The sequence below is a fragment of the Nyctibius grandis genome, chromosome 3, assembly GCF_013368605.1.
Source record: "Nyctibius grandis isolate bNycGra1 chromosome 3, bNycGra1.pri, whole genome shotgun sequence".
In the NCBI taxonomy this organism is placed as follows: Eukaryota; Metazoa; Chordata; class Aves; order Nyctibiiformes; family Nyctibiidae; genus Nyctibius; species Nyctibius grandis.
This window is the reverse complement of record NC_090660.1, coordinates 4,943,649-5,050,339: the sequence shown is the minus strand read 5'-3', so window position 1 is coordinate 5,050,339 and position 106,691 is coordinate 4,943,649. Positions and strand designations below refer to the sequence as shown.

The 106,691-nt window shown below is 40.7% G+C and overlaps 1 protein-coding gene across 2 annotated transcripts; it reads right to left on the bottom strand.

Moving 5' to 3' along the window:
* Positions 1–227: 227 nt before the first annotated feature.
* RECK (reversion inducing cysteine rich protein with kazal motifs) lies at positions 228–76,413 on the bottom strand. Of its 2 annotated transcripts, XM_068396002.1 has the most exons (21): positions 76,334–76,413; positions 72,356–72,414; positions 63,606–63,680; positions 58,885–58,921; positions 48,548–48,633; positions 45,590–45,637; positions 35,928–35,961; positions 34,865–35,062; positions 34,205–34,472; positions 31,566–31,745; positions 30,394–30,606; positions 29,516–29,652; positions 27,125–27,265; positions 23,437–23,625; positions 15,314–15,436; positions 14,634–14,805; positions 12,368–12,560; positions 10,146–10,356; positions 8,177–8,250; positions 4,679–4,834; positions 228–1,351 (listed from the first exon to the last, which is right to left on the bottom strand). In XM_068396002.1, the coding sequence occupies exons 1-21, from the start codon at positions 76,410–76,412 to the stop codon at positions 1,136–1,138; spliced, it is 2,889 nt and encodes a 962-aa protein (XP_068252103.1). In that variant the 5' UTR covers position 76,413; the 3' UTR covers positions 228–1,135. The 2 variants fall into 2 exon arrangements, with proteins under 2 accessions (XP_068252103.1, XP_068252104.1); XM_068396003.1 differs by lacking the exons at positions 48,548–48,633; positions 58,885–58,921.
* Positions 76,414–106,691: the final 30,278 nt, after the last annotated feature.

The following is a 106,691-nucleotide window of genomic DNA, read 5'->3' as shown; positions in this document are numbered from 1 at the left end:
ATGTAATTGCAGTTCGGTTTAAGTAAGTGTTGATTTGTGAGAGGAAGAAAAATACACGCTGTATTGCAGAATTCTAGAAAATTACATGCATTTGTATAGAAGGACACATGACAAAATGTTTTATTAAAATAAAAAGCTTTAATACTTTTGCATTTAAAAGATTTAGCAGAAAATAATTGCTACAAACATGCTACAACAACATACATGTTCAAAAAGTTTTCAGTGCTTTCTTTCAAAGTTCAGCATTTTGGCAAAAATAAGTTTTTATATACTTCAAAAGTTGGCTATCGTAATACTGATATAAAATACTTCATGTAGGCTAAGGTCAGGTGCATAAAATACAGTAAGTAATAAAACATACTGTTTGTATAAACATTTAAAGTATAAATTTCATTAGATAACATGCAAATACTGCAATATTTTAAATGGCACTTAAATATAGATACTGAGATTCTTTATAATTTTGCATCCAATATGAGATTCTGAAATGTACAAAACTATAAAAAGAACATATTTCTTCATTGAAGTCAGCTACTAGTATAGAGCTTGATTGTCATTTTACAAGCATTGAGCCCAATGTCCTGCAAATCTTCACTAGTCCAAGTAAAGATGTCTACTGAAATAGGCCCAGGGCTAGTTAGTTTTCTTCATAATAAAATATGAAAGTATATTTACATGAGAATAAACTCTTAAATTTTTGGTAAGGTAATTAAGTAGCAGCAATTTGTTTCTTCCAAAAATGATGTTTAAAATAGGTGCATGCTTTTTGTTGTCACTGATATGCAGCTGAATAATATAAAATTGACATTCTTCAGTAAACTCAAAACACTATTTTGTTCATTGCTGAGAAGAACCCCATAAGATCCCTTCTTGAAAAAATCATAAATCCATAATGTCAGAACCTTCCAGAGTATTTTTATGTTTCCAAGATGAATGGAGAACAATAATTGTACTGAAACAGTCAGTAATGAATAAAAGAATCATCTTTTCACATTATTCCAAATACTTTCAGTTCTTCATTGAAAAATATTCTTCAAAACTTCTACAATTTTTGTTTTCTGGTTCAGTGATCAACAATTCTGAATGTCCTTCACAATATAAAACACCACAATACTCATGCATATTTCCTAAGCAGTTATATATAATATATTAATCCTGACAAGGTGAATAAAAGGCTTATGAACAGGGAGTGCAGAACAGGCACCACTTGAACAGAAGGAGAAGAAATGCTAAATGAAACTTGTACTTGAGATGCAATTAGAGCTGACAGCGGGACGTGTGATGCTAACGTTGGACTGTCTGAATTTATCAGTGACTCTATCTTTTCTGCTTCTTTATTGCAGGCTTCAATCTAAGGAAAAAAAAAAGTTAATATTTCTCTTCTTGCCATGTAAAATGCCAGTGCAAAAATGTTGCTAGATAGCAAAATTCAGGAACGAAAATCTGAGTTACTCCCATCAGCACGTAAGATCTTTATAATTTTTAGGAGTATTTCTTAGAAAACATATTGGAGCTTTTATCATAGATTTTGGTCCTATGAAAACTAGCGTGGAAGCCCTGAGTAGCAGCAAAAGGGAAGAAGCTACTTACAAGTTATCGTGGGTGATGTGTTTTGAATGTTGATGCCAAAAAGTTCACAGTAAATTATAACTAAAGTACCTCTAAAACTGATTACTTCCTTCCTGATGGACCAAGATAGTGCCTTGAAGTCTGCAACAGGATTTTCTACTTGTTGGGCCTTTTATTCCCAATCAGGGAAAACTGATTTCTTTTATGGGAAGGGAAGAGAAGAATGGAAGTAATAGGAAAACCTGAGAAAACCCAGGTTTCCATTCCCCCACTGACATGATAATTATGAATTTATGTTAGAAAATCCATTTCTTCCACCTTACCTTCTGCTGCAACCCAGGAATCAGTTTAGTACTAAGTCTCTTTAACAGCTTTGGAAGCTGCCTCTGGTGAAGTTTTAAATGGACAAACTTAATATCTGGATGCCCAAGGCTTTGAAAGTTGAGGAACTTCTAGCTCAGCAACAGGTGTCACCAGTGAGGTAAGCAGCTCCTCCCTGGTTTCAGGTGGCCTCTCTGAAATCAGAGAGTCCTCCTCTCCCCAGGAGCCTGACAGCACCTGCTACAGATGGAGTGAGAGCTGACCAGATTGGCAAGGCTCAAGACCTTGTTTCCTAAGTCCTGGCAACATTTTGGGGTATTTCTGCTAAAGGAGGAGACATAAGTTGGAGCTGAGTTGCACATAACAGGGTTGCTCCCATAGCATGGGCAAGCAAAATATCACAGAATCACAGAATCAACCAGGTTGGAAGAGACCTCTGGGATCATCGAATCCAACCGTTGCCCTGACTCCACCCTGTCAACTAGACCATGGCACTAAGTGCCATGTCCAGTCTTTTCTTAAACACATCCAGAGATGGTGACTCCACCACCTCCCTGGGCAGCCCATTCCAATGTCTAATAACCCTTTCTGAAAAGAAATTCTTCCTAATGTCCAACCTGAACCTCCCCTGGCGAAGCTTGAGGCTGTGTCCTCTTGTCCTATCGCTAGTTGCCTGGGAGAAGAGGCCTACTCCCACTTCACTACAACCTCCCTTCAGGTAGTTGTAGACTGCAATAAGGTCACCTCTGAGCCTCCTCTTCTCCAGGCTAAACAACCCCAGCTCCCTCAGCCGTTCCTCGGAGGTTAGACCCTCCAGACCCTTCACCAGTTTGGTCGCCCTCCTCTGGACTCGCTCCAACACCTCAACATCTCTCTTGAAGTGCGGGGCCCAGAACTGGACACAGGATTCAAGGTGCAGCCTCACCAGTGCTGAGTACAGAGGGACAATATATCTGCCTGAGAAACAACTACCCTATTAGATACTGCAGCTTGCAAAGTTTATGGCAGTGATTCTGGCCCCTCACACTACACCGTAACTTCAGCCCATCCCAGAAGTAATACTGAGCATGCAAAATTAGACTGTAGAAATGCAATGGAAATGGGAAGCAGCCATAGATATAAAATAAACAACAAGGAAATGAACCTGCCTGAATTCTGTTTGTATTGTGGAAGATAAGAGAGAGACCGTGGGCAGGCTTTCTTTCCCCTTCCTTTTTGACACTAGTACACATCAACATGTCAGGTAACAGAATGAACTAGTCAGAGCACCTAATCTGCAAAGGGACTTCGTTATAAAGTGCTGTCAGCAGGGCCAGGCAAGACCATTAGAGACAACTATAAAATGGCAAGGAATTACGTTCCTTTTAATAGGAAGAAGATATCCTCACTGGTCTTGCACAGGTTAACAAGCAGCAAGTAAAACTGAAGCAACAGCTCCAAGACAATAATAATGCAATACAGAGCCAAAGCCTTGCTTCTGTTGCTCTGAACTGTTCCTAAGAAAATACTGTAAGAACTTGGAGCTGCATTTGTTGATTTACCTTTAGAATTTAGTACTGTGAGCGTGAGGTTTTTATTTGCTAGCATGAGCTAGCTATGACACAACAAGCTGGGCAACTTATTGGAATGTTATTTCCTTTTTAAGCTGGGTGACCAAGCTGGTGAAGGGTCTGGAGGGTCTGACCTCCGAGGAACGGTTGAGGGAGCTGGGGTTGTTTAGCCTGAAGGAGGCTCAGAGGTGACCTTATTGCAGTCTACAACCACCTGAAGGGAGGTTGTAGTGAAGTGGGAGTCGGCCTCTTCTCCCAGGCAACTAGTGATAGGACAAGAGGACACAGCCTCAAGCTTCGCCAGGGGAGGTTCAGGATGGACATTAGGAAGAATTTCTTTTCAGAAAGGGTTATTAGCCATTGGAATGGGCTGCCCAGGGAGGTGGTGGAGTCACCATCTCTGGATGTGTTTAAGAAAAGACTGGCCATGGCATTTAGTGCCATGGTCTAGTTGACAGGGTGGTGTCAGGGCAACGGTTGGACTCGATGATCCCAGAGGTCTCTTCCAACCTGATTGATTCTGTGATTCTGTGATTCTGTTTTAATAGCATTTTGAGAATCTCCCAGCACTTTTTACCATGAAGTGGAAAGGAACATCAAAACCAGGATAGTCTCAGAATAGTATCAACAGATTCTCTTTGGTATGAACTACTGCTTAACATCAAGACGTGCACAATGTATTAATATGATTAATTAGGCTGTGCTTCAGCCTAATATCACATACACTTCAATCTACTTTTAACCCTGACACCAGAGACAAAGGAGTACCATTTCATATGCAAGTATGTATTTAATATACAAATGAATATGCAATTAATATTAATTTAAGAGGTCACGCAGTAATTTATTTATTTTCATCAGTTTATATTTTCTGTTATTTTAGCTGTAGAAAGTTGAGGGTTCTGCGTTCATTAATTTTAAAAGAAAGATCCTACTACTCTGTCCTTGGCCATCCTTCACTTCCCCCCTCTAATTACCCACACTCAAAAGCCTCTTATCAGAAAAGCAGGATTCTCAAGACACATTTTACCATCCCTAATACCAGCTATTCAGATTTGAGTCACTAGAGAAATCCCCATGTATTCAGTACACAGGAAAATGCATTATTTTAAATTTATATATATTTAAAAAAATTATATTTATTTCAATATAAAATTTTATATTGAAAATAGTAAATTGTACACATATAAAAATGAAGTAAATCCATGCTGGGTAAGCAAAATAATAACACAGTCTACCTGCAATGGTTTGGGGTTCTGATCCACAGGAATGATGAGAATCACAATTTCAGATTCTATGCTTAAGTATCCAAACACATCACACTGCGGCACTGAGACATGCAGGCGGATTTTTTCAAGTATGTCAAGTACTGTTATAGGCTTTTTATTTGTTACCTGGAAGAAAACAAAGAACTTTGTGGATTAGGTGATATTATGCAAAATTACATTTATCCTCTCCAGTTTTAATAACTTGATGTCATGCCAGAGAATTTGTTTCAGCCATTCAACTACTCAGTTCTAATGTCTAGCAAAAAACCCCGAGAACCAAACGCCCAAAAACATTAAAAAAGTGAAAGGAAGAAGAGGAAAAAATGATTACTTCTTAAATTAACCATGGTTTTGATATGTGTTGTTCTCCACCTTCATGGTTAGTGTCTATATGTATCACATACCTCAAAATAATGTAAATGGTTATTTGTTACAGCGGCTTGGACTTGCACGCTGGGAAACAAGAGGCAGAGCAGCCCTGCCAGCTGGCACTCCTTTACCATCACAGAACCTGTCCCAAGAGCCACCAGAAATGAAGAGCTCTGGCTTTGTAAAGACAGATATATGTCTGTATAGATGGGAACATGTGACATTTCAAGATCACTACATAACTACCAGGTACATGTATTATTCTCTTAAAATTCTTATCTCTGTTCTGCTGTCTATATCTGACAAACAATAACTGGATTGTAGGTGCTCAGTCTGTTGAAGGACTAACACACCTTAAAGGTTTTTCAGCTTTTTTCCAGGTCACTTCTGGATGTGTTGAACAGTATAGACACCAACACAAATACTTCCCTTGTGACTTCTGGTCATTCTGTTGCGTTCTGTTTTCTAGCTTTAGCTGCAAGAAATCCATCCTACTGTAGCTTTGTTTCTTTTAAGACCACTGGTACAGGACCTTAACAAATGGAAATCTAAGTAGATGACATGAATCAGATTTTCAAGGTGTCACACAACGCTACTTTTACCAGATCTGAGGGATTTCCTTGTCATAGCCCCATTAAAATGTAGTCTGACATGCTGACTGATCAGCAAACCCTGTTCAAACAGTCTTAAACCAGAAGCACATGGATACTTTAAGGATGACTGATTGATAGTGTCAAACTTGGATTTTAATGTCTTAGATTAGAAATCTAGTAGATTAGATTAGAATTTTAGCTGATCTCGAATGTTTCTTCGCTCTGCGTAGCTGCTGACTGTTGTTTCGTGCTATCTTTCCAAAACAGGCTGGGGGCCTGAGGTGGGGTGGAAAGTCAGACTCATGGAACTCTTCAGTAATTGAAGCAGTTTTTTCTCATATGAACCACCTGTCTGAACTAAAATAGGCATTACTACTCCTTGCCCTCTTGGGTTGGTTAGTGTATGCTGGCATTTCTAGCAACGATTCCATCTGTCTGAGACTTAACCATCCCCAGTACAACGGATGTATACACTGTATGTATACGTACACCGTCAAGAGCAAGAGCTGCACCTCAATCCTATAGTTTTATTGATGGAATCAGAGGAGATCAATGTTGTTAACATTAATTTCATACAGATGACAAAAGTATCAAATCTACTCAAATACAGAGTTGGGCATTTTCTGTTGTATTATTAGGAGATATGAGTAACACAGGCATAGAGCTTCTAACTCTCTATGCACAGGTAGTGTCACACCAGGCAGTCTCCAGGTGGCTGTGACCACTTAGAGATCATCTCAGGAGGCTTATTGGATGACCCCTGACTGAAGTTTCCCAAGGAGAGAGCTTCAGTCAAACTTCTGTAATTTCTAGTACGTGCTAAGAGAATGCCGACTTGAATGTTTGAGAGATCACGTGTTTTAAATGTAAAGATAAGATATATTTATATATATGAGTTCTGAAAACTTGGAGACTGTGTATTGTGGTGCTAGGTCAGCAAAAGAAGAGAAAGTCGGCAACACTGTGGTGACAAAGGGAAGAAAAAAGAGAGGGGGGGGGGAAAGAAGGAAAAATAAGTACCCTAATCCAGGTATTAGGGTACCTAATAGGTGAGAGGAGTTATCACCAACTACTTGGATAACTGCTTGAGTAAGTTCAATAAATTTCTTTAACTAGAAAGCTGCCTTCTAACTAAAACTAAAAATTCTTCTTCACAGCCACATGTTGTAATGTATGGACTTAAAAGCTGCAGTGGTCACCGTGTCCCTGGTACCAGTAGAGATGACAACTGGAAGACATTCCAGGATGCAGCCGTGACCTAACAGACACTGTTACTCAGGAAAATCAGTCAATGCACAGATACACAAAATCTCAGAGAGATAATCAGCAGAACATCAACAAGCAGCACACCCTTGAGATGAAGCCAACCACACACTGGGCTGCAACAGCACGAACAGAGCCAGCAGAAGTCATCGTTTCCCTTTATTGATGTGTCCACCCCACCCCGAGGCCACACAGACAAACTGGAGAGTCCAGCAGCATTCAGCTTGTGGAATCTCCACTCCTGGAGGTTTTAAAAACTCAGCTGGCCAAGCTGATCTAACTGGAGTTAACCTTGCTTTGAGCAGAGGGTTGGACTAGATGATCTCCAGGGGTCATGTTCAAGCTAAATTTTTCTGTGTTTTTACAATCGCAGCTAATTATCTCTACTTCTAAACATATAAACAGGTTAACGTAATTTTACACTGTTTTGGTGAAATTCTCTTCTTGATATTTAAAAAAATGAAAATCATGTGCAGATGCAAACATGAATTGTTTTGCTTCACCAGGCATGATCATCACATTACTCTATTTTGTGTGATGTCGTGCCAAAAATCAAGCGTTCTGCTCTGTTTCATATACTGAAGCACAAAAGCAGGGGTCAATAAAGTGCAATCCTTTTATACACCACATGGGGAGTCTGGGCGTAGTATGTTGTGTTCAGCGACAGACAATCAACATCAGAAGATCCATCTTACACTGGAGGTTTTCAAAAGCAGCAATGAAGGAAGCTGGTGTCTAACTTAGGGAGATGTTAAATTAAAATCCCACATTTTAGCTGATGAGCAACAAAATCAGTGACAACTATAGAGATAACCCAAAGAGTATAAACCAATCCAATTTAAACATAAGACAATGTCAGAACTAAGTTACCTACATTAGGAAATAGTGAGCTAGCAGAATAATCTTAACAAAAAAGCCATAAATAACAAATATACACTGTATTACTACAAGGAGAGAGATGCAGTTCCCATATCAAAGAGTTACTGTTACAAGTCATTTAAACTGCAAACCTGAATGTGCTTCTTTCTGCCTATTTTAATTCTGTTCTGCTTTGCATGGTAATTCAATTTCTATACCTGATATTAAGAAATAAAGTATAAACAGTATAAAGAAAAAAACCAAATCACACGCTACCTACTGAAAAATAATTGGTTTTATAATGTGTAAACTTTTCAGGAGAGAGTATACAGTAACTTGACTTTTCCATGTACCATTTAACATAAGGCATGATTAAACTGTTTACCCTTGCAAAAGTATCCAGCTTGTCTTTGTCATATAAGATTCTCAGCATTCCAGCACATAGTGGACAGCAGGCTCCTACGTGAATAAAAAAATCTCAGCAATAAAAGCAAATAGTCTTTTCACTTTTAAGTAAGCAGAAGTCAAAAGTTGAACGTTAACTGAGAATGAAAACAGCAAAACTACCACAGCAAAGTGGTTCAATTTGATAGCAGAATTGCATAATTTCTAAGATTTTTTGATGTTGAAAACATTTGTAATGCAAAGGCAGTCACCTTTCAACACACATTTACTACTATCAACATGAAGCAACAAGATGAATTTTCATTTGTTTCAAGATGATGCATTATTGCAAGCTAAAGCCCACAGGCACTTTGTGTAACAAGCCAAGGCTTTGTATGGATGCATGCATATGCAAATACAGAAATGATGAATTTCAGGAGCTGAAATAGCTAGGACATGACAGAAGCAATTATGCACACAGCAAACATTAATTTATGCAGTTATACCACGTTGGAGCTTAGAATCTTTATATAATAAGGCAGGAAAAGGGACTTGTCTGACGGATTCGTGTTTAACACAGAAGCATGTCATATTTCTCCTACTGTTTTTCCTCACCATCTCAGAAACCAAAGGGCTAATGTTTCAAGTTTCTACCCATGACTGTATATTTAATTCACCCTGCCCACTTATTGTATATAATTCACATTCACAGAGTGACTTTGGTAATATTACATGTAACACCAAAGCACAAAGACCCTTTTTCAAACTAGTGAATGAGAAAAAAGCATAAAACTGTTTCTTTTTAAAAACTGAGCTTTCCTTGCTCTGTGTATTACCTGTGATCAGTTACTGTTTCATAAAGGAAGTATTTGTGAAAACAATAAAAAAAACAGTTCAAAACAGCACAACTGCAAAACTATTCCTACTGCCTTCCTCTTTCACAGTACTGTAAATACATATGGTATCTTACTCTGTCTTCTAATTAAATATCATCTTTGGTCTTCTGGGAACTCTACTCTGATGACAGTTTGGCATTCCAGTGTGGTATCTGTGCTGCCACTTCCGAAAAATTACTCATCTGATTCCCAGTGACATTCTGCCCTAGACACCACAGAGCTCCTTCGTTTCTCCCAAACCAGTCCTATGGGTGCAGCTGCAAGTTTCTGAAGACCGAAGGAGCGTGACTCCTAAAGCCAAGGCCTTTCCACTTCAGAATTATCACAGAATCACAGAATCAGCCAGGTTGGAAGAGCCCTCTGGGATCATCGAGTCCAACCGCTGCCCTGACACCCCCCTGTCAACTAGACCATGGCACTAAGTGCTATGTCCAGTCTTTTCTTAAACACATCCAGAGATGGTGACTCCACCACCTCCCTGGGCAGCCCAATTCCAATGTCTAATAACCCTTTCTGAAAAGAAATTCTTCCTAATGTCCAACCTGAACCTCCCCTGGCGAAGCTTGAGGCTATGTCCTCTTGTCCTATCGCTAGTTGCCTGGGAGAAGAGGCCGACTCCCACTTCACTACAACCTCCCTTCAGGTAGTTGTAGACTGCAATAAGGTCACCTCTGAGCCTCCTCTTCTCCAGGCTAAACAACCCCAGCTCCCACAGCCGTTCCTCGTAGGTCAGACCCTCCAGACCCTTCACCAGCTTGGTCGCCCTCCTCTGGACTCGCTCCAACACCTCAACATCTTTCTTGAAGTGCGGGGCCCAGAACTGGACACAGGATTCAAGGTGCGGCCTCACCAGTGCCGAGTACAGAGGGACGATTGCTGGGCTGAGTCCTGATACTGGCTTGTTCTAGCCCTAAGGAAAGATCTCAACTTCATCCTTTCTCTTAGATGTCTCTAAGACATTATGGAATATAATATTTTAAAGCATAAGTTTTGTTCCAGAAATACAGCTATTTATACACATAGCCTGGGGACTCTCTCCTATCCGTAGTAAACTTCAACAACGAATTAACATACCTGGTGCAACAACCGGTTTGCAGCCAGTAGCAGAAAGCTGGGGACATTTAACAAAGGCACACTCTGTATGGAAACCGTAGTCTGAGAGAACACCTACAGCCTGGCAGTGCCCGTAATAGTCAACAGCCACGCGGTCGGAATATGCAGCACAGACGCTGCTGTAGGTTTCTCCGTTGTGTCCACATACAGGTTCCACTGATTTGCAAAACGGCTGGAAAACACAGAAATGTTTCAAAGATCAATTTGTTCATGCTGCAGACACAACTTCAGAGTGGTTTTAACATTAGGACAAAACAAAGTTAATGGGAATTTGCTGCTAATATTGTCAAACATTCATAAAAGTAGGAAATCTAGAATAAATAACCTGTCAGTTTATGAATGGGTAATGCAAAGAATAAGTACTTAAACAAGGTGACAGGAAAATGTAAGTTGGAATCTGAGAAATGTACAATAAGATGTGTTCTGGGAAACAACAATTTTTGTTCTGTGCTAATGCTTAAATAAAATGACCATGTCATTTTAATTAACTTACTTATTAAATGAATTAAATTTAAAATTATTACATTTTTATTATGTAATAAAATATTTTATTAATAAAATCAGTTTATTAATATTTGCTAGTGTAGTATTAATTAATATTTTAATGACTTATTCATTCATCTCAGTGTGGTTTTGTGTTCTTAAAATTTAGTATGTGTGTGCATGCATTTCTAACACATTTGAGAAGCTAAATGTATACATTTACTTCAAAAGAATAAAATCCATTACTAGACACCTCTGTCAAAAATATATTTCTTATTGAGACCTTTACATCTATAAAAATATATTTATTGTGTCCATTTTCTCTCAGAAAAACATATCTAGCATGTCATTTGATTCATACACATGTAAAAATCAAAGAAAATTGTAATATAGTTTCTTCCTGTCTGGCCTGTGCACATATATTAGTCCATATATTTTCACAAGAGTGAAAACTTAAAGCTACCAGTGTCAAAGACTTCGTGAACATGGATACAACCATATAACTGCTGGAGAAAGAAAACAGCCATGCAATATTCCTTTGATTCTTACTGTTCAAGGGTTGAACATTCTCTGAGTATCTCATGAGATATCTGATGTGCAATGAGAAGAATTATCTGTACTTAACGAGGTTGCTGAAAAAGGGCAAGAAAAAGAAGGTATAAAGACAGAAAGGCAGAAACTAAAAGTGGGTTAAAAGAGCAATAGTGTTTATAATACAGAAAAACCCTGAAAAAATGTTCTGTACTTCTAAGAATATCCATCAGTTGAGACCAAGAGAAGGTCTCAAATTAATCTTCATCATTTGAGAAAAAACCCTGGAGATGAACAGCCTACCAATGGCAAAGCCAGCAACTTTGAAAAGAGCAGCTCCTGACTTTTCTTGTAAAGCCATCGAAATAGCTTGTCTACCAACTCTGTAGGGAGCGGTGAGATGGAAGAACTAAACCTAATCCTAATCCTTCTCAGGGAATAATCACAGAATCACAGAATGTTAGGGATTGGAAGGGACCTCGAAAGATCATCTAGTCCAATCCCCCTGCCGGAGCAGGATTACCTAGATCATGTCACACAGGAACGCGTCCAGGCGGGTTTTGAATGTCTCCAGAGAAGGAGACTCCACAACCTCTCAGCCATTAATATGAAGAATAATCCAATCCAGACTAACTAAAGAAAATATTACAGACTGCCTAGTCTCCAACAAAACTTAGGTGTAAATAGATCCTGAACAATGAACCTGGTGAACTTGGGGCACAATCACACGAAATGCTAAAGACTTCCTATGACCAGGCATTAATTTTTATTTAAAACAAGTTCAAATTGGTACAAACTAGCATGTAACTAACCAAGGAACTGCACTAATTACTGCAAACATATCTCAATGCAAGCTTTAATAGTGAAAAATATAGGAAGACTTAATGTAAATATCAGAGTATTATCCCAAGAAAGCATAAGTAAAGCTTTTGATTGGTTTTGAGACAACTGTTAACTAAAGCAGAGAAGCACTTCACAGAATTCTAAATATAGTTTTGTGAAGAGTATTTTTTATACTAGTTAAACTTACATTTTTAAAGGATTACTTTCAATGAAAAGATTTTGTAAGCTATAAAAAACCAGAATATTGCAAAAAAACCAGAATATTGCGAAGTTGAATATCAAAGAACAAAGAAGATTTGATATTTATTTCTAGAACCACTTCCTACCTGGCATGGTCCTCGGTATGCTAAACTTTTTCCTTTTTGGTACAAAGTACACAAGTTACTGTATTCCACATTGTCTGTGTCACAAACAGGATCCCGTGTCTGGTCACAATTTAACTGCCTTGGCACACATTCATGCTGGCTACATTCAAACTTTCCAAAACTAGTCAAGCAAACTTGTTTCTTTGGTATGCACCTGCATAAAGAAATAATAATTTCATATCATGTCACAGGATTTTTTTTTTTTAAGTCTCAAAATATTCAGGGAAAATATTTTCAGTGAAATCTTCTCCAGTGCTTTAGAGCTAACCATGGTTCAGCAAACCTGCAGAAAATACAAGTGATAAAACATTCTGAACAGCCAATTTCAGGTCTTATCACAAACCTGGGACTGGTTCACACCATGTTTAGTCAATGTATGTGAACACAACTGCAGTTTCCATTAAAATTATTCTTTTACCAAGTATTTTTCAATGGATTTTCGAAAAAGCCTTGGATAAACTTCTTACCTACTCCCAAGCTTCATTTTGAAAATGCATATTTAAGGAAAACTAGAGAAAAATTGAGAACAGTGAACTGCAAGAGAAAAAGATTTTATTGCAAAGGTCTAGCCTCACCCTTCCTCGAGAAGGCAGTGAAAACAAGACTTACAAGATTATATGGTTTCAATTACAAATACCTAACTGGATTCTAGCTTTGTAGGTTCAGTATATCATATCACATCCAATCTTTGGGATGACTGCAAACAAATGGAAAAATCTAGTATTAACACAGTTTGCTTTTTTGGCATGTCATCCCTCTCAAGCCTTCACAGATAAGTAAAGAGCAATAAATAGCAGAAATTCTTTCCCCTTTATATTAAATATGTACCTTCCATGGTCTTACCCACAAAACATTTGCCATATGCCCTGAAGACGTCCCTCTGCTAGAGAAAAGCCAGACAATAGTTTGATGAATAGACTGATGAAAGGTCAAATGGCTTTTTTAACAATCTCCTCCTTCCATAAATGACAACAATGCCACCACTGGATTATGTACAACACGTCCTTACTCTCTCTGAGTGCTGCTGTCCTATGCATTACACATTTTCCTTTTATATTAGGGATTTTAACCCTTTACAAGTGGAACGTAACATCTTAAATAGATTCTAAGCACTTCAGAGACGTTTTAAAATGAACATGTTTAGTTTACGCTACGTTATCAAACTGACTGTGTACAGTCCTTCACTGAAACTACAAGTTGAGGTGCTAAGCATAACAGTTATTCTGTAAAGCTGAAAACCTCTCTATACTTTCCAAATTAAAAATATAAAAGGTAAAAAGCGTATACCCACAATGCAGCTTTGAAATTCCAATTTTCAATGCCATAATGGCTATTACAGCTACAAAACTACCGTGTTTTCTCTGCAGTTTTGTGCATCAAGGCATTTAAAGTGCAGAAAAAGGAAAAAAATAAAATTGTTACAATCAGTTTTCATGAAAGCACACTGTTACACAACTTCTTATGGTGGCTTTCTTTCAAAACAGAAAAATGTACAAATTCAAAGGAGACTGCAGTATTGCACAACACTGAGAAAATTGAAGACAGAGACCAGTATTATGAGCCACAGACTTTTGATTTCTGTAAGAAAGGTCAGCTTTTCTTTTCTCCTGACACTAGTCCAGAGCATATTTTTGTTTTAATGGTTGTCTGTACAGATTTTGCTTTTTCTGACATTGAAAAAACAGAGATTGTACAGACATAGTTTTCCCAAGATATCAATCTAATTAACAGAAACTCAAGTGTTCCAGAGTGATCGATATTTTTGTATTTTAGTTAAAAAGCCCAGATTACTGACTGAATAAGCAAGACTGACTCCAAGACTTGAATTCAGGTAGGTGTTTTTTTTTTAACTACTAGAAGTGTGAAACAAAGTAGTAAAATGACCCTTATAGCCATTTCAACAAAATTTGATTCTCCCACTTTTATAAGTGAGAGAATCACTTTTCTCTCACTTTCACTCATCAATTCTCTTTTATTGCTAAAACTGAGATCTGCATAATGAATTTAAATGATATAGCACTACAAAAATGGAACCATGAATTGGCAGTCATTACAGTCCATTACTAACTATGATAATTAAAAAGTAGCTGCTTCAAAGAGTTATTTTTATTGGAGTATCGCAGAAGTAGGACATTACTACAATATACAACACATTCAAAGAAAAAGTAAATCTGCTTTACGAGTAGAAGATGCCAAAGAAAAGCTTAAAAACATATTCTGCTTTTACCTCTGGTTTTTATTACAAGGGTTAGGGTTACAAGGATCCTTGGAAATGCATGATCCAAATTCAAATTGATTGTCCTGGAGCCCAACACAACGAGCTATACACGCACTTGGATACGTGCGTCCGTTTTGACCACATACTGGTACAAACTGATCCACACAGTTACATGGTAAACCTGTAAAAGCAACACACAAAACAGGAATTTGGTGCACACTTATTTTCTATGACAGAAGATACACAAGGGGTCAGTAAAATATCTTTGCCTTCCAGTAAATGCAAAGATGTGCCACATCTTCAGCCACTTCCTCCCTCCTGTAATTTAGCAATGCCGTAGCACACCTTCACTTAGGAGTAGTAGGAAGGGAAGTTTGTGCCCTGCCTCCTTGCTGATTCTACTAAGCTTTCTCCATTTTTTCCTTATCTCTTGTCCCCAGTGGCATTACCCTGTCTCTACCTATTTTTACATATTACCCAAGGTTTTATTTTTCAGTACTGATTTTTTTTTTTTTAAAGGTACGTGTTTTTTCTGAAGTGCAGGTTGGACATGAGAAAAACAAATACTTAAAAGAACGTATGAACAACACATTTTCAGGTATTTTCCATTAATAGTGTAGAAAGAATTTAGAAGCTAATCCTCGCTCTAAGAATATTAAGCTTACAGTTTCCATAGTTTGGAAAGTTACCTGTAAACTTGCGACGTTCATCTTCTGAACTATGCTCAGTTAGACACTGACGTGTAGAACATATCAAGTTTCCAGCAAAACATGAACAGACATTACAATCTATATTAAAGGACGTTCCATGGCCTTAAAATAAAAGAAATTAAGTAAATGAATACAATTAATGCAAATATACCAGAAGACTATATACTCATATGTATTACATAGAATCAGAATCAGAATCAACCAGGTTGGAAGAGACCTCTGGGATCATCGAGTCCAACCGTTGCCCTGACACCACCCTGTCAACTAGACCACGGCACTAAGTGCCATGTCCAGTCTTTTCTTAAACACATCCAGAGATGGTGACTCCACCACCTCCCTGGGCAGCCCATTCCAATGTCTAATGACCCTTTCTGAAAAGAAATTCTTCCTAATGTCCAACCTGAACCTCCCCTGGCGAAGCTTGAGGCTGTGTCCTAAAGTACATAGATAGTACATTTTCATTATTAATTGTTCCAGTAATTTCAGTTACTTAATTTTCTCACTGAAATTTCTATCTTTTTTTACATTTCAAGTTTTGCTTTATTCATTTAAAGAAAAAGTCTGTTCACATGTGTTTTTGATTAATTAGTTAAACAAGGAAGAAAGCCCTTAATGAGGCAACTGACACCATCACAGCTGCTTTTTAAGGATGGAGCAATCTGCCTAATTTTTGCATTTTATAAGTCAGTAACTTTTCCACACCTGAATCTAAGACTCAAACTGCAAACTTAGGGAATTTTTTCTTCAATTTAGCAATTCCAGTTTGGTTTTGTGAACTGTCCATATGACTGCCCTTCACTGTGTTGTATGTTTTAGGTAAAATCAATTCATGTGGAAGTGGTGGAGGTATTTAAAAGTCATATATATGTGGTCCTTAGGGACATGGTTTAGTGGTGGACTTGGCAGTGTTGGGTTAATGGTTGGACTTGATGCTCTTAAAGGTTTTTTCCAACCTAAACAATTCTATGATTCTATGTTGGTGACAGCCAATCTATCGATAACCAGATCGGTTATTAAAGACTACAAAACAAATACACAGCTCTTCAGGAAAACCTAAGAGTAACTGTGCCTTACTAAATAAGGCAATTCTCTCTAATCTCTTTTCAAAGGGTTGAGATTAAGGATTAGAATTTTTGAAAAATATTACAGGGGCACAAGGAAAATCCTCAGCATTTGAGCAATTCAGAAGAGGTACTCCTAAACAAACGATGGCAGAAGAAGAGGGGATGGGAGAGAAAGCCTCTGTAGCACAGAAAGCTCTGTTTAAAACTCAGTACTACTCAAGGAAGAACGAATTTGTCAGCAGGGAAGAAGAAAAGTTTCCAAGGTCTGAAGGTAATGCCAAACACAGGATCTCTTAGGTGATTCTTCAGATTAAAGAGTAACTGACTTAGGATCCACTTGAAAACTTTCCAAGACTATTGGCTTTCACCATCAAAGAGTGCACACGGCAAACTGCCCTCTTCATCAGTAGTCACTTCATTAACTGGAGCCAATTCGCAACAAAAAAAAAACCCAGCTTCAGATAAAGCATTCAGGGTTGTTTGGTTTATAGAGAATGGGTTTAAAAACCACAGTTCAGATTTTATGACTAAACCTGGCTTTTTGCAACTGACATATAAAACAATTAAATATAGTCACTACAAAAAGTTCATATGGTGACCATAAATTTTTAATTATTTGCTTCAATACATCATCTAATGAATCTGGAATGTAGTAATTTTTACCTTTTATTATATAATAGAGTCTTAATCACCACACATACTTAATGAGTAACTATAGCAAAAGAGAGGAAGCTGTCTGCTTCTGTTTTGGGTTTTGTGGTGGTTTGTTTGGTTGTTTGTTGTGGTTTTTTTTGGGTTTTTGTTGTTGTTTTTTTTTTAATAGACAGCACTTACTGAATACTGAATACTTACCAGCTAGGATGAGGCTTTGAGCAACCTGGTCTAGAGGAAAGGTGTCCCTGCCTGTGGCAGGGGGGTTGGAACTAGATGATCTTTAAGGTCCCTTCCACCCCAAACCATTCTATGATTCTATAAAAGGTTTCAGTCACCATATAAATAATATATTTGCTAATGACTGTATTTTAAAAGCATCTACTTCTGCCAGATACTTTCTTATAACTGCCCATCAAATACATTGTTAAGGTTAAGATGTTTTCAGTGTTCTGCTTCCATGAACAAATAGTACCAATTTGGCAATAAAAAGTAAGTTTTAAGTATGTTTGGCTGACTTTTACCCTCTTTGGATGAATTAAAAAAAAATACATTACAAGCTGTAAATGCATGGAACATTACAGGCAGACTTTCCTGAGTAATGAAAATAATTGTATAATTGATTATTTAGCTCTGCTTGGTATCTTTTAAGAGAAAGAAATATCCCAATTACCTACTCTTTCATGATTTCAGGGTTTGGTTCACAATCAGAAAATTATCTTTGTGACACCTGGAAAGGTGATGGAGCAGCTCATTCTGGATGCCATCTCTAAGCATGTGGGGAAGGTCATCAGAAGTTGTCAACATGGATTCACCAAGGGGAAATCATGCTTGACCAATCTGATAGCCTTCTATGACGACATGACTGGCTGGGTAGATGAGGGGAGAGCAGTAGATGTTATCTACCTCGACTTCAGCAAGTATTTTGACACTGTCTCCCATAACATCCTCATAGGAAAGCTCAGGTAGCGTGGGTTAGATGAGTGCACAGTGAGGTGGATCGAGAACTGGCTGAACGAGAGCCCAGAGGGTTGTGATCAGTGGTGCTGAGTCTCGTTGGAGGCCTGTGGCTAGTGGTGTTCCCCAGGGGTCAGTACTGGGCCCGGTCCTGTTTAACTTATTCATCAATGACCTGGATGAAGGAACAGAGTGTACACTCAGCAAATTTGCTGATGATAAAAGCTGGGAGGGGTAGCTGATACACCGGAAGGCTGTGCTGCCATTCAGCGAGACCTGGACAGGCTGGAGAGCTGGGCGGAGAGGAACCTCATGAAGTTCAACAAAGGCAAGTGTACAGTCCTGCACCTTGGGAGGAATAACCCCATGCACTGATACAGGTTGGGGGCTGATATACTGGAGAGCAGCTCTGCTGAGAACGACCTGGGTGTTCTGGTGGACAAGAAGTTCACCATGAGCCAGCAGTGTGCCCCTGTGGCCAGGAAGGCCAATGGTATCCTGGGGTGCATTAGGAAGAGTGTGGCCAACAGGTCAAGGGAGGTTATCCTGCCCCTCTACATGGTCCTGGTGAGGCAACATCTGGAGTACTGTGTGCAGTTCTGGGCCCCCCAGTTCAAGAAAGATAAGGAATTACTGGAGAGAGTACAGCGAAGGGCTACAAAGATGATCAAAGGACTGGAGCACCTCTCTTATGAAGAGAGGCTGAGAGAGCTGGGCCTGTTCAGCTTGGAGAAGAGAAGGCTGAGAGGGGATCTTATCAACACTTACAAATACCTTAGGGGTGGGTGTCAAGAGGAGGGGACCAGACTCTTCTCAGTGGTGCCCAGTGACAGCACAAGGGGCAATGGGCACAAGCTGAAACATGGGAAGTTCCATCTCAATATGAGGAGAAACTTCTTTACTTTGAGGGTGGCAGAGCACTGGCTGCCCGGGGAGGTTGTGGAGTCTCCTTCTCTGGAGATATTCAAAACCCGCCTGGACGCAACCCTGTGCAACATGCTCTAGGTGAACCTGCTTTGGCAGGGGGTTGGACTAGATGATCTCCAGAGGTCCCTTCTAACCCTTAACCATTCTGTGATTCTGTGAAATGTAACTACAATAAATGCCTTGCTTCTTAAGATTTACTTAATGTGAAAATAACTCTTTCTTATTACATGGAAAAAAACCTAACTCAGTTATTTTGGACTTATTAGGTATCTTTGACTTGCTTTAGTTATGCTTGGACTTCAGTCTGACAGTATTTTAAAAGGGCTGATTTACAGACACTAAACAATGTCCAGTGCTGAAATATGTAACTGTTCACTAGCATAAAAATCTCTTGCTTGCCAAGTGATTCAAAGACATGAGCTTCAGCCAGGTTACAGCTCAGCACAGACTTCATTTTATATCCAAGACATTTTGTAAGATTATCCCTTTCTTAGTAGTAGCTTTTTTTTTTTCTTTTTCAAAGAGCACAGTGCCAGTTTGCATGACAAAATTACACCTTTAAAGCTCTCAAGCAATGAATAAGTCTGAAAATAAATCAATATCATCTTTTACGAAGCATCACTTGTCACAGTCTCTTTCAACTACTTTGACTGTCAGATTAGGTAGAACCCAATTCATGCTTGTTACCCGTGCCAATTTAATCTCTGAACGGTAAGAGTAAAGTTACTTTAGAAAAATTAATAATTTAAACCAAAGTCAAGAAGGACATAGTTAGCATTCTTTTATTGTTAAAATAAAAAGCTGTTCATCTTTCAGTTACCTGGCAGAAGGAAATCAGCAGGAGGTCTAGACCCACCATGCCCAGGAAGACTCTAAAGAACCACAGTGTTCAATATACCTTTGTTATCACAGAATCATAGAATTGTTTTGGTTGGAAAGGATCTTTAAGATCATCAAGTCCAACCACTAAACCATGCTCCTAAGCACCACATTTACACATCTTTTAAATACCTCCAGGGATGGTGACTCCACCACTTCCCTGGGCAGCCTGTTCCAACGCTTGATAACCCTTTCCCTGAAGAATTTTTTCCTGATATCCAATCTAAACCTCCCCTGGCACAACTTGAGGCTGTTTCCTCTCATCCTATCACTTGTTACCTGGGAGAAGAGACTAACACCCGCCTTGCTACAAGCTCCTTTCAGGTAGGTGTAGACAGCAATAAGGTCTCCCCTGAGCCTCCTTTTCTCCAGGCTAAACAACCCCAGTTCCCTCAGCCATTTAAAAAGATAAGTAAGTTTTTTTTCTGAAATTCATAGGCTGCCTTGTGATACTTAATTGCAGGCTATGAAGGTTTCAAAGAAATCCAAGTGCAGAGGCCAGTCTACGACAGGTATATATTTTTAACATGTTTGTACACATTAGCAGAACAGTCTTTTAAACACTTTTTAAAAACCATTGACCTTGGTGCGAAACCTACCAACATAGCTCGGTGAAAGAAACTCCCTCTCCCAAATGCTACGTGAACTAAAACAGCATCGTTGCCTAAAGGGGTATCAGATTTATTATGTGATGCCAAGGGAAAAGAATTTTGTGATTGTGCAAAACTTATTATGCATGTTTAGTGGAAGGACTGATACCAGATGGTTTAGTAAAAGTAGGCCTCAAAGTAGGCCCTAAAAGGCCTACTCTGTGTAACCTTTAGACAGAATCAATTTTCCTTTCAGCTAAAATAACAGTACGTTCTGAAGCTAACGGCATGTTCTGCAGACAGCATCTGCTTCTGGGACTGATAAGAGAGTTATAGTCATCACTGATTCTTGCTTGCTCTTAGTCTTAGAGGATCCAAGGTCTCTGTCAAATTCCTCACTAATTACAAAGAAGGGCCAGAGATAACAAGACTGTGAACAACATCTTTGCAGTGTCTAAATTGACTTGATTCACAAGCCCTGATGCCAGAAGAGATAAATCCTGTAAGAACTAGAACAGTATCTTTTCCTTGGAGCCACCTGCATGTGTCAACAGAAAGGACAATATATTAGCAAATGCATAAGGTTTCTTGGAATAGGCGGGCTTTTCTCAGAATTCTATGAATATTCATTTTCTATAATGTATATAATGAGTGTGCTTTTGTCCCTAGGTGTGCATGCTAGGAGGAGAGATCCCCCGTGCACCCAGCGCTGCAATAAACCAATGTCGACTTTCTAAACTATCATTTGGTTTAGAGAGTTTTCTTGGTTGCTATTTTCCGGTAACAGGACCAAAGATGAGGAAAAAGTAAAAGATTTTCTTTCATCCCTGTTCCCTGCATAGGAAGTTAAAAGTCTAAGCTGAGTACCTCCTTCACAAGCAATGTTTTAGAGAACCTGCCTCAGAAGCAGCTCATGGACAGACAAATGCTGAGGACTCTGCAAGACCAGAAGGTATTCACCAAAAAATCCAAATGAACACAGGTGTGAAAGACCTGCTAATATAAGCAAACTTATTTGTAACCTCTTGCATTAAACTTCCCCAGGGTTTGGATACCAATGCAAGTGGCTAAAATATATACTTTTTTTTTAAAAGAGTTCTGTGGATAATAAAGATAGGTAAACTTAATTTTGCACAACACAAATGTGGTAAACGTATAAAAGTTTGCATCAGTGGACACATACCTAAATATGATACCCTGGGGGAAGGAACCACAGTTTTTGTGCAAGTCACAAAACAAATCTCTTAGGATTACCTGAAGGAGTCAATAAGCATGTGGACAACAGAAAATCAGGTCGATACACTTCAATACCCAACAGACATTTAATAGCTCTTTAACACAGGCTTTCAAGTAAAAAGTAGAGATAGGAAAAAAAAGCGCTCATATGGATAAATATCTGTGAAACAGAATAAATGGACAATGAAGGGAGGCCGCTGGAGGAGTGTCCATGATCTATGCAGTGGCTGTTCTGTTCAATATATTTATATGTGATCCCAACAACAAATGCAAGTATTTACATGACAAAGTCTATCAAGAACATTAAGGTTCAAAAGACCAAATGATGAGGGACTGCAAGAAAAATCTCACTACACTGAGCAACTAGGAAAGGATACAGCAAAGGAAATTCATTGTACTGAACAAAAAGTGATTCTCTACAATTCACACAATGAGCTGTGAGCTGACCATTTCCACTTAAGAACTGGACCATGGTGTTATAATAGACAGCTCTGTGAAAGCATGACCTCAGTAGAATTAGTGGCCAAAAAAAGATAATGCTCAGAATAATTATGAAAGGAACATCATTTTGCTGTTAAATACATTCGACTGGGCACTTGCATTGTAAATGGTGCATGAAGTTCCAGCTCCCATTTCAAAAGAAAATGTAAACTAGAAAAATGTACACAGTAGGGTAATAAATATGATCAAAAGTGCACAACTGTTTTCATATAAGGAATGATTAAATAGGATATGAACTGGCTTGCAGAAAACCCAGAAAGCTGAGGGGAATATGACAGAGGTCTGAAAGAGGAAGCAAATAGGTAACAATCATTCATCTGCTTTTTCAATACAAGAACTAGGATGAATCTCATGAACTAAGAGGACCAGATGAAACAAACTACCAAGGCTCAAATTAAAAAGAAATCCCTTGTGAACCCCACCAAAAAAAAAAAGCATGGTTTTTAGGCACACATATCTTAGCATGTGGAACTTCTTCCCAGAGATTATAGCTCATGATAAAAGTTTCTGACTTCTTTTTAACACATATTTAAAATCCACGGAAGGAAAAAAAAAGCAAACCAAACCAAAACCAAAAAACCCCAAACCATTTGGAGCTAGTAAAGAAACCATCCCCTGCTCAAAGGTTTTGTGGTCTGAAGCACAGAACAGATTCTGGGAGAATATTCATGGAAAGTATGATTAAATCCTCTGCCTTTTCTCATACTTTTCCCCAGACACCTCTGTTGCTCACTTGATATTCAGTGCTGCTAAAAGTAGACCGAGAGTACCCTCAAAGTTGGAATTCAGGAAATGGGCAGCCATTTATAGTCAGTTGTACTGTGCCCAAACCTCAGAACTACAGCATGCTTAAAGCAGATCAATTTGTTTTGCTGCTGTTGGTTCATCCCTGCTGCCTCCTAGCTCCTCTCACAACTTTTTCCCTCCTCAATCCCCAGAGCTCCCACTAGCAAGTTCTTCTACCAGAAAGGAAGCTACCTACTATCAAGTACCTTAAAACACAGGGGATGTGAGGCAAGTCAGTGACCTTTTGGTTGAAAAATGGTGTACTAAGAAAACACTTCACACAGGACTTTCATTGGCTGAGACAGACACAGTCCAGTATTGATTTAAATAATAGAACCCTCCAGCACATATAAGAATTAAATAAGTATTATATATAGGGATGCAAACATTAACTTTTGTATTTTCTGATAAACTCTGCATTCAGATCCTCTGGGTCTTCATATGTACCTCAAAATTCATTACTTAAGGAGCAGGTGCTGCATAAAGATATAATTACTGTTTCAATACTTACTTTTTCTTTGTCCTCCTACAATGCATGATTTTTGGAGGTCAATACAACGCATTTCCATGCAGTTTTCTAGCAATCCACTGTGTCCACAGGTACAAATCTTGTAACAACCAACATCACCAGCTGAGGATGGAACCTGAATAAGTGTACCTTGACGGACAATAAAATCTGAGGCTTCTCCCAGTTTGCAACCTATATACAAGGAGAAATTTTTGGTTATATTTAGAGAATACTTTGGCAAGTGCCACTACCAAAAATAACTACTACTCTTTGACTTGTGAAAAAGCTAACATGTTCCTAAAGCAGCCTTGCTCTCATCCTTTAGACAAATTCACTCATTTCATAGAGGCGACAAGTAGGAGAAATAGAAGGTACTTGCTTGAGACAATGTTCTGAAGTACCTTTTTAGAGAAAAAGACTGGTAATTACAGAATCACAGAATGGTTAGGGAGGAAAGGGACATCTAGTCCAACCCCCTGCCAAAGCAGGTTCACCTAGAGCATGTTGCACAGGGTTGTGTCCAGGTGGGTTTTGAATATCTCCAGAGAAGGAGACTCCACAGCCTCTCTGGGCAGCCTGTTCCAGTGCTCTGTCACCCTCAAAGTAAAGAAGTTTCTCCTCATATTGAGATGGAACTTCCCATGTTTCAGTTTGTGCCTGTTGCCCCTTGTCCTGTCACTGGGCACCACTGAAAAGAGTCTGGTCGCCACCCCTTGACACCCGCTCCTGAGGTATTTGTAAGCATAATTCCAACAGTTCTCCAGAAATCTCATTTTCCACAGTTCTGTAGTAGTATGAAATGTATGTGATACGACAAATACCACATACGCTTTGCTGTCTCCAATACAGAATCTGAATTAAAGGGTCTCACAAGCAAAGCCCAGTCATTTCCTCTCTCTCATGTATTTTATTGTATCTTCCTTCCCTACTTGTACCTCTTATACGAACACTGAAGGACTCTTACAGGTAGATGTGAAGAGAAGAGAAAGGGAGAAAAAGCAGGAAAACTGGATTTAAAAAAAAAAAAAAAGGAAAATAAGAAAAATGTTTTTCAAAATTGCAAGGAAAAAATAATAAAATAAATATTAGATTTAAATTACCCTAGAAGTGAACTGCAAGAAATCCCCTGAAAATGTCAACCAATAAAAAGACTGAATTCAGACATAAAAGTCACCTTCCAACATTTAGAGGAAGTAAACTCTCTCTTCAAAAGCTCTGTGTGAGGTTGTTTTCGGATCACTTTGAATGACTTTTGCAGCGAGTGAAGACAATACAACCTCTACAGTAAAAATGCTCAGCTTTTCAGAAAAACAAATATATTTTGCAAGGGTCATAGAAACATAACCAAAACGATGTCCCTAGGCTCACAAAAAGAATGAGCTGAAGTCTATCCTCACTTTTAGAAGAGCACAAGTGTAGCAGCTGTATGAGTGAAGCAAAACCTAGTTTTCCTCTTTGTAATTAAAAATCACGGGAGAAACTACTGGAACAAAAGAGGCTCAGGGAAATGATGCAAGACAGTTAGGGCAATGTTCTCTATTATTTCCTCTAGAAAGGAGGCTGCTTCATGCCAATTCAGTTTCAAAATCAGTGTCGCTCTCACTCACTCAGTCTCTCTCACCATGTGTTCAAGCGTCACCAAATGCAAGCTTTCCTCTTTGTTTCAAGAACCACAGAAGTTAGACAACACCTATGTTCTAAAAAAGTAGTTCCCAAATGACCATGAATGCACCTATGTTAAAAGTACCACTCAATGAAGCAGCAGCAGAAATGCAGTCAGCTGTGTACTGCTGCATCTCCAGACATGGTCTTTAATGAGAAGTGGTACCGTGGGTCTCGTGGAAGGACAAGGCAGCACAAGATCCATTATGCATATTTTTGTTGTTTCCCGAAGTCAGTGTCATTTTCCTCCAAACTACAAGTCTACATACAGATTTGGGAGAGACATAGAGCTAATCTGCCTTGTGGTTCTGCCTTTTTCTCCAGTCAATGAACTTACAGTGCTGTCAGTCATTAAAGATGAACTGCAGAGATGCTGCATCAGTTCTGCAAGCTCAAGTGGTAGAGAGAAGAAAGAAGAGGCAAATAAATTATGTGCCACGTCACTTCCTTCCCAAGCCCTAAACCTGTCACTCTGAATCCAGTGAAGTAGCAACAGTGAAGCTCTTATGAAAAAGTTTGGCCATGATTTACTCAGACCAGAACTAGTTGCCCAGGAGCTGCTGGAGAGATTTTCACAGAATCACAGAATGTTAGGGATTGGAAAGGACCTCGAAAGATCATCTAGTCCAACCCCCCTGCCGGAGCAGGATTACCTAGATCATATCACACAGGAACGTGTCCAGGCGGGTTTTGAATGTCTCCAGAGAAGGAGACTCCACAACCTCTCTGGGCAGCCTGTGCCAGTTACCCTCACCATAAAGAAGTTTTTCCTCATATTTATGTGGAACCTCCTGTGTTCCAGCTTGCACCCATTGCCCCTTGTCCTGTCAAGGGATGTCACTGAGAAGAGCCTGGCTCCATCCTCATGACACTTGCCCTTTACATATTTATAAACATTAATGAGGTCACCCCTCAGTCTCCTCTTCTCCAAGCTAAAGAGACCCAGCTCCCTCAGCCTCTCCTCATAAGGGAGATGTTCCACCCCCTTAATCATCTTCGTGGCTCTGCGCTGGACTCTCTCTAGCAGTTCCCTGTCCTTCCTGAACTGAGGGGCCCACAACTGGACACAATATTCCGGATGCGGCCTCACCAGGGCAGAGTAGAGGGGGACGAGAACCTCTCTTGACCTGCTGACCACACCCCTTCTAATACACCCCAGGATGCCATTGGCCTTCTTGGCCACAAGGGCACACTGTTGGCTCATGGTCACCCTGCTGTCCACTAGGACCCCCAGGTCCCTTTCCCCTACGCTGGTCTCCAACAGGTCTGTCCCCAACTTGTACTGGTACATGGGGTTGTTCTTGCCCAGATGCAGGACTCTACACTTGCCCTTGTTATATTTCATTAAATTTCTCCCCGCCCAACTCTCCAGCCTGTCTAGGTCCCTCTGAATGGCTGCGCAGCCTTCTGGTGTGTCAGCCACTCCTCCCAGTTTGGTGTCATCAGCGAACTTGCTGACAGTGCACTCTATTCCCTCATCCAAGTCATTAATGAATATATTGAATAGTACTGGTCCCAGTACCGACCCTTGAGGGACTCCGCTAGACACAGGCCTCCAACTGGACTCTGTCCCATTGACCACCACTCTCTGGCTTCTTTCCTTCAGCCAGTTCACAATCCACCTCACTAAATAACGTAGATATGGCTAATAATGTATGGAAATACAAGGCAATACATGTCATGGTGCCTGCAGAAGCAGTGAGCTGCACTGTATTTGCAGTATTGCATGCTTGTAATTTTAAATAGCAGGCAGGCTGCTTAGAGGCCACGTGTGGATATTTATTTCTTCTGAAGCAAAATAAGTAATATATCTTCTAATAAGACGTTATGTTTCAGCGGACAATAAAAATAGAAACACATCGAGAAATCAAAAGAGCTAGAAGGTAGGCTACAGCTTTTAAAAACACAAGATAATTGTGATAATAGTTCTTTTGGGATATCAGCAATTCACTTTAAAACTTCCAATAAAATTTCAGTTACGTATGTTTATCAGAAAAATTGAGGTAAACAGAAGTCCAAAAAGGCTTACCTGGCACACACAAATATGGAAGACACAGTTCCCCAGACTGACATCCTTTTCTATTTACTTCACATAACTGATTAGCTGCACATGGATTTGGATTACATGGATGTGTAACATCTTCTACAATGTTACCTAAAGAACTTGGGCCTGAAAATAGAATATACAGCATCTATATTGATTTAAATGAGGTTTATTTTTCTTCAATAAAGCATGGCATTGCTTACATTCAGTAAAATCATATTTTTGACAATTCTGTGAAATATTTTTTATTTTTTTAACTATACTTGTAGAAGCTTGACATGACAAGGTAGTTGTCTTATTTCAGAGGTTTAGTCCTCAATCCTGGAAATAATGACTCAGATGATTCTTCACAAGCAAAATATATTTTCTCTATCTTGTTTCCCCAATAATTTTCTCTATAAGACAAAAATACAAACTGACAATAACCGGCACTTTAATCAGGAGAAGTCCCATAGTCAATGATTATCCAGTTGGATGTTTAAAGTATGCTTGATGTTTAACCAAGTTTGCTATCATTAATAAACTTGTGTTTCTGTTTTCCCTTTACCTCACTAGTAATGTTCTCCTGTCACAAGATTAAGGAAAGGGAAGACAACATGGAAAAGCAGTAGCTAAATGGAAAGAACCACCCAAAGCTTCAATACATTGTCTCTCTGGGAACAATTTATTTGTTGAAGCATGCTTTCAGTTGCAGGTCTTAGTAACCAAAATTTCACTGTTTTCAAAGTTCCTGGGATTCTGAGAAAGAAATATCAAAATTGAATTTGGAAGAAGGTCTAAACCGGATAAATCCTATAAAGCTAAAAAGGTCTAAATCCTACAGAGATAAATATGCAACAGGAAGGAGTAATACGGTAGAGTAGATTTGGAAAATCATGTAAAAAGATGCATTTATATAAAATTTAGAACCAAGATGAAATTTTACTAACACAATTGTGTTCCACACTGAGGGATAAGACATGCTAGAAGAAAAACAGAATCATAAAACTTAATTCTTCCCTATACCTACCAAACTCATGTTCTATTGCCGCAAGAGTTAATTTGGTTTTTAGTTTTTCAAATTGCACAGTTAGAGAAGAGAGTTTATGCATCAGGCAAAAGTGTAATTTGTACATCAAAAAGTTGTGCTCTAAATCATGCTATTGTTCAAGTGACCCTTATTTGAGATCAGTCCTCCCAAGCATGATCCAGCTTTTGTCCTGTAAATAAACTGTGATAGTGATTTTATTATTATAGTACTTCTTTGGCATGTGAGATGACTTCTTGAAGAACAGAGTTTTCTTAAAGTAAGATTAACTAGTCTATTTTCAAGTAGATAAAAAATCATTGAAATTCAACAAGCAGATTGTTAGATGATACAGATTCGTGTACTTGCATGAAGTGTGTTGGGTTAACCTTAGCTAACAGTCAAACTCCTACCCAGTCCCCCCACCCCAAAGGGAATGGGAGTAGAAAATAGGCAGAATAGGAACAGAAAAGCTCATGGGCAGAGGTAAGGACAGGGAGACTGAGTAAGAATTACCATCACAGACAAAACTGACTTGACTTGGGGAAAATTAACTACATTTATAGCCAATTAAAATAAATATCTAATTATAGATTCAGGTCATAGGAACAAAAAGACAAACATTAAAGCAATTTCTTTCTTCCTCCCTTTCCCAGTCTCATCTTCACTCCTGCACTCCAGATTTCTCTGCCCTGCCCCAAGTGATGCAGTGGGGATGGGGAAGGTGGGGATGATGGTGACTATGGAAAACACACAGCAGTGTCTCTCTGCCGCTCATTCCTTCTCACACCTTTCCTCTGCTCCAGCATGGGCTCTCCATGGGCTGCAGCTTCCTTCAGGGTATACCCACCTGCTGTGATGTGGAGTCCTCCACAGGCTGCCTTGTGGATATCTGCTCCGCCATGGAGCACCTCCTCTCCTCCTGCTCCTCTGACCTTGGTGCTACCTCTGTTGTTTCTCACTCTTCCTGTTCCCTTCTCCTCCACCTGTCTGGCACTTTTTGCCCTTTCTTAAATATGTTTTCGCAGAGGCACCACAAACTTGCTAAGTGGCTCAGCTTTGCCCTATAGTGGACCCACTGCCAAGCTGGCTGTGTCTGGCACAGTGCTGTCCCTGACATCTTCCCATACAGGCCCTGCAGCTTCCACTGCTACCAAAACAACCTTGCCACGTACATCCAATACAAGAAGGAATAAACGTAATGAGCTATGGCAATTTGAAAAATCCAATTTTCTCTAATACGCTAAATAAAATGTCTCAAATTCAATACAATTTTCATTAAAAGAAATAATGAAACTTATTAAAAGCAATTATAAGTATTCAAAGTATTTTGGTTTCTAATTTTGTTGCATAGGCATGTTGATACTTACTCAGATATGTATCCAAAGGGATACAGTTCTCCAAGTCATCTGTTGGAGATAAGAGCTCACAAATACTTTCAGCTGAGTGGCCTTCAGGGAATTTATTATGATCTCCACATTTCTTCAGTATTTCCACACAATCTGATCTTCAGATAAATAAAGAAACAGGACTTCATGAAGACTACTTGAAGAAAAAAGGTCTTGTATGAAAAAGATTTCTTTCCACATTCTTCCCTGAATCCACAAGTTTCTCCTTTTGCCTCACAACAGAGTGTTTTTTATATATATCTCTCTGTATATGCTACATTTTACATACAGGGGGAGGTACAAATTTGTGACACAAAGACAGGAACTATTGCTTACACTACTCTTCCTCTACTTTGGGCTTGGTGATCTTGATTTTCTATGGCATCATATGCATGTACCTTTCAAGACCAAGCACTTCCTTGATTTACTAAGGTCTAATATGGGTTGAAGTCTATCTTACTACCTGTACTATTAACTGGTCTCTTTTCTACCCAATCACCTACTTCAAAAATGTATTATTTTAAAAAATAAACTTCATGTTTTTCAGATTTGTCAGCTGAAAATTACCAGCAGGTCCCAAAGCCGAAAAGGTTTTATAGACACTCCAGAGAGCCAAAAAAACCCCACCAATAAATCAACTTTACAATGGAAGCACATACATCCGTCTCATTAATAGGCAAACAACTTCCATTTACAGTGATAAAGATTCCAGCAATGGCAACTACACAAGCTCACATTCCTTCCGTGTTTGCCTTACCATGTTTTCCTAACGAACTCAAACACAGTCCTACAGCAGCTTTTTAACCTCATTAAATCCTTAGCAGAACCTCTAAACTGTTTTTTTTCCCCACAGTACTTACTTGCAGATAATACTTCCTCTAGATTTGCTGTGGCAAGGTTTGATCTGCAGTGAGCAGGCAATTGCTTTCCACATTTCTGGTTGGCATTTTTTAATATCAAGCACGGGAATATTTATAAATGGCATCTTAATACTCCCTTTTTCCCATAGCTTCATGTCATTCATGGCTCCCTGGTCTGACTGAGTATTGCAGCTCCTAAAAAGTTCTGTTGGTCTTAAAAGAAGAAGTTAAGATATGGCATGTATACAAGAAAAAGAAAACACCACACATTTTACCTTTCACCATATGAATTCTACAACCTTGCTTTTCAGCTTGCTTTTTGTAGTATAAAAGAAATTAATCCCTTCTGCAGTTTTAAGCAAGATCAAAATCAGTTTGAATTCTGTCTTTAAGGAAAATAACCTCTTTAAGACTCAAGGCTGAAACTCTCTTCTTACCTCTACCTCTTAGATCAAATATCACTGAAATTTTTCTTACCTGAAGAAAGTTGACTTAAAAGCAAATATCTTAGATATCCTGAGTATCTGTGCAAATGTTCCCTGCTGAATCACTAATGCAAGTTAATTTATCATTTATATTTGCCCAGGCTGCATCTATCACATATGGGATTCTGTTACTCCTATAACACTCATGCCACTGGATACTACTTCAGAGAAAAGCCAGAGATCTCTAATAGCTAACAAAATTTTAAATGTTTTTTTGAAACTCAAACTAATTTGTAACCTTGCAATTACTAATTCAGACACCACTTTTAAATCATGCATGTTGCCCTATAGAGTATAAAACCACAGAAATTATCTCTGAAAGAAAAGGAATTTTGAAAAAGAGTAATATGTAAATTTAACAAGCATTTTTACCTTATTTATAATACACAACATTCCAGTAATCATGGCTTATTTGTCTATACAGTAAGACAGAGGAATATGCTGCTAATACATGATGACATTTTACAAGTTCATGGGTTAGCTTTTATTCTTGTAAGTTTTGTTATGTCTGTTGTTAAATACATTTCTAAAAGTTCTAAAGAAAAACTATTTATTTTTAAATTATCTACAAAAAATATTTGCAGAAAGACAGCTACATACAATCTCAAAATAAGCCTGAAAAACATTTTATTTTTTAAATCAAAGCACAGGAATTCCTTTATAAAATATTCAGTGTCTCTCTCCTACCTGTTATTAAAATTAGTGCAGTAAGTAAGATTTCTACAGCCCAGCTGACAAGGTTCTCGTACATCTGCTAAACAGGTCAACATGGAAACTTCAACTGCATTATACTCACAAAAGCGATCAAATTCTTGCCAGCTCTGTGAATTGCCCCAGCTCGTGCTATAAAGTTTAGTGCAGAGCTCTCTGAAAAAAACATATAGACAAAGAAAAGAAAATTAAAAGAACAGCAGTTGTTCAGATATAGCGGAGCCTATCATTTCTGTGCTGATCACAACAGCCTACACTCTGTAGAAAATTGTGTTAGTGCCCACAAAGTCTGCAAAAGAGTATCTTAAAGATGTGCTCCAAGCAAATAACCCCAGTTCACTGTTTTCTAATTTTTCCAGTTTTGCTTAAGAACGCTAGCAAATCTTTAAGGTAGTAACACTGAAAGACTTCAGAATATAAAACTGCAATATCAAATAAAAATGTAATAGCTGGAAACCTGAACTAACGCCTTTGAGGTGAGAACTATCCCAGCTAATTTTACTTGTAATAAACCTAGGTCAACATGACAATAACTTCTAATCCCATCCTGCAACTTCAAATCACACCTTCTCCTCTTACAGAAATGACTGGCAAGTAAAACAGAATCACAGAATCAACCAGGTTGGAAGAGACCTCTGGGATCATCGAGTCCAACCGTTGCCCTGACACCACCCTGTCAACTAGACCATGGCACTATGTGCCATGTCCAGTCCTTTCTTAAACACATCCAGAGATGTTGACTCCACCACCTCCCTGGGCAGCCCCTTCCAATGTCTAATAACCCTTTCTGAGAAGAAATTCTTCCTAATGTCCAACCTGAACCTCCCCCGGCGAAGCTTGAGGCTGTGTCCTCTTGCCCTATCGCTAGTTGCCCGGGAGAAGAGGCCGACTCCCACTTCACTACAACCTCCCTTCAGGTAGTTGTAGACTGCAATAAGGTCACCTCTGAGCCTCCTCTTCTCCAGGCTAAGCAACCCCAGCTCCCTCAGTTACTCTTCATAGGTCAGACCCTCCAGACCCTTCACCAGCTTGGTCGCCCTCCTCTGGACTCACTCCAACACCTCAACATCTTTCTTGAAGTGCGGGGCCCAGAACTGGACACACGATTCAAGGTGCGGCCTCACCAGTGCCGAGTACAGAGGGACGATCACTTCCCTAGACCGGCTGGCTACACTATTCCTAATAGAGGCCAGGATGCCATTGGCCTTCTTGGCCACCTGGGCACACTGCTGGCTCATGTTTAGCTGGCTGTCGATCAGCACCCCCAGGTCTCTTTCCGCCAGACCGCTTTCTAACCACACATTGTTTCTTTTGCCCTGATGCTTGAAACAGGTGTACTGTTTGTTGCTTGCGTTTGAAATGGTTCCTGGTGTCAGTAATATCCAAGCCACTTTGTTCACAGCAAATCCTACGAAATACAACTGATCCCATCCCACCTGAAGGTATGGAACTTCACTGCACTATTAAAGTCTACTGCATATTGAAACCATGAGGGAAGGATCCATTTTTAGAACTCATTGTCAAAGCAAGCAACTAAAAGATATTACAGAATCACAGAATCAACCAGGCTGGAAGAGACCTCTGGGATCATCGAGTCCAACCATTGCCCTGACACCACTCTGTCAACTAGACCATGGCACTAAGTGCCATGTCCAGTCTTTTCTTAAACACATCCAGAGATGGTGACTCCACCACCATTCTTGATGTAAAGAGCCACCCTTGTGTTTTGGCAAATGCTTTCTGTTGTATTTGGCAAGGTTTCTCAGTTTAGGAGAGGGAAGTGAGGGAAGGATCCATTTTTAGAACTCTCTGTCAAAGCAAGCAACTAAAAAATATTATATCAACCGCCCTATGCTACAATGTTCTAACAAATAACATAACTCCAGGGCTCTACTACTAAACTCATAAGATCCTGCTGCATTCAGGATCAGTAGTTTTGTTACTGGAAACTTTGATGTAAAAGGAAGCAACAGCTCAAAAATCAATATTTGCAACTTATTTTGACATATTGATGCCCTTAAAATGTAATAATGATCTATTTTTAAAGTGGACAGATAACTACACTAAACTAAAAATGCTCCAATTACAGTTATCTGCAAGTGTGCAACTATTTGCTGAAAATCTTTTTTTTCTTTTAAATGTCGAACAGTTAGTTCCACTATTTAATTATTAAATAACCTAAGTTATTTTTCATTGACAAAAATCTGAATAGCATAGTAAGGAATACTGCTAAGGTTTTAACATGCAGCAACCAGCTACTTTAGAATTTGTGCAGTTCATTGTCCCTTTGGCTCTCTTTAGCACCTGGTTAAGACCTCTTCATCTTGTTGCAATACTGGTTATTACGACCAGAAGTAAGGTATAGGTTTCATTAACTTAGTGTGTCTGCTATAAGCCAGTGCTAAATGTAAGAAAAGTGTGATTCCTCTTATAGACTAGTATTTTTTGAGATACAAAGTAAGTATTGGGCAGAACGTGATACCTGCCTGATTACCTAAACTTCTATTTTTACTAAGAATTCACAGAACTTTTTACTTGATGATTCAGGCAAAGGTCTGATAGGAGACATTCTGAAGCATTTTCACAATTGGAAATAAGGGTAGAGAGATACTGACCTACATGTGGAAGAATTTGCTTTAGAACAGCAATGGAGCTTAGCTCCATCAAGGCCTGTTGAAGGTGGAGGGTGCACCGTGACCCCTGGATGAACAGATCTTGAACTCTCAAGAAAACATTGCCAAAGCGGATCCTGAGGGAGAGGCATTGTTTTACAGCCTTCTATAAGTCCATCAACAATTTCAAGCTCTGTTTTCATTGACATTAGAATTCTTTTACAAGCAGTCTGACATGCATAGTCTTCTGCTCTATCGCAGCAATACAAACCTGTCAAAAAATTAAAAATAGTTAATGATCAAGCATGCAACAACAACCAAGATGCACGACTTAACAGCCCTCAGAAAAAGTGCTATAAGGAGGCTTTTTTCCCCCACAATAATCTCAAATAATGTTGCTTCTTTTAAATGCAAACAGAACCAACTCAGGAAAAAAAAACAACACCGATACGTAGAATTAAAAAAAAAAAAAAAATCAATAATGCACCTACAAACAAAAGTTATCATTATATAAATTCATATAATTACAATATAGAGATACATTCATACAATTTATACCATAGACTTACACAATAACACATTTTATATAAAAAGTGCATATATTCCTAAAACATTCTCAGTATTTTCTATAACTTTCAGTAAAGAAGGATTTTTTGTACTTACTGTCTGTAGGATTTCTCATTGGATATGACTGTGTATAGTTGTTCACACAGTGTATAAGCTGAGGGCTAATAGATGCACAGTAATTTTCAACTGCTTTAATTTGTGAAGGACCGGGAGAAGAGTCTGTCCGAAAAATTGCTTGACAGTATTCCCGACAGTTTGTATGATGACCTGCATAACTGCAACAGACTGACCCCACTGGGGAAACAAACAAACAAACAACACAAAATCTATGGGTTCCTACACAGGGAAAGGAAGAAATGAGCATGTCTGTAGCACACATAATGACGCTCAAGGTATTACTGTGAAAAAAAATGAAGAAATTCTTCTAGGCGCTATGAAAATCTCTGTCTACAGAATGACTGGGAATATCTGTAACCAGCCAAATTACATCTGTTTGTTTGGCAGGAGAAAAAAGCCCCTAAAGTAATCTTGAACTCAAGTTCAGGACACCAGCAAGCCAGCTGAATTTTATCTTCACTTATTTTGCTCTTATCTAAGGTAATCAGACTTGTCCTATAATTGAATTACTAGACAAATATTAATAGTAAACAAATAAATACGAGAGTAGTATCCTAAAAGTAATTAAAAAAAATAAATGGTGTTGTGATTCACCCATTTTTGATACATTATTAAATATACAGTTCTTGAGAAATACTTTACTAGAATTAACTTTGAGATACTGATTTCATTTTACATAGACAGACATCAGGCAACAAAACACTTGGATGGTGCAAGATTTCATCTATGCATTTAAGTTTGTTACTTAACACTCATCAAATGAACAAAGCAGAAGGAAAAAATGAGCTTCTAAATCATCAAAATAGGACAGAAAAAACAAATACAGATACACAAATTAAAAACTGAAATAAATTATATGAACAGCCCAATCCCCTTATCACTTGAGCAAGAAAATTTATGCATGTGGTTTGTCCTTCTATGGAACTGAATCCACGTGATTTGTGTTTATGTAGACCCACAGAATTTCTGACATTTTAGAGAAATAAGGATAGAATGATATAAAAGAAAAACAAAAAAGACAAACTATTCATTACATACTTACTTTCATTTCTGTTAATACAACTAAAGAGAGCATTCTGAAATCAAAACAAAAACAGCATTACAAGCCAGAAAACTTCAAATAAATATTTAAGTGTCCAGTCATTTCTTACAATGAGCTAATAAATTTAACTTTGTTATTATTTGTTCCAATTAGATTGGATTAAACCAAAAACACTCTACAAAACCACTGAAAGTAGGAAATTAAAAGATTAGGGGTCACCTGAGTTCTGTAGGCATGCAATAGCTAAATATTCAGGCAAGTAAATAGGAATACTTTCCTGGACTAACTTAGAAACAGCACGGGACATAATAAGATATCCCAAAAAGTTTTTTTTATGACAATAATTTTAAAGATTCTATGTGAAAAAAAGACACATGCAAATAGAAATTCTCAACAAATGAACTCAACAATATACCTTAAAAGCTAAAGCGTGCTATCAACTGCCTCAAACTGCAGCCAAAAGGTACAGTTGGGGGACATTCAACATGTTAAGTGACAGAAAGAGGGAAACACATACACCCTGCTGGTTTGTTTCAGAGGAATCTAATCCACAGAGCAATCATAGAATGGTTTGGGTTGGAAGGGACCTTTAAAGGTCATCTAGTCCAACCCCCCTGCAAGGAGCAGGCACATCTTCAACTAGATCAGGTTGCTCAGAGCTCTGTCTAACCTGACCTTGAATGTTTCCAGGGATGGGGCATCCACCACCTCTCTGGGCAACCTGTTCCAGTGTTTCACAACCCTCATTGTAAAAATTTTCTTCCTTATATCTAGTCTAAATCTACCCTCTTTTAGTTTAAAACCATTACCCCTTGTCCTATCACAACAAGCCCTGGTAAAAAGTTTGTTCTCATCCTTCTTGTAAGCCCCCTTTAAGCACTGAAAGGCTGCCATAAGGTCTTCCCAGAGCCTTCTCTTCTCCAGGCTGAACCCCAGCTCCCTCGGCCTTTCTTCATAGGAGAGATGTTCCATCCCTCTGATCATTTTTGTGGCCCTCCTCTGGACTCGCTCCAACAGCTCCATGTCTTTCCTGCACCTGGAGTACTGCGTCCTGCTCTGGAGTCCTCAGTCTGAGAAAGGTGCTTTTTCAGTGTGGGGAAGACTGGTTGTTTTGGGCAAGAGTTAAATAGTCTTGAGGGACATGATTCTGCCCTTCTACCCTGCTCTTGTGAGTAGAGGGGCAGAATCACCTCCCTCAAGACTAATGAACTCCTGCCCAAAACAACCACATTTCTTAAAAAAACAGATACCACACATAAGCTTCCCGGAACTCCGTGAAAAGATGAAGCCATGAGGTTGAAATTCCAAAATGTAGTTGCTAATTATCAAAGACTCTAAAATTGTATGATTGTGAAAAAGAAGAGAAATTTGAACTCCCTCCACACGTGACCTTGTCAGAACACCAGATGATAAAAACTGATCAAATACATTAACATAGTGACAAAACACAATCCCTATCTTCATAAAGTTCCTGATCTCCTTCATTTCCTCTATCCCCATGAGTAAACAAATTTGTATTTTACACAGCAGCTAGAGAAGAAAACAGAAACACCGTCATACTCCTCCACAAACATAACGCGGGATTAAAATCTTGCTTCACTACAGCAAAATACCAGATGTGCTACTACCTCTATGTAAGAAGAGACATCAAAATGCAGATGTAACTTCAGCTCAGTAGTTTCACTAGATTCTTCATCTATGCTAGTTACTAGTATTTACTGCACTGCAGAGAAGTGGGTATCCCCAACAATTTTTGAGGTATTTTTGTGAAAATTCCTACTGCTGCAAACAGATGGAAGTGTTACATTTTTAAAGTAAAGAAAATACAAACGTGTTCGGAATCATCTTGATGTTTTTATTTTTCTTTTTGTTATAGAGATTGTTTAGAGTGCAGGAGTTTGTTTTTCAATTCATATTCTCTACTTGCTTTCTTCTCAGAGATCATTTGAGCCAATTAATCTGTTTTGGCAGCATCCTTATTTCCCCCCCCTACAGTCTAGATAGGAGTACAGAGAAAAGCAAAGTAAATATCAAAGTGATCAAATCTCCCAGTGATCAAATCAACCCACTTTCCCTTTTTAAAAAAATTTTTTTCCTCATGAAAGTTTTGTAAGTACCCAAGTAAAAACATGATTCTTTTTTACATCTTGTTCTTCATTTTCATAGCTATCTTCATCCTCTTTTCTGTTGTTCATTTGAGAGTAAGCACTTCAGAACACAGATAGTCTATGTGTGAATTAGCATTCAAATGAATTAGCATTCCTGTATGGACAGTTCTGATGAAAATCTGAAGAGCCAAAAGAATTATTTACTGTACCAGAAGATGGAAGGCTCACGTTTTAACTTAGATTTGAAAAGCCTCAAGCCTTGATGTTTCAGTTTGTAGCATGCCATTAATGATTTTATTTTATGCTGCAATTTAAATCACAGGTTCCAAGTTGCCAATTACTCTTTACGCCATGTAAATCATAGTGCTACAATCCTGTTTTCTACAGTCTCACAATTATATCATGTTTTGGATAATGTATTTGTGGACAATGAAATATGTTAACAGGAGGACAGTCCCAATACTGTAGCGAGCAGCATCACTCTCTTCTATTTACAGTCAGAAATTGATTTAAATCATGGGTAAATCATGGCAGATGTGGCACTGAAATAATGATCCTGAGAGAATGAACACAAATCTAACTTGAAAATTTAAGTTAGTTTTCCATGAACACCAGCTACTTGTAATTTTAGTGATCATGACTAGAAGCACAGGTCTATTGAGAACACCTCACACAAAAATTCAAAAGTCTGCCTTACATAAAACAACACCCAAAACCTCACAAAGTAACAATTCAGACATTTTATTTTCACCCTTCTAATATCCTCTACCAAATTTTAGATCTTTTCTCCCAAGAGCACAGATGTTGCATAATTCCTCTGAGATGAGAATGAATTTGCAGCAACATTCCTCAGCCCAGCAGCAAGTTTTCATCTGATTCACTTCAGATTTTCCCTCTTTACTATACACGAAGCAAACCCTGTCACCCATTCATCTGTGTAACAGGGATGAGGGACGAGAACTCATGGAAATGGAACATGTAGACAGAGTCACCATCTTACATCTGTAAAGAAAAGATTTATACTGTTGCCTAAAGGCTCATGCCATTTTTATAGTGCCATACATCCTTCTCTATGGATACCAGGCAATGGTTATCAGAAAGTCACTGTTTCAATGTGGCCACCTGGTTTCTTTGGGACCTTCCACGTATGAAAAAAGAAACAACTGTCAAATACACAACATCACTCTGACCCAAAACCGACTATCCTCAGAAGCTGCTGAAATTAGACTTCTCCACATCCACCCTGTATCAAGTGCTGGAACATGATATACAAACCAGCCACGTAGAAAGCAGCATTGTAACTTTATTAATTAAGGCACTGGGACAGTAGAGGCTCCTGAAAAGGCTTAAATCTGTCTGTCATACCTAAGTACCCAACAATATTGTTAGCACAAACAATACTTAGAATCATGATGTAATACTGCTATAAACTCAGCTAAAAATTGTCCTGTTATTTAAAAGTTGAATGTTACAGAAAAGTTATTAAAAAGCAGTTCAGGGATAATAGTTTCACTGTCCCTGCTATAATAATAATGTCCCCTGTTTATAACCACAGACAAAACAGAAGAATGTTGAGAAGATTATGGTGTCTACCAATGTTCTTCCTCTAAAGGAGGGCTCAAGTTGAGACAAAATTATCCTCTTGCAGCAATTTTACACACCAATTTTATACAGGCAGGATGCCCTAACCAGATAATCAATCTTCGTCTTTCTGTACTTTGAAACTATAGTTCCACAGACTGCTGAATCACTGTAATAATGCTCATACTTCCATTAAGAGGAGGTGGTCTTCTCTTTTCCACCTTGTTTTCAACTCTTCTCTCTCTGTTCCTGGTTGTATAGTCTTGTGTATGCCTTTACACCAGTTCTGGCACTAATCATCTTCTCATGACCTGATTTTTCTCAGTAACCTTGCTGAAAACTCCTTTTTCTCATCTCATAGGAATTTAAATCAGTGATTTCCACAGTTATAATACTAAGATAGGATCGAATAGGATAGGATCATCTCTTAGATATCATCTTTTAGAAGTACCTGCCAGATTCGGAGTAAGGTATGGGGAAGTGTATGTTTATGGCTCGCAGTGGGAGGGAATGCGTGTGGAAAAAGGGCAGTTGCAGGAAGGAACAGGATGAACTTCAGCTGCACTGAGTTGTTGAAGCAACCCACCGTATTTCATGAAGCTCTAGTGCCCGTAGCCATCACAGAATACAGTGCTAGTTAGGGTGCCAACTTTGCTCTTTGCGTAGGTCTAGATAATTGTTCAGTTTCCCAGAAAGTACAGGTATATATGTGGGGAGTGTAGCTATACAGACACGAGAGAATCTTAACAAGAAATAAATAAATGTGTAGTCACCTGCTCCTAAGTAAAGCTGGTAACAGCGTTAGACAGTCTGATTTGAATTATAACCATAACTTCACTACAGAACACAGGGTTAATGCTCATCTCTAGTAAAGTAGCACTCGTATCTAAAAAATCAGCAGCTTTTCTGCCTACTCAAGCTTCCTTCTGAATCTGCCAGTGAACTGTCAGAAGAGAAAGACAGAGAAAAGAAAGCAAAAGACAAAGCAGAGACATAGGTAAGGAAAAATGGAACAAAAAACCCCCACAAAAACCAAAAGAGCAGAAAAGGGTGTTCTCTTTAAAGGAAGAACTAAGTTATCAATATTTGGGAAAATGAGGATAAAAAGGCAACACTGTGTACATACACAGAGCCCGATACTCCATTTTCAACTTGTGCATAAAATATTAAGTGAACGAAGATGGCAATATTGCAATTTATAGAACACAAACATAATTATTTGTTTTGCTTGTGCATTAATCTCATCTTTCAGACCTCTCTTTTTTAAAAGCCAAATGTTGCTGAAACTGGTGATTAAAGCTAGTGAGACTATAAGCAGAAGGAATGGAAAGTGGCAGGCAGACACAGGCAACATAACTGTGTATGCCTTAAAGAAAACAGTCTCAAAGATCTTTTGGTGTTATGGAAATTGAAAAAGACAATTGAAGTTTATCCAGCAGAGAACATTGTCCAGTCTTCCTCACCAGAAGCTCCTTGAAGAAAGGTTTTAGCCAGTACTGCAGGACCTAACTGGTTTCGCTCTTTTTGGAGCTCATCAGCTGCAGGTAACGGCTCAAAAACCAAAAAGCATGCACACAAACATAAATAGAGCAGAACATTTCGCTACAGGAAGAAGACTTCGGCATTGTAAGGCATGCTTTTATATCATAAGCACATTTTTTCTAAATGGCTGCCTCGTGTCTCGAATGAAAAGCAACAGTGAAGCTGTTCTTTCACACCAGAAATTAAGAGTATTTTGCTAAAAATCAAAGATTATTTTTCCTTCCTAAAGATTACAATGGTATCTGTATTCTACTAACTCTGGCAGAAAAATAAGTTTAGTATTGTTGTCTTGGGCAACCTGACCATGTTAAATATTTGAATATAGATCCTATCCAATTAAGGCCATCTTAATTTAGAAGTATTACCTATGATTAACAAATACACTAGGAAACAAAATGCTTCACTCTATGAGAACAGCAATGAGCCCTGTTAATCTCTCCTTGACTTTTATTTAATCTTCAAATTTATCAACAGAAGATAAAAGTCAGAAGGTAACATATTAGGTTTAGTGGAGTCAGCTGAAGCTTCAAATGATGGTGCACATCTGTTAAGAACTTTAAAATCTTTCAGTAATTAAAAAGTAAGCCAAAGATTTTCCTCAATTATGTAAACCAGTAGAGAAGTGAGAACACTTGCACAGTAAGGTAGAAAAAAATCACTGGAACTTAAATTTTGGCAAGATCATTGAGTGTTCTAACCTTCTCTGAACAGTAGAGAATAGACACAAAAAGCACCAGCAGATAAGATGACAATAATATTAGCTACAATGTGTAGTACATGGTCAGAGTCCACCATGAATTTGTTAAGTAGTACTTCCAGAGGCCACACAGAGCCATGTGCCTCATGAGTTCATTAAAACTGTTTTGGAACCTTTTCATAAATGATGTCCTAAACAGCTCCTTAAGTTATAATCTATTATCTCTGAGTAATCCACACAAACAATTAGATAAGAGCTAAAAACTGCTGACTGCATTTTTCAGAAGGGGTAATTAGTAGCCAGCATTCACTAAATGCTCAGCATACAGCAGGATCATATGACCCTATAAGATAAAACAAGCCAATACTGTAGCACAGTGAATACTTTTCTGAATCCCTACTATGGCACTTGAAGCTGCAGGCACTGCATTGGAAGTTTCTGTATTTAAGAACTGTAAGAAAACAAAATGAGATTAAGCCAAACAGTGCTCAAATCTGTGAGAGCAAAAATACCTTTAAACAGTCCAGGGACATCAAAAGTGTTTACTTCTGTGTGTCAAAACCAGTTTTAAGAGCAGAAGCTAAATAACTGGCAACACTTCCAATTACATTTCGACTGCATGGCAGATGTTAATAGCTCTCAGCTGCAGCAAAGCTCTCATAATGCCAATTAACTAGAGAAGTTTGAATGTCTTATTTAGTACAGGTGAAATAAGAACTGGAGTTCTTGATGTGCAGAGAGGTGAACTCACAGTATGCAGTGTAGCGACTCTAGAGCTACAATCTAATGGAAATCTAAGTACTACCCTTCCCATGCACAGAAAAAGTGATATTAAATGCAATAATAAAGACTTCACAGCTTACTTCAAGCTTTATAAACTATTTTCAGTTACTCCTCCAAGCATGTATTCCACGGAGCCTTTTCAAAAAATGAACTTCAACTTTACACAAAACTTTTAAAATTAGGAAAATCAGAAAATCCTCCATACAATCCATACAGCCTCCACTTCTTTTTTCTTCTTCCTTTGACTATTACCTACCTTTTTTTTAGAGGAAGATGAACAGGATAGCAGAAAGCTAGAAGTCGTGAAAGATAAGAGAGTTGAGATGCATAGAACTAGAGAAAAAATGAAGATAACAAAACGAGTATTTGAGAAGCAGAAGAAAGGAAAAAGCCAGAATAAAATCTTTCAAAAGAAGGCAAATAAAGTATGTTTCAGTAACACTCAAAAATACTCAAGTTGTGTTAAATTTTTTCAATGTCTGTATGCAGTGCTACTTGAAAATAAAAAAAAAACCACGTTTAGTAGGACATGCAATCTTTAATGCACTGATCAAGAATGAACAGCTTATTACAACATGATTCATTTCTAAAATGTCTAAAATTTCCAAGTTAGAAGAATCACAAGCTTCATAAATATTTACAGTAAAAGTAATCCAGAAACATATGATCAGCAGAAAAAGCATCTTCAGTTAGTTTTGTGAAAAGCTGGCACATCAATGCTAAAGTGATTCTGATACTGTACAATCTGAGACTCCGCTTAGCAACTTCAAAATTTGTGACATCTCCTGCTTGGAGTCTGGTTTTTTTTCGCTGCTCTGAACCCTATGCCCTACCCTTGAAGACTTACCTCCTTCATGCTCACTTACTTAGTGGGAAGCTGAAGGGTAACTCATGAAGTTGTTTCTCTGATCTCAAAAGATTACAGAAAAGTACTATGCACAGTTCAGTCAACCATTGTAAGAAGCTTGTGAAAATCCTCTGGGAAATCCTTACGTGAGTATGTAAGTAAGCTACTAAAGCTGGTAAGCTATGAGAGTGTTTACAAAAAGAGAATTATACTTCTATACTCTTAGTTCAGCTAGTTCTTAATTACATGTCACATACTTATATATTCAATACCTCAGTAACAGACTTCAGAGATGAACCAGCACTATGATCTATATTGTAAACTAATTCTCAAATCGGATCCTCATTTTTAGTGAATGAAGTATGAATTCTTAAACACAAAGGCAAACACAGTACGTATGACATTGCATTTATGTGATTCACAGGCTGTTTCTGATCCTGTGTCGCCTCTTCCAGTTTTAACTAGCCACTCCCTTTCTAGTTGTTCAGTTTCTTCCCCAGCCAACCTAGTTGAGTACAAAGTATGGCACCAGTCACAGACACAGAAGCTACTTACAGGCTACAGACGGAGCAGGACACATTCACCAAGGCACCAAGAATTTTATTTTTTTTTTTTTAAAAAAAAGGAGAAAGAATGACTGGGGTGTGAAAAAGTGCAGGTTCCCTCCAGAAGTATTTTTTTCAATCTCCTATCTTAGGCAAAACTTCCTTGAATTTTATATAACCAGTAGGTATCTTGAGAGCATGGTAAGTACTACTTTTCATGAGTACCTGTAAGCCTAGATACGTAGGAAAACCCATTGTCATATTCCTAGTGCTCATTAAAAAGTTCTCTTTTCTTCTTCACCAACCCCTCCTTTTCTTTCAGTGTTGCACAGATAGAAAAAGTTAAGGTTTTCTGTACAATAACAGCAAGATCACCCTTGAATAAGAGTGAGGGACTCACTTTGCAAAATTCCAGATAAAAACGGGAAAAAGAAGAACTAGGAAAAGTAAATAAGATGACTATCACCATTTTGTAGTCATTCTTTAATCTCTTACCTTTCCTCTCCCGTTCTCCTTCAACCCATATTGGCCAACCTCCTACAGCAATGCAGAAATCCAGAAAAAAAGAAGGAAACAGACCAGCATAATAGAGGAGAAGCTTACAGATGTTGACAGTATAGCATATCATAGCACGAGAAGAGACAGAACTACTCAAAATTCATTTTTAAGAGAACAAGCTATGGTAACTTCAACAATGAAGAGTCTAGGAAAATAACTCTGTCGATTGTTTAGACAAAAGGACCAAAGGGGGAAAAAAAGGGAATTTAATGTTTCCTGGAAAAACAGGAAACCTGCTACACTTCTGCCCACATCAAGAGAATAGAGAATTGTCTGATATCCTGAACTGTTGATTATGAGCAGAACTTATGCAGGACTACCTAATTCAGGGCAGGAGGAAATGAGATGAAAGGGGGGAGGAGGAATCTGGCTTTTAATCGAGAAACAGATTGAAAGAAAAGAAGTCCCAGCAGAATAGCATTTCTACAAACTGTGTTAAAAAGAATATAGGCAAAGGCCGATCTCTGAAAATATCCTCATGATCAATTTTAAGAGCGAACAGTAAAAATAATTACAAGCATTAATAGTTTCACCGATGTTACAAGAAGTTATTCATTTGAAATTATATACATTAGGGTAGGATACTTAAAAGGTTATTTTTTCCTGAGTTTATTTCTTTAGGTCACTTTTAAACAGACTCTCCCACTACAGAAACCAAAATGTTTCTGACTGAATGAATGCTCACAATGAATGCTGAGTTTCATCAGAACTCCTATAAAACAAACTTTTTTGGAATCCATGTCTCCATTTTGAAAGTTGCATCTTTTTCATTCTAATTAAGATATACTCAAGTATAAAAAAAGACAAGTCCTTTTTACAGAAAACGATTATACTTTTGCAAAAAGTGTAGAGAGAGGTAATTTACATGTGGATGAGAATGAGTATATCCAGAAATATGACTATAGGAAGACTGGACTTTCCCTCTTCTACAGGATACTTTTACAGAATTTATGAAACAGTTGATTTTTTAGTAACATATATCCAGACACATATACACATACCTCGTATTCCTTCCTGCAAACCTTTAGAACATCATTCTTTGCAGAAGCCTGGAAGACAGATAAATTTCTCCATTTGTAGTAGAAAATAATAAAATCATGTTGCAAAATAAAGACGATTCTACCTCTATATTAACTGTGATAACCATGGATTCATAATCTATTTAAATGTTGCTTTTTAAGAACCTAAGGAATCCATGTAAAGCTTTAAGAAAAAAAAAAGAAACAATGACTGTGAATACTACATTTAATTAAAAACCAAACCCTCATATTTCTGCACCAAGTTAGTTGATACAGAAGCACACAAAGCAACTTTGTTTTTGTGAAAGGTTTACCAGATAGAGCAGAATACAGGAAACATTTAGGAAATGGAAGAACCTGAGCATAAAAATCTCCCCATTTTGCCTGCTCAGTACCACTTCATAGAATCATAGAATGGTTTGGGTTGGAAGGGACCTTAAAGATCATCTAGTGCCAACCCCCGTGACATGGGCAGGGACACCTTTCCACTAGACCAGGTTGCTCAGAGCCCCATCCAGCCCAGCCTTGAACACTGCCAGGGAGGGGGCAGCCACAGCTTCTCTGGGCAACCCGTTCCAGTGTCTCACCACCCTCACAGTAAAGAATTTCTTCCTAATACCTAAAGGCACACTTATGTACCGCTTTCCCTTCTCCTCCCTCTTGTACGTACACTCCTACAGTTCCTATTGTCAAACTGAGTTGCAGAAATTCTCCCTTCAAACTGCAGATCAGTTTCTTCCACAGAGTACCTCTTTCTCCTTTTTTATATGACAGATACTCAAAATTATTATTACTACTAACATTAGTTATTTTCCCCTCCCGTAATTTAAAATACCAGGGTAAAGTCTGGCCTCAGACCTGTCATATCATGTTCTTCAAAATGCTTCCAAAACTCTCTCAAGTTTCAAGAATCAAAATTAAAATCCAAATATTTCCCATTATCCATGTTTGGCAAGTATCTATATTTTAGTTTAAATTAAAATCATATGAAATGCATCAGAGTCAGCTAAAGTACAAAATACAGCCAAGATTCTGAGACAGCAGATTCTGTAATCAAACAACACAGCATCTGATTTTGAGAATAATGAGAAATGATATAACAATCATAAGATTAAATTAACAAAATTTCATAGGACACTGCAATAAACAGAAGTGTTTTTCTCAGGTCTGGAAAACACCTCTGGAAACTGGAAAACATAAGGATAAATTTGAAAATTTTGCAGAGAAATGCATTTGAGAACAGATACACCTATCTTCTTTCAGAAAATCAAAAGTACCCAATTTGTTTACTCACTCCTCATCTCTTTTCCACACTACTCTGTACTCACTGCTCATCTCTTGTCAAACAGTTTGAACTATATGCTTTTGGGTGAAGGTAACATCTTTTTTTTGCATGACAACAATTTGCAGGAGCCGCTGGTCCAAGATTAAGATTACACAGGTCACATGCAAGATATTACAGTGAATATTAAGTACATCTGCGCTCCAGAACTGAGTTACAAGGATGATGATAAATAATTATATGCTTTTTGACTTTGTAGATGTTTTTAAGGTCACAAGCATATACTTGGGAAAAAAAAATAGTCACAAAATGCTTCACAGATTTTTAAAAGGTCGTAGCTAAATTTATGTATTATGTTTAAAATTGTCACTTGACAACACCAGTGATATAGTAACACCAAAACCAATGTTCTTCCATCTGATGAACAGAAACCTCTTTGAAGAGGCAGAAAAATCTGTTTTGGGGCTGTAATCACAATGTTGCATCACTAAACACGACACTGCAAAAAAAGAGAAGTTAGAAAGAGCCACACATTGCCTTCCGCTCAGCGTTACTTTAAAACAACAACTTTCATGTAGAGATTGTGAGGAAAAAAAATAATCGTGAAATTAAGTTTAGCATAACCAAAGACAGCTTCAGAATCTTTATGGATTCAGTCAATAAATTACTATGAAGTAACAAACTAGAGCCCATCAGCAATAATCACACACCTACTGTTTGCAAAGCGAAACTAAGTGGATTAGCTCAATTTGCCAAGTGCAGTGGTGTTAGGACACATCTGCAGCCAGCTTGCCCGCTCTCACACTGGAATTTCTGTGGTGTCCAAGTCATAAACACAGTAAGATTTCATCTTAACTGTATCTTCATTACTGAGCAATCAAATCACAGAATTACAGAATCAACCAGGTTGGAAGAGACCTCTGGGATCATCGAGTCCAACCATTGCCCTGACACCACCATGTCAACTAGACCATGGCACTAAGTGCCATGTCCAGTCTTTTCTTAAACACATCCAGAGATGGTGACTCCACCACCTCCCTGGGCAGCCCATTCCAATGTCTAATGACCCTTTCTGAGAAGAAATGCTTCCTAATGTCCAACCTGAACCTCCCCTGGCGAAGCCTGAGGCTGTGTCCTCTTGTCCTATCACTAGTTGCCCGGGAGAAGAGGCTGACTCCCACTTCACTACAACCTCCCTTCAGGTAGTTGTAGACTGCAATAAGGTCAGAATGTATAAAAAAGGCACAGCTACCCCTAAGGTCTTCAAATTTCTTCTTTAGGCTCATCAAGTCATAGCAAGCAGCCTAGTCCTACAGCACAGTGGAAACTACATATCCAAAAAAATGTTCCCCTGCAACCCCTCCACTTTTTTTTTAAACTAGGTTTTCATCTCAGTAGACTTGAACTTTTACTTTTTTACTGAAAAGTCACTTTAAAAACAGAAATTATTTGTTTTGGTTTTTGGAATTTGGTTGCTGGCATTTACCACCTCCTGGAAAGTATCTAGTCATAGTTTGCAAGTTTAAAGAGTTTATGTGATAATTTAACTTTTATGTAAAAAATGCATTAAGTCTGAAGTTCATAAACAGTAATACATAAATGAATTCAAGACAGCATCATTTGACATTAACCACAGAAAAACAATTAGCAAGCCTTACCTGTTTACATGCTTGCCGACATTCCACAGCAATAGCTAGCTCACAGCAACCTAAACCAACCCACCCGTCAGACTTCTTCAAAACTCCTTTGAAAATAAGATCACAGCACATATTACAGTAGAAAGAGAAACGATGCTATCATTTTCCCTTCCCTCCCCATGAGTCAGTTACTTTTCAAATTTGGTAATCCTGTTCTCATTCAAGAAGCCTATTTACACATTACATTTTTATTGGAATTTAATAAGTCATTTCAAACCAACTCTAAGGAAGAAAAGAGCAATTCTGTGCCTTAATAAATACTGAACTTGACAATTATGAATTCTATACATTCAACTTCATTAAAATTAACAACATTATCTTCTACAGACACATCCTCTTATTGGTTTCAATAGCATATTTTTCTACCAACTTTGTCAATGCAGAATACGTTTCTTACTTTTCTTCAAGCCTCCTGTACTAGTTTTGGTCGGGATGGAGTTAAATTTCTTCATAGTAGCTGGTATGGGGCTGTGTTTTGGATTTGTGCTGAAAACAGTGTTGATAACACAGGGATGTTCTAGTCACTGCTGAGCAGGGCTTACCCAGAGTCAAGGACTTTTCTGCTTCTCACCCCACCCCACCACTGAGTAGGCTGGAAGTGCACAAGAAGTTGGGAGGGGACACAGCTGGGGCAGCTGACCCCAACTGACCAAAGGGATATCCTAGACCATATGACGTCACGCTCAGCAATAAAACCAGGGGGTGGAGGTTGGCAGGAGCTGCCATTGCTTGGGAAGTGGCTGCGCATCAGTCGGTTGGCGGTGAGCAATTGTCTTCTTTTGCATCATTTGTGGGAGTTTTCTTCCCCTTTCTTTTTTTTTTTCTTCTATTTTTTTAATGATAAACTTTCTTTATCTCAACCCACGAGTTTTCTCACTTTTACCCTTCTGATTCTCCTCCCTTTCACATTGGTGGGGGAGTGAGCAAGCGGCTGTGTGGTGCTTAGCTGCCTACTGGCGTAAAACCACGACACTTCCTCTGTAGCTTATCCCCTCCAATAACATGGTTTCATATCCAGAATTATCTTCAATAAAAGTTTCCCATCTCCCTGTCTCTCTTTTTTCCATTTATTTCACCATTCCCATGATCCTCATTTCTTACCATAAAGTTATATAGAAAAGCAAATTGCTGCCATAAGTTCTTTCATCCTCTTAATCTATTCACAAATACAGATTTTCTGATGTTATCAAGACATCAGAAATCAAATAAGAAGAATAATGCATTCCTGTATTTATTTCTCACATAACTTTAAAGACAGAAATAATTAAAGGGAAGGTTTAACCTATGCAGCTGCCCAGCAGCTGTGGCGAATTTGTTACACTCTTTATTTCTTAGGGCAGGGGGTGGAATTGTTTAGCTGAAATGAAGCACTCATTTTTGTTATGAATACTTTAAAAATGAAGCAGTATTTTAGGACATGCACAAATTATATCCTTTATGTAGAAATGAAAAGTACGAAGTGAAAGAATCAACCACTTAATTTAAAAAGATGCTCTTAAGCCTAGTAGAAATGTCTGTAAAGAAAAGTCACATGGGATGTCCAGCTTTAAAAAAGGGAAGTGAAAGAGCTAGAAGGGAGATCAGTGAGCTTAAATTCAAATGCTAAGAAAATACCAGGAAAAAAGTCATTAAAAATCATTGCAATCAACAGAAAACAATCACCAGTAGGTATTTATCATGAACAAAATTGCCTCTAAAATACACTTTGTCAGCTTTAAAAACACAGGTGGCATAAAGTCTTACCAGTATCAGTCTTTCATCACATTCTGATGGGCAAATTAAGAAAACACACTAATAGTAAATTTATAAAGGAGGAGCAAAATCTTTAGCTAAATTAGCATATTTCCCCAGCAAATTAAAATATTAATTACATTTATTAAAATGCAAATTAAAACCTTAATGCTCGACACAACTAAGGAGCAGGATTGCATAGCGGGTGGAGGGAGCAGAGAGGCAAAGGTGAAGAACAACTTTTGGTTGCAGCCTGCATGCTGTCAGTTTGAAGTGGCCATGTACCATCTGAATGGTCCAGACCTTCTGGAAGCACTGCAGGCCAAGGATTTACCCATCTTTTTGTAGACTGCTCAAATCTTCTTTACATTTATTCAGAGTACTGGGTCACCTTTCCAATTCAAAGTAGTTCAAAGCAGCTGTGAAGGCCACAAACAACTGCAAATTCAGCTCACCTTCCACTTCCATAACTGGGGTATGGAATTAGTTTTTCAGGGATGGAGTATATCTTTATAGATGATCTAGATGTAGGGATTGAGTGCACCCTCAGCAAATTTGCAGATGACACCAAGCTGGGTGGGAGTGTCGATCTGCGGGAGGGTAGGAAGGCCCTACAGAGGGATCTGGACAGGTCAGATAGATGGGCCGAGACCAACGGCATGAGGTTCAGCAAGAACAAGTGCCGGGTCTTACACTTGGGCCACAACAACCCCATGCAGCGCTACAGGCTGGGGGAAGAGTGGTTAGAAAGCGGCCCGGTGGAAAGAGACCTGGGGGTGCTGATCAACAGCCGGCTAGACATGAGGCAGCAGTGTGCCCAGGTGGCCAAGAAGGCCAATGGCATCCTGGCCTCTATTAGGAATAGTGTAGCCAGCCGGTCTGGGGAAGTGATCGTCCCTCTGTACTCGGCACTGGTGAGGCCGCACCTTGAATCCTGGGTCCAGTTCTGGGCCCCGTACTTCAAGAAAGCTGTTGAGGTGTTGGAGCGAGTCCAGAGGAGGGCGACCAAGCTGGTGAAGGGTCTGTAGGGTCTGACCTACAAGGAACGGCTGAGGGAGCTGGGGTTGTTTAGCCTGGAGAAGAGGAGGCTCAGAGGTGACCTTATTGCAGTCTACAACTATCTGAAGGGAGGTTGTAGTGAAGTGGGAGTCGGCCTCTTCTCCCGGGCAACTAGCGATAGGACAAGAGGACACAGCCTCAAGCTTCGCCAGGGGAGGTTCAGGTTGGACATTAGGAAGAATTTCTTCTCAGAAAGGGTCATTAGACATTGGAATGGGCTGCCCAGGGAGGTGGTGGAGTCACCATCTCTGGATGTGTTTAAGAAAAGCCTGGACATGGCACTTAGTGCCATGGTCTAGTTGACATGGTGGTGTCAGGGCAACGGTTGGACTCGATGATCCCAGAGGTCTCTTCCAATCTGGTTGATTCTGTATCTTTTTGAAAGTGTCAGAGATGGCTGTTGTGCACACATCAGTAGTCTGTAATCAATGTTCAAAAATTCAGAGTTTGATGCATTGTTTTAAACTAATTCCAGAAGTAAATGCATGTCTACATGGAAGTCGTGCACATATGTTTAGCTACGTACGTACAGTTAATTGCCAAAGTAACTACTCACTACATTCTATTTTAGGCCTAAAATAATGTAGCAGTTGTTTCTGCATAACTTTCATGTGTGGAACTATACACAGACTCCTTTCAACTATACCAAACTCCTAACGTTTTGTAGAATATTTATTAGTAGGATTGATATTGTAAGGTATAAGCAATCTAAAAAACATAAAAGAAATATCATGTGCAATATGAAAACAAGCTTTCCAGAAATGTCTGCTGCAATATCCAGCTGTATCCAGAAGAAACACATGACAAATACAGCTGTACGGTTTTACGGGCAATGTCATCGCTGAATAGTCAGTCACCAGTGAATCACCACTGAATAATCAAGCATCCATATTTTGTGCAATACAGAGCCTGTGGTTTTCAGACATACTTTTATTGGAACTAAACTGTGCTAAAAGAATGAAGCCAACTACAAATACACGCCAAATTAAGAACGCTGATAAGTTTCAGCCGTAGTTAGTATTTTCTTGGCAAGTGGCCCTCTCCCTAGGATATTTACAAGTGGCAGACAAGCTTGGAGAGAAAAAATTGATGTCACATCTTCAAAAAAACGTTGAACTGCAATTTTAATTTATAAATTAATTTTGTAGCCAAGGTAACCAAAAAGCATACATTTCTAGATGAAAATACACCTTCAGTGTACAATTAATTGCCTGGAATCCATAGTTCTGATTGTTCACCAAGTACAATACAGATCCCTGAACTATAAAAGATCATCTAGTTGCATAACACAGGCTCTTGTCCCACATCTCCTCCAGAAAGTTTCCAGAAGCCACATCACATTAGTGAGATGACTTACAACACACACATTTTCCTTCCTTATTATAAATATTTTACTGCAGTCTCCACGAGAGTACTGAAGTCAGAAACTGAGGTAAAAAGCTGCATAAACATGAAAAATTAGAATGTCATCTCTGATACATTTATTTTGTGATAAGAGAAACATTCTACATTGTGAAAATATCTGAGAAATGCTGGATCACCGTGATGCCGAGGAAACTGGAGAGGAAAACAAAGGAAGATGGAAAAAGAAGAAAGCGAAAAACAACTAGGCTTCTCATGTTCAAGAGTTGCATGTGTCAAGAAGGAGGCAAGAAAGTCCAAGTCAGAATTTTATTGTCTCTTTGAAGTCTTCTACAGTCTGTTTACAGAAAATCACAGAATCACAGAATCAACCAGGTTGGAAGAGACCTCTGGGATCATCGAGTCCAACCATTGCCCTGACACCACCATGTCAACTAGACCATGGCACTAAGTGCCACGTCCAGTCTTTTCTTAAACACATCCAGAGATGGTGACTCCACCACCTCCCTGGGCAGCCCCTTCCAATGGCTAATGACCCCTTCTGAGAAGAAATTCTTCCTAATGTCCAACCTGAACCTCCCCTGGCGAAGCTTGAGGCTGTGTCCTCTTGTCCTATCGCTAGTTGCCTGGGAGAAGAGGCCGACTCCCACTCCACTACAACCTCCCTTCAGGTAGTTGTAGACTGCAATAAGGTCACCTCTGAGCCTCCTCTTCTCCAGGCTAAACAACCCCAGCTCCCTCAGCCGTTCCTTGTAGGTCAGACCCTCCAGACCCTTCACCAGCTTGGTTGCCCTCCTCTGGACTCGCTCCAACACCTCAACATCTTTCTTGAATGCTAAAGCTTAAGATCAGAACATAGTTATCATCTAGATTTACAGGTTGCTGAGCTTGCTCCCCCCCCGCCCCCGCCGGGGGTCCCTCGATCTTCTTTTGTAAGCAGTTTCATGAACAGTATTGTGTGTGCGTGGTCATAAAGAAACTTTAATTGCCTAGAAAAGTCCCCCAAAATAACACATGTTCTGTAGGCCTACTGGATTTAATAAACAAACATTGACAAACTAATGATATTTGCCTTCAGAAAATGTGGAAAAATAATTTTCTTTCAGAGAATACTTACATTCCTGAACATTTAGTCTTAAGTATTTAAGGCTTACATCACTGTCTTGGCAAGGACAATAAAACATGACTTACAGTGTTGTTTTGTGAGGATGAGCCATAAAAGAAAGTTAATAGAAGACCACCGCAATGAGTTGAAGGAAGTGGAAACAAGTGAAAAAGAATGGTAGCTGTGAGAGTATTAACATTTTAAAGTAACTATCGTGATGAAGTTACCAGTAAATAAAACAATTTCAAAATTTTAACACAGATTAGTAATATCAAGTTGCTGTGGGGAAGGAATGGAAGAGGAGAAAACACAAACTATAATGAAAATACACAAAGGATATATCAAGCAGCAAATTACAAGGCAGAGTCCCAAATTATTTAGCATATATGTTGTGTTATGACAGGATGCCACTGAAACCCAAACTCTGAGGAACCTCTTCCACTGTTCAACCATCCTTACAGTAAAAAAGTTTTTTCTTATGCTTAAATGGAATTTACTGTTGTTCAATCCGTGCTCGGTGCCTCTTGTCCTATCACTGGATACCACTGAGAAGAGCAAGGCTCCATCTTCTTTACACACTTCCATCAGATAATTATACATAGTGATAAGATCCACTTCCCTCAGCTTTCTCTTCTTGACAATGGTAACCAATCCCAGCTCTCTCAGCCTGTCCTCATATATGTTCCAGTCCCTTAATCATCTTAAAGTGGCTCTTTGCTGGACTTGCTCCAGTGTGTTCATATCTTTCTTGTACCAAGACACCCAGAAATGGACACGGTATCCCTGATGTGGTCTCACCAACGATGAGTAGAAGGGAAGGATCACCTCCCCTGATCTGCTGGCAACACTCTCCCTAGTGCATCCTGGGTGCTGTTGGCCGCCTTTGCTACAAGGGCACATTGCTGGATCATGATTCACCTGCTGTCCACCAGGATCCCCAGGTATGTTTCTACAAAGCTGCTTTCCAGCTAGTCAGCCTCCTGTGTGCTGTGGAGCATGGGACCTTCACCAGGTCAAGGACTTTGCATTTCCATTTCTGGAAATTCATGAGGTTCCTGTCTGTGTATTTCTCTGGCTCATCAACATCCCTCTGAACGGTAGCACAACTATCTGGTCCAGCAACCTCTCCTCCTGGTTTTGTATCATATGCAAATACACTGAGAGTGCACTCCGTCCCATCATTAATGAAGACTAGATGCAGCATCAACCCCTGGGATACTGGCCTCCAGCTGGACTCAGTGCCACTTGATCACAAACCTTTGAGCCCAGCAGTTCAGCCAGTTTCCAACCCACCTCCACTGTCCACTTATCCAGCCCATGCTTCATCAGTTTGTTTATAAGGATGTTATTAAAAACAGTGCTGAAAGCCTTGCTGAAGTTGAGACAGACATCTACTGCTCCCCCCTCATCTAACAAGCCAGTCATCTCATCATAGAGGGTTATCAGGTTAGTTAAGCACAATTTTCCCTTCATAAATCCAAGCTGACTATAACCAATCACCTTCTTGTCCTTGATATGCCTGGAAATGGTTTGCAGGAAGATCTGCTCCACTACTTTCCCAGGGTTTGAGGTGAGACTAACCAGCCTGTAGTTCCCCAAGTCCTCCTTGCCCTTTCTACAGGCAGGAGTGACGTTTGCTTTCTTCCAGTCCTCAGCATCCTCTCTCAATAGCCATGACCTTTCAAAGATTACTGAGAGTGACCTTGCAATGACATTAGCCAGCTCCCTCAGCACGCAGAAGGGTATCCATCAGGTCCCATAGACTTGTGTTCAGTTTGCTTAAATATTACCTAACCTAATCCTCCTCCATCAAATGCAAGTTTTCCTTGCTCTGGACTTTACCACTAATCTCAGGGATCTGGCATTCGTGAAGGCTTGCCTTACCAGTAAAGACTAAGGCAAAGAAGGTTATGGCCTTTTCAATGTCATTTGTCACCAGGTTTCCTGCCCCATTCAGCAGAAGGCCCTCGTTTTCCCTAGTCTTCCTTTTGCTGCTGATGTAGTTAAAGAAACAGGGCAGCTTTCTGGCTGCCCTTCACATACCTCACCAGGATCAACTCCAGATAGGCTCTGGCTTTTCTAACCCCATCGTGCATAACTGGAGATTGGATAAGGTGATCCCTGAAAATCAAACAGCTCTCTTGGACCCCCTCTTTCCTGTAGGGCCATATTCCAGGGGATTCTTCCAAGCAGAATGCCTGTGCCCTCCTATGTTGTCTCTTCAAAAGGTACCAGAGTGATTATAGTTGCCCATGAGCATCAGGGTCTGTGAACATGAGACTTCTTCCAGGTGTATGAAGAGGGCCTCATTTACTACCACTTCCTGACCAGGCAGTCTGTAGCTGACACCCACAACACCACCCGTGTTGGACTGCTCACTAATATGTTGATATGCCCATACTATGGCACTCATACGCCCATGTGCTGTTCTCAGCTGGCTCATCATCCATCCCCAGGCAGAGCTCCATGCATGCCAGCTACACTCTCACATAAAGGGCAACCCCCCTCCTCACCTTCCTGGTGTGTCCTTCCTGTATCTGTCCATCTCAGCACTGCAGCTGTGGGATCCTTCCTGACACATCTCTGTGACCCCAATAAAATTGTAGCCCTGTCACTGCACATAGACTTCTAATTCCTATTTGCTCCCCATGCTGTGTGCACTGGCGTACGTGCACCTCAGAGAGGCACTCAGTTGTACTCATTTCCCAGAAAAGGAATAGGAGCTTCTCCTGTAATGCTGTCCTATACACACACCATTAATTTACAAAATCCTAGAGTGTCTGGAATCACTGGAGAATACTTAAAAGAATTTTAAAAGTGGCTCACGTCAAAGAAGAAGAAAACAGTAACGTAACTTCACATGCAAAAAAAATGAAAAGTGAGTGGCTTTGTGCAGGTACACAGTTCAGGATACAAGCTCAGGATACTACAGGAAGATTTCCCTTCTATCACAGAACTAAACTATGATTTACATCACCATTGAAGAAGCAACTTTTTTTCCATAAATCAGATGACAACAGAATCCTACCATAAAGGAACTGAAAATATTGTGTCCAATATTGTATCTGGAATATTGTGTCCAGTTGTGGGCCCCTCAGTTCAAGAAGGACAGGGAACTGCTAGAGAGAGTCCAGCGCAGAGCCACGAAGATGATTAAGGGGGTGGAACATCTCCCTTATGAGGAGAGGCTGAGGCAGCTGGGTCTCTTTAGCTTGGAGAAGAGGAGACTGAGCGGTGACCTCATGAATGTTTATAAATATGTAAAGGGCAAGTGTCATGAGGATGGAGCCAGGCTCTTCTCAGTGACATCCCTTGACAGGACAAGGGGCAACGGGTGCAAGCTGGAACACAGGAGGTTCCACATAAATATGAGGAAAAACTTCTTTACGGTGAGGGTAACTGAACACTGGAACAGGCTGCCCAGAGAGGGTGTGGAGTCTCCTTCTCTGGAGACATTCAAAACCCGCCTGGATGCGTTCCTGTGTGACATGATCTAGGTAATCCTGCTCCGGCAGGGGATTGGACTAGATGATCTTTCGAGGTCCCTTCCAATCCCTAACATTCTGTGATTCTGTGAAAAGGCCTCACACCAGTTTAGAAAGCACAGGAAGACAATTTAGGAGTGGCTCATTAACAAAGATTTCCAATGCTTTTTCACTTGCTTACACAAACCTAAGATTCAAAATAAAAGATGTATTTCTCACTTGCAGTAAAAGCATTGCCACTCATTTGTGTCTAGCTACCGAGCTTCAGTGAAGATTGCCTCCAATTAAAAATTTATCCGGTTTCAGATGAGACAGAAGCACTGCAACTCCAGAAGATATTACTGGTTAAGTAAAACTAGCAAACTATAAGACAGCAAATCTCTTTGCATGCACTGGAATCAACAGTTTGCCTCTGAAGCCGGGGAGAGGGGAAGTCTGAGCAGATGTCATAAAACTGTTACAGCCTCCTCTTCCCTCACTACCACTTTTTCAACCATAGCATACTCGAAGTCCTTTAGAAATGATATATGACACAATAGTAATAGTTAAGTCCCATTTCATCTATTTTTGATCTCTCCTTTTAACGTAAGAGTCCTGCCTTGTGACTTTAACTTTCTAAATCCACCTGTACCAAGCAGTTTGGTTCTTGATCTGAGCCTCAGCACTTCTTAAATTGTTTTGTCTAGTTCTCACTATTTCCCCCTTACTCATTTTTTTTTCCCAATTATACACTATCTAGATCAAAGTTGCAATAATCCATGATTTTATAGATCAGGCTAAGGTATACTGAAACTAAAAATAATAGAAAACCTTTTAAGGAAAGAATCACAGAATCAACCAGGTTGGAAGAGACCTCAGGGATCATCGAGTCCAACCATTGCCCTGACACCACCATGTCAACTAGACCATGGCACTAAGTGCCATGTCCAGGCTTTTCTTAAACACATCCAGAGATGGTGACTCCACCACCTCCCTGGGCAGCCCATTCCAATGGCTAATGACCCTTTCTGAAAAGAAATTCTTCCTAATGTCCAACCTGAACCTCCCCTGGCGAAACTTGAGGCTGTGTCCTCTTGTCCTATCGCTAGCTGCCCGGGAGAAGAGGCCGACTCCCACTTCACTACAACCTCCCTTCAGGTAGTTGTAGACTGCAATAAGGTCACCTCTGAGCCTCCTCTTCTCCAGGCTAAACAACCCCAGCTCCCTCAGCCGTTCCTCGTAGGTCAGACCCTCCAGACCCTTCACCAGCTTGGTCGCCCTCCTCTGGACTCGCTTTGATACTTTGATACTTCTTGGATGTGTCACAGAAGCACACACGTTTAAGCATACAAACATATTAAACATTTTCTAACTAGGAAAAGAAAAGAAGCATTAAAAAAATGCACAGGTAACCCAGCTTAGACTAAAGGAAACTAGACACCAAATACAGTTTATAATGGAAGCACAAGGAAAGTTAAATTATCACGAAATCTATAGGTGCAGGTGGTAGACACAACATCAAAACATGCACATGGTGAAAAAGCAACACGATTCAATAGTAAACTAGTATTTCTTACCTGGCAAAGAAGAATTTATACAACCCCACACTTCTCCCTGAAAAGTAAAATGCAATTAAGCAATTGGAAGTCTACAGAATAAGAGAGTTCCTAGCAGACACAAACCAGCATTTTCTTCATTTTTGCCCCGGGTTTTAAATATCCTATTGGATGAATTCTTATGTCTGAAACATCTTTTGAAGAAGCACTACATGATAGAAGTACCACTTGCTTCGATGAGAAGGCTGCCATCTACAGAGTATGAAATCAACAGCAGTGTTTTTGTAGGTGCAGAGCATCTTGTGATTACCTGGAATACGCTTGCTAGTCAACTTTCTCCACCAGTGTTTAGATAACTAAGTAGCAACTGTTTAGACAAAGAAAAAGATTTATCTAGGACCAAGACCTGTGGCGAAGCTTATTGCCCTAGCACTCCTTTCCATCAGCTTAAAAAAACCCCACACACAAAAGAAAAGAAAGAGGTTTTAAGGTACCCCAGAGACCAGAGAAATGTAGCTTCAGGGAAAAGACAGATACATGGAAGAAAGAGTTGTTTAAGTGAAGCTTACTAACCTGCAAAGTTACAACAGGGATCTGTTGGGTTCATCCCAACTGAAAAGCACTTCTTGTCCTAAGTAGAGGTCCTGTTAAATGACCTTAGTGGATGATGGTATTAGGCAGAAGAATTCTGTAAATGTTTCTTTTTTTTTTGGCAGAAGACAAAAGGCGAAGCGCTTACCAAAGAGTTACCATCCCTATCTCTCTCGTTACTGTTATTACCGAGGCTACTAGCAAAGCTGACTAGGGGGATTCTTTACACTGGGGCTAGCATAAAAGAAATCTCAGGTCAGACACTGGTCTGCCACAGGTACTTACGGTACCCACCCAATAAAAGTTACAAATGTCCTGGAAGAAGAAGGTTTAGGCAGCAGAGGAAGAATTCCATCTATGGTAAGAATTCTAGTTCAACCATCAGAAACAAGAACGTCCTACAGATACGGTGGGTGCGCGGTGTTAGAATCACAGAATCACAGAATGTTAGGGATTGGAAGGGACCTCAAAAGATCAGCTAGTCCAATCCCCCTGCCGGAGCAGGATTACCTAGACCATATCACACAGGAACGCGCCCAGGCGGGTTCTGAATGTCTCCAGAGAAGGAGACTCCACAACCTCTCTGGGCAGCCTGTGCCAGTGTTCGGTCACCCTCACCGTAAAGAAGTTTTTCCTCATATTTGTGTGGAACCTCCTGTGTTCCAGCTTGCACCCGTTGCCCCTTGTCCTGTCAATGGATGTCACTGAGAAGAGCCTGGCTCCATCCTTGTGACACTTGCCCTTTACACATTTATAAACATTAATGAGGTCACCCCTCAGTCTCCTCTTCTCCAAGCTAAAGAGACCCAGCTCCCTCAGCCTCTCCTCATAAAGGAGATGTTCCACCCCCTTAATCATCTTCGTGGCTCTGCGCTGGACTCTCTCTAGCAGTTCCCTGTCCTTCTTTAACTGAAGAAGCCTTAAGAATTAAAAGCTATGGGAGATGCTACACACTGTATGCTAGATGTTTAACATCCTACAACTGGAATTTTACAACACAGACAGCACGATCACAGCATAGTATTTAAAATGACAAGAGTACAGAAAAGCCTTGAAGGATTACATGTATTTTAGTACAATGTTATTGAATTCAGTAGTTTTTAAGCATGCACTAGAAAAACCTTAATTGGATGAAATCAAAGGAAAATTCTGCAGAGAGTGAGAAGGCAAGTGACTAGTCTTAAGGGGTGTACTGGGTTTACATGGCAAGGTTTTTGTAGTGGCGGGGGGGCTGCAGGTGTGACTTCTGTGAGAAGATGCCAGATGCTTCCACTATGTCCAACAGAGCCAGTTCCAGCTGGCTCCAAGATGGACCCACCGCTGGCCAAGGCTGAGCCCAACAGCAATGTTAATAGCGCCTCTGTGATAAGACGTTTAAGAAAGGGTAAAAACTGCTGTGCAACAGTAGCTGGGAGAAAGGAGAAAGGAGTGAGAATATGTGAGAGAGACAACCTTGCAGACACCCAGGTTGGTGAAGAAGGAGGGGAAGGAGGTGCTCCAGGCACCAGAGATTCCCCTGCAGCCCGTGGTGAAGACCATGATGAGGCACGCTGTGCCCCTGCAGCCCATGGAGGTTAATGGTGGAGTAGATATCCACACTGCAGCTCATGGAGGACCTCACACTGGAGCAGGTGAATGTGCCCTGATGGAAGCTGCAGCTTGTGGACAGCCCACACTGGAGAAGGTTTTCTGGCAGGACCTGTGACCTATGAAGAGGAGCCTATGCTGGAGCAGGCTCCTGGCAGGACTTGTGGCCCCATGGGAGACCCACACTGGAGCAGTCTGTTCCTGAAGGACCGTACCCCATGGAAAGGACCAATGCTGGAGCAGTTCGTGAAGAACTGCAGCCCATGGAGTTCATGGAGGACTGTCTCCTGTGGGTGGGGCCCCACACTGGAGCAGTGGAAGAGCACGAGGAGGAAGGAGCAGCAGAGACAACACGTAATGAACTGATCACAATCCTCATTCTCCATCTCCCTGCACCGCTCAGGGGAAGGAGGTAGAGAAGTCGGGAGTGAAGTTGAGCCCCGGGAAGAAGGGAGGGGTGAGGGGAAGGTGTTTTTAGATGATTTCTTATTTCTCGTTATCCTACTCTGACCTTTTGACGGCAATAAATTAATTTCCCTGAGTTGAGTCTGTTTTGCCCATGACAGTAATTGGTGAGTGATCTCTCCCTGGCCTTATCTCAACCCACGAGCCTTTTGTCATATTTTCTCTCCTCTGTCCAGTTGAGGAGGGGAAGTGATAGAGCAGCTTTGTGGGCACCTAGTGTGCAGCCAAGGTCAATCCACGACAAGGAGTTTTAAATGAAAGTGTGTTGAACATGTTCTTTAAAACAAAACGAGAAGTTCAATTCAATCACACTGAAACAGCAACCCATATAATCATGCAATGATTCTGTCATCACAGGAATTAGTGACTTTCTAAAGTTGCAATGGATCTGTATCTAATGATCTACAACTGTCCTCCTCCGCATCTGTGGGAGTTTCCCACTTAGGTAAGAGTTAAAGCCAGCTCAAAAGAAAAGGGTAAAAAGCTGCTCATTCTACTAGTTCCAGCCCATTGATTTAATTGACTTCCTTTATTTACGACAAGGTTAACAGTTGGACCCAATGATCTTAAGGGTCTTTTCCAACCTAAATGATTCTATGATTCTAAGATAAAGTCACCTCTTGTGTTGGCAGTTCCTGTATTACTTAATACCAGGCAATACCCTTTCTATCACATTACCTGAAGGAATATAGACAACACAATGTCTGTAACCAGTGCTCCAGAAAATAGACCATCTGATTAAACTCATAACCTATCCGCTCATCTGTGGAATGTCACTAGAACACCTCTCCAACCAAGACAGGTGGTATCTAAAAACAGCAAATACAGTGTTAAGTTGAACTATTGACTATTTTATATCTAGATGTCTTTAAAAAATTTTATAAATATTACCAGTTCAGTAATACTAATTTAAGATACACACTGGACAGTAAACTTGCCATTTATAAAGATGGTAATTGGGAGTTAAAAAAAAAACATTGTGTCAACCATTTTCCCCATTCAGGTACTCTCCAATCTTGTCTTCTAAAAATGCACTCCTCTACTATCCAGACAGATCCTACTCTTCTCCTATCAGGGAATAAAGGATAAAGAAAACCAGTACCAAAGCAAAGGCTATTCACCACTTTGACATATTTTGATGCCACTGGTTTTACTCATACATCAGCTGCCTATAACTTTCCAAGACCTTAGAGTTGATGATCCACAGAAACAAAATAATGAAAAAACATAGTTTTGACACACAGGAGGAAAGGATCTACAAGCAAACACACTCCTGTAAAGTTGCTTATAAAATGTTATTCTCAGATTTACTAGTCCTACACATTGCCCATTTGAGCTGAGGATATGATTTAGCCTGGCTGGAAACAGTATTGATACTGCTTAGAAGTAACAAAAATTACAAGAAAGCAGACCTTTCTAACAGAAAATGTGTTGAGATATTCTAAGTTGCCAAGAGATAAGACTCCAGAATTTACAATCTGAATGATAGTGCTTATCTCTTCCCTGATTAGATCATCTTTAAGACAGGGAGCAGATTACATTCTTAATTTTTTTAGTGATACACTAGAGAACTTTTAGGAAACCATAATCTTATTTATCCAATAAAAACATTACTTCAGCTTGTCGGATACGGCCATAAACCACTCAGAGCAGCTTTGAGGTTCTCTTTGCCTTAGTCCAACCAAGACCTCACAGCTTTGTCCCATACACAAGCTGGAACATGTGATCTAATTTAAGCCTCTGCCATCAACATCCAAGTGACAATCACCCAGCACAATTTTTTATAACATAAGTCAGATTTTCATTGCACTTCATAGCTAACACAACCAGGACACCTAGCAAAATTGCAAGTAGCGTAATATATGTTGGCTCTACAAAAAAACAAAAATTCTACTTTGAGGATCAACTCTCATTATAAGAATTTTTCTAGTCCTCATAACAAGGAAGAAAAAGCTTGAAGACATACACACACACTCTATCAGCTCGAAACTGAGTAAATAAAATACAAGTAATTTTAAAACCTTATTTTTACAAGCAAAACTTGGTTAAAATAAGATTAGTTGTTTTATTTTCTTTAGTTAAAAACTAGCAAGCCTTACCATTGATTCTGGACAATACTCAGGTGCTCGCTGCAGTAAGTGCTTCAAACGGGAATCACTCTTAGAAGACAAAATCTGTTAGAAACAAAACACACCTTAAAACATATAGAATGTAACTACACGTTGAATACTTTTTTCCAATTGATTTCATCGTTTTTAGTTTCACTACTGTCTCCCCTTTGACACTTCAGCTGACAGTTAATATGTAAACAATGCAAAGTTAAGATTTTCTTTTATATATCTCTAGCCTTTCAAATATGTTGCACTTTTTATGAAGAAGGAATTTTTATTTTTAGAAGTTAATGATAATTTCCTACTCAAACACTCCCATCAAAAAGTTTCTATTGAATAGTCAGTGTGAAAAACATGGAGGATTTCTGCCCCACATATCAAAATATTATACAGCTCTGCCTAATTAACCTTCTGCTACATGTTACATGACCTCAGGCAACTACACTCCTTCCAAAAAACCCTAAAACGAGTCATTTTTGTGGAACAAAGATGAACAAAACCTAGACTAGTTAAAGACTATCAGAACTAACAGGGGAATGACTGCCCACAGCAGAGCAAGATCAAGTTAAGCACCACCTAAGCAAACTGAACATCCAGAAGTCCATGAGACTGGATGGGATGCAACTGAGGATGTTGAGAAGCCAGCCACTGTCATGGCAAGGCAGCTTTGCTACAGTTTTTGAAAGATCATGGTGATTGGATGAGGTTCCTGATGACCGAAAAAAGACAAACATCATATCCATTAGAAAGGTAAGAAGGATAATCTGTGGAATTACAGGCTGTTCAGCCTAACCTCACCCCGCAGGAAGATTGTGGAACAAATCACAGAATCACAGAGTGTTAGGGATTGGAAGGGACCTCGAAAGATCATCTAGTCCAATCCCCCTGCCGGAGCAGGATTACCTAGACCATCTCACACAGGAACGCGTCCAGGCGGGTTTTGAATGTCTCCAGAGAAGGAGACTCCACAACCTCTCTGGGCAGCCTGTTCCAGTGTTCGGTTACCCTCACTGTAAAGAAGTTTTCCCTCATATTTATGTGGAACCTCCTGTGTTCCAGCTTGCACCCATTGCCCCTTGTCCTGTCAAGGGATGTCACTGAGAAGAGCCTGGCTCCATCCTCATGACACTTGCCCTTTACATATTTATAAACATTCATGAGGTCCCCCCTCAGTCTCCTCTTCTCCAAGCTAAAGAGACCCAGCTCCCTCAGCCTCTCCTCATAAGGGAGATGTTCCACCTCCTTAATCATCTTCGTGGCTCTGCGCTGGACTCTCTCTAGCAGTTCCCTGTCCTTCTTGAACTCAGGGGCCCAGAACTGGACACAATATTCCAGATGCGGCCTCACCAGGGCAGAGTAGAGGGGGAGGAGAACCTCTCTTGACCTGCTAACCACACCCCTTCTAATCCACCCCAGGATGCCATTGGCCTTCTTGGCCACAAGGGCACACTGCTGGCTCATGGTCATCCTGCTGTCCACTAGGACCCCCAGGTCCCTTTCCCCTACGCTGCTCTCCAACAGGTCTGTCCCCAACTTGTACTGGTACATGGGGTTGTTCTTGCCCAGATGCAGGACTCTACACTTGCCCTTGTTATATTTCATTAAATTTCTCCCCGCCCAACGCTCCAGCCTGTCTGGGTCGAAATCCTCGCAGAAGCCACGTCAGGGCACATGAAGGACAAGAAGGTGACAAGGAACAGACAGCACATGCATACCAAGGGCAAATTGACTTTCATACACAATTTTGAATGATGTAAATTTGTATTTTTTTCCCAGGTGCCTTTCAGACCATTTTGTAGTGTTGCTCATCTTGTTTCCTTACAACAGTAGCAATATTTTCACACTTTATTACAAGATGCCTTTACCTCATCAATCTTTTTGGTGTTGTTTTTGTTGTTTTGTTTTTTAATGTTTCATGGATGTGTTAACGTAAGTTGAGCTCTCAGCACATTTTAAATTGTTTTCTGGTCCCACATTAATCATGTTTTTATTTCTTGTTCCTTTAGCAGTCCAATTAAGTAAAACACTTATAAATTAAAACAAGAAACCGGGCAACAAAAGGGATGGAAACAGACCTATTAATGTGGGATACGAAACTGGAAATTACAGGAATAACTGAAATATGGATGCATTTTAGATCTTTCAGAAGGAGAAATACATTACAGTTCTATCCTAAATTTGCAACATGATAAACTCATGGAAAGAAAAACAAGAGAATAATAGTACTGGTTTCAGATATGAGAGCAAGAAAAGAACTGCAGTGGTATTTGAGGTCTTCTGGAGTCATAGAATAATAAAATAATTCAGGTTGGAAGGGATCTCAGAAGATCACAGAATCAGAATTAACCAGGTTGGAAGAGACCTCAGGGATCATCGAGTCCAACCGTTGCCCTGACACCACCCTGTCAACTAGACCATGGCACTAAGTGCCATGTCCAGTCTTTTCTTAAACACATCCAGAGATGGTGACTCCACCACCTCCCTGGGCAGCCCATTCCAATGTCTAATAACCCTTTCTGAAAAGATCATTTATTTCAACCTCCTGCTCAAAGCAGGGTCAACTATGAGGCCAGACCATGCTGCTCAGGGTTTTATCCAGTCATGTCGTGAAAACCTCTGAGGATGGAGAATGCACAGCCTCTCTGTTTTCATGGTGGAAAAGTTCTTCCTTACAACCAGTTGGAACTCTCTAGTTCCAGTTTATGACTGCTCTCTCTTGTCCTCCCACTATGTACCACTGTGAAGAGCCTAGCTCTGTCTTCTGAGCAACCTTACTACAGGTATCAGAAGGCTGCTCAGAGGTGCCCCTTCTTCCCCAGGCTAAAGGCAGTTCCCTTAGCCTCTCCAGAGAGGGCATGTTCTCCAGCCCCCTGAAAACCTTGGTGATTCTCTGCTCACTGGTTCCAGTTAACCGATTTCTTTCTTGTAACGAGGGACAAAACCAGACACAGTATTCGTGTCCTCCAGGTCATTAATAAAGACGTTAAACAGCACAGGTCGCAGGACAGACCTCTTTAGTATTCTACTTCTTCTTAGCCTGCAGGCAGAGTAGGACCCACTAAACTCTATCTCTGAGCCTGATTATCCAACCAATTTTTTTTACTCATCTAGTTGTCCATCCACCAAAACCACATTATCCTAAAATGGATACAGAAATGATTGAGGGAGGCAGTGTTGAAAGTCAACACAGATGACATCCACTCCTTTCCCCTCATCCAGAAATCCAGCCTTATTATCAAAGGCAATGAGGTTTGCCAGGCATGATTTACCCCTCGCATGCTCAGAAATGTGTTCCGAGAGGACTCTGTCCATGATTTTCCCAGGGATTTAAGAGAAGATGACTAGTCTGTAGTTTGCTGGATTGGAAACTGTCCTTTGGGTTTGTGGGGTTTTTTGTTTGTTTTTTTTTTTTTTAAGATAAGTACATTGTTTGTCCTTCTCCAGTCATTGGGGACCTCCCCCAAGTTCCACAACCATTCAAAGATGACAGAGAGTAACCTTGCAGTGACACCAGCCAGCTCTCTCAGCACCCTCAGACGCAGTCTATCTAGTCGCATGGACTTGTATGGGTCAAATTTTCTCAAGTAATTCCCGACTCAACCATCACTCGTTACTGGTAGTACTCCTCCTTGGACCCCATCTCTATGCACAGAGGACTGGGAGACCTTGTTAACAGAGATTCAGGAAAGAAGGGCATCCAGCACCTCTGCCTTATCTGTGTTTGCTGACACTAGATCACAGAATCACAGAATCACCCAGGTTGGAAGAGACCTCTGGGATCATCAAGTCCAACCATTGCCCTGACACCACCCTGTCAACTAGACCATGGCACTAAGTGCCATGTCCAGTCTTTTCTTAAACACATCCAGAGATGGTGACTCCACCACCTCCCTGGGCAGCCCCTTCCAATGGCTAATGACCCTTTCTGAGAAGAAATTCTTCCTAATGTCCAACCTGAACCTCCCCTGGCAAAGCTTGAGGCTATGTCCTCTTGTCCTATCGCTAGTTGCCTGGGAGAAGAGGCCGACTCCCACTTCACTACAACCTCCCTTCAGGTAGTTGTAGACTGCAATAAGGTCACCTCTGAGCCTCCTCTTCTCCAGGCTAAACAACCCCAGCTCCCTCAGCCGTTCCTCGTAGGTCAGACCCTCCAGACCCTTCACCAGCTTGGTCACCCTCCTCTGGACTTGCTCCAACACCTCAACATCTTTCTTGAAGTACGGGGCCCACAACTGGACCCAGGATTCAAGCTGCGGCCTCACCAGTGCCGAGTACAGAGGGACGATCACTTCCCTAGACCGGCTGGCTACACTATTCCTGATAGAGGCCAGGATGCCATTGGCCTTCTTGGCCACCTGGGCACACTGCTGCCTCATGTTTAGCCGGCTGTCGATCAGCACCCCCAGGTCTCTTTCCGCCGGGCCGCTTTCTAACCACTCTTCCCCCAGCCTGTAGCGCTGCATGGGGTTGTTGTGGTCCAAGTGTAAGACCCAGCACTTGTTCTTGTTGAACCTCATGCCGTTGGTCTCGGCCCATCTACCTACGGCCTTCCTACCCTCCAGCAGATCGACACTCCCACCCAGCTTGGTGTCATCTGCAAATTTACTGAGGGTGCACTCAATCCCTACGTCTAGATCATCTATAAAGATATTGAACAGCACCAGCCCCAAAACTGAGCCCTGGAGAACACCCCTAGTGACCGGCTGCCAGTTGGACTTTGCCCCATTCACCACCACTCTCTGGGCTCGGCCATCCAGCCAGTTTTTAACCCATTGAAGAGTCCACCCATCCAAGCCCCAGGCAGCCAGTTTGTCTGGGAGGATGCTGTGGGAGACAGTGTCGAATGCCTTACTGAAGTCTAGACAGACTACATCCACAGCCCTGCCCTCATCTACTAAGCGGGTCACTTTGTCATAGAAGGAGATCGAGTTGGTCAAGCAGGACCTGCCTTTCACGAATCCATGTTGGCTGGCCCCGATGCCCCAATTGTCCTGCATGTGCTGTGTAATGGCACTCAGGATGATCTGTTCCATCACCTTGCCTGGCACCAAGGTCAGGCTGACAGGCCTGTAGTTCCCTGGATCATCCTTCCGGCCCTTCTTGTAGATGGGTATTACATTTGCTAATTTCTAGTCAGCTGGAACTTCTCCAGTTAACCAGGACTGCCAGTAGATAATCGAGAGTGGTTTGGCAAGTTCATCTGCCAGTTCCTTCATTACTCTGGGGTGAATCCCATCCGGGCCCATAGCCTTGTGGGTGTCCAACTGGCACAGCAGGTCACTAACCGTCTCCTCATGGATTACGGGGGGTTCACACAGCCCCCCGTCCCTAACTTCAGGCTCTGGGGGCCGAGCCCCCTGAGGACAACCAGTCTTGACATTAAAGACCGAGGCAAAGAAGGCATCAAAATCACGTGCTGCATTCAGCAACAGTTGCACGTTTTTCCTTCTTCAGTCTTTAACTGCTGCCATAGTATGTGTTGTTGCCCTTGACACCCTCTGCAAGTCTCAACTCCAGTTGAGCTTTGTCTTTCCCAATATAACCTTACATGCCTGGGCAAACTTTCTAAATTCCTCTTTTATAACCTTGCCCTGCTTCTGCCTTCTCTATACTGCCCTTCTGCACTGAAGCTTGTTCATGACTTCTCTGTTTAGCCAAGCTTGCTTGGAGGAGGATCTGGATAGAGATCTCTGGAGTGGTACAGAGATGCATACTGCCAGGTACCTTATCATTGTGAAACTTCCCAGAAATAAACTTAAGAAAAAAAGTCAATTAAAGAAAGACAGGCCCAGTTATTCCTTGCTACAGTATCTGACAGACTTAATCAAATAATCATGAAAAGGAGACAATACTGAAACTAACCTTGGAATAATACTTACTAAGAATGCAAAATAATTAGACGTTTGAATCATGTTTGTTGATAAATCTGTAATCCAAGTTTTCTTTTTCACAGGGCTCATTTAAAGTAGCTGAATTAGTAGTCAGCAGAAGTCCTTACTCTTAATCAAGCCTTTTTCTTTAACTGGTGGGATCAAGGAGAACAACACCAAGTCTCCTGTGCCCTTCACCCGAGCCCCTGGGCTGTAGTTACCTTTTACCCATGTAAGGCCTCCCTCAATAGTATCACTGGTGTCTATGCAGATGAGTAGCCAATGGGTAATAGTCTGAGGGTCAAAAAACCCTTGCAATTTCTTGAACATCACAGATGTGAACCCCTAACAACCAAACCACCTTAGACAGCAAGTCTCATCTGCAGATGAGCGCCTCCATCCCCTGCAGAAGGGAGTCTTTTTCCTGGTGGCGCTGTTCACGATGAGTTCATTAGGCCAAGATGGCTCCCTCATACAGCTTGTTCCTCCTCACCTGTTCTAAGGCCCCAAATCTATTCTGTAAGTGCATATCCAAAGACAGGCCACGAAACTTCTTCCTGCTGTCAGGAGTCACAAACTTTCAGTCTCCACTAAGCATAGCCTCTGGCCATCCTTCTTTCCATGCAATGCATAGTTCAGGCTATTGCCCTTGCAGGTTCTCCATGAAGAGCTTGTCTAGCTCCCATTTACACTGAGGTAATGCTTCTATCAGCTTCTTTATCTGACAGTTCAGGATGCTGACCAGAGCATGACTCCCACAGTTTAAGTGCCACTGACTCAAGGAGAGACATCATCCTTTTCCTGCAGCCCACTTGGATGGACACATTCTTCTTCAGGAGCTCCCTCTGGGTCAAGACCTCCAACATAAGTGGTTGGCCCAGCCAGTGCCATAGACTGCCCTGCTGCACATAACAGTTGTACACAGTCTCAGGCAGTACATCTGCACCTCCTGCTGCCCCTCTCCACAAGAACTGGCTGTAGTAGCACCCAAATTCCTGCCTGTGCCCCCTGGTCGTTGGCATTCCCCAAGCATTAGTTAAATAGAAATACGAGGCACAAGCCTGCCCTCTTTCCCTATCATCCCTGGCGAGCAACTTGAACGTTTTATGGCTCAAACTACCAAGTCTAGGAGGAAAACATTTTTTTTTTCAATTATTAAATAAATGATCATGTCAGGATGGTACAGTGTGGTGGTACAGAGAAGGCAACAAATGCATGGCAAATATTTCAGAAAAGCTGTTTGGAAAGATGGAAAAAGACAAATAATTCAGCCAACTCTATTCCCTTACAGTCACCTTCCATGTATGTAAACCTTCATCCTACAAATATGTTTAAGACAAGGGGGCGTCAAATAATACATTCCAAAATGGATTCAACAAAGACACCAAATGGTTGTTACGGAACATGAGAATCAGTAGAAAAATTGTAGACAGCCCCTTCAGCCAGTTTGTTGGCCTATATCAAAGGACCATTCAGAAAACGATGCTACCAGCCTGATGTGAGGTAACGAAGCTCTCTAGACCTCTCACCACAAAGACTCTGAATATGCTGATTATCTGAGTACAAAGAGATCATCCAGACGAGGCAACATCAGCATATCTTACAAAAACCACAGAAAACTCTACATAATTAGAACCAGTATAACAGAAATAGGATGAAATTTGACAGCAAAAAGCTCAAGGTCTTTCAAGAAGGGCTAACAGGAATTCACATGATAAACTGGGAACTTCAAACCAATGGAACAGAAGAAAGAATTGGACAGATTATTCCAAATTCCCTCTCAATGCAGCTACTAAACCTGCCAATTAGATTTGTTTATATACAGGAATGGATATCTTTCTCTTACACATAAGTTTTAACACAATTTTTAAGACTGAGTGCTCTACTTTTGTTTATAATACCATGTACAGTTTTGCTTACCTGTATTCAAAGAGATAAACTTATGCTGGAAGGGCTGCAAGAATAATTATAGGAATTGAGAGAACATCTTATGCAAAGAGACTGTAAGACTTTTCCTTCTTTGGCCTAACAATAGGAAAGCTGAAAGGGGATTTGGTAGCATTCTACAAATATATCAGGGAGGGAGAAGTGCAATTTAAACTAGAAGTTTTGTTAGTACAATCATAGATAAACATAAACATCATAACCAGGTTTAGTGCTTGAACAGCCCCAAAGCAGGTAATGAAGAAAAGGGGGCAGGTATGATGTAAGGACACATTTTAATATAAAAATTATGTATATGTGTATGTGTGCTTTACTGATGTAAAATTTTTATGTATATAAATTTATATAAATACACACACATAAAGCTGTACAACATACTATCCAAAGGTACAAATCTAAACATAAGTTGTGGAAAAAGATTTTTCAAGCTTGAATTTAGCACTAACAGCTCTTTGTTATTACCTTATGAACAGAGCAAGTAAGCAGATTTTTGCTGGATTCACAAAGCCATGTATCATAGCTAAGAAACAAGAACTGGCATGAAGAACGAACAGTACCAACATCTTGTTTGTCATTTTAAATTCCCAGGAAACTGGAAACACAGAAGATCCAGAAATTGCATAAAATACCTTCACCCCTCCCATTTCCTAACATGCTTATCACTTTTTGACCAAATCCTGACCTCAGATTTGTATCTCTATTTCTCCTCAACTTCAGCAGAACCTGTTTTCCACTATGAAAGGAAAGAAAACTACAGTTTTAAACCTTTAAGTTCTCATTTAAACAACAATAATATTGCATCTCATGGTTCACACCTAGTATTCACACAGAAAATCATTGGCTTATAACCCTAGTCTTGCTACATCATTGTCCAAAGGCATGATTTTAACTCTGAGGGATAAACCAAATTTAAAACAAGCTTACCTGTTCACAGACATCACGGCACATTAAGTTGTCCTTTGCATGGTAACAACAAGACAAGCCTATGGAAAAGCAGGGGGAGGGAAAAAGATATTTAAAAGACTTCAAGCACTTAACTATCACTTCTGAACAGAAGCGCCCGCTCGATGGCCTATCAGGACAATTTGTCTGGTCCACAGACGACCATGAGAAATTTTCCTTCTCAGAAGGCAAAAAAGAACATGAGAAATTTTTGTTTTGAAGCTGATGCAGTTCTGTTCATTGAGTCTCACAGAATTACCCCAGAACACTCACTGCCACCAAAAGAAGATCTCACTCCCCTTCCTTCTCCTTCTAGCGACTTTACTGCTTAACTTGGCACCTGCCAAACTCCTTCATGAGGCAATTCAATTTATTAACCTGGGGTGGGGGGAGTGGGGAAATAGAATAATAAAAAGTGAACAAAAACCCCACCAAAAAATCCATGGAAACTATATGCCTTTGTAAACTGAATAATCTCACAGAATCTGAAAAGTTCAAGAACCAGTTAGGAACAGGTGGAAAGGGAAATCAGAGCAGGAACCCCTTTTCACACAGAGGGGAACACAGCTGCTCGTTGAACTCTGGCTTCTTAAAAACTTGGAACAAAACTATAAATTGTTTCACTAGTGCTGGATGATTAAGAGTGGTTTTGCCTGACTAGATGGAAGTCATAGAGCAAACACAGACATGAACACATCAACAGGAAAACAAATGAGAACTGACGCACTGAGGAATCATGAAATACCAAGGTTTAAAGTGGCATTTTAAACATTATTCTTTGTTGTGCTTCGTTCCCCCTACCATCCAAATATTTTTTTCATTCAGAGTTAAGCTTGGCCAAATTAAAATGAATTGCACAGCTCCTTGATATTAATTTTCATCCTTACTGCCCACTGTTTAGAACAGTGTCTTAGAAAACAGTTAGTTTTCCTTCAAAGCTTTTACTTCCACACGCATCTTCACACACAGGATCATTTAATGATTACAGATTTCTGCTCAACTGGATCTGAACTACATATCACACCAGTACAATGATATCACACATATAAAGTTGTATTTCACAATACCTAGTTACTAAATAGATTTTGACTGAACCAAAAAGAAGGATCTTGGGCATGAATTTCTTAATAATTTCACACCTTACAAGTGTTTTCATCTGAAAGCTTATAGCAGTTACAAGAAGATTCCCAATTTAAAACCCAAAAGAATCCACCACCACCAAAACCAAAATTCTCCAATATTGAAATGACATTAAAAAAGAAAAGAAAATTTCAGCTGGCAAATGTCAAGGAACTGGAAAAAAGACAAACATCACTGAAAAGGTTGACTGAAACAGTCACAATTTAAAACGGTTACTACAGGATTGAGGAATATTTTAATGCAGAAATCTATCATTCCTGAAGAGGAAACAAAACAGGACTTGTAACTGGTGAATGTTTCCAGTAATAATTAGAAACAACACAACAAAATGCCTGTAATAAATGAGGACAGCACCAAAATCCTGCTTAAAACACGACGAAATGAAAGAACGAAATTGTAAAATTGACTTTAATGTTTTTTGCCAATTTTCTACCGTTGCTGAAATGGATTGAGATATGACACAGATGGCTTAAAAATATTTCCGATTTGAGGGCTACACATGGGATCTTGCAGGTTCTCCTGCACTGTGTTCAGTAAGCTGACCTATGCCAAGATTTAACTTCATCATTAGCAGGCTCCACCATGTTCAAAATTCAGTTATCAATTCACTTAACTAAAAGCTTTGCTTTACACTTTCTTAGTTCTGTTATAAAGCCACGGTATTAGAAATATATAACAACCATAAAAAAAGATTCACTTTTAAGAACAGGTACTTTTCCTTAAGGCAAGAGTTGCATTTATTTTCAGAAACATTTCTAAATTTCAGTGTGTATTCAATCAGACTGCAAGAACATTAACACAGTTCTGGAGAAAACATTCAGGTTCACAATGAAAAGATATCCAGCAAATTAACTGTTATAAGTAAAAAAATCCAACCAAACATACTTAAACGTAGGATTTACTCACAAACAGAAATGCTGGCTACTCAATCAAGTTTTTGTTGTTTTGTTTCACCGTAAGTCCCAGAAATTTTTCACTATGTAAATTTTTATTGAGAGTAACTGCTACATTTAAAAGACCCAAGAATTCAGAGTTCTAAACCCATAAAGAGAATTTACATTGACTTAGGTGACAATGCGTATGTTTAACTGCGTATGTCACTACGATTTGGGTTCATTAACATTTTAGGCAACACTTTATTAAATGCTCTTCCTCATAAGATTATTTAATACTCTGTGGCTTTTTATCCATTAGTTTTCAGTGGCTCTCAACCCTCTTATGATGAACTAACATACATTCAGGATAGTTCTCCTTCTCAATCACTTCCACTGCTGAGTTTCAAGTCTTATAAGTTATACCAAAGAGTGTAACAATATACTAAACTTTATGGATGCTTAATTCCTTTTATACAAAACCCTAATCAATTGATGGTATCTTGAATTAGCAGCAAATTAAACTGGCCCAGAGTGATCTTTAATGCTTAAGTCAGATATGGAAGTTATTAACAATATCCATTCCAAACCCAATTCCTCAGTTCTCTTTCCAGTTAACCTCTTCTGAAATGTATTACGACATCTCTTTCAGTCAGTCCCTTACTTTCTCATTCCCATTTTCTCTAGTTTTACTAAAAAACGTCAAGGTTTCATTTAAAAATTTTATTCATGTCCAACAATGAAATATCTACACTTCCTTCCTTGATCAGATGTGCTATCTCAGCAACATGAGTAGGTTTATCACGGGAAAGTTGGGCTAGAGTATGTCATATTTCATTCCACTGGCTTTTTCCTGCCTTCTTCCTAAAACCGTGCCTCACTGGAAATCAGAACTATAGAACAATGAAATGCCCATAAATGCCTCAGTGATTGCAGTCTTCTGCTTTGAAGTATTACATATTTTGTATTTTCCATTCCCGTGGCAGCATTACCAATGTGATCTACTAAAAGCTATTTGCCAATACCTGCGTTTGTGCTGCCTTCTTTTTTCATTACTTTTTTTGTCCTATCAAGAAGTTATCTACTGCCACAACTTTAACGCAGGAAACTATTTTACCACTATTCTCCTCTCTATTAAACGTCTTACCTTCACTTCTTAAAAAATTCAATACCTTGTTCAATACTGTTCTTCTTATTGAAAATGTTAGCAAAACCACAAGGGATACAAGCACTGGAATACAAGGGCTGTTCTGACATTTCATATGGCCATCCACAAGTCAGGTTTTACTCGTCTGGAGCAGGGCATCAGGTCTTCTCCATTTCAAACCACAATCCTGGGAATTTACCTACTGCCAGCACGACACCCTAAGACACAAATCCCGTCCCCGAGCCATGTAACCCGGTGGGGTGAGAGAAGAGGTCTATGCCCATCACTCTGCCGGGCTGGATGCGGCCCTACCCCCGCATCCCACTCCCCGCTGCCTCAGCCGGTTAAGCCTCCTCCCTCCGGCTGCCCGTCTTCTCACCGGGGTTTCAGGCGGGTGCCTTCCACGGGGAGGCGGGGCGGGGCCGGACACCGAGACAGCGGCAGGGGGAAGCGGACCGGCACCAGGAAGGCGACGCTGCCCCTTCCCGGCAGCGCCCCGCGGAGCCGCCCCCAGCCCTCACCTGCTGCGGCCCCGCGCCCACCGGCCTCCCGCTCCCGCCAGGCAGGTGCGGGCGGCAGCGGGTGCCGGGGGGCCGTCCCCCCTCTCCCTCGACTCCCTCTCGCCCCGAGCTGCGGCGGGACAGCAGCGACCCACCGCCGCCGGGCCGCGCCCCGTCCCCGCGGGTGACACCACCGCCCCACGGCTTCGGCACCCCACGGGCGGCCTTGCCCCTGCGCCATGTTGTTGAAGAGGGACCCGCGGAGCCGCCTCCCGTCCCCCCTCCGCGGCTCGCTACTCACCGGCCGCCCCAGGGAAGAGCAGCGGGGCCGCCGCCAGGCAGAGCAGGGCCCAGGGCCACCGAGCGGCCGCTACCGCCATGGCCCGGTCGCGAACCCGCCGCGCGGCCCCGCCTCGCGACCCCCGCCCGCCCGACGGGCTCTGACGCGGGCAGCGCCCCCTCCCAGCCCCGCGCTGCCTCCCGCCGCCCCCATTGGCTGCGGCTCCCCCGGCAGGCCCCGCCCCCTCCGCCGGGCCGCCGCGGACATTCCAGCGGGCCAGAGCCGCCGCCGCGGGCAGCCGCGTCCCGCGCCGCCCGCCCCGCCCCCGGCCCCGCCCCGCCCGGCGGGGGAAGGCGGTGGAGAGAAAAGGGCGGGTCCGCAGCACAGCGGCGGCCCTGACCGCTCCTCCGCCAAGCACCGGGCCCGTGGTGCCTGTGCCGGCCTTCGGCGCCGCCCGCACGGGTACCCCACAGCCTTCCGTTCCCACCGGCCCGTGGAGCAGCAAGGGCGTGCCCGGAGGGAGGGCTCGGGCGGGTATGGCGTAAAAGAAGGCCAAGGAGAGAAAAAACAGTATTTAGGAGAAAGTTTTTGTGAAGGAGGCAGAGACCTCCCTTGAGTTAGCTTCTATTTACATAATATTTGCATTATTAATCTATTTCTACACACTACTTTTACAGTATTGATTGTAAACCTACAGTACAACACTGTTTTCTGCTTGAAATTCTGCACCTTGAATCCTGTGTCCAGTTCTGGGCCCCGCACTTCAAGAAAGATGTTGAGGTATTGGAGCAAGTCCAGAGGAGGGCGACCAAGCTGGTGAAGGGTCTGGAGGGTCTGACCTACGAGGAACGGCTGAGGGAGCTGGGGTTGTTTAGCCTGGAGAAGAGGAGGCTCAGAGGTGACCTTATTGCAGTCTACAACTACCTGAAGGGAGGTTGTAGTGAAGTGGGAGTCGGCCTCTTCTCCCGGGCAACTAGCAATAGGAGAAGAGGACACAGCCTCAAGCTTCACCAGGGGAGGTTCAGGTTGGACGTTAGGAAGAATTTCTTTCCAGAAAGGGTTATTAGACATTGGAAGGGGCTGCCCAGGGAGGTGGTGGAGTCACCATCTCTGGATGTGTTTAAGAAAAGACTGGACTTGGCACTTAGCGCCATGGTCTAGTTGACATGGTGGTGTCAGGGCAATGGTTGGACTCGATGATCTCAGAGGTCTGTTCCAACCTGGTTGATTCTGTGAAATTGCTTTGTATATCCAGTGACCATGTGGGAGAAATGAACTGCACGGCACAAAGCGTAGGTTACCGAACCGGAATGACACCTGAGGCTGGGAGGACATCCCCCAAGTACAGGGGTGAGGAGGCTGTCGTGGCTGCAGCTTGTTGATTCATCATCGGCTCTCGCTTCTTGCTCCAGGTCAAGCTACCAAGGACTCAATGATCCCAGAGGTTTCTCCCAACCTGATTGATTCTGTGATTCTGTGTACCAGAAGTGCTCAGGCAGGTATTAACATGGTTTGAGCCCACTCTGCAGCTGGGGATGGCTCGTGTCCAGGTCGAAGGTGACAGGCAGGGAAGCTGGCTCAGCCTTCCCAGTGACAGTGTAACCTTCTCGCTGCCCATCCAGCAGCCATGCAGTTCCCATTGCTTGCTTGCGGGGTTGCCTATAATGGGCTTCAGTTTGGGAAGGGAACCTGGAATGCTCTGCTGGGCTGCTACCACTTTTGCTTGTCTTTAACCATTGTTCAGGTTGTGTCTGTCAGTTTTCTGTGTCTATGGATCGGTGGCAAGACATTCCTATCCCTGGCAGCGGGAAGGCAATCTAGCCTGTGGAGATTCAGTCCACAGCGTAGACAATTAGAAAAAGAGTCTAACTGAAGAAACCTCTGAAGAGTAGGGCCACCACTGCGGTTTCTTTTCCCCATAGAGATCAAATTATCTAATTTTATTTGTTTAGAATTCAAGAGAAATTAAATGTAAGCTCTCCAGTGATGTCAAAGCAAACTACTGCTCATTTTGTAGCTAGTGACTATTTTGCCTTGAAGTCTGGCCATTCCAAGGTGAATGGATCAGCTTCTGATGGCTCTAGCCTTCTTGGATGAGCAACTTAGCATCCCATTATCAGATTTTCTGGCAATAGTAAAACAGGAAAATTTTTAAGAACCCAGAAAATTCCATGTCCCACAAAGTGCTTATATCCTTTTTCCAATCTATCATCCCCATGAACTCCTTCTACAAAGACAGTCTGACAAGCCACAAAGCTGTTAATGACTCCATGGTCTTCTACAGCCTGGAGAATCTGTGGGAACCCAGTGCTCTTCAATCCCAGTATCAAATTCATAAACCGTCCAGAAAAAAAACCCCAAGGCAATACAGGAGAACACTCCAATGAGATGAAAAAGTTTTGTATCTTGTCTATCTGCCTGTACACCAGTACAGAGTGATTAAATTGTACTGCTACTTTATGGAGCAAAGCCATAAGAAATAACAGTACATTTAGTTGTACTTTAATTTGCAGTCTAACAAATTAGTTGTTGCTGTAATTGTGAATTCAAGAAAAAGTGGCAAATGTAACCTGAATATAAAAAAAACTTTTCACACCAGGACAGAAATGATGCTTATATGTGAGTGGGCTTATATGTCAGGTAAATAGCTGGACTTTTCCCCCAAAACCCAAGGTTAACTATTGTTAATTTTCTATCATTTGCATATTATCTCGGGACTTAAAACTCATCACGAGCCCACGAGGTGGCAGCAGATCCAAAAGCAAAATTACCCAGACAGCCAAACCTGCGGGCTGGTTCAGTTTCTCTGAAAATACAAGGGGTCAGAACAGATTAGATGCATTTTTCCCCACTTAGCTAAATGGTTTAATTTGGCTTGATTTTGGATGAAGGCGATCTGCTGTGCAGTCTGCTTCCCCTAAATGCCATTTATGAGTGAAGTCGTTATCAACAATAATTCACCCCACAAGCGAACAGGCAGAGAAAAGGTCCTAGTATGTCTGGTAATCTAAAGGCTCTGTATTGTCACTCCAAGTCACCACTTCAGTTCCAGAAGAAATAACTGAGACCACTGAAAGTATTTCCTTCACTTTAAAGCAGCAAACTGAACTTTTAAATAGTATAAGCTTTTAAAATTTGACTTTCAATAAGGACAGTATAAATTTTAACCTAATTGTTCTAGAAGGCAGAGACTTTTGTCCTTGGGAGCTTGGATGTTGAATCTGCAGACTCCTGTTTTCCAGTTAAACCATGCATATCAGTCTTTTTTAAACAGAATCCACTTGAAATTGATTCCTACCAAATGTTTAACAATGAGAACTGGAATTTTGGGACTTGAAATAATTCACAGAATCACAGAATCAACCAGGTTGGAAGAGACCTCTGGGATCATCGAGTCCAACCGTTGCCCTGACACCACCATGGCAACTAGACCATGGCACTAAGTGCCATGTCCAGTCTTTTCTTAAACACTTCCAGAGATGGTGACTCCACCACCTCCCTGGGCAGCCCATTCCAATGGCTAATGACCCCTTCTGAAAAGAAATTCTTCCTAATGTCCAACCTGAACCTCCCCTGGCAAAGCTTGAGGCTGTGTCCTCTTGTCCTATCGCTAGTTGCCTGGGAGAAGAGGCCGACTCCCACTTCACTACAACCTCCCTTCAGGTAGTTGTAGACTGCACTAAGGTCACCTCTGAGCCTCCTCTTCTCCAGGCTAAACAACCCCAGCTCCCTCAGCCGTTCCTCGGAGGTCAGACCCTCCAGACCCTTCACCAGCTTGGTCACCCTCCTCTGGACTCGCTCCGACACCTCAACATCTTTCTTGAAGTGCGGGGCCCAGAACTGGACACAGGATTCAAGGTGCGGCCTCACCAGTGCCGAGTACAGAGGGACAATCACTCATTAATTAAATGCCTCAGTGTAAAGTAGTTTGCTACAAGTACACTGACAGCATACTTCTTAAATCTGGTGATAAGACAGAAACCCTTTTGCAAATGTATCTTGTTTTTTGCTGCTCCTGTCAACTGCTAAGGGAAAAGGAATACTTTATTCTATATGCTGTATTTCTTGTTGCTTAAAATATAATAAAATCTGCTCATTCAGCTACATTTTTTGTATTAGTTGAATAGTTACTTCATTCTATTTTGTTCTGAATAGTGTTTGATCCTGCTTCTTTATCCTAAAAATTGCTGAAACATTAAAAGATTTGAACATCACTCCGTATTTTATGTTGAAGTCTCCCTTAGCCATAGGTGAAGATTCTGATGTAGTCATGGGCTGAATTACTGGTCCAAACATACGTTTTACTGGAAGAGATCTGACCTGATCAGGATCTGATCAGGACCTGATCGGCCTCTTCTCCTGGGCAACTAGCGATAGGACAAGAGGACATAGCCTCAAGCTTCGCCAGGGGAGGTTCAGGTTGGACATTAGGAAGAATTTCTTTTCAGAAAGGGTCATTAGACATTAGAATGGGCTGCCCAGGGAGGTGGTGGAGTCACCATCTCTGGAGGTGTTTAAGAAAAGACTGGACATGGCACTTAGTGCCATGGTCTAGTTGAGAGGGTGGTGTCAGGGCAACGGTTGGACTCGATGATCCCTGAGGTCTCTTCCAACCTGGTTGATTCTGTGATTCTGTGGATCCCCTCAGAAAGTAAAATGATGCCACATTTTTCCTAAATCCAGAGAACCATATTGTCAATGTGGCATATCTCTATACGTTTCAGCAGAGTACTTTCTGGACTGAAAATATACTGTCCTATATTTGAATTTAGCATACTATTATATCTGTTTTGAGATATACGTAAATTCTGTGCACCATAAAAATTGGCTTCCCAACCTTTTAAGATCTTCAAGAAACAATAGACAGAGCTACTCCTCTCAACACAGTGTTTTATCAGACAAAAGGCAGTTGTCACCTTGTATACCTTCCGTTTCTATTTTTATCTCATTACTGGAAGCAAGTAGCATTTTTCTTCTTGGTAATTTCTAAAACTATTGTATTTTGGCGATAAATATTTAAAATATTTTAATTATCATTTATTATAATTAATTTTATATAATAATATATAATAATTATATGATTATTATAATTATAATTACAGCTTTGCTGTAATTCTTAGGATATCTACATCTTACAATTGGAAAGGTACTTAAAACATTTGTAGACTTACCCTAATTAGCATTAATTTGTCTAATCTGTGTATCAACAACTAGATACCTGCACGATAAGCCAGTGCCAGATTTTTAGTGCATGTTGAATAGGTTTCCTGTGCTGAGACTTGTTCTGTTTCATCTCTCTGTTGGAACTAGGTAGGGCTTTACAGTTACCTCAAATGCATCTGTGTGCAAACTGGTAGGAATTGTGGGACTATTTGTGGGACTGTCCCTAACAAGTTGCTAGCTAGTAACTAGCTGTTGACTTCCTTCAGGCTAAGGATGGATTGCCACAACAAAGCCTCTTTCAAAGAGATTTTGTTCTTAAACAGGCAAACCTTTTTGTTCAGGCAAACCTTAGCTACTTTTATTTTTTCTCCATTAGATCACAGGAAGCACTTTACAGCTGAATTTCCAAATTTAATTTATTAATAAATTAATTTATTTTCAGATTACTTCTCTTTTTCTTTTTTTTAAACCCGAAAACTAGAATTATATTAAAACGTAAAACACAAACACAAAAGCAAGGATTGGTGGCTGCTATTACACACATCAGAAGCAGTGTGCAGTTACGCTGATAAAGTTGTATATAAAGCAACACAGATGTGAAATTAAAACCAAAAGATGTACATTAATGCTAAATACAATGTCTGCAATTAATTTTAAGCAATTTGAACATGTGGTGCATATTAGAATTCATAAACTCTTGCCACAGGCAAATAATTAATGTTGCATACATCAAGTCTGGCAGGGTAGCCAACTGAAAGTGATTAAATAAATGTGGAGTATATAATTAATTACAATTTGCTATGGAGGTAATAAGGAAGTAAATAAGATTCTGTCATCATCAGTGAGCATAAGCTAAGAAACTATTTTGTTTTGGAAAGGAATTTGAAATACACAGTCACAGAATCAATCAGGTTGGAAGAGACCTCTGGGATCATCGAGTCCAACCATTGCCCTGACACCACCCTGTCAACTAGACCATGGCACTAAGTGCCATGTCCAGTCTTTTCTTAAACACATCCAGAGATGGTGACTCCACCACCTCCCTGGGCAGCCCCTTCCAATGTCTAATGACCCTTGCTGAGAAGAAAAAACTCCAAGGGGTCTGTATGAGTTGTAACTTCTTGGGCTCCTGATCTTCCTGAGACAGTTGGTGGTGGCTGCAGTGATAAGGTGGTTTCATTCATCTGGCAGACATGCCATTCTCAGCAGCGGTATAGATAGATCTCACATTCGCTGAAAGAGGCAGTTTTTATGTTCATAAAAAGGTACCATAAAAAAATCTGGCTCTGCTTTACATTGCATAACTTTTCTCAACAGAGCAAGGGACCTGAAACTAAAATCACCTGTCAGCCTAAATTTTAAACCCCTGAAATCAATTATGGGATTAGAGACATGCCTGCTTCTCTTCAAATGAGAATGCTGAGTGAAGTAAAATAAACTTCTTGGTAACAGAGCTTATGAAATGGATAATTTAAAAACAGGTGTGGACTGATGGAAGCATCAAGACCTTTCATTCTCTTTGACATAGAAAAACTGCGTCAGTAAAGCCTAATTACCATGTCCTTCCATGTTAAAGAAGGTAATGCTAAAAATAATGCCTAAAAAAAATGTCACCAAGATACATTTACATTTATGCAATTTGGTCAGATGCTTTTTACTCTCTATACTGCTTTGTATGCTCTATAGTCTTTGTACTGTATACTCTCTATAATGGAGTTATGTATTAATGTAACTGTATCAATTTGCTGCCTTCAAGATGACTATATGTAGGCCAGGGTTGCTAGCAAGTGTGTAGAGTACTTTCCCATAAAAGGCTCTCCTATGGGATGGAAGATCATTCCAATTTGATTTCTGGAATAACATGAAGCGATTGATAGAAAAAAAAAGTTTTTTTCAGTTTGAGAAATTGGAAATGAGGGAAACTACACTGGAAGATTCTGGACTTTGGGGAGTAGAAAATTGATCCCTTCAAAATGTGGAAAAAAAGTATTTCAAATGGAATCATGTTCAATCCAGTCGAATCCTTCAACCACCCTGACGATCTAAATCTGAATCTAAACTCAAGTGTCTAAATGTGAACTCTGCCACACCTGTACCATAGTAGAGGCGGGCCGTGCTCGTGCCAGTTGAAATCCTATCTTCTTTCTGGCCTTGGCTTACCGTCCAAGAGGACAAATAACAGCATTTAGCAAGTGATGACACATCTATGTCTTTGGGTACACATAAAATGGATATTAATTTTGCTTTTCAACTCGGGCTTCAGTATCAGCAGTGCATCTGCCAGCATATGATAAGTATGGGTTGGAGATAGCAAAGGATGTGTTGAAGAACACTGACAATGCCATATGGAGATTTTTCTGTGGGTTACCCCACTGAATCATCTAGTAATGTATAGGATTAGTTAGTTCTCCATATGTTGTTTAAGGACCAAATCGCTGCTGGAATATTTTCCAAAGGTTATTTTTATGTTTTGCTGTAATATGGAATAGTGTTAAAAATTAGATCATAACCTGCACCTAACAGTGAGATATTGTAAAGCACCCGAAGAGCTTTATACATTTTCCTCCACGTTTTAGCAATTATAATACTCTCTCAGTTAGTAATCTTTGAAGAACCGTGTGTAATTCATGCACTGCTATACATACATTTTCATATGAACACAGTCTGCAAGCTTTGCAAAAATGGGTGTGGGTGGTATGAAATCATTTATGCTGCTAATTGACAATTATGCAGTTGCTTCTAGTTTCAAATGGAAAAAAAAATCAGTGTAGACTGGCAGATAAAAAAGAAAGGAGAGACCATAAAATTCCATTTTTTGCAACCAGTTTGTGTCACGCTATTTAAAACAGTTTTAGTTAAACTAACTAAAACTGATCAGTTTTAGGTAAAATAAAATCATTTTATTCTTGCTATTCCATACTTTAGCTAGCAAGTTCTGTCAAGATGACATTCTAATTATGTGAATTACAGATCAATGCCTATTCCCATTTGTACCTACACTTGAGTGACATGAGTGAATTAGGGTAGAACGTTGCTAGTATGAATCCTGAATACTTATTAAAATACCTTAATAAAAATGTCAAAAGGTACTTTTTTTTCCCCCAGTCAAGGGCCACACACAGCATAGCCCAGCCCAGCTTGTACCTGCTCAGGCACACGGTGACGTGGGTCACTGGGTCCTCCATGTGCAGTAGTCTTCTCCTCACCATCACTACACAGGGACACGAGAATCAAATGAAACTTCTGTTAGGCAGCTTTAAATAACATACACTATAGCAAAATAACTTATTAATTTTGAAACCATATACAATAGATCAGAATTCAGATCCTAAAGAATAATTTTGAATCTCCCCTACCATATATTCAAAAATTTATAGCTAAATTCTTATTGTCTTTGATAACTAAGACTGAAAATAAAAAGAATTACTTTTCCCTTTAAAATGCTCATATTTACTTTTCTTGGGTCCTGAAACTACACCAGACCTTAAAAAGCTCCTGATCTCTCTCACAACTGATACCAACATTTTTTACATGTGTGTATATATATATATATATATATACACATAAACCCAGCAAGATCCAAGTAAAATTTAGTGACCTAAATCAAGACTGAAGATACATAAAACTAAATGAAATTGGAAAAAATACATTGACTGCTTGGAAGCATGTAAACATTGTATACACTTTGTGCTTCATCTTCCTGGGTTCCTTCAGCACCCGCTTCTTCCTAAATCCTCGGTTGTCTTGGTGGGTTGCCATCCTCCAAATCCCAGCTCCTCCAGTGGAACAGAGGCAGGATGTGGGTATCCACATCAAAGACAAAAGCTATCGGCCCCTCACCTTTCTTGGTGCCTACACTCTTCTCAGGGAAAGCCTGAGAATAAATAATCTTTCAAAAACGTAATGATGTCCTACGCATAGCATCTTAAAAGGAGAAAATGAAGTAGCGTGGTTTAAAAATGTTCTTACTAGTGCTCAAAAGGTAAATTAAGTAATTATTTAGGGATGTCAGAAATTAAATAAGTGATGCCCTTTATGCGTACCTATATACCTTACGTGCACTACTAACTAATTATGTTTTAACTCAGTAAATAGCAAATAAGAAAGACACAATAGTGAGATGAAAGCTGGGGAAGGGGGAACTGTCAGTGTACTTTATGAATCTGCATTTTATCATCATGCATGTTTAAAGGTGCAAGAGTATTTTCAAAAACAGAACCAAAATATTATCTTTAAAATACTTACAGGGTCTGAAAGTCATCTGGTGTGGTTTTTGCTGTTCTGTACATCCTAGCTTTGAAGAGATCAGAAAAATAGTGGAACACAAGCCTAAAATGGTACTTTAAATTATTCTGCAATTCCTAAAGAAAAAAAACTATTTTAAAATGAAAGTTTATTTACTTATTTATTCAACAACTATGGCTACACCTATCCAGCAATAGTAAGAACAACAAATTGCTAAGCCAACAACTGAAATTAAATTAACATCATAACTATAGCATTAATAACAGAAGGGAACTCTGCAAAATGCTAATATGGTTATTTTGCTGAAAACTGAGGAAAACGTTAAAAAAAAAACCCATCATGAGAACAACATATTGGGGATCTGCAGAATGTGGCAGCCCAACAGCGATGAGGCTGCTGCAGCTCCGTGCCCCTGGGTCCCACCCGTCACAGGGCCGAGAACCTTTTCCCAGTGGGCACGGGCAAGGGCACATGTGGATACAGTCCACGTGCACACAGAACACCATAGCAAGAAACACTCAGCACGCACACCAATAGCCTCATCCTGCCCCCCTCTTCTTGAGCAGGGTGAAGGTATGTTGGTGGAAAACCTCTACGTACAGCGCAGATCCCTCCAGCAGCTGGGCTTAGGCAGTCTATCCTCCAGTCTATCCTCTTTAAACCAAGCTGGATCTTCACACCTGCCCAGCCACTAGCACCTGGACATGCATGTTCCCACAGCCTGCAGCCCCACTTCAGCTGCTGGTAGAGGACCTCCCACCCCATAGACACAACCAGTGCACGGGCACAGATGCTCTGGATCCCTCCAGTACTGCGCTTAGACACACAGAGCATCAAGTAGCTGGTCCTGCATCCTCTCTTTTACCAGTTGCCTCCTGCAGAGATATACACAAACCAACTGGTCTCCCAGTGAACTCCATACCTTATGGTCTTTAAGAAAAGACTGGACATGGCACTCAGTGCCATGGTCTAGTTGACATGGTGGTGTCAGGGCAACGGTTGGACTCGATAATCCCAGAGGTCTCTTCCAACCTAAGTGATTCTGTGTGATTCTGTGTCTCTCTGGCAGCTGGCCTGCACCTGCTGGGGTTGGCTCTGGCAGCCAGCTCCTCCAGGAGTCCCACCTGCAGAAATGCACATACATCCCTGGCTTTCAGGCCACTTGACCTACTTGCCAACAAACCCAGCCTGACCGTCACTAGTGATCGTGCACTCACACAGGCACCCTCCCTTGCTCCAGCTGCTGCAGCACAGATGAGTGGGCCCTGTCACCTGTGGCCCAGCTCCACTTGCTGGCACTTGGGCCTTGAGGCACACAGAATACACTGTCCCTTGCCCAACAAAATAGTTAGAAATTGAGTTTCTTGAGACAACAGGACAGAATGTGCTGGTATGGCACAGGGTGCAGCCTTAATGTAATGACCAAAGCATAATGACCTTAAGTGTAATGACCAGCCACCGCTTCATACACAACCAGCCCCTTTTAATCCCTTTTCCCTCTCTTTTACCATGCTTGTTCCTCCCCAAACCACACCAATCCCTCCTTTTCCCCACCTTTGGTTCCTCCCCTAAACATGCCATGGCCAGTCTAGCAGAACCCAGACCCAGAGAGCCCCTCCAGCAGGTTCATCGTCTGGGTCTCACAGCTGGACAGCGAGGCTGATGGCTCTTCCAGGACAGCTTTGGGACAGGCTGGGACATGGTCTCCGTTCCTCTGACTCGGCTATTGGGGTTCCGCCACCTGCCACTGTGCTCCTTCGTGTTTGTGGGGATGAGCTGTTTATCACATAAACCAACATTGAACCAAATAATATAATCCACATTTAGATCTTTTCAAGTGTTATCTGCAAGCCAAAGAAAACCAGGACACAATCAGCTAGCTGTCTCTGGATCACTAGCCTTATGATAGCCAGCTTGAGATCTTCTTCTTTGAAAAGGACATGAAGGATTTTACAGTTACACTAGGAAACCAAAATGGGGAAAAAAAAGATTATGATACCTATTAAAAGTCACTCAGAATTTATGTTGAAGAAAATATGCAACAATGGAAGTAAACAAGTTGGAAAAAAACCCAATTAATGGAAAAAACAACAGCTGAAAACAGACCACACGTCTAGAGCTAGTACACTGCTGCAGGAATTGTACGTTCCTTGCCCTTCCTCTTGCATTCCCCAAATTTTTCCCCAGGAGCAGCTTCTGAATACCTTACATATGAGCAAAACAGACCATCTCAAACAGCAGCACGCAACTTTGAAAGTACCATTTCTAGAAAATGCCTGAAGACTCCATCTTGCTCCTAAAAAGGTGATATGCAGAAACAGAGCAAACTCATTCTTTTTCGATAGCATTGAGGGCAATTCCAACATTGCTAATTAGTCACTAAAACACTAACTCATTGACAAGGAATCCCTAATTCTACTTAAAGGTTTAGAAAAACACAAATTTTAATTTTTCTTTTCTGTTTTTTTTTTTTGGACTTACCATTACTGAAGTTTCTTCTTGTTATTGCCCATAGAACAAGAACAAATGCCCACATGTCAGTATGCTTATGGACATCAAAGCCATCAACCAAAATCGAGTCATCAAGAAGTTCTGGTGCCATGTACCATTTCGTGCCAAGTCTAGGGTTGTTACCTGAGGAGAAGAAACTGGACTCCACACAATCCAATGTGAATCTAAGTGAAGATGCTTTATTAAGCATAGGCTGTCCCTTTTATACATTTGTACTTTCCCTGGCTGCAAGCATGTGCATTGCTATTGGTTAATATTACTGTCCACGCTTCAAGCACACTCTTCTTTGATGTGTTGATTGGATACTGCTCTGCCACTGGTCCTTTTTTGATTGGCTCCATCAGTTCCTGTTTCTTCTCCTCCGTGTTTGGCTCCCCTCGGCTACTCCCTCAATTCTTGTTTGCTCAACTGCTGTTTTTCCTCATTTCTTCTCTCCAAGGTCAGCTTATTGACACTAACTCCATGACTCTTGTCACACAGCTAGGCCCTCACTCCATACTCTCATACATCTGGCTCATTACATGACCATTCTCCTCCGGAAACCCCTCTATAGTTACCAACATCTGATCAGTTCTTTGTCCAGGGACGCATTACTGCAAGGCCTAAAATTAAGATAAAAAAATACTTCAAAATGAAGTTTAATTCATATAGATTTGAAGTTAGCATTATCACATTTAATTAATCAGTATTATCTATTTAATACCAAATCAGGTATGTAGAAAGGCTGAAGTGCTACGGAAAAGCAGCAATGCTCTAACAGGAATTGCCAGATTATTCCATCTATGCTAATTGAACCCTGAAATTATTGGCAGTTGCTGGCCAGCTGACTGTATTACTTGGTGAGAAAAAGTGAAAACAAGTAGAATATTGCCTTCAAATTAGTTCAAGGTGGTTCACTCATTACACAAGTTTAAAGAAACAGCTGAAGCAACACTGGGACTTGGTGTAGTTTTCAGAATCAGAATCAACCAGATTGGAAGAGACCTCAGGGATCATCGAGTCCAACCGTTGCCCTGACACCACCCTGTCAACTAGACCATGGCACTAAGTGCCATGTCCAGTCTTTTCTTAAACACCTCCAGAGATGGTGACTCCACCACCTCCCTGGGCAGCCCCTTCCAATGTCTAATAACCCTTGCTGTGAAGAAATGCTTCCTAATGTCCAACCTGAACCTCCCCTGGCGAAGCTAAGCTTTGAAAGCTTGTGAAGGATTGGGAATGTACTGAAAGGTTGAGATAGTGGGCAGTGATTCTTTCGAAGAAGGACAAAGGAAAGAGATAAGAAATTATATACCAGTCAATTTTGTTTTGATTGTTAAGGGAAAAAACAACCCTGGAATAAGTCATCCAACATTATTTTTGAGCACCACCATGACAGCAAGCAGGAGTCAACATGCATTTTGTCACGGACAAGTTGCGGCAAACATTATCTTATTTCCCTTCACTGAAGCAAGGAAAATTCAGATTGGACATCACAAAAAGCTTTCTAAAGATAAGGCTAGTGAAGTAATGGAATGTATAGCCCAGGGAAGTTGTAGAATATCCACCAGAAAGAGTCTGGAAAATCTTTCAGAAGCAGTCTAGGCAAACGTTTGCCGAGCACATGGATATTGTTTATCTCACTTTGGAGGTGTGCAAAAGGTTCGATGATTTCCAGAATCTTTTTCAGGTCTCTTGTCTCCGATTCTTCACACAGACTTCCAGGCTATGTCTCAGAAATGAATGGGGCCTTCACTAGCAGGGCAGAGACTGCTGTAAAGGGCTTTTGACTGTAAAGGGCAGATCTGAAGGTGCTCATAAACAAACCTGAAGCAGGTGAAAGGACCCTTGTTCTGGCCGCACCTTTGTAAGTGACTACCTGTAAGTGTGCTTCCAGAGCAAAGGAAGCTGGTGAAATTTTTCAGCCTTTCTGAGGATTAAAAAAACAAGAGTTATGTTTTCAACCTTTAAATTAGACCTAATCATCACAAAAGACATAACCAGACAAAACCGTGTCCTCTCTAGGAAACTCTGCATTTGAGAATGTTTTCTAAATGTCAAGACTCATCTCCCACATTCAAAACCTCCCAGATTTAATCTCTTTCTAGCACAAAGTTCAAACTCCTTGTTGCGTATCTGTTCCACTCATTTTCTGCGTGACACATTCCTGTATTTTAAGATATAGTAGAAACAAACTGGGATTACATATAGGATTTACGGCCTCAAATGCTTCAAAGGAGATAGAAAACGAGGCGGGGTTTATTTCACTTATTATGTAGTTGCAGGAGAAGTTCTCTTTGCTCTTGTGAAATTAATTGCTAGATCTTATCAAGTCAACTTAAATTTTGTAAAAAGCTCATTCAACAGTCAGTGAGTGAAAGTTCCCATGACTGTCTTTTGCCTTAGGACTCTATATGCTGCAGTGCTGTATTCACAGTCAACCATTGAAGCAACCTCTTAACATCACTAATCTCTTCTTTGTAATATAAGGGATTTTTGAAAAAAAAGCTAATAAAAATAGCCTGTCCTAGTAATGAAAACCAAAGGAATTATAGATGCTATGAAAGACATGAGAAATAACCCTGAAGAATTAATTCAAAGAAAATTAGTTATATATACACCTTCCTTTCTCTGTTGCTACTGCAGATGCTTGAGTGTATGACTGACAACAGTAAATCTTGGCAAAAATCTGTGCTTTGAGTTAAATATATTTACAGATCTATTTTCTTCAGAAGAACATATAGCACAGGTCTATCTGAGAATGCACAGTGCAGAAAATAAAATTACTTCAATCCCAAAAGACATAAAAGAATTAGCTTTGCACACTTACAAATAGATGTGCAGTAGTTTATATTTTTTAATGTAGAATATTACAAAATTAAATAATATTTTATTTAACATTTCTATTAATCATTACAAAATTATTAAAATATTTAATTATTTCAATTAATTGTTAAACCGATTGCTCAATTATTTTATTATTTAATCTTAAATATCAAGTGGCAAAAAATCAGGAAGGTTTCAAAAAACCATTATGAATAAAGGCAGTTTAGATTAAGAATCCTTTCTAGTAATATTTATAATTTATTGAGAAGTTATCCTTGCTAGGTGTTCTGCCTTGCTTCTGGATCATTGATTTTATAATCACCTCAATTGTCAGCACTGGTAATTAAAAGACGTAACATTCTTTCGTGAAGTACAATGCAACCAAACAGACATTATATATTTTCACCACAGGGTTTCTATCCTGTTTAGCATCTTCTGTGTACAAGTGAATAAATCATGAACCCACGTTATCAGTTGTGAGGTATTAGGGTTATTAGAATAGGACTTCTGATCAGATTGATATATTATTCCTGAGACTAAATACCGTATAGTGTATGCAACACGAGTCGTCCAAAAAATGCTACATTTTACTCAAACACATGGCAGATCTCCCAACTCCAAGGAGAACAGGTTATTTTAAATCCTGAATTTGTTATAAAAGAGATTATTTTTCAAACAATGAAAATTCCTTACAGAGATCAGCAATGCAGCGACACAATTCTTAATGAAGATATTTTTACTTTTTAATGCCTAAGTGCTACTGCTGGTTTACCTTCGGACCCAAATATTTTAATGCATAGATGTACAAGACCACTTGCAACAAAAAGTATAAGATTCAAACAACTATAAATTATCAACTGTATGTCACTGCATATAGTTATAAAGTGACTCATTTTTGTGGTAGCAAGGCTGAATTTCTACTGGAATTTCTTCATTTCATGTCTGATGCAACGAACCCTAAAACAAAAAGGAAATTCTTCTCATTAATTTCTGTTACTGTGCTTGCATTTGAAATTAATTTGATATGGTGGGAGTGGATCAGTAAATCTATCAGTAGAGCTACTAATTAACTCCAGCAAGTTTTCTTTTAAAGAAAAAAATATCAAAACACAATCCTCTTATCAAACCATCTTTTTTTTGTGCCAATGACTATGAACTCACTGATCAGTAAGAACTGTATTCTGTTAAAAGAGATCAATTCCTCCTAGGTCTTATTCTAAAGACTACTTTTCTGTTTCACCAACTTATTAAGTAAAAATGGTTTTGATTAGGATTTAAGTAAATGAATAAATGACAAAAATGATAATTTTAGACAGATTCATAACGGACACTTTTATCCAGTCCCATAACATACAAGGGAGCCTGGATGTTTGTTACTTCAGTTTCAAAAAAGGAAATTAAAAGCCTCTGTATCATACAGATCATGTTCTTTCCTAACCTGTCTTTAAGAAACAGCAAACAAAACCAGAGAGATAACGATCTGCAGAACTACAGACTTGTAAGAAAAACCATTTCAAAGCCATGTAATTCAGGTATTTCCCAAGTCCTTTTATCTATAAAAAATTTCAAGTAAATTACAGACTTGAACAAAAATTAAGTACAACATAACTCCTTCCCTCCTCCACCCCCAAAAAAGAACCCTAAAAGGACACGACTAAGATTTTCTCATTGAGACATAATTATGTGAAAAATTAGTCCTTTTTACTCGGAAATAATGATACCAGTATACTCTTATGTTGAAGTAGTATAGTACTAAAAATGCCAGCTTCTTTAAATCATGATCTTTTGTATTCCTTGCTGAAAAGATCCTCACAGTAACATTCTCTCCTTGCCACTGAGGTTTCCAGACTACTCCACTGTGGCCTTTTCTTAAAAACAAAAGATATCAGGTTGTTGAATACATATTTCTTTCTAGAGCTGGGCACAGTTTAAGTAGATGTGTATTAAGGACTTTGGTTGTTATTCTCTGAAGCTTTTTAGCATTTATAATAAGATTAAAGATGGGAGATAGTCTCAGGAGTTTAAAGTGGTGCAGTGAGTCTTCTGGATAGTAGACCATCTAGCTGCAACATTCCAACAGATTTTTGTAAACAAATTCACTGCTGTTCAGTTCTTAAGAAATGATGTCTCTCTGATTACTAAAGCAAAAATGTTCAGTTTTGCAGAAGAATAAAGATAGTAGACTTCCACTCTCAGTTAAAAGATTTATTGCTATCTTCTGATATTCAGTAGGGAAAGTAGAGCTGACAACTGTTCTTTCCCATTCTCCCTCTTCCAACAGTGCTGATCTTTCCCAAAATCTTTAATTCCATTGCAGCAGAACAATAATTAAGTGAGGTTTCAGGAAATATATTCTTATTCTCATAGGTCCAAACGAGAAGCTAGAAGAGTTGACCAGACTCACAAGAATGAAAAAACAGCATGCATTATGTGTTGATGAGAAGAACAAACAAGTCAAAAGCCCAACAGGAAAGCTTTCACTGGTATGTAGAAAGCATAGTATCTCCCAGACTAGCTCCACTTTTTACCTCAATGAACTAATTACAACTCAATCATGCAATGCACTGCAATTTTAGTAATACCCTGCAGTGTATCTACAGCAATACACTATTGATTACTTTAGAATTAGAAGATGACTTGAAAAATTGAGATGGTTTCTACTACTAAATTACAATTTTACTTCACCTGTGGTATAGATGCATCGAATATGAAAGGCAGGAGAATAATAATCATTATAACTTCAGAATTCATTGCCTTTAAATGTGAAACAGCATGGTTGTTTTGATACTATACATAGGGAGATCACTAAAAACAGCTGAGTAACTATAAAATCTGGCCTTCCTTCCAACGAAGGAAATGTGTGTTAAATTAATTTAGAGGTAGAATAATCTTATGTAACAAGACTTATGAAGTTTTTAAATTGAGATGTGAATGCTTCACAAGTATAATGTAAGTTTTGACAAAGTGCTTCGATTTGGTGCTTTGACACTTTTGCTGTAAGACATGATTAACTCTTGACCTACCTACATCTACTAGCATTTTGCAGTAAAATAGCAGTGCTGAGCCACTTCCTGAGGTGCAAGAATAATCCAGCAATTCCTACACATGGAGGAGGGTTTTTTTCAGTTAAAACAAAGAAATAACTGAAATAAAGAGCAGCTTTTATAAAGACTTTCAGAATTCTTGACTGGCATCACTTAAAATTGTCCCTACTCCCCCCTCAGTATTAAGAAAATCTTATTTTCCAAATCAACTAGATTTTGCAATGAGTATTAAATGCAATATTTAGAAAAGAAACACTTTGTTTTACATGTTCAACATCAATGTGCACATATAACATGCATCTGAGTTTGACCAATTTTGTGACAGACTGTGATAGCCAAAAATGACAGAATTAGCAGCACTACAATAGGGGTTATGACAAATAAGAGAAGTATCAGTACTGGATTGCATTGCATCACATCAGATACTGAAAAAGTGAAAGCATATGACCAGTTTGCATACCTGCTTTTACTTCACCTAACTCAAATTTTCTGCAAAGTCCATAGAGGTGTTACAGTTGTAGAAGCTTTAGAACTTATTGCGAAGAAATGAATTGCCTCTGATTAATTGCACTTTAACATGAAGTAGCCCCATAAAACAGAGGCAGACATTTCACAGAATCAGCCAGGTTGGAAGAGACCTCTGGGATCATCGAGTCCAACCGTTGCCCTGACACCACCATGTCAACTAGACCATGGCACTAAGTGCCATGTCCAGTCTTTTCTTAAACACATCCAGAGATGGTGACTCCACCACCTCCCTGGGCAGCCCCTTCCAATGTCTAATAACCCTTTCTGAGAAGAAATTCTTCCTAATGTCCAACCTGAACCTCCCCTGGCCAAGCTTGAGGCTGTGTCCTCTTGTCCTATCGCTAGTTGCCCGGGAGAAGAGACCGACTCCCACTTCACTACAACCTCCCTTCAGGTAGTTGGAGACTGCAATAAGGTCACCTCTGAGCCTCCTCTTCTGCAGGCTAAACACCCCCAGCTCCCTCAGCCGTTCTTTGTAGGTCAGACCCTCCAGACCCTTCACCAGCTTGGTCGCCCTCCTCTGGACTCGCTCCAACACCTCAACATCTTTCTTGAAGTGCGGGGCCCAGAACTGGACACAGGATTCAAGGTGCGGCCTCACCAGTGCCGAGTACAGAGGGACGATCACTTCCCTAGACCAGCTGGCTACACTATTCCTAATAGAGGCCAGGATGCCATTGAAATATGCCATTTCATAGCAGCCTGTCTTGTTCCTTCCAGGTACCAAATCAATCTACCCACGTGACCGTCAAGCTCATGCCTTTGAAAGTAACAAAACAAAAAAACAGAACAGAGACAACAAATACATGTTGTCTGAACATGGCAGTCAAAGAAGAAAATGTAAATTGTTCCAATTTTTTACTAAGTACATCAACAGAAAAGAAAATTCCAGATATCTCAGCAAGGAGAATAAAGGAATTTAAAAAAAAAAAAAAAAAAAGGAAAAGGTTTTTAGCTACAACCTGATTTCTTAGGCAGTTAAGCGAGTCCTCCTTCTATATCAATAAATAAGACACATACAAAACTGAGTATGGGAAATGCCAAACTTCAAGCCTGTATAGTGCAATGAAGAACTAGACTGAGACTAATAAAAATACTTTACAAGAACTGAATGCTTGTGATCCCCTGCACAGAATAGTTCTGTGTCTTTGTAGATAAGGTTTTTTGGCAAGGAAGTGTCCCATTTTGATCTAAATAGCGGAGTCAGCTGCAACAAAACCAGAACCCAAATACCAAAAACTTCAACAACATGAAAGCAATAAATCATATAGTAACCTACCTACAGATACGGTCTTCACATTCCCTGATAAAAAATTAAAGCATTTGACACTGTTCCGTATGACATCCTTGTCTCTACATTGGAGAGACATGGACTTGATGGATGGACCACTCAGTGGATAAGAAATTGGCTGGATGGTTGCACTCAAAGAGTTGCAGTCAATGGCTCGATGTCCAAGTGGAGACCAGTGACGAGTGACGTTCCTCGGGGCTCAGTATTGGGACTGGTGCTGTTTAACATTTTGTCGGCAACATGGACAGTGGGATTGAGTGCACGCTCATCAAGTTTGCTGCTGACACTAAGCTATGTGGTGCAGTTGACATGCTGGAGGGAAGGGATGCCATCCAGAAGGACCTTGACAGGCTTGAGAGCTGGGCCTGTGCGAACCGCATGAAGTTCAACAAGATCAAATGCAAGGTCCTGCACATGGGTCGGGGCAATCCCAAGCACAAATACAGGCTGGGCAGAGAATGGATTGAGAGCAGCCCTGAGGAGAAGGGACTTGGGGGTGATGGTTGATGGGAAGCTCACCACGAGCCGGCAATGTGCACTTGCAGCCCAGAAAGCCAACCGTATCCTTGGCTGCATTAAAAGCAGCATGGCCAGCAGGTCGAGGGAGGTGATTCTGTCCCTCTACTCCACTCTTGTGAGACCCCACCTGGAATACTGCATCCAGCTCTGGGGTCCCCAACATAAGAAGGACATGGAGCTGTTGGAATGAGTCCAGAGGAGGGCCACGAAGGTGATCAGAGGGTTGGAGCACCTCTCCTATGAAGACAAGCTGAGAGAGTTGGGCTTGTTCAGCCTGAAGAAGAGAAGGCTCCAGGGAGACCTTACAGCAGCCTTCCAGTACTTGAAGGGGGCCTACAGGAAAGCGGGAGAGGGACTTTTTACAAGTGCTTGTAGTGATAGGATGAGAGGTAACAGTTTTAAACTGAAAGAGGGTAGAATTAGATTAGATATTAGGAAGAAATTCTTCACTGTGAGGGTGGTGAGACACTGGAACAGGTTGCCCAGAGAAGCTGTGTCTGCCCCCTTCCTGGCAGTGTTCAAGGCCAGGTTGGATGGGGCTCTGAGCAACCTGGTCTAGTGGAAGGTGTCCCTGCTAATGGCAGGGGGGTTGGAACTAAATGATCTTTTAAGGTGTCTTCCAACCCAAGCCATCCCCCTACATTCACAGCAGAAACATAATCTACAACATCAGTATTTTCCAGCTTGCTTTATGTCCTTTCAATATATTGGAGATGGCTGATATACAAAAAGAATCACGGTTTTCCTCCTACATAAGGAGCGTGTTTTCCTTCAGTGGTTATCGTTTAATTCCTCTTCTCTCTACTGGAGAGTTGCGCTTTCTCTGTATCTCGGTGTTCTAGCTACCTAGATTACAACAGTTCATGTTTTGGGGTCTTTTTGTTGTTGTTCAAAGTCCATATGAAAACAAACTGATTCTGGGATGATTTTCTGTATGAAAGAACAAAAATAACGGTACAGACAATGCAATACTTGTGTTATCTTCAACATAGGATGCATCAGCAAAATTCTGTCTAGCACCTCCTCATATGCACAGATGGCATAAGGACTGCTAGCGATACAGCTTGGTTTCTTTCTTTCTCACTTACTTAGCCTTGATTTAATTTATCATTTTCGCGTCTTTTGATTTTTTATTGAATAAGATCATGTTTGTGGTCTTGAACAGCCATTTCTTTCTCAAGAGCTTCAAAAATACCTGCGTTACATTCCTTGCGATGACGCTTTTCTTTCTATAATTATTTTTAGCTTGCCAGATGACTCCCAAGCCTTCCTCAAGGAAGATTACTTCATTTCTCAGTGTGTGTGTCACTTGTCTCAGTGCTGTTTTGAATAGGGTATTGGAGATACGTGCCTGGGTAAAAAGCCATCAGTCCATACTAAATCGTGCCTAAGCAACACCAGGTGATGGCCAGCTAACTCACCTCCTTTCCTCTCAGTGATTACCTCTGATTTTAAATACCCTTTCCTTGCTTTTATGGAAATTTTCCAATGCATTTCTTTGAGTAGGGCCTGGCATGAACAACTTTGTTGAGGTGTTGGAGCGAGTCCAGAGGAGGGCGACCAAGCTGGTGAAGGGTCTGGAGGGTCTGACCTAAGAGGAACGGCTGAGGGAGCTGGGGTTGTTTAGCCTGGAGAAGAGGAGGCTCAGAGGTGACCTTATTGCAGTCTACAACTACCTGAAGGGAGGTTGTAGTGAAGTGGGAGTTGGCCTCTTCTCCCGGGCAACTAGCGATAGGACAAGAGGACACAGCCTCAAGCTTCGCCAGGGGAGGTTCAGGTTGGACATTAGGAAGAATTTCTTTTCAGAAAGGGTCATTAGCCATTGGAATGGGCTGCCCAGGGAGGTGGTGGAGTCACCATCTCTGGATGTGTTTAAGAAAAGACTGGACATGGCACTTAATGCCATGGTCAGGTTGACAGGGTGGTGTCAGGGCAACGGTTGGACTCGATGATCCCTGAGGTCTCTTCCAACCTGGTTGATTCTGTGAACTTTGCTTGAGAATCAGCTTTGATTTCTTTTACCAATTCTTCAAAGTATTTCCTTTATGAAAACTGGATGAGCCAATGTTCCTTCAGCCTGGCCACCTCTTTCAGGTCCACATATACTGCTAGGACTTGTAGCTCCTACTTCCTGAGTGTCAGGATTCATCTAAGGAGACAGTTTGAAAGAGGCTGCCAGGGAGCCAGAAAAAGCACACAAGTCTGTATTTGAGGGATTGATTCATAACCTAATCAGTCACTCATATGTAAAACATCTGTAATCATTTATAAAGTTACTGTACTCCAGCTTAGACATGGTAAACAGATCATCTTGAGCGATGACAGCTTCCTGAACTTTGGCCTATGTAAATCACCTCCAATAGTGCTTAAGACTATAAAGGAAAAACAAACACACCAAAACACATGAAAACCCCAGTGACTAGACCACTGCCTGAGCAGTTATGTCTTAGGAAAGGAATCAGTAACATAGAGCTGGTCTTGGAAGCTCCTTAAACACTACTGCTGCTTCACAAGTGCATGTCTGTCTGTGCCTTGGGCAGACCAGCTAATTTTTGCAATACGCTTAGATAAGGCATGTGGATGTAACTAAAACACTCAGGAGTGCAGAAAAAAATAGATCTCCGAATTTCTTCTAAATCTTCTGGCTTTCTGATCAAATACAGAATCTGCAGGAGCTCAGTCACCATGTGTAAGTATTACTGTAACCCAAGACTGCATCACCCTCTAAATGAGAAACTCAAATTAATTTAGATCTGTAAAGATCACAGTATCTCATAGGTTTTGTATTTACTTCAGGGCACAGCTACCTTCTTAATCATGTCTAATAAGTGGATACCGAAGGAAACTCATGTTGATATATACTGAAGCTAACGAGCTAGTACTTCAAAGTGCCATCACTGGTCTTTTGTTTTGATTCTTTTTCTATCTTTTTGGTTTTCTTAAGGGCTGTTGAAAACAAAGCTTTAAAGCATAGATTTTAAGAATTCCAACCAGAACATCTTTCTATTGTTTTACAGTTAAAATAGGGATGACATGATAATGATCCTTTCACTCAGGATAACACTGAATGATCTCTAGTCTTGTAACCCTCCTTCCTTTTTCTCCCAAGCAATTTCCTTAAAGGAATTGTATCTAGCTAGTGTTTGGATATTTCCCAGGATGATAATAAACCATTACAGAAGTCTGCTCCTGTAAGTTGCTCATTGAAATCTTGAAATGGCAACTTACTTCTACCAGAAAATTAATACAGAAGAAATAAAGGATTAATTAAGGATCTATTTTACTGTATACTTTTGAACTGCCTTATGCATAAAAATCTAGGAGAGATTTTGAACATTAAGGATACTGGATTCACAGTCCATACCAACAGAGAACACAGAATCACAGAATCAACCAGGTTGGAAGAGACCTCTGGGATCATCGAGTCCAACCGTTGCCCTGACACCACCCTGTCAACTAGACCATGGCACTAAGTGCCATGTCCAGTCTTTTCTTAAACACATCCAGGAATGTTTCATTCTGCAAACTTCAAGCTTGCAGTACAGACATTTCATCCTGTAAACTTCAAGCAGTAAGGGGCCAGAGGAAAAGCAATCACCCATGAAGTGTTCTGTGTGAAGGGGCACACAAGTAAGGGAGCTCATGTCATGAATGGTCTGTGAAAATTCTTCTCCCTGCATCCAAGCAGATGGAAAGCCCTCTAGACTGACAGGCACTCTCACTTACAAGCAGTCAAGCAACTCTGCTTCATTGCTTTCTATCACGAAGGCAGTATAGCGTATTTTTAGAGGGCTGTCATACATGAAGACAGATTTGGTCCTGAAACAGATGTAGGGCAGTGTCAATTATTGACTACATTAGCTGTTCTCAACTAAATGTCCAACAGCGCAAGCAGCAGCTAGATTCATGGCAGCTGGCAAGTGCAGCTTGACCTTTTCTTTGGGTTGAAAAGGCCTGGAGAAAAATAGCTGGGACTAGGAGAATTTGCTTTTAAAAATTACAAAAAAGTATTGTTTTTTATGCCAAGAGGCCAAAGTCCTTTTATAATGCAACCGCTGATGCCAGTCAAAATCAATCAACAATAAAGGTAGAACTGCACAGAGAGGGACACCTACTATTGGGATAAGATTTCTCACTAAAGGTTGCTTATGAAGAAAGTCTCCAAGAGCCAGGCTGCAAGAAGAGCAAGACATTGCAACCTCATTACGAGCTCAAGAAATTGCAGAGAAAGATTACCTTTTCAAATGAACTAACACAAACCAACTGCCCCCCAACTTTCCAAGTGTATCTCTCACACAGAGCTTGAAGTACAGCTGGTGCCATCTCTTCTTCACTCTTCAGGGAGTGAACCGAGCATGAATGACTCAACACACATGCTAGCAAGCAGAATTGTGCATTAGCTAAAAAAGAGGGGGGAAGCAAGCAAGCAAGATGAGAGTTGGAATTATCTCTCTCCATACTACTACACTAAATGCAGTCTACAACTGAAGGGAGGTTGTAGTGAAGTGGGAGTCGGCCTCTTCTTCCAGGCAACTAGCGACAGGACAAGAGGACACAGCCTCAAGCTTCACCAGGGGAGGTTCAGGTTGGATATTAGGAAGAATTTCTTTTCAGAAAGGGTCATTAGACATTGGAATGGGCTGCCCAGGGAGGTGGTGGAGTCACCATCTCTGGAGGTGTTTAAGAAAAGCCTGGACATGGCACTTAGTGCCATGGTCTAGTTGACAGGGTGGTGTCAGGGCAATGGTTGGACTCAATGACCCCTGAGGTCTCTTCCAACCTGGTTGATTCTGTGATTCATGTAATCTCAAGTACTGCATTGGGCCACAAATATTCATGCAAAACAAGTAACTGTGAGTATGTCTATAGTAGCATGTAATGCAGAGTGATTGGAACAGATAGATTAGAACCAGCTAACACTAATGACCCTACATCTACATTGTATGTTAGTATTTTACTTCAGATCATACTTAACCTGGCCCTCTGGACTGAACAACTCCCTTAAACATGTGGTTTGAAGGCATTCAAAGGAAAGCTACAGCACAAACTTGCTTTCTGAACTGTAGCCCCTTAGTGAGCCATTAGAAAGGGCCACATCATCCCTTCTCCTGTCTCACAAGGGTGGCAGTACACATCCACTGCCTGCTTAAGAAATTCCTTAGGCATGTAAGCTTTATTGCTGTTAATGCTTGTTACAGGTGACACCTGCCATATGAATAATCTATCAACTCCAAGCATGGTCACCAGCCAACAAAGGGCAACACAAGGAGGACGAGAGGACATTAGGCTCAATACTTGCAGCAACCACCAGAGAAGAACACCGCATGTGAACTAACCCTGACCCTCCTACATGTTCTTTTGTGTGAGAAAGACAAGCCACATGACTTTCTAGGTGTCACGACTTTCTAGGTCTCATCACAGTGACCGCTTTGCTCTTGGTCTACCACAAACTCTCAGTATGCTAGATGAAGTCAGACTGGTGGCAACACACTGCTCTTTGAGATGTGGGATAACTGGCAACAGTCACAAAAAATTTCAGATTGGCACAAAGTCCTCTCCTATGTCTTCACCAGGTTCTTCAAGAAGACTGAGAGCCTATACTCCCACAAGTAGGTGGCCAAAAAATTTTTGGTGGACATCAAAGCCTGACATCTCTCTGCCCATCCCCCACACCCTCTATGAGTAACCTAACTAAACCATCTTGCTCAGAATCTCATTCAGTCAAGTTTTGAAAGTCCCCAAGGAAGAACAGTCCATAATTGCTCTAAGCAACCTATTCCTGTGCTTAAGCAGCCTGCTGGTGAAGAGAATCATATCCTGATCATAGAATCATTTTGGTTGGAAAAGACATTTAAGATCAAGTCCAACCATTAACCTAACACTGCCAAGTCCACCGCTAAACCATGATCCTAAGCACCACATTTATACATCTTTTAAACACCTCCAAGGATGGTGACTCAACCACTCCCCTAGGCAACCTGTTCCACTGCTTGATAACTCCTTCAGGTTATGAAGAAATTTCTCCTGATATCCAATCTAAACCTCCCCTGGCACAACTTGAGGCCGCTTCCTCTCATCCTATCACTTGTTACTTGGGAGAAGAGACTAACACCCACCGCGGTACAACCTCCTTTCAGGTAGTTCTAGAGAGCAATAAGGTCTCCCTTGAGCCTCATTTTCTCCAGGGTAACCACCCAGTTCCCTCAGCTGCTCCTCATAAGACTTGTGCTCCAGACCCTTCACTAGCTTTGTTGCCTTTCTTTGGACTCGCTCCAGCACCTCAGTGTCTTTCTCGTAGCGTGGGGCCCAAAACTGAACACAGTATTCGAGGTGCTGCCTCACCAGTGCCGAGTACAGGTGGACGATCACTTCCCTAGTCCTGCTGGCCACACTATTTCTGATACAAGCCAAGATGCTGTTGGCCTTCTTGGCCACCTGGGCACCTGCTGGCTCATATTCAGCTGACCATCAACCAATACCCCCAGGTCCTTTTCCGCCAGGCAGCTTTCCAGCCACTCTTCCCCAAGCCTGTAGCGGTGCATGGGGTTGTTGTGACTCAAGTGCAGGACCCGACACGTGGCCTTGTTGAACCTCATACAATTGGCCTCTGCCCATCGATCCAGCCTGTCGAGATCACTCTGCAGACCCTTCCTACCCTCAAGAAATTCAACACTCCCACTCAACTTGGTGTGATTATATCTTGCTACCTTTGCACTGCATCAGTTTTCATGCACCGATTAAAAAGTAACAGATTTCTAATATATACTTGTTAAGGGGAAAATACCGCATTGGATCCACCAATCCAAGAGAGGCAAGGCTGCTGGAGCTCTGCATCCCCAGTCCGGCCCATGGTGAGGCTGAAAATGTACTCCTAGTAGGCATACACACACAGGGGATATGTATGCAACACACACATATGTATAAATGGCTGGCCGCACAGAGCACCTACAGGAACCTGTGGCCTCACCCTCCTCCCGTCTGGCTGAGCAGGATGGAGGTCTGTTAGTGGGAACATGTATGTACATACATACAGGGTGGATCTCCCGAGCAGCTGGGCTCAGACATGCAGCCTCTCCAGTTGCTGGTACCTGGAGCTGCAGTCCCACTCCAGCTGCTGGCACCCAGGCCTGCACACACTCCAGTCACTGGCACTATTAACACACAGGCCCCTGTGACCCATGGTCCCCTCCAGCTGCTGGTGCTTGGGTCTGCTCACCATGGCCTCTCCCATTGCTGCACCATGGACACATGGGACCTCCTGCCCATGGTCTGGCTCCAGCTGCAGAGCCGACTCCCTCACACTGGAAGAGATGTAGAGAAGGATTTAAAAAGAAAGTAAGACAGGCTCTGCAGGACACAGCCAGACCAGCATACTGACCAGCCAACTACTTACATGCAACCCACCCTTTTTACCCCCCCATCCCGCTATTTTCCATGCTCACTCATCTCCAGATCACCCAAACCTCTCCCTTTCCCCAACCTTTGTTTCTCCCCTATGCATCCCATTAAGTCCTGCATCTTCCTCGGACTGAAAGGCATATTTCTAACCCCTTCTCCCCTCATTTAAAAACCTACACAAGTATATTTGATATTATATAAAATTAAAAATTAGTATCAACTTATGTGCCCAATTCTTCAACTGCTTCCACAAACTTTCTGCTACTGGCAATTGGAGAGCTCTTTTCAGTTACATAATTGAACTAATTAGAAACACATCTCAAGGGTGCTGACTCTTCATCTCCATATACCTATTTTAATACCAATAAACGTTGCAATTCTGCACAGAACTATCAGCACAGCTTGCTCTGGCTTTTTTCTCTTCAAAATAGTGGTAATGATTTCAGGCCCATTACATCTCAGAGACTAGGGATTTAAATCTTATTTTCAAGAAACTCTCAGGAAGACTTAAGGCTGTGGGTTTCCTGGGGATTTCTGGACACTTTATTTGCAGTCTAGTCAAGGTAACGAAGGAAACACTGTGCCTACATTTTTTTCCAACCTGGAAGACTTGGGAACAACTCCAGCCCCTCCAAGCCAGACTTATGAGACTCATAAAACCACAGCAGTCCATCACGTCAGTAAGGGGATTTGCAGTGTAAGATTTTAGTAACTCTTCTTCATCAAAACGATGAACTCTTACACAAATTCCAAGACAAAAAAAACCCCTCTTAACTGATGAAACTCCACACGCAGACCAAGCCCCTGTCACTCACCAGAGGAGCCCTCCTGCCACACAAGTGGTCACCCAGACATCTATAACAGAGTTACACTGCAGAGTGTACCCCTACAGAACATGCCCACGCCTATGTGTTTCCCCACTACTAGTTCCAGTTAAAACATCACAGCTTGATAGATAAAGAAAGCTTGTAAGAGCATTGAGTAAGAACTTTGGATTTTTTAATTTCCTATTTAAAAGGAAACTGTTTTCTACCAGGACCACACTTATGCTACACTATAATTACACTATAATTACATTACTGTACATGTTACCCATTTCACAAAAATCGATAAAACTGCAATACTTACTTGGTACCACATAAAAGTTGTTTATACACTCCTTAGTTATGCTGCACCTACATAAAATATTCATTACTTCAATGTAGTGGGTATTAAAAAGAACCTATTTCCAGAGCCCCACACTTTAAAAAAAATTACAACAGGCAAAACCAACCAGCTGAAAGTCTGCCACTCTTTATGCAGACTTGTAATCCAAGCTAGCATGCAGACCTCCTGAGTTCAGCATCTCCTCTAAAATGATCTTAAAACACCCTCACATTTAAGTTACTTGCAGTAATTTTTTGCTGTTCATGGATTTTCAGTTGTTAGGTTCAGTCCCTTGAGCATGAAACACAGAAGACTATTTAATAAAAACTAAGCTTGGTAGACAGCAACATTACTAAGCTATTTCCAGGCCATAAATTTCCTCTGCTAGGGCATGTATGAGAGGGACTCAGGATTTTACTGAATTTTGGTTGCTTGCAGTGGCAGGAGAGGGTTGCCTTTAGCCACTCATGGGAGAGAGGCATGTTCTCAGCCAAATAATCCTACCTCCTGTGAAAGAGTTTAAACAGGAACACAGCATCTTGACATAGCTTTTGGTTTCCTCTGGACATCGTATGGCTTCCCATTTTGGAAAAAGAAGTTGCTGGAAGAAGTGCTTTTTGGTAATTCTATCTGGTAATTTCTGAACCAAAATTAATGGATGCATGTAAAGTTATGGAAGTTCTGAGCCCCTCACTTCAAGAGAGATGTTGAGGTGCTGGAGCGAGTCCAGAGAAGGGCAACCAAGCTAGTGAAGGGTCTAGAGGGTATGTCCTGTGAGGAGCAGCTGAGGGAGCTGGGGTTGTTTAGCCTGGAGAAAAGAAGGCTGAGGGGAGACCTTACTGCTCTCTGGCTCAGAGGTGACCTTATTGCAGTCTACAACTACCTGAAGGGAGGTTGTAGTGAAGTGGGAGTCGGCCTCTTCTCCCGGGCAACTAGCAATAGGACAAGAGGACACAGCCTCAAGCTTCGCCAGGGGAGGTTCAGGTTGGACATTAGGAAGAATTTCTTTTCAGAAAGGGTCATTAGACATTGGAATGGGCTGCCCAGGGAGGTGGTGGAGTCACCATCTCTGGAGGTGTTTAAGAAAAGACTGGACATGGCACTTAGTGCCATGGTCTAGTTGACAGGGTGGTGTCAGGGCAACAGTTGGACTCGATGATCCCACAGGTCTCTTCCAACCTGGTTGATTCTGTGATTCTGTGAAGGGCAGGATGTCATTTTTTTGTTGTGTCTACTTCTTCACCTTTCTTCAGATATGTAACACCAGTCTCAAATTGAGTTTTGCACAGCAACAGTCCACTCCACCACAAGGTGATTTTACTTGCTGTTCTGTGATGTGCTGAGGTCAGCTGTTTAAGTAGTCTGAAATCCTCAGCAGCTCTGTTACTGCTGTGTAAATATAAACATAGAGGAACACTTTGTCATTAGTTATTTTGTCCAAGAGATCAGAGACACCAGCAAGGTACTTACTCAAACGTTACTGTAGGACACAAGGAAGATCAGGCACTTTATCATCATCTGTATAGCATACATGAGATGAATTGCCTCAGCATTAGCAACCCCCTTTATCATTTTTATACCAGCAGAAATTCCTTCTGAGGAAAGGAATTCACAGTAAACCCACATTTTGCCAGGTAAGGACATCACACCCAAACCCATACTCACCTGCAACTTCTTCCTCTGAAAGACAACTCATGCATTTTGAAAAAAGTTGTTTATTTTTCACTGC

Bases quoted from the DNA above. Each gene is read 5' to 3' on its own strand.
- RECK (XM_068396002.1), bottom strand. From the start codon at position 76,412: ATGGCGGTAGCGGCCGCTCGGTGGCCCTGGGCCCTGCTCTGCCTGGCG. The intron at 48,634-58,884 runs GTAAGAAATACT...TTATTTTCAAAG, and splicing joins TATAAATTCTTCTTTGCCAG to GAGTTTTGAAGAAGTCTGAC. The intron at 30,607-31,565 runs GTAGGAGAGAGA...TCTTCTTTTAAG, and splicing joins TGCACTAATTTTAATAACAG to ACCAACAGAACTTTTTAGGA.